At 43.1% G+C, this 144,179-nt stretch overlaps 1 protein-coding gene across 1 annotated transcript; it reads right to left on the reverse strand.

Moving 5' to 3' along the window:
* Positions 1 to 7,277: 7,277 nt before the first annotated feature.
* FAM124A (family with sequence similarity 124 member A) lies at positions 7,278 to 103,370 on the reverse strand. The gene is made up of 7 exons (XM_040620960.1): positions 102,643 to 103,370; positions 102,063 to 102,183; positions 95,865 to 95,896; positions 77,187 to 77,920; positions 34,536 to 34,570; positions 8,125 to 8,260; positions 7,278 to 7,781 (listed from the first exon to the last, which is right to left on the reverse strand). The coding sequence occupies exons 1-7, from the start codon at positions 102,662 to 102,664 to the stop codon at positions 7,278 to 7,280; spliced, it is 1,584 nt and encodes a 527-aa protein (XP_040476894.1). The 5' UTR covers positions 102,665 to 103,370.
* Between the last annotated feature and the right edge of the window lie 40,809 nt (positions 103,371 to 144,179).

Raw genomic sequence — 144,179 nt, forward strand, 5'->3', positions numbered from 1 at the left:
CCTGGAAGCCAGCCCTTGTCTGTGCTCCCGTGCGCCGAGGAGCGGGCAGCCTGGAGCCTGGCGGGTGGAGCAGGTGCCAGTCTGCAGCCCGAGGGAAGGAAGAGAACCTCAGCCTTCGTTCGATACCGGCTGTGTTGTAGGCAACACAGGGCCTTTCGTGCAAACGACACAATTTAAGTCTCGTTATCCTCCAAGGTAGGCATTCTTGTCCGTGTTTTACACGTGGTCAAATGGGAGCTCAGGAAAGTGAAATAACTTGCCATCGGTTCACAGAGCAAGTGGACCCAGTCAGTCCTAGGTCCCCAGCACCCAGCCTGACACCTAGTGGAACTCGGTAAATGCTTGTTGAATGAATAAGTGAATCCATGCAGAGCAATGAAGAAAGAGGTGTGGGGACCTGGATCCCTATCGATTCTCAGGAAGCTCAGGGAGGGGTGCTGAGGGGGTTTATAACTTACCCGGAAGGGCTTCTCAGCGCCAGAAGCCTCTGCTCACAGGGAGAGGGTAGAGAACGGAGAGGACTTGGAACGACGGGTCGAGGGCGTGGTTGCGGTGGGCCCTCCAGTAGATGTGGAGACTGCACGCAGGCTGTCACCGTGGGTGGGACCCTCTGGTTTCTCAGGAGGATCTCAGCCTCATCCCCTCCCCTCTGCTTGCCAAACTATAGATTGAGTCTCAAGAGCCTGGAGGAAGCCAGGCTTTTAGACTTTCTGGCGAGGGCCAAATTTCCCTCCCCCCGCAGTGTGGCCGGAGAGGTCTGGGGAGGCTCACCTGAGGCCTGTGGCCATGTCTACTCCTCTAGGTCTTGTAAATTCTGCCCTTCAGTCAAGAAAGCTACCAGCTTGGACCAAACTTAGTAACCTTGAGACAAAATCCCTCATGGAGCCCTCAGTTTGTTTCCCAGAGTCCACAGTCTCTCATGGTTCATTCCCCCTTCTGTTTACCCCCCCTTCATTCTTCCCTTATTGAGATAGGCTGGTGATGGGTATTAAGGAGGGCACGTATTACATGGAGCACTGGGTGTTATACGCAAATAATCATGGAACACGATATCAAAAACTAAGGATGTACTGTATGGTGACTAACATAACATAATAAAAAATTATTAAAAAAATAAATGAAGTCATTGAAATAAAAAAAGAAAAAAAAATCCTTCATGGAAATCCCCTTCTGAGAAAGTGATTTTCGAAATCTGTGCTAAGAAAAACTTGGTTCCCATGGAGGAATAAACTTGAGACAGTGTAAATTAATGAAGATAAGACCATGTCACTAGATTTGCAAATCCTGCATGAGAACGAAGCTAGTCATGTTTCCCTTTTTGCTTTGGCTTCTGGGAGAGCCATCCAGAGCAGTGAAACGTTTTCCTGTATGGTTGGCCTATTTACGGACTCTTTTTTTCCTTAGCCCCGATTTTCTACTTCTATCTGCATTGCCTTAAGTCCTTGTGATTTCAGTTGCCTCAATACCTTGTAGAAATAGAATAATTAGTCAGAGTAATAAATGGAAGAGAAGTGCTTCCTTCTTCCATCTGGGTGGAGCCGTCTTCCGTGAAAAGGGTGCTGCTGACCCTCGTGGATAGGATGGCCACCAGGTGGCACCAAAGCTTTCCCGCAGCCAGCCAGAGAGGTGACTTGGCCTGAAAGTATTTCTGTTCATCAGGCCCTTTTTTGGACTGTGCCGCAAACATGTGGAGTTGCTTCTGTCCAAAGGGCTCTGGGTTTTGTTCTAGAGATTGGGCAGGGCTGACCTAAGGGAGACTGGCTGGCTTCTTTCAGACGTTCAGCTTATAAGACAAATGTGTCCAATGGGGTGGTTACAGCGATTCTCAAGCAGACCAGGCCAGTTGGGGGCAGTGCCGCATCCGTGGAAACATTTTTTCTGTACCATCTTAGGCAACTGGAGGTGGGACCCCCGTCACAAGTGGAGAGTTTAGGGAGCATGTCAGAGGGGCACAGAAAGGGGGCCTTTTCAGCTTCACCAAATATTCTGGTGATTTTTGTCTTAAATGGATATATTGATCTTAATTTTGGGCATACAATTGGATAATGGTTATCACATTTCTAAAATAGAAGTTGTTAAAAAGACCCAAGTGTGCCGACATTACCATTAATGTTTGCTTCCATTATTCAAATTATGGAATTTAAAAACATTTTGTGTTTAGACTTCTGTTCCCAAAGCTTAGAGAAAAAACCTTCAGTAAGAGTTGGCAGAGCATGACTATATAAAAATCTTTAAATTCAGAATAGAGAGCCCAGAAATGGACCCTCAGCTCTTTGGGCAACTAATATTTGATAAAGCAGGAAAAAACATCCGGTGGGAAAAAGACAGTCTCTTCAATAAATGGTGCTGGGAAAATTGGACAGCTACATGCAAAAGAATGAAACTTGACCACTATCTCACACCATACACAAAAATAAACTCCAAATGGATGAAAGACCTCGATGTGAGACAGGAATCCATCAAAATTCTAGAGGAGAACATAGGCAGCAACCTCTACGACATCAGCCAAAGCAACCTTTTTCATGACACATCCCCAAAGGCAAGAGAAACAAAAGATAAAATGAATTTATGGGACTTCATCAAGATTAAAAGTTTCTGCACATCCAAGGAAACAGTCAGAAAAACTAAGAGGCAGCCCACGGAATGGGAGAATATATTTGCAAATGACACTACAGATAAAGGACTGGTATCCAAGATCTACAAAGGACTTCTCAAACTCAATACACGAGAAACAAATAAACAAATCAAAAAATGGGCAGAAGATATGAACAGACACTTTACCAATGAAGACATACAAATGGCTAACAGACACATGAAAAAATGTTCAAAATCATTAGCCATCAAGGAAATTCAAATCAAAACCACACTGAGATACCACCTTACGCCAGTTAGAATGGCAAAAATCGACAAGGCAAGAAACAACAATTGTTGGAGAGGATGTGGAAGAAAGGGATCCTCCTACATTGTTGGTGGGAATGCTACAGTTGGTACAGCCACTCTGGAAAACCGTGTGGAGGTCCCTTAAAAGTTAAAAATTGAGCTACCCTATGATCCAGCCATTGCACCACTGGGTGTTATTCCAAAGATACAGACGTAGTGAAGAGAAGGGCCATATGCACCCCAATGTTCATAGCAGCAATGTCCACAATAGCTAACGTGAAGGAGCCGAGATGCCCTGCAACAGATGACTGGATTAAGAAGTTGTGGTCCATATATACAATGGAATATTACTCAGCAATCAGAAAGAATGAGTTCTCAACATTTGCTACAACATGGACGGCACTGGAGGAGATAATGCTTAGTGAAATAAGTCAAGCAGAGAAAGACAACTATCATATGATTTCTCTCATCTATGGAACATAAGAACTAGAATGATCAGTAGGGGAAGAAAGGGATAAAGAAAGGGGGGGTAATCAGAAGGGGGAATGAAACATGAGAGACTATGGACTATGAGAAACAAACTGAGGGCTACAGAGGGGAGGGGGTGGGGGAATGGGATAGGCTGGTGATGGGTAGTAAGGAGGGCACATATTGCATGGTGCACGGGGTGTTATACACAACTAATGAATCATCGAGCCTTACATCGAAAACCGGGGATGTACTGTATGGTGACTAACATAATATAATAAAAAATCATTATTAATAAAAAAAAATCTTTAAATTCAGGTTCTTTATCCCTCATGAATCCATTTTTATAATATGTCAATTTCTCATGTTATTTTCTCAAACCTCTGCTGTATCTGATCAATTGTATGTCCAGAGAATTAAAGAGAAACAGAATCCTATAAATCCTAAGAGACATTGATGTTCAGACCAGGAACATGGAGTGATGTGGTGGGCAGGGAGGGAAAGAAAGGCTATTCCCACTGTTCTCCTGAAATGCAGACATGAGATCATTGACCATAACTGCTCATTGATACCATTCTAGGGGTTTGGGAGGGAGAAGCTCCCCACAGTTATATTTGCCCTTAAAAATCTCTTCCAGGAATTCTGAGTCTACTTAGGTGTTTACCTGATTCACTGGAAAATTCATTCATCTACAGAAAGCCCGGGAGAAGGATAGATTTCTCCTGATCCACATGGGGCTGAACATATCAGCCATGTGTTCAAAGGTCTTCCCAATAAAAGTAAACATTTGGTCTCATGGGGAACATATGAGACGGTGAGTCTAACTGACTTCCATGTGACTATTTCCCTGTCCTCGGGCCACAGGGCTCAAGGAACACCCAGTACTATAACCCATTTTGTACAACCACCTGTCAGCTCTCCCAGCACAGAAGTATCTTGGGTAGCTCACCACTCCACCCCCATGGCTGACCCAAGATGATTTCTGTAGGGCTTGGCAGGTCAGTTAGGAACTGTCTAAGAAACATTTGATCTTTATAGTGTGTCCTAGGTGGTGGTTAGGTGCCATGGTGGGCCTGTGAACAGTAATTTGGGGAGTCTTTTTGGAAAAGAGACAAGTAAGGGGTGGGTGGTGAACTAGAGTAGGACACTTAGCACCCCTCCCCCTACCTTGGGCAGTGCTGGGGGGAAGTAGAACGTCAGGAAGACAAGAGAGTGGGTTCCATTAAATGACAAAAAACCAGGGCTAAAATCTAGATTTCCTGTACCTCAGGGCCTAATCCAGGAGAGAAATAATTTGAGACAGCCTCATGTTTTTGTAATTGAACAGATTTATTGAGCACTTCCAGTATGCCAGCCTCTATCACCGCCACAGTAATCCCAAGAGTCAGGATCCCCCAGTGGGTGTCAGGAGCCTTGCTGGATGAGGAAAACGCTAGTGCATGGCCAGCAGTGGAAGTAGGCCTTTGTTAATGTGTCTCCGTGACATTCTTCTGCACGGAGGGTACTGCCACTTCCGACCACAGCTTTGGGAGGAAGGAGGGGGGATTGCCTGAATGTGGTCTGTGGGGGACTTCCCTTCATTCTCCCCTCATGTTACAGGGGCATCTCGCATTTCCAGCTTTTGAATGGTGTTGCTGACATCCTTTGGGGGTCCCTCAGTTGGGTAGACTGGACTGTGCGGAGGGTGGGTTCCTAAGAAGGAGTGGGACCGGAGAGTGTCAGGGTTAGGGCTCCAAAGCAGTCCTAGGGGTGCATGCAAGCATATGAACCTAAACTAAGGGTACTGATGGGGCGAAGCCAGGAGGAGCCATCACTTGACAGTTGGTCCGCTTGTTTATGCCTCTTTGACCTTTGCTACTCACGAGCTTGCGTCAACACCTCTGAGTTATTTTTCTCCTTCCTCACGTTAACCTCTCGTTGTCCATCCTCCGCTGCCGTGAGTCACGTTTCCCGAGAGGAGGTGGACAGCTAGTGGCTTGCTGGGGACCATCTCTGCAGAGAGCAGTCCCCCACGGCTCTGAGCCCCGGGCTTCTGCGGTCACCGGTAGGACAAGAGGACCCTGTGGCAGCTGAGGGCTGCAGACTTAGATTCTTTATTGTTGACTGTGCCCAGGGTCCTAACTCAACCTCCGTCTAGCACAAGGGTTAGGCCTGTTCTTGTAAATAAAGTTTTATTGGAACTCGGCTGCTCCCATGCACTTACACACCTTCCCTTGGCTGTTTTTGCGCTGTGACGACAGAGCGGAGCAGTCGCCACAGAAACCAAATGGCTGGCAAAACTACCATATTTATTATCTAGCCCTTTCTAGAAAAAGTTTGCTCCCTCCTGGCCCTAGAATTTTAAGAGAGCGTGTTTTTATTTACCTAACATGGCGAATATTATAATTTGGACGTTTGGGGCAGGACCTAAGGGATGGCATTACAGGGATGGCAAAGGCTTCACGGCTGCCTGGAGGACAGTGTCGAGAAGGATCCTGAGCTGTGTCCGGACTGGTGTGGACGCTTCCAGAGAGGTGGAAGCTGGGCCAGGAGTGGTGGAGGCAAGGAGCACCAGACTAGGCAATGAGCAAGGCCAGTGAGTCCGCGCTGCTCTTTGCCAAGGTAACTAGCAGCCAGGCGCGTCTCGGCATCGCCCCCCGGGCCGGCACTTGGCACTGCTGAGGTTGGAACTGTAAACACACCCTTACCCAGTGGGAGAGAGGTGCTATTTAAATATCATTCACGCTTCGACAGAAGCAGACAACAGGCAGAAAAGGTTAAGGTTGGGCTAGAGCTCCAGCTTTAATTAAGGCTTCTGTGCACTCGGGGAAGGCTGCCGATGAAACAGTGTTTGTCCTGGACGGCGTTTTGTAAAAAGCTTCCCAGTTGGAGAAGATGGGGGCATTTATTAATCTGTGCCATCCAAGTGCCACTTAAAACGGTTACAAATTATTTGAAAGTGAGATCAGGGTGTGTGACAATGCATGTTTCCTGGAGAAAGTGGTATAAAGTGTGACTCCTGTCATTTATATGGGTACGTATATACATAGCCCTTAGATGGTGGTTTTTAAAATGGAAGAATCTTAAGACTGCCTACCCGCCCCCCCCCCATGACCAATATCCTCTTATCCTGTAACTCCAATGGGAGGTTCTTCCGCGATCCAAATAAATCCCGGGAGCGGAGTGGTCTTCTGTAGTCTCCGCTTGTTACAGTGAAGGTGTTGCTGAAACGTGGATGCACATCTGGTTTTTGGAACTCAAATTCCACCCAGAGTCTGTTACTCAGGATAAATCCTTATAAAGTACATTAGCTACCTTGGCATAAATCGGGATTTTCAGGTGGGCGTGGCATGCCAGCGAGGCATTACTGTAGCCTGATATATGTTTACCGTTCATCGAGCTGACTTCTTTCACTGTAAGCACTCCCTGGAAATTCTTGGGGCCACCGTTGCCTGGTAATGCAAATATGTATGCAGAATCCAGTAAGCCGTACGTGACGCTATTGTGCACCGATCTCTCATACAGGTCACTTAGTATCTTTCCCACACTCAACATTTTGGCTTTGTTTTTCCTTCACAGCATGAAAAATTGCCAAATCAGCTCTGGCTGACTAGGTTTTCTTTTCATTTCAAATAATTATATGAGGCATTTAAATTGTATCAAGTGCACTAAAACCGTATCTCAAAAGGAATTGGGTATTCAAAAAATTTTTTACAACTTAAGCTTGAGAATTTATTTGCATAAAGATGCGAGGATTTTTCCAGCAAGTCTCTAAACTATGCCACCTCTCAGGTAAGAATGGGTGGTGTGGCAGATGTGCGAACGAACCGGTGAGACGGACAGATTCCCGGCAGACCCGGGAGCCGGCTGAGAGCCCGGGTGGTGGTCAGAGCCCAGAGGGGCCGTAGGGACCTGAGCCTGTGCGTCTGAAACACAGGAGGAGAGGGTGTTCAGATGTAGAATTCCTCCATGTCATTGTCCACAGGTCCGGCTGGCACTGGGGGTGGCAGGGTGTCCCTGACCGCGGTCTCCTCTGCGCTGGGAGCCTCACGGGGAGGCTCTGGGGAGGACTCTCCCAGGGAGGAGGTGCCAGGAGCGGGGGAAGCGGCAGCAGCTGTGGCTGAGGAGCTGGAAGACCCTTTGGTGAAGAAAGGGAGGGAAGCCCAGGCGGACCCCGTGCTCACCCCGCTCCCAGTGGGCAGCGGCCCTTCTCTGAAACCCTTGGGCTTCGACCAGTGGCTGCGGCAGCTTTCAGGGGGGAGGGTTGTTTCCACGGTGCTGCAGAACCTGCTGGGCGCCGAATAGGCAGAGACCACAGAGAGGTCCGAGGAGGACAGCCGGAGGCCCGTGTCCACGTCGGTCTCCTGGGCCCCCTCCAAGTCATCGATGGAGAGGAGGTGGCCGTGCCTCCACTCCGACGCCCTGTGCCCTGGGGTGTCTGTGTTTGAAAACCACTGTGGGAGAGCGGAGGAGTCCGGAGAGGGGTCTCCTGTAGGCAAACAAAACAAAGACTTGCTTCTCTGGAAGGACCAGGGGAGGCTGGGAGGGCTGCTGGCTCGTCTGGCCGATTCCTGCTGGGGCCCCAGGTGTGACCCGTCCAGGAGGGGCTGCTGCCTGCTGCCTAGCGCCCAGCTCGTTGTGGTGGTGCTCGGGGAAGGCATGGAAGGAGGTCTCTGCTCTGACGGGCGGTGGCTTCTGCCGGCCTTAGGGAGCCTCCTGTGCACCCTTTGCGCCTGTGGGGAGGAGGGCACATCTCGTTAGCGTGGGACTGGGGGCATCGGGGGAGGAGGACGTTACATACACCACAAAACACACTGATAACTCGAGCCCAGCTCGTTGTGGTGGTGCTCGGGGAAGGCATGGAAGGAGGTCTCTGCTCTGACGGGCGGTGGCTTCTGCCGGCCTTAGGGAGCCTCCTGTGCACCCTTTGCGCCTGTGGGGAGGAGGGCACATCTCGTTAGCGTGGGACTGGGGGCATCGGGGGAGGAGGACGTTACATACACCACAAAACACACTGATAACTCGAAACTTCCAGCAGTGTCGTGGCAAGAAAACATTGCCAGACATTTCATTCTCCAAACTCTAAAGCAAAGAGGTAGCAGAGCTTGGGGGGGGGGTGGGGAGTGTGGATCGGACTTCTCAGCCTGAGGAGACCTCTCTGAACCTAGGAGATGCAGCCCCTGGTCACCATAGAAACTTCCACTATTTCAAGGATGTAGGGAGGGGTACTTGCCCCATGGATTCCCACAAGAATGAGGGCCTGGCTGAGCATGACAAGGGAGATAAGGATTACCAGTAAATGCAAAAAAGACACTTGAAGGGTGTGTTTCTGTCCAACCAGAGCACCACTGTTCGATGTAACTGATGGGAAGATGGGGGTGATCAGCGTGGCATATCACAGTCTCCGATCAGATCAACACGGACTCGATCCCAGTATGTGTGTGATTGCCAGGACATATCCTAGGGCTGCGGTGGCCCATGGCTCAGGGCGGTAAATCTTTGATGAGTGAGGGCCTATCAGGAAATTAGCATCTAATTTACTTGCTATCTGGAGCCACTGACTCCTCCATACACTCTACCCTTCAGGGACTGGACAGGAAGGGGGGCTGCTGACTACTCCTGGACCCCACAGATGCCCCTTAGGGCTTGGGCAAGCAGTGTCTCCCTCTAAGACCTCACCCTGTTCGACTATGCCCCCCACCCTCCCTGTGGCGCACTGGGAAACTGCTTCCGTTGTATGGAACTGGGGACCCCTATACGACGCACGGTCCCCCCTGGGGCTGCTGCTCTTAGCGTCTCCCTCTGGGCTAGCTCAGTGCCCAAGCCTACAGCCAAACTTACTATGCAAAGTTTCCATTAAATGATGGATTTGGGGACAGTGGGTCTGGCTCTATTTAGCATAGGATCATCTAATTTATGAATCCTTGAAATAAGGGTTCTGATCCCTGGTTTACTATCACGGATCTTTCCTGGCACCCAGCAGGCCCTTCCCTATACAACAGACACTCTTGCTTCCTTATTAAACAGAAACCAGGTTTTCCCACAGGCGCTTGGGAGATCTAGGTGAATGGAAGATACATTTATCGTGTATCTATTACAGGTGAAGGAGCGGAAACTACAACGAGACTCAGTCTTTGACCACATGAAACTTACATTTCATTGAAAGGATAGGAGACAGAAATCGCTCGGACGAGAGCCTGACAAGAGGCACAACAGCAGGGCTGTGGAGGAGAGACCACACATGCCTGCCTGGTGGGAGCAGAGGGATCTCCAGTGGAGGTGGCCCTACAGGCGAGCCTTTGAGATGGGCAGCTGTCCTCCTGCTGGACGGCAGGGGTGGAGACGAGGCTGTGCTGGAGAGAGGCCAACCCAAACAGAGGCTGACCTTTGGCAGGTAAGCAAAGAACGTGCGGGGCGTGGGTAGCGAGCAGTTGGCTTGATTAGAGTCAAGATGCATGAGGAAAAGCAGTGATGAAGTTCACGTTGGGAATGGAGTCTAGTGCCATTGTGGCCAAGGAGACCTTGACTAGGTGAGAAATCTCCATACTCATCCTTATGTTGGAGTCTTCATTCTGTTTTTTTCTGTATGACCATTCCTTTCATTGATTTCTAGGTCTTTGCCTAATTGCAGATCTCTCCTAATCTTATGAACAGTCTGATTGACTCATTCTTTCAACCAACACTAACTGAGGGTCTTTTAGGCAGAGCTTCTCCACGGGAGTGTTTAAGTTTTGAATAGGTTATTAAGGGGGCGCCAAGATATTGATCTCTTTTGCCTGCGGCCTCTTGCACCACATAAATATTCTAATTATCATTTTCTATGCGCTCTTTGATGTGAAAAAGGTCTGGAGGGCAGGCACAGATAATTTTGAATAAGACATAATCTTAGCTCCTAACAACGAACAATACAGCGTCAGGTGTAATAAAGTGAGCGTGATGAGAAAGCGAGTGGCAATATATGGGCCATGTTAGGGCACAAAGGAGGGAGAGGTTGATTTGCAGAGAGGTGAGGCAGCATGGGGAGAGGGTAGAAAAAGCTTGCCTTGGCAGTCCTACTTGGACAAGATCTTGGAGGTGCAAGAGGGGTTTGCCAACTGGAGAGCAACAGGTGTGGCATGGAAGCACCCTCAGGCACGGAGCAGCCTGATCAGAGGCTGGAGGCATGAACCAAAGCAGGAGGTGAGCCCTGAGGAGGTGAGAGGGAGCCTCGTCAGGGGAGGCCCCAAATCACGTGTCCACATAAGGCCCCTGTGCTTCAAAACCTGAAGCCTTGAAGCAAGATGGTGACAAGGCGAAGTCTGCGGCAGCGGGGTTAAGGAGAAAGGACTGGACAGAGGAAGACGGTGGTAGAAAGCATTTTAGAAAATGCTGCTGTAGTCTTTCACTTCGTAAGACTCGTGACAAGCTACGTTCTCAGTTGCTTGCGTGAGTTTCTTCTCCAACATCAATTTGGATATTCAGGACTTTGTACGGATTATCTGTGCAACCTTCTGGATCCTCTCCTTACTTCTCAGCCTCTGCATTCGGTGGTGCGTGTCCCCATGACCTGCTGATTCTAGTCTTGCCCTTTCAGGACTCTGTATAGCTCTTCAAATTCCCGCGTCGTTCTGCCAAGGGTGGCTTAAGGAGCTAAAGGTGAAAGCAGCAATTAAGGAGATTTCTGATGGTCCGAGTTATAGACACTTGCAGAGCATGATGCAAAATGCTTTTGGTACAGGCTGTAAGTGGGTACGGTATGGTTTCTTCTAAAGATAACACCGCACAAGGCCATTCTCACGGTGGCGCTTCGGTGTGGAGCAGCCCCCGCTCTTATGTGCACGAGGGACCTGGCTGAACATGGTAGGGAAGCCTCCGGGCCGAGCTGGCTCCTGCTGGGGTTGATCCACTCCTCGGGCCTTGCCGCTCGGTGCTGCAGCAACGCCTCGATGCCCAGCCCAGCCCTCTGACCCCGCTGTACTGCTCCAGTACGTGGTTTATTTTCTCTGCAAGGCTCCCTGCTCCGTGAGGGCGATCCCGCTCAGCACCTGCCATGTCCAGTGCCTGACACGTACGAGGCGCGTAAGCAGGAGGAGTCCTACCTTTGGGGTGGGGTGAGGAGCAGCCTCCGAAGGCACAGCTATGCCCAAGAGGTGTCACAGCTAGCTGGCTGTTGGAGAGACAAACCGGTGGTCTCAATCATTTGAGTTAGGCCAAACAAGAAAAAATAAATCATGAAGCTCCTGAGAGAAGGAAGTCCTTGGGTATGGAGGATGCTTCGGGAGGGGAGAGGCAATGTTTATTAATCAAGAGGCCTATCTAGGATGTTCCCCGAGGGCCCACTCCCCTGGGCGCCCCAGTGTATTTTCTTACTTGATCAGTGCACATCAGCCTCTAACTTCCTTCTTGGGAGCCTTATGCAAGGAGCACGCTCTTGGTGCGCATGTTTGAATTCTGAATCTGCCCAAAAAAGGAAGCCTCTGGTGAGTATTGCTTCGTGAGAAGCAAAAGGCCAAGGCTGCCATGAAAGAAACTGCTAGGGGGACATCTAAATCTTCCCACTGTCAGGGGCAGAGCGGTGTTACATTTGACTTAAAACCAGGAACGGCTGGCAGAGGACGGACACCTGGTGGCTTTGCAGAGATTTTCACTACTGGGCTTGTTTAATGGAAACCTACCTGTGCTCTCTTATTTTGACTCCCTCGTGAAGGCAAGAGTTCAGATAAACCCTAAATTATGCTGCTTTGAAGAGAGGAGGCGCCTGGGGTTGGTCACGGCCGGGTGGGGGGGCAGGTGCACTGTGGAAGTGCCAGCCGGGCAGCTGGGGTTCCAGCTGGACCAGCGCTGGCTGGTGGTAATGCCAGGGCCCGGGGGTCTGGAGTTGCAGGAAGGTGGTCATGTTGGGCGCACGGGGGATGCGTTTGCAGCAGATCTGGTGGTGTTCTCCAGCTCTGCATAGACGCAGAAAAGTCAGCTTCAAAAAGGAGGGTCTGGGGGCGCCTGGGTGGCACAGCGGTTAAGCGTCTGCCTTCGGCTCAGGGCGTGATCCCAGCGTTATGGGATCGAGCCCCACATCAGGCTCCTCTGCTATGAGCCTGCTTCTTCCTCTCCCACTCCCCCTGCTTGTGTTCCCTCTCTCGCTGGCTGTCTCTATCCTGTCGAATAAATAAAAAAAAAAATTAAAAAATTAAAAAAAAAATTCAAAAAGGAGGGTCTGGTCCTGTGAGATAATGCTAAGTGAAATAAGCAGAGAAAGACAATTATCATATGATTTCTCTCATCTGTGGAACATAAGAACTAGGAAGATCGGTAGGGGAAGAAAGTGATAAAGAAAGGGGGGTAATCAGATGGGGGAATGAAGCATGAGAGACTATGGACTCTGAGAAACAAACTGAGGGCTTCAGAGGGGAGGGGGGTGGGGGAATGGGATAGGCTGGTGATGGGTAGTAAGGAGGGCACGTGTTGCATGGTGCACTGGGTGTTATACACAACTAATGAATCATCGAGCCTTACATCGGAAACCGGGGATGTACTGTATGGTGACTAACATAATATAATAAAAAAACATTAAAAAATTTTTTAACTATTAAAAAAAAATAAAGACAACTTGTGTAGACAATGGATAGAGCTTCTTTCTGTGCCCTCTCCTGGCGGTGGCGCTGTTTCTGGCCTCGCTTGTCTGCCTGTCTGACTTGACCAGGAACACTACAGGCTGAGAATGAATCATTGTGGATGTTTCTGGATCTCTTCCCGAGGTGACCTTTCCAGAGTAAAACCTCGCCCTGTGGGCCCTCCTTCCATGGACGTGCTTCTCCACCCGGCTTGGGCTCTCGGGGCCCCCTTCTGGGACAGCGGCCACGTACCTTGGAGTCCCCTTCCTCTCTGAAGCGGTGCAGGCTCGCTGACTCACTGGAAGCCAGTGGTTCCCCGCTTTGCTATTTATGGAACAGAACAGCACTAGATAAATGAATCTGCTTAAGGCAACTAGCCAGGGAGATCTGGGTGTGTCTCTGAAATCACCAAAACAGTGAAATGCGGCGATCACCCAGAAGCTTCTCCTGCAACTTTAAGCACAGGCACCTTGCAGTCAGGGATGTAAAGAAGTCTGAGCTGCAGCATCTTTTTCAAGGATCTTGGTGTCAGGAGGCTCATTCCTGGCCCATGGGTAGAATCCCTGGTGAAGGGACTCTGCCCCTGACCCAGTAACTCCGGGTGGTGTCACACTGGAGTTCTCTCTCCTCCTCACACATCCGTTTCTGAGAAGGGCCATTTCCTCTCATGTCCTCGGCACAAACACAACCCGCGTAGCACTGTCTGCTGCGTAATGAGACAGCAATAGAACTTTTAATCCAGGGACTAATAAAAAATTAGGGGCAACTCAAGGAAATTGGGCAGTGGGTTCACATGAGAAATCAGATTTTTCTTCTAACGGAAAACACACCTTGCTGCTCCTTTCACTGTCTTCTGGGAAGTTTTCATATAGCCTATGTTGTCTTTGAAATTATTTTTAAAATATAAAAATTATTACTCTTAAAGATTTTATTAGGGCATGAGCCGGGGGGTGGGGTGGGAAGGGGCAGAGGGAGAGGGAGAAGCAGACTCCCTGCTGAGCAGGGAGCCCGATGTGGGGCTGGATCCCAGGCCCCTGAGATCATGCCCTGAGCTGAAGGCAGATGCTTAACAGACTAGGGCCACCCAGGTGTCCCTAAAAATTATTTAAAGTACTTCTTATTGAAATGTAGTTGATACGTAAAAAATAGAATCGTTATGTTGTACTAATATTATATATTGTGAAATGATCACCATAATAAACCTAGTTAATCACTACACATCCCCCATGTGTTCGACGTGGGGGCTGGAGGGTGGAGGTTCGCGGCCACCTTCCTGCAACTCCCGACCCCTGGGGCCCTGGCATTACCACCAGCCAGCGCTGGTCCAGCTGGAACCCCAGCTGCCCGGCTGGCACTTCCACGGTGTACCTGCTCCCCCGCCCCCCTGCCCGGCCGTGACCAACCCCAGGCGCCTCCTCTCTTCAAAGCAGCATAATTTAGTGTTTATCTAAACTCTTGCCTTCATGATGGAGTCAAAATAAGAGAGCACAGGTAGGTTTCCATTAAACAAGCCCAGTGGTGAAAATCTCTGCAAAGCCACCAGGTGTCCGTCCTCTGCCAGCTGTTCCTGGTTTTAAGCTAAAAAATTTTTTTTCTTGTAATGTGAACTCTTAATCTGCTCTCTTAGCAGCTTTCAATATACAAGCCAGTATTGTTAACCAGCCATTACGCTGTGCTTATTTCTTTTATAACTGGAAGCACACCTTTTGAACAGCTTCACTCCCATCCCCCAATGCTGGCAACCACCAATCTGTTCTCTGTATCTGTGAGTTTGTTTTAATTACACATATAAGTAAGATTATATGGTGCCTTTCTCTGACTTGTTTTGCTTAGCATACTGCCTTTGAAGTCTATCTATGTTGTTGCAAATGGTGGGATTTCCTTTTTTATGGCTGAAAAAATATATTTTTCTTTATACATTCATCCACTGATGGGCACGCAGGTGGCTTCCAGATCTTGGCTCTTGTAAATAGTGCAGCAGTGTCCATGCGGGTTGCAAATATCTTTTTGGGTTAGTGTTCTCGTTTTCTTTGGATGAATACTCAGAAGTGGAATTGCTGGATCATATGGGAATTCTGTTCTTCGTTTTTGAGGAATCTCCGTAATGTTTTTCACAGTGGCTGCAGCAATTTCCATTCCCACCAACAGCCTTTACTGCACATCGCTGACAATGTGGTGTTTCTTGTCTGTTTGATACTAGCCACTCCGATGGGTGGTTTAGATTTGCATTTCCCTGATGATTAGTGATGTTGGGCACCATTTTATGTACCTGCTGGCCATCTGAATGTCATCTACAGAAAAATCTCTATTCAGATTCTCTGCCCATCTTTTTAATCAGATTTTTTGTTACTGAGTTATGTGAATTCTTTATATAGTTGGATATTAACCCCTTATCAGATAAATATTAGCAAATATTTTCTCCCACTCAGTAGACAGCCTTTTCATTTTGTTGATGGTTTCCTTTGCTGTGCAGAAGCCTTCTAGTTTGATGCAGACCCACTACTTATTTTTGCTTTTGCTGCTTTTCCTTTGGTGTCAAATAAAAAAAAAAAGAATCATCATCAAGACTGATGTCATGCAGCTTACCTGTTTTCTTCTAGGGATTTCATCGTTTCAGTTCTTATGTTCAAGTGTTTAATCCACTTTGAGTTTGTTTTTGTTTATGGTTCGAAACAGTGGTCCAGTTTCATTCTTTTGTATGTGGCCATCCAGTTTCCCCAATACCATTTACTAAAGAAACTGTCCTTTCCACATTGTATGTTCTTGGCTCCACTGTTGTAAATTAATCAATCATACACGTGTGAGTTTATTTCTGGGCTCTCTATTCTGTTCCATGGGTCTATGTGTCTGTTTTTATGCCAATATCATATTATATGGCTAGAGCTTTGTTGAAAGCTTTAGAGCTTTAGTTTAAAATCAGGAAGTGTGATGCCTCCAGCTTTGTTCTTTCTTAATTAAGATTGCTTTGGCTATTCAGAATCTTTTGTGGTTGCATACCAATTTTAGGATTATTTGTTCTAGGTCTTTAAAAAAATACCATTGAGATTTTTGATAAGGATTGCACTCAATATGTAGATTGCTTTAGATTGTATGGACACTTTTACAATATTGATCCTTCCAATCCATCAGCATGAAATGCCTTTCCATTATTTGTATCTTCTTGGGTTTCCTTCATCAGTGTCTTACAGTTTTCAATGTACAGGCCTTTCACCTTGGTTAATTCATTCTTAGGTATTTTATTCTTTTGATAAAATTATAAATGGGACTGTTTTCTTAATTTCTCTTATGGTTATTACTGTATAGAAATGCAACAAATTTTTATATATTGATATCATATCCTGCAACATTACTGAATTCGTTTATTCTGACAGTTTTTTTGTTTTGTTTTAGTATAGGTTTAAGGGTTTTCTATATGTAGTGTCATATCATGTGCAAATAGTGACAGTTTTACTTCTTCCTTTCAAATTTCTTTTTCTTGCCTAATTGCTCTAAGATCTGCAGTATTATGTTGAATAAAAGTGGTGAGGGTGGGAATCTTGGTCTTATTTCTGGTCTTAAAAAGTTTTCTGCTTTTTCACAATTGTGTATGATGTAAGCTGTGGGTCTGTTATATATGCCCTTTATTATGTTGAGGTGTGTTTCTTCTATACCCAACCTATCCAGAGTTTTTATTGTAAATATTGAATTTTGTCAAATGCTTTTTTTGCATCTATTTAGATGATCATACAATTTTTATCCTTCCTTTGATAATGTGTGTAACACTGATATGTGGCTGTTGAACCATCCTTGCATCCCTGGAATAAATCCCACTTGATCATGGTGTATCATCCTTTTGAAACTCTCTGGACTTCTTAGATCTGCATGTCTGTTTCCTTCCCCAGGTTAGGAGTGTTTTCATCCATTATTTTGTCAAATTTTCTACTCCTTTCTCTCTCTCTTCTCCTTCTGGGGACCCTCATAATGTGAATGTTCGTCTGCTTGGTGTTGTCCCATGAGTTCCTGAGCTATCTTCACTCTTGTTCTTTTTTCTTTTTGCTGGTCTAATTGGAGGAGTTCTGATGCCTTGTCTTGGAGTTTCCTGATCCTTTCTTCTGCTTCGTCTAGTCTGTTGTTGAACACCTCCAGTGCATTTTTCAGTTCAATTGTTGTTTCTTCAGCTCTATGACTTCTTATGTGGTGCTTATATTTTCTTTTTGTTCATCCATTTTTTCCTGAGCTTAGTGAGCATCTTTATCAGGTAAATTACTTACCTCTGTTTCATTAAGGTCTTTTTCTGAGATTTTATCTTGTTCTTTCATTTGGAACATGTTCCTTTGTTACTCCATTTTCTTTCATTCTCTGTGTTGGTTGCTATGTGCTAGAGAAAACAGCCACATCTCCCAGCCTGAAGGAGTGGGACCATGAAGGAGATGAAACTATTATTCAATCTTGCTCTCGCTCTTCATTGTATCTCAGAACTTTGTGTTTGTCCAAACAGCCTATTTTATTCCTAGTGGCACCAAATACTTGAGGCTGCTCTAAGACCTGTGAGTGTCAAAGGGAGGATCTCAATCAGCATCTAGATTCAGGCTGACTGAAAGCAAGAACCTCAGGCCGCAGAGTTTAAAGTACCTCTTCCAGGGGAAAACTGGGAGACAGGTGTTGTCTGCTCCCTCCGCACTGAGCCCTGGGACGATGGCCAATTAAGAACCATTTCTTTGTTTGCTACCATCCCATTGAATCTGTGAACACAAGCCCTGCTGGACACCAGGGTCAAGCTATCAAGGAGTGTTTTCTCAGGGTGGCAGACACAAAAGGTGGGACACCAAAAAAGTATATAAGCACCTCTTTTCTTGGAGACACTGGCAACCTGGGGCTAGGAAGAGGAAAAGCGTGAAGATGGAGAGCATCAGGATGGTGTCCACCAGCCTTCCCAGTCTCTGCAGAGGATTATAGTCAGCCCCTATACAAGTATTCAAATAAAAGCATACCCCATAGGCCACAGCTATAAAGATACATTAATAAGCTCTCTCTATTTATATATAGAGAGGGTATTTCAGTCTGATGCCTCTTTGCTGTGCCCTGTGGGATAGTTGGATAAGAACTCTTTCTGTTTGTTATAGTCCTGTGGAGCCTGCAAAAGTTAAGGCCTGCTGGCCACCAGAGCCAAGCAGCCTCCCCTGGATGGCAGCTGCAAAAATAGGGCACAAGACAAATGCACAAACTCCTTTCTGGGAGATACTGGTGACCTGGAATGAGGCAGAGGGGAGAGCACAAAAATAGCACCCACCTGCATCTGTTTTGTAAAGTATTTCAGTAGGTCCCCGGATGTGTGTTAAATTAGATGCCTGCCCCTCAGGTGAAGCTTTAAGATGGGCAAACAGGGTTTTTGTTTTGTTTTGTGGTTTTTCCACAGAAAGACTTGGTGCTTTTTAGTTGGCTGTCTCTGTGCTGGGCCCTGAGGGTAATTCTGGATAGCCCTTTAAGAACTACTACTCAGATTCTGATAGCCTTTTGGGCTCTTGGACATGAGCCCCACGGGTTTTCAAAGCTAGATGTTCTGGGGACTTCTCTCTCAGGTACAGGCCTTAACCAGTTGCAGTACTACAAGAAGAGTTCAAACCCTTTACTCCTCCTGATGGTGGGTTACTTTGCCAGGGCTGGGATTCATTGTGAGACTGTGTCTCAGCCTCTCCTACCAATTTTTTTTTTAAATTGAAGTAGAGTTGATACACAATGTTTCATTAATTATAGGTGTACAACATAGTGATTCAACAAGTCTAAATGTTATGCTATGCTCGCCACAAATGTAGCTCCCATCTGTCACCATCCAACACTATTACAACAACAACAACTAGATTCCCTATGCTGTACTTTCACCCACATGACTTACTCCATAACAGGAAGCCTGTTTCTCCCACTCCCTTTCCCTCTAGCAATCATCAGTTTGTTCTCTGTATTAATGTGTTTGTTTCTGGTTTGTCTTCCTTTTATTTCACTTATCATAATACCCTCTAGATCTATCCATGTTGTTGCAAACGGCAATATCTTATCCTTTCTTATGGCTAATATTCCATTGTGTACGTGTATGTGTGTGTGTGTACACACACCTTTATCCATTCATCTCTCAAGATATGAATGAATCTCAAGACATGCTTCCATATCTTGGCTAACGCTACACTAAACATTATAATATCTTTTTGAATTTGTGTTTTTGTTTTCTTTGGCTAAATACCTAGTACTGGAATTACTGGATCATATGGTATTTGTTTTTAATTTTTTGAGGCACTTCCATACTGTTTTCCACAGTGTCTGTACCAATTTACATTCCCAACAATAGTCCACAAGGGTTCCTTTTTCTCTATATTCTTGCCAACGCTTGTTTATCTTTTTGATACTAGCCATTCTGATAGGTGTTGGTATCTCCTTGTGGTTTTGACTTACATTTCCCTGATGATGGGTGATGTTGAGCATCTTTTCGTGTGTCTATTGGCCATCTTCATGTTTTCTTTGGAGAAATGTCTATTCAGATCCTCTGCCCTTTTTTTTTTTTTAAAGATTTTATTTATTTATTTGACAGAGACAGCCAGCGAGAGAGGGAACACAAGCAGGGGGATTGGGAGAGGAAGAAACAGGCTCCCAGCGGAGGAGCCTGATGTGGGGCTCGATCCCAGAATGCCGGGATCACGCCCTGAGCCGAAGGCAGACACTTGACTGCGCCACCCAGGCGCCCCCCTCTGCCCATTTTTTAACTTAGATTATTTGTTTTTTTTGGTGTTGAAAGTTCTTGATGTATTTTGGATATTAACTCCTTATCAGATATACCATTTGCAAATATCTTCTCTCATTCAGTAGTTTGCCTTTTTGTTTTGTCGATAGTTTCATTTGCTGTGCAAAAGCTTTTATTTTTTGGTGTAGTCCCAATAGTTTATTTTTGCTTTTGTTGCCCTTGTCTTAGGAGACATATCTAGAAAAATGTTGCTAAGGCCCATGTTCAAGAGATTACTGCCTATGTTTTCTTCTAGAAGTTTTATGGTTTCAGGTCTCACACAGTTAGGCTCCTTTAAAAAAAAATTTATTTTTTAAATTTGGAGGTGGGGGGAGAGAGAGAGAGAGAGAATGAGCATGAGCATGGGGAGGGGCAGAAGGGGAGGGAGAGAGAGAATCTCAAGCAGACTCCCTGCTGAGCATGGAACCCAACGTGGGGCTAATCCCACTACCCTCAGATCATGACCTGGACCAAAATCAAGAGTCACCTGCTCAACCAACTGAGCCACCCAGGTGCCCCCTCATATTTAGCTTCATAATCCATTTTGACTTTTTGTGTATGGTGTAAAAAAGTGGTCCAGTTTTATTCTCTTACATGCAGCTGTCCAGTCTTCCCAGAACCATTTGTTGAAGAGACTGTCTTTCCCCTGTTGTATATTCTTGCCTTTCTTGTTGAGATTAATTGACCATATATGCATGGGCTTATTTCTGGGCTTTCTATTCTGTTCCATTGATCTGTGCGTTCTATTTTTCTTGCCAGTACCATCCTGTTTTGATCACTATAGCTTTGTTTTTTCTCAAGATCGCTTTGGCTATTGAGGTCTTTTGTGATTGCATACAAATTTTAGGGTCATTTCTTCTGGTTTTGTGGAAAATGCTACTGGTGTTCGCGTAGGGATTGCATTGAATCTGTAGGTTGCTTTGGGTAGTACAGACATTTTAACAACATTCTTCCAATCCAGCAGCATGGAATGTCTTGCCATTTGTTCATGTCATCTTCAACTTCTTTCATCAATGTTTTATAGTTTTCAGAGTATAGGACTTTCACCTCCTTGGATAAGTTTGTTTCTAGGTATACTTTTTTTTTGGTGAAGTTATAAATAAAACTGTTTTCTTAATTTCTCTGTTACTTGTTATTAGTGTATAGAAACACAACCAGTTTGTCTATTTTGCATTTTACAACTTCACTGAATTCATTTATTACTTCTAATAGTTTTTTTTGGTGGCGTCTTTAGGGTTTTCTATGCATAGTATCATGTCATCTGCAAATAGTGACAGTTTAACTTCTTCCTTACCAGTTTGGATGCCCTTTATTTCTTATTGCTGTGGCTAGGACTTCTAGTACTATGATAAATAAGAGTGCCAAGAGTGGACATCCTTGTCTTCTCCACCACCAATCTCAGAGGAGAAGCTCTCAGGTTTTCACCACTGAGTATGATGTTAGCTGTGGGTTTGTCATAAATGGCCAGTATTATCTGAGGTATGTTTGCTCTAAACCCACTTCGTTGAGCTTTTATAATGAATGAATGTTGACTTTTGTCAAAGGCCTTTTCTGCATCTATTGGGATGATCATATGATGTTTATCCTTAGTGTTGTTAATGTGGTGTATACCATGTTGTTTGATATGTGACTGGCAAACCACCCATGCATCTGGGAATGAATCCTACTTGATTGAGGTGAATGATCCTTTTTAATGTACTACTGAATGCAGTGTGCTGGTATTTTGTCGAGGATTTTTACATCTGTGCTTATCATGGATATTGGCGTGTAGTTTTTTTTTGTTTTTTGTAGTGTCTTTGTCTGGTTTTGGTACTGACCTTGTAGAGCATATTTGGAAATTTGCCTTCCTCTTCTATTTTTTGGAATAGCTTGAGAATAGGTATTAACTCTTCTTTGGTGGATTCACCTGTGAATCCATCTGGTACTAGACTTTTTTTGTTGAGCGTTTTTTCATCACCAATTCAATTTTGTTACTATAAATTGGTCTCTTCAGATTTTCTGATTTTCCTAATTCAGTTTTGGAAGATAGTATGTTTCCAGAAATTTATCCATTTCTCTGGGGGTTGTCCAATTTGTTTGCATATAATTTTTTTGTGGGAGTCTCGTATAACCTTTTGTATTTCTGTGGTGTTGATTTTTACTTCTCTTTTGTTTCTATTTGGGATCTCTCACTTTTTCTTGAGTCTGGCTAAAGGCTTATCAATTTTATTTATATTTTAAGGAACCAGCTCTTGGTTTCATTGATCTTTTCAATTGTTTTCAGTTCCTATTTCATTTATTTCTGCTCTGGTCTTTATTATTTCCTTCTTTCTGCTAACCTTGGGCTTTGTTCTTTTTCTTGTTGCCTTAGTTGTAAGGTTCGATAGTTTGAGATTTTTTTTTAATTATGTTCAATTAGCCGACATATAGTACATAATTCGTTTTTGATGAGACTTTTATTTTTTTGAGGTAGACCTGTATCACTATAAAATCCTCTCATAGAAGTGCCATCGCCATGTCCCAAAGATTTTGTATCATTGTGTTTTCATTTGTTTCCACGTATTTTTTGACTTCCTCTTTACTTCTTCATTGACCCATTCATTGGTTGTTTAGTAGCATGTTGTTTAACTTCCAAGTTTGTGTTTTTTTCCTAAGATTTGGAGAGATTGGGAGAGAGGGAGGAAGAAGCAGAATTCCTGCTGAGCAGGGAGCCTGATGCAGGACTCGATCCCAGGACGCTGAGATCATGACCTGAGCTGAAGACAGAACTTAACTGACTGAGCCACGCAGGTGCCCCCCTCCAGTTTTTTTTTTTCTCCTTGTGATTGATTTCTACTTTTATGGCTGAAAAAGATGCTTGGCAGCATCTTTTCATTTATTGAAACTTGTTTTGTGGCTTATAATATGATCTATCCTGGAGAATGTTCCACGTGCACTTGAAAAGAATGTTACTCTGTTGTTTTTAGACGTAGTGTTCTGTATATATCTATTAAGATCATTTGGTCTAATGTGTCATTCAAAGACACTGTTTCCCTATTTTCTGCCTGCATGGTCGATCCATTGATGTATGTGGAGTGGTAAAGTCCTCTACTATTGTATTTGTGTCAGTTCTTCTCTTTACGTCTGTTAATAGATGCTTAATGTATTTAGGTGCTCCAGTGTTGGGTACATAGATATTCACAGTTGTTATATCCTCCTGTTGGATTGGCCCCTTTATAATTATGTAATGCTCTTATCTTTTGTTACAGTGTTTGTTTTAAAATGTATTTTGTCTGATATAAGCATTGCTACCCTGGTTTCTTTGCTGCTATTGGAATGGAATCTTTTTCCATCCTTTCACTTTTAGTCTTTAGGTGGCTGTAGATCTGAGGAGAGTCTCTTGTAGGTAGCCTATAGATGGGTCTTTTATTTTTTAAATTTATTATGTTTTTTGATTGGAGCATTTAGGCTATTTACATTTAAGGTAATTATTGATACATATGTTCTTATTACCATTTTGCTAATTGTTTTCTGGTTGTTTTTGTAGTTCTTCTCTGTTCCCTTCTTTTGGTCTCTTTCCTTGTGATTGATGACTTTCTGCAGTGTTATGATTGGCTTTTTTTTTTTTTAAAGATTTTATTTATTCATTCAACAGAGATAGAGACAGCCAGCGAGAGAGGGAACACAGGCAGGGGGAGTGGGAGAGGAAGAAGCAGGCTCCTAGTGGAGGAGCCTGATGTGGGGCTCGATCCCAGAGCACAGGGATCACGCCCTGAGCCAAAGGCAGACGCCTAACCGCTGTGCCACCCAGGCGCCCCTCTCTTTTTTGTGTGTGTATTACAGGTTTTTGGTTTATTGTTACTGTGAGCTTCATAGACATCATTCTAAGTAGACAGTAGTCTATGTCAAGTGGGTGGTCCCTTAAGTTTGAACACATTCTAAAATAACTTTTTTACTCCCCCCTCCACATTTTATGTATATGTTGTCATATTTTATAATTTTCTTCTAATTATGGCCTTTTCTTTTCCACTTAAAGAAGCCCCTTTAATGTTTTAAGGCGAGTTTAGTGATGATAAACTCCTTTAACTTTTGTTAATCTGGGAAACCCATGACTTCCCCTTCAATTCTGAATGATGACTATGCCAGGTAGAATATTTTTGGTTGTAAGTTTTTTCTTTCAGCACTTTGCAAGCCAGAAGGGAATAACATGATCTATTCAGTTTCTGCTCTAAAAATCAGCTAATGGTCTTATGGGGTCTCCCTTTTATGTAACTTTTTGCTTCTTTCTTGCTACTTTTAAAATTCTCCATCTTTAACCTTTGGCACTTTATTGTGTGTCATGGTGTGGAATGCTTTGGGTTCATCTCTGTGTTGTTTATTTCAATGATTTCTTCAGATAAGTTTTCTACACCTTTCTCTCAATCTTCTGGGACCCCCTATAAATCGAATGTTTGCTTGATGTCTAGGAAATCTCTTAACCTTTTTGCTGTTCAGCTTGGGTGTTTTCCATTACCCTTCCAGATCACTGATCCATTCCCATTCTTCTGCAGCTGCTATTGATTCCCTCCAGCGTATTTTTCATTTCATTTATTGTATTCTTTCACTCTGACAGGTTCTATCTCTTTGCTGAAATTCTCATTGACTTCTTCCACTTTTCTCTCCAGTCCAGGGAGTCTCTTCATGTATCATTACTTTAAACTATGAGGCATATTGCTTACCTCCAGTTCATTTGGTTCTTTTTCTGAGATTTTGCTTTTTTTTTTTTAATTTGAAGCCTATTCTTCTGTCTCCTCATATTGCTTGACTTCCTGCATTGGTTTCCATGAATGAGGTAGGACAGCTACTTTGAAACTCAAAGGAATGGTCTTGTGTATAGTCATCCCCTGTGTAGATGATGTGGGCCCGGTAACTTTGGCTGGCTGGAGCTGTGGTTTGTGTGGGCTGGGTTCCCAGGGTACTCTGTGATGGCGCTGCCCTGGTGGAATGGTTGAAGGTGAAGTGGGTGCAAGCCAGGGTGTCCTGAGGCTCTCCACATGGACGGCACCGTGGTGGGGCACCTGCTCTGGATCTGAGGCATCGTACAGGCCGCGGGGTCCTGGGCTGCTCCACACATGGGGTGCTCTGGCAGTGTGGCTAGAACTGAGGCAAGCAGGAGCGGTTCCAGAGCACCCTGTGCTGGGGGTACCTTAGCAAGCCATCAGAAGCTGAAGTGGTAGGAGTCTGGGGTATTCCAGGTTGCTTGTGCCACCTTCCTGCAATGACTGGAGGTGTAGTGGGTGCTGAGCAGGGGTGTCCTGGTGTGAGCAGCACTGTGCTGAGGCCACCTCGGTGGGACCGCTGGGTGTGGGCTAGCAACCAGGAGGTTCCTGAGGAGGGAGGCTGGGTAGGGCACCTGACCCGTTTCCATCCACACTGTCAAGCTTGGGGGTAGGGAACTTAAACCATAGAGCTTGTCTGCTCCTTGGACGCAGGGAGAGTTCCAGCAGCTCCCCTGGAATCTGGCTGGGTTCTAGGGCTAGTTCCTTTATATTCCAGTTGCTCTGTTAATCTGTAGTCGTCTTCTTCCTGTGCCCCAGGACAGAAGAATCTGCTCCCAGCCTCTTTGTGAACTCCAGTGGGAGAGGTAGGACAGTATCAAAGCTGGGGGTTTCCTGCCTCCAACTCACCTGATGTTCTCTGTCTTCTGTTGTATAGAAGCTGTTCATCCAGTCCTCAGTTGTTCAGGAGGAATTGCTCTAGAAATGTGTGCAGATTCGGTGGGCCCATGGAGGAGGGGAAGTTCAGGGTCTTCCTTCATTGCCGTCTTAGGTCAGACCCCACCACACTTTGATGTGGGTGTTTTTCTCATTTGCCTGATTTGTAGGATTTGCTTAACTAGTTTTTGGGTTTCCTTCAGAAGAAATTATTTTTTTATATGTAGCCATAGATGCAGTGTGTCCATGGAAGGAGGTGAATTTGGGATCCTCTTATGTCACATCTCAAACAAACTTTTTTTTTTTTTGGTCATATTAGAAGTAAAAACCTGTATACACTTGGTGAAATCAGTGACATTTCTAGATAGGACACTTGAAAATTGTCAGAATGGTTTAAGCAAATGTTTGCAAACCTGGAATACCCCAGGCTCATACCACATCTAGCAAAGATTTGCTTAACCATTCATTTCTTATCGAATGACACACAGGATAATACAGAATATAAGAAAAGTACTTATTCTCCAGAATTGGCAAAATGGCAGCAAAGTGATAACCAACCATCTGACCTCCTGCTAACAGTTACACAGCCTCCCTAACTTCACTCCAACACACCGATGTGAGTGATCCTGGTGAGTACGAATCTGACCATGTCCCTGGGCAGAACAGACTCCCTGGCAAGCGCTACAACACCCTCCTCCTTCAGCCCTGTAGTCTATGTGTTGCAGCTGTGTGGAACTGACATTGTTCCTCAACACATCAGGCTTACACCTCCGTGACTTCATGTTCTTCTAAATGCTTGTCTGCTTAGAGAATACCTGCCTATCTTCGGAGACCAGACTCAGGGTGATGCTGTGAAGCCTCATCTGGCCATCTCCCTTCTTTTGTGAACAATGTGCACATATCTAAGAGTGGAATTGCTGGGGCACAAGGTAGGTTTTTTTTTTTTAAGCTTTAGAAGGTACTGGAAGTATCTGTGTTTCAGTTGCTTCACATCCCCACCAACATTTGGTGTTAAAGTTTTTGCCATTCTGGTGGGTGATGGTATTTCATCCTGATATGATTTCGCATTTCCCAGATGACTGATGATGTATCTTCTTATTTGGATATCCTCTTTAGTGAAGTGCCTGTTCTTTACATATATTCAATTCTCTTTTCAGATGTAAATACCATCGTTCATCTTTTAAGGCTGGTACTGTGCTATGTATTAAATTATTGCTACCTATCTAGCAGCTATTTTAAATCACAGGGTGGGGGACCAAACAGAAAAAAGCTTAGAACACTGAGGGCTGCCATATATGAGAGAGAGAAATAAGCATGTATCTAATAAAGCCGCTATGTGTCCTTTCATGACCCTGACCTCACAGATCACCAAAACAGACATTTTGCAGAAATGAACATTAAATAGAGGAATTGGATTAACTGTAAAAATCTTTACTTGCTGCTGTAAGGCTTCCAGCACCCCAGCTGAATGACTTCTAATACCTGCACAGACAATAAATTCCTACTGAATGAAGCAATACATAAATATCTTCTAAAAGTGCTTATTATCAAGGGAATTTTAAGGATGTACAAATCTCTATAAATCACAAATGGTTTTTATAGGAAAAAATCACAAGGACTCTGGTATGAGAAAATGGCAACAAGAGCTATGGTAAAAAGCGATTTTTCAAGTTAAGTGCCTTAGGGAACAACTTTGTTTAATAGCAGCAGCTCTTGGGAAAGTGTGACGAGTATCACAGAAGATGCTAAATAAAAAGGGGCTATGAGCACAGGGAACTGTTCTGATTTATCTGGTGTATATTAAAAAGCTCTCCATTTGAGGAACAGCAGAGAAAATCAAAGTCATAGATCTGAGAACTGGGAGCTGAGGCTGATAAATTTAATGACAGAATCTGTAAATCGGAACAATTCATGAAAGGAGCATATCATGTCCAAATGTAAATTTTTCCCCAAGTTCTGTATTTTTCCCTGATTATTTTTCGGTATGACTTATGTATTACTCTACCATTGGCTATAAAATAAAAGGGTAGACTGAACAGATCTTAGAAGTAGCTGGCTGAAATGATTAGTAACAAGCAAAAACCCCATTTCCAAAATTAGAATGAAAAAGGGTAAAGAAATCCTACTTGAACTGCAGAGCATGATAAACAAAACCAAAAAACCAATCTCTTTCTGGGGCTTCCAAAATAATGCTAAGAGAGGGAGAAAGGAATAGAAAACTTGATGGCTGGAACTCCCCAAATCTGGGGAGAGAGATGGTCATCCAGGCACAGGAGGCTCAAAGACAAACTTGAAACCAGCAAGAAGAAAAAGAACCATTACATACAAAGAAATACCAACAAGGCTTTCAGCAGATTTTTCAGCAGAAACCTTACAGGTGAGGTGAGAGTGGGGTGATACATTCAAAGTGCTCAAAGAAAAAAAACTCATCCAAGAATACTTTACCCAGCAAAGCTGTCATTCAGAAATAATGGAGAGATAAAGACATTCTTAAACAAAAGCTGAGGGGATTTATCACCACCAGACCTGCCCTACAAGTAATGCTAAATGAGTCTTCAAACTGGAACAAAAGGAGGCTAATTAGTAACATGAAAATATATTAAAGTATAAAATTTACTGGTAAAGGTGTATATTAAAATTCAAATACTCTAATAACGCAATGGTGGTATGAAAATCCCTTTGAAATCTAGCATATTGGTTAGAGACAGAAGTGCTGAAAATAACCACAGCTACATTATTGTGTTGATGGACACAATATAAAAAGTAGACTGGGACATCAACATAAATTGGGGGGAGGGACAAGTAAATGGGTAGAACTTTCTCATGCTAAAATAGATGGTTATAACTATAACATATTATGAAAGCTTATGGCAACTATAGAGCAAAAGCCTATAATAGATACACAACTGAGAGAGAATTAAAGCAAAGCACTACAAAAAATGACCACAAGAAAGGAACTGTAAGACAACCGGAAAGCAATTAACAAAATGGCTATAGTACATCCTTATTTATTGATAATTACTTTAAATTAACACAGACTGGCTGAATGGTTTCATTGAAACCAAGACCCATCTGTATGCTGCCATCTACATAGGACTCAAGCAGTAAGGACACTCACAGGCTGAATGTAAAGGGATGGAAAAAGTTATTTTAAACAAATGGAAACCAAAAGAGAGCAGAGGTAGTTATACAAGACAAACATTAAGTCAAAAATTGTAACAATGTCATTATGGTAAAGGGGTCAATTCATCAGGAAGATATAACAATTCTAAATACATATGCACCCAATATGCGAGCACCTAAAAAATAACAGATCTGAAGGGAGAAATAGCAATGCAATAATAGTAGAGGACTTCAATATGCCACTTTCAACAATGGACAGATCACCCAGACACAATAGATATATACAGAACATTCCACCCAACAGCAGCAGAATACATTCTTCTCAAGTGCACACAAAACATTCTTTAGAACAGATCACATAACAGGTCACAAAAAATGTCTTAGTAAATTTAAGAGTGAATGATACCAAGTATCTTTTCTGACCATAATGGTATAAAACTAGAAAACAGTAATAGGAGGGAAGATGGAAAACTCACAATTGTGGAGATTAACATACTCATGAAAAACCAATTGGTCAAAGAAGAAATCAAAAGAGAAGTAAAAATATATGGAACTACAACATATCAAAACTTACGGGATGCAGCAAAAGCAGTACTGAAAGTTCAGAGCAATATATACCTACACCAAGAAACAAAAATCTCAACCAATCTTCCTTTAACCTCAAGAACTGGAAAAACAACAAGCTAACACCAAAGTTAGTGACTGAAAAGTTAATAGGAAAGATCAAAGAAACCAAGAGTACTTTTTGTAAGATACACAAAATTGACAAACCTTTGGCTAGACTCACCACAGAAAGGACTCAACGAGAGATGTTGAAGTAGAGAGTAACATAGGAGACCACTATGAACAATTATACAACAAACTGGACAACTTAGAAAAAAATGGTATGTTCCTAGAAATATCCAATCTACCAAGACTGAATCATGAAGAAATAAAATCTGAAAAGACTGATTACTGATTCAAACAAAAAGTCCAGGACCAGATGGCTTCACTAGTAAATTCTACAAAATATTTAAGGAAGATTTAATATCAAACTCTTTCAGAAAAGAGGAGATGTGGGAACACTTCCATTTTATGAGGCCAGCATTACCCTGCTACCAAACCAGATAAGGGCACTAAAAGAAAATTAGAAAGCAGCATCCCTAATGAACATGGATGGGATATTCCTCAAAACTGAATCCAACAGTACATTGAAAGATTCATATACCACAATCGAATGGGATTTATTACAGAATAGCAAGGCTGGTTCGACATTCACCAGTCAATATGACACACCACATTAACAAAATGAGAATATACAATCATCTCATTAGATGCAAAAAACATTTAACAAAATACAACATCTATTCGCAATAATAACTTGACATAATAAAGGCCACATATGAAAAGACCACAGCTAACATTATACTCCATGGTTAAAAGCTGAACACATTTCCTCTAAGACTGGGGACAAAAGTATCTACTTTGCCCACTTCTACTCAGCATGGTCCTAGCCAGAGAAGTTAGGCAAGAAAAAGAAATAAAGGGCATCCAAATCAGAAAGGAAGAAGCAAATTTGTCACACTATGCAGATATAATAAAAACCCTAAAGACTCCACCAAAAAACAAATTTAGTAAAGTTGCAAGATATAAAAATTGTTTCATCTGAATAATAACCTATCAGAAAAATTAAGAAAACAATCCCATTTGTAAGTACATCAAAAAGAATACCTAGGAATAAATTAGCCAAGGAGATGAAAGAGCTGTATAATAAAAGCTATAAGACATTGATTGAAGGGATTGATAAAGACATGCATAACAGAAAGATATTCTGTGCTCATGGATTGGAAGAATATTCTTCAAATGTTCATACTATGCAGAGCAATCTACGGATTCAATGCAATCCCCATCAAACCTCCAATGGCACTTTTCCACCAAAATGGACTAATTCTAAAATTAGTATGGAATCATAGAAGACCCTGAATACTTGAGGAAGAACAAAGTTGGAAGGATATGCTTCCTGATTTCAAATTACATTACAAAGCTACAGTAACCAAAACAGTGTGGCATGGCATAAAGACATGAAGATCAATGGGATAGTCCAGAAATAGACCCATGCATATAAGGTCAACTTATGACAAAACAGCCAAGAATATACAATGCGGAAAGGACAGTCTCTTCAATAAATAGTGCTGGCAAACTGGATAGCCACATGCAGAGAATTAAACTGGACCATTACCTTATATCATCCATACACAAAAATAAGCTCAAAATGGGTTCAAGACTCCTAGAGAAAACACAGGAGGTAAGCTCCCTAATATCAGTCCTGGTGATAATCTTTTAATTTGACATCAAAAGCAGAGACAACAAAGGCAAAAATAAATGAGAACACATCAAACCACAAGGCTTCTACACAGCAAAATATATTTAACAACAAAATAAATAAAAGGTGACCTATGAAACGAGAGAAGATATTTGTAAATATTTGTAAATCATATATCTGATAAAGGGTGCTAGAAACCCAGTAACCCATATTCCTGAAGCCAGTCAGGGAGAGTGTTGGGCTGATGGTATTGCTGTCAGGAATACAGAATTCCACTTCTTTTTTCTGGGTTCAGTGTAGCACTCCTACCCTCAACTATGTTTGTTATCCTCACATCAAGGTTTGCTGGTCCAACTTTCCAGAGAATAAACTTCAATATTCTGATGGAATGAAGAAGAGGCGGCTGATTTGGGGTTCAAATGCTGTGTGTGTGGAAATAAAACTTTATTTACAAAAATAGGCAGCACGCCAGATTTGGCCTATGGTTCGGTTTTGTTGAGTCCTATCAACAAAGTGTTTCATCCCAAAGATACAGATGCAGTGAAGAGAAGGGCCATATGCATCCCAATGTTCATAGCAGCATTGTCCACAATAGCCAAAGCATGGAAGGAACCAAGATGCCCTTCAACAGATGACTGGATTAAGAAGCTGTGGTCCATATATACAATGGAATATTACTCAGCTATCAGAAAGAACGAATTCTCAACATTTGCTGCAACATGGATGGCACTGGAAGAGATAATGCTAAGTGAAATAAGTCAAGCAGAGAAAGACAATTATCATATGATTTCTCTCATCTATGGAACATAAGAACTAGGAAGATCGGTAGGGGAAGAAAGGGATAAAGAAAGAGGGGGTAATCAGAAGGGGGAATGAACCATGAGAGACTATGGACTCTGAGAAACAAACTGAGGGCCTCAGAGGGGAGGGGGGGTGGGGGAATGTGATAGACCGGTGATGGGTAGTAAGGAGGGCACGTGTTGCATGGTGCACTGGGTGTTATATGCAACTAATGAATCATCGAACTTTACATCGGAAACCGGGGATGTACTGTATGGTGACTAACATAATATAATAAGAAAACATTAAAAAATATGCTAAAAGTAAAAAAAAAAGTGTTTCATACAAACTTTTAAGCCAATTACCCAATTTTACCACCCCGTCACCAAGGCCAGAAACACTGCAAACACTCGGGCCCATCTCCTTTGGTCATCCTCCTCCTGCCTCCTTCCTCAGGGTCCTGGCAACACTGGGCCTGAAACATCAAGTCTTGGCCATTCAGTGGCTCAGAATGATAAAGACAAGAGACTCTGAATAGTCCACTAGGCAGGTAGGGAGTATGGTTTGGGGACCCTTGATCTGGTAGGGAACAGGGGGGATGTGTTGTCCCCTATTGACCTGACATGCCCCCAGTGCTCCTATATGGAGATGGGGGTGGAAGGAATTCTAGTTCTGCTGAACTGGGCCACCCAGCCTTTTTAAAAGAGGGAAATGGCTGGTCTCACAGTTGAAGTTTCTCTGAACTTAAAGTTTGGGGTACTTATCACCTTTGTTTTTGGCCTGGACTCCAATCACTAATTCATGGATAACTGTGGGCTCCTCACCAATGTCTAACATAAATAAGAATGAATTATCAAAACTCAAAGGCAGTGGTATTTTCAAGTCTGAGTTAGCTGCCCGTGTCTGACAAGGAACCACACCTAAAATAAGGCAACATGGAGTCATGTCTACAAACCATCTTCAAAACCTTCCAGCGGATTTGGCCAGTATACATTATTGCTGGTCATGATGGTCCCCTCCTGGCCAGTCTCAACTTTGCACAACTCCCTGCCCTCGCCCCAACCACCACCATCAGGATCACTGAATACATGTGTTTTCCAGCACAGATTTTTTAATACACTTATTTGCCAGAAAGGTTGCCAGAACAGAGTCCTCAAAACCCAGGCTGTCTTGAAATCATGCTGCGAGCAGCAGAAATGAAAGCAGAATTTACTGTATTACAAAGGGCAGTTTATAATCCTGGCTGCACAAAAGAATTACCCGGGAAGCTTTTAAAAAAAAAATCCCACTCCGGAGCAATTGAAACAACCTCTCGGGTGGGTATCAGTTGAAAACTTCCTAGGTGATTTTAGTGTGAACCCAGAACAGGCAACACTGTTTTAGGCCAACTTTCTGATTTACTCCTAGGCCTAGCTTTACGTTTCTTATGCCCAGTACCCAGACTTATTTTTATGGCTACTGAAAGTCTACATTTTCAGGATTCTGTACTTTTCAAAACTTTAAAAACCCTTTTTCTGTTGCTGGACAGTTGGAGGACCCCAAGCTCGTCTTGTCCACGTACACAATTAGCACCCGCATCGGTGTAAGTAACCCGGAAAGCGACCTGAAGACTGGCAGAACTAACTCCTCAACGAAATGTAGACAAGAGGCCACACTGAAGAGGTAGGGAGGGTGGGAGGCGCCCTGGGGAGCGAAATGAACTGCAGAGCTACAGGAGGGGGGGACCCATGGACTCCAATCGGAGAGAGAAACCATCTCACCAGGGAGCCTGTGCCAGGAGGATGAATACCCATGACATTTGGCTCTGAACACCAGAAGGGCTGAATTAAGGAGTTCTTAGAATTAAAAACTGGAATTTTTAAAAATCAGCAGGCTCAGCTCTGGGAGAACTGGTAAGGCAAGAGGAAACAGCACAAAAACCAGCCTGTGGAGATACAGCATAGAAGCGGCAGTTTGAAGAACACCTGGGGCATATGAGAGGGGAAGTAGTTTACTAATTTCAGAGCCTGTCCTGGAGGGCCAGAGATCACTGGGAGACTCCTCCAAGAACGAAGGAGCTGGCAGGTGCCGTTTTCCTCCTCAGCCCCCCAGCATAAACAAATGGCCGCCTCCAGGAACCAGTGTGGCACTGACACTTGCTACCTGACTTGCTAACACCACACACCCTACTTTACTCCCTATGCTTCAGTGCATCCGCCCCCTCTAGCCAGGCCTGCTTCAGTCCTAGTGCTGCAGGTTCCCCTGCCCCAGAAGACCAGTGCAAACCTTGCTACCACTGTGTATCCTGCCCTCGCACACGTTGGGGATCTGTCCTCTCCCATAGACTCCTAGTTGGAGCCCATCCAAAGCAATGCCACAAGTTTAGCAGTGTGCAAGCAGCCCCGATAGAGGCTAGCACCGCTCCCAAGTGACTCTTACCCCAGGGAGAGGGAAAGATTATCACACACACCAGTCAGACTGTGGCCCCAGCAGTGGGTGGAGGGCAGACAGCTGGTCTGACTGCAGGCCCCACTCACCAACCAAAGTTTCTCAAGGGACAACCCAAGGAAAGTGCCCTGAAGTTTGGTGTTACTGCATCTCTGACAAATGCCTGGTCTGACTCAACTCAAGCCAAAGGTGGCCCCAGACTGGCCCGCTAACAACACAGACACCAAACCCTGCCCACAACAAGGCAAAGAGAGCCATTACAGATGATTGGACAGATGGCTAGAGTGGCTCAGCCACAAGAGCAGGGCACAAGCAACACACAGAGGAGACACCCCTGAAGCACCAGGTTCTGGGGAACAGAGGACACTGCACTGCAGGGCACTACAGGACTTCTTCATAAGGCCACTACTTTCAAGAGCAGGAGACGTAGCTGACTTTCCTAACACACAGAAACAGACACAGAGAGTTAGACAAATAAGGAGACACAGAAATATGTCCCAAATGAAAGAAAACAAAATCACAGCAAGAGACCTAAATAAAATGCAGATAAGTAATATGCCTGACAGAGAATTTAAAGTAATGATACTCACTGGACTTGAGAAAAGTGGAGGACATCAGTGAGACCCTTAAAAGACATAAAAAAAGAACCAATCAGAGATGGAAGAACACAATAAATGAAATAAAAAACACACTAGATGGGATAGACTAAAGGAAGCAGGAGAATGGATTAGTGACCTGGAGGACAAGTATCTGAAAGTCACGAAGCTGAGCAGATGAAAGAAAAAAAACAGGCAAACTGAGAATAGATTTCCGGAACTCTGTTACACCACCAAGTGTAATAACATTCACATTATAGGGATTTCAGAAGGAGGAGAGAGATGAAAGGGGCAGAAAATTTACTTGAAGAAATCATAGCTGAACACTTCCTGAATCTGGGGAAGGAAATAAAAACCCAGATCCAGAAGGCACAGAGCTCCTCCAACAAAATCAACCCATGCAGATCCACACCAAGATACCCAGTAATTAAAACAGCAAAAATTTGTGATAAAGAATTTAAAAGAAGCAAGAGAAAAGAAGACAGTTACACACAAGGGAAACCCCATAAGGCTACCGTTGGAGTTTTCAGAAGAACCTTTGCAGGCCAGAAGAGAGTGGCGTGATACAACCAAAGTGCTAGAAGGAAAAAATCTGCAGCCAAGAATACTCCATTCAGCAAGGCTATAAGAGGAGCGATAGTTTCCCAGACAAACAAAAGTGAAAGGAATTCATGACCACTAAACCAGTCCTACAAAAAATGTTAAAGGGGACTCTTTGAGTAGAAAGGAAAGACCATAAATAACAGTAAGACAAGTAGGAAGCACACAAGCAGTGAACATAAGTATATCTGTAAAAGTCAGTCAAGGGACCCACAAAATAAAAAGATGTGAAGTCTGATACCATATACCTAAAATGTGGGGGTGGGAGAGAGAGAGAAAAAATGGGTTGAAATTTAAGCAACTGTCAACTTCTGCTATATACAGATGTTATATACAAACCTAATGGTAACCACAAATAAAAAAACCAGTAATAGATATGCAAAAAATAAAGAGAAAGGAATCCAAATATGTCCCCCAAAACGCCAACTAATCATGAGAGAGGAGAGACAGGGAAAAAAGGAACAAAGAACTACAAAATCAACCATAAAACAAGTAACAAAATGGTAATAAATACATACCTATCAATAATTACTTTGAATGCAAATGGACTAAACACTAATCAAAAGACACAGGGTAATGGAATGGATTAAAAAAAACAAAACAAAACACGAGACTCATCTGTATGCTGCCTGTTCAAATCTAAAGACATCTGCAGATTGAAAGTGAGGGGATGGAGAAACATTAATCTTGTGAATGGATGTGAAAAGAAAGCCAGGGTAGCAATACTTATATTGGACAAAACAGACTGTGAAACAAAGACTGTAACAAGAGACAAAGAAGGATATTATCATAAAGTGGATGTTCCAACAAGAAGATATAACAATTGTAAATATTTATGCACCCAACATGGGAGCCCACATACATAAAGCAGTTAATAAAAAACATAAAGGAAGTAATCAATGGTAGTAATCCACAATAACAGGAGTGGACTTTAACACCCCCCTTACATCAATGTACAGATCATCCAAATATAAAATCAACAAACAGTGGCTTTGAATGACAACTTGGACCAGATGAATCTAACAGATACATTCAGAACATTCCATCCTAAAACAGCAGAATACACATTCTTTAAAAGTGTGTATGGAACATTCTCCAGAACAGATCACATATTAGGCCACAAATAAGTCTCAACAAATTAAAAAAAGATCGAAGTCATATCATGTATCTTCTCTGACCGTAATGCTATGAATCTAGAAATCAACCACAAGAATAAATCTGGAAGGAGCACAAATACATGGAAGTTAAATGACATGCTGTTAAACAATGAATGGGTCAACCAAGTACTCAAGGAAGAAATTTAAAAAAATACATGGAACCAAAGGAAAACACAATGGTCCAAAATCTTTGGGATGCAGCAAAAGTTATTCTAAGAGGGAAGTTTATAGCAGTACAAGCCTACATCAAGAAGCAAGAAAAATCTCAAATAAATAACCTAAACTTATACCTAAAGGAATTAGAAAAAGAACAATCAAAACCCAAAACCAGTAGAAAGGAAATAAAAATATTAGATACCGGTTGAGGCCTGGTTTGTGACCCAATACGTGATCTGTTCTGGAGAATGTTCCATGTACACTTGAGAAGAAGGTTCATTCTGTTGCTTTAGGATGAAATACTCTGAATATATCTGTGAAGTCCATCTGGTCCGGTGTGTCATTCAAAGCCCTTGTCTCCTTGTTGATCTTCTGCTTAGATGATTTGTCCATCACTGTGAGTGGGGTGTTAAAGTCCCTACTCTTATTGTGTTATTATCAATGTGTTTCTTTAATTTTGTTATTACTTTGTTTATATAATTGGCTGCTCCCAAGCTAGGGGCATAAATATTTACAATTGTGAGATCTTCTTGTTGGATAGACCCTTTAATTATGATATAGTGTCCCTCTTCATCTCTTATTACAGTCTTTGGTTTAAAATCTAATTTGTGTGATATAAGGATTGCTACCCCAGCTTTCTTTTGAAATGTTTTCCACCCCCTCACTTTCAATCTGGAGGTGTCTTGGAGTCTAAAATGAGTCTCCTGTAGACAGCATATCAATGGGTCTTGTTTTACTATCCAATCTGATACCCTGTGTCTTTTGATTGGAGCATTTAGTCCATTTATATTCAGAGTAACTATTGAAATATATGAATTTAGGAAAACACAGGGATGTCCACTCTCACCACTGTTGTTCAAATACTACTAAAATTCCTAGCCTCAGCAATCAGACAACAAAAAGAAATAAAAGGCATCCAAATTGGCAAAGAAGTCAAACTCTTACCTCTCACTCTTTGCAGATGACATGATACTCTATGTGGTAAACCCGAAAGACTCCACCCCAAAATTGCTAGAATTCATATAGGAATTCAGCAAAGTGGCAGGATATAAAATCAATGCACAGAAATAAACTGCATTTCTATACACTAACAACGAAACAGAAGAAAGAGAAATTAAGGAATTGATCCCATTTACAATTGCACCCAAAACCATAAGATACCTAGGAATAAACCTAACCAAAGGGGTAAAGGATCTGTACATCAAGCCAGTATGGCACTGGCACAAATAACCAGAAACATAGATCAATGGAACAGAATAGAGACCCAGAAATGGACCCTCAATTCTATGGTCACCTAATCTTTGACAAAGCAGGAAAGAATATCCAATGTAAAAAAGTCTCCTCAACAAATGGTGTTGGGAAAATTGGACAGCCACATGTAAAAGAATGAAATGGGACAATTTTCTTACACCATACATAGAAATAAACTCAAAATGGATGAAAGACCTAAATGTGAAACAGAAATCCATCAAAATCCTAGAGAACATAGGCAGCAACCTCTTTGACCTTGGTGACAGCTACTTCTTGCTAGACACGTCTCCAAAGGCAAAGGAAACAAAAGCAAAAATGAACTATTAGGACTTCATCAAGATAAAAAGATTTTGCACAGCAAAGGAAACAACTGACAAAACCAAAAGACTACCCACAGAATGGGGAAGATATTTGCAAATGTCTTATCAGATAAAGGGCTAGTATCCAAAATCTATGAAGAACTTATCAAACTCAATACCCAAAAAACAAATAATCTAGTCAAGAAATGGGCAGAAGACATGAACAGACATTTCTCCAAAGAAGACACACAAAACAGACACATGAAAAAATGCTCAACATCACTTGGCATCAGGGAAATACAAATCAAAACCACAATGATATACCACCTCACACCAGTCAGAATGGTGAAAATTAACAAGTCAGGAAACAACAAATGTTGGTGAGGATGTGGAGAAAAGGGAGCCCTCTTACACTGTTGGTGGAAATGCAAGCAAGTACAGCTACTCTGGAAAACTGTATGGAGGTTCCTCAAACAGTTAAAAATAGAGCTACCCTATGACCCAGTAATTGCACTACCAGGTATTTACCCAAAGGATGCAAACATAGTGATCTGAAGGGGCAACTGCACCCTAATGTTTATAGCAGCAATGTCCACAATAGCCAAAACAAAGAAAGAACCCTGATGTCCATTGACAGATGAACAGATAAAGATGTGGTATATATACAATGGAATATTACTCAGCCATCAAAAAAATGAAATCTTACCATTTGCAATGACGTGGATGGAACAAGACGGTATTATGCTAGGTGAAATAAGTCAATCAGAGAAAGACAATTATCATATGATTTCACTCACATGTGGAAATTAAACAAAACAGAAAGGAAAAATAAAGTATGATGAAATCAGAGAGGAAGACAAACCATAAGAGACTCTTAACTACAGGAAACACTGAGGGTTGCTGGAGGGTGGTGGGTGGGTGGGATGGGGCAACTGGGTGATGGGCATTAAGGAGGGCACATGATGTAATGAGCACTGGGTGTTATATGCAACAGATGAATAACTGAACTCTACCTCTGAAACTAATGATACACTATATGTCAACTGAATTTAAATATAAAATTTTTAAAAAATAAAATTAGAGCAGAAATAAATGGAATAGAAACTAAAAAAACAATAGAACAGATCAATGAAATCAGGAACTGGTTATTTGAAAAGATCAACAAAATTGATAAACTTTTAGCCAGACTTATCAGAAGGGGGGGGAGAGAACATGCTCAAGCAAAATCAGAAATGAAAGACAAGAAATAACAACAAACACCACAGAAATACAAAGGATTGTAAAAACTATATGCCAACAAATTGGACAACCTAGAAAAAAATGGATAAATTCCTAAAAACATAAACCTCCTAAAGCTGAATCAGGAAAAAAGACAAAATTTGAACTGATTGATTACCATCAAGGAGATTGAATCCATAATCGAAAAACTCCCAACCAACAAAAGTCCAGGACCAGATGGATTCACAGGCAAATTCTACCAAAACATTTAAAGAAGAGCTCAAACTATTCCAAAAAATATAAAAGGAAAACTACCAAGTTCATTGTATGAGGCCAGCATTACCCTGATATCAAAACCAGATAAATACAAGACAAAGAAGGAGAACTACAGGCCAATATCCCTGATGAACATAAACGCAAAAATCCTCAACCAAATATCCGCAAACTGAATCCAACAATACATGAAGAGAATCATTCGCAAGAATCAAGAGGGATTTATTCCCAGGTTGCAAGGTGGTTCAATATTTGCAAATCAATGTGATACATCACATCGATAAGAGAAAAAGTAAAAACCGTATGATCATTTCAACAGACACAGAAAAAGCATTTGACAAAGTATGATATCCATTCATGATAAAAACCCTCAACAAAGTAGATTTAGAGGGAACATACCTCAACATAATAAAGGCCATTTTTGAAAAACCCATTATATGTAGAACATTATAGTCAATGGTGGAAAACTGAGAACTTTTCCCCTAAGGTCAGGAACAAGACAAGGATGTTCACTCTCACCACTTTTATTAAACATACTACTGGAAGTCCGAGGCGCAGCAGTCAGACAAGAAGCGGGAATAAAAGGCATCCAAATTAGTAAGGAAGGAGTAAAACTTACACTGTTTTCGGAAGAGATGATACTATACATATAAAACCCAAAGGGCTCTACCAAAAAGTTGCTCAACCTGATGAATTAAGTCAGTAAGGTCACAGAATACAAAATCAATGTACAGAAATCTGTTGCATTTCTGTACAATAATAATGAAGCAGCAGAAAGAGAAATTAAGAAAACAATCCCATTTACAATTGCAGCCCCCCCCCCAAATACCTAGGAATAAACTTAACCAAGGAGCTGAAACACCTGCACTCTGAAAACTATAAAACACTGATGAAAGAAATTGAAGATGACACAAATGGAAAGATATTCCATGTTTATGGATTCAAAGAATAAATATTGTTAAAATGTCCATACTACCCAAAGCAATTTACAGCTTTAATGCAATCCCTATCAAAATACCAACAGCATTTTTCACAGAACTAGAATAAACAATCCTAAAATTTGTATGGAATCACGGAAGACCCTGAAGAGCCAAATCAGTCTTGAAAAAGAAAAACAAAGCTGGAGGTATCACAATTTCCAATCTGAAGATACTATAAAGCTGTAGTAATCAAAACAGTACGGTACTGGCACAAAAATAGAAACATAGATCAATGGAGCAGAATAGAAAGCCCAGATATAGCCCCATGATTATTTGGTCAATTAATCTTTGACAAAGGAGGCAAGAATATGCAATGGGAAAAAGTCTCTTCAACAAATGATGTTGGGAATATTGGACAGCTACCTGCAAAAGAATGAAACAGGACCACTTTCTTACACAATACACCAAAAAGAAACTCAAAATGGATTAAGGACCTAAATGTGACACCTGAAACCATAAAAATCCTAGAAGAGAACACAGGCAGGAACTTCTTTGACATTGGCTGAAGCGACTTCTTTCTAGGTATGTCTCCTGAGGCAAGGGACACAAAAGCAAAAATAAACTATTGGGATTACATAAAATAAAAAGTTTCTGCACAGTGAAGGAAACTATCAACAAAACTCAAAGACAACCTACTAAGTGGGAAAAGATATTTGCAAATGACATATCTGATAAAGGGTTAGCACTCAAAATATATGAAGAACTTATGCAACTTAACACCAAAAAACCCAAATAATCCAATTTAAAAATGGGCAGAAGAAATGAACAGACATTTCTTGAAAGAAGACATCCAGATGGCCAACAGACACATGAAAATATGCTCAACATCACTCATCATCAGGGAAATGCAAATCAGAACCACAATCAGATATCACATCACACCTATCAGAATGGCTAAAATCAACAACACAAGAAACAACAAGTGTTGGCAAGGATGTAGGGATAAAGGAACCTTCTTGCACTGCTGGTGGGAATGCAAACTGGTACACCACCTTGGAAAATAATATGGAGTTTCCTCAAAAAGTTATAAATAGTACAACTGTATGATTCAGTAATCACACTTCTGGGTATTTACCTAAAGACTATGAAAAGACTAATTCAAAGGGGGCATATGCACCCTATGTTTATTACAGCATTATTTAGAATAGCCATATGATGGAAGCAGCTCAAGTATCCATCAACAGAAAAATGGACAAGAAGAGGTAGCATATACCTACAATGGAAGATTATTCAGCCATAACAAAGAATGAAATCTTGCCATTTGTAACAACAGTGATGGATCTAGATGTTGTAAGGCTAGGAGAAATAAGTCAATCAGAGTAAACAAATACCATATGATTTTGCTCATATGTGGAATTTAAGAAACATAACAAAGGAAACAAACAAAGGAAACAGACAATCCAAAAAACAGACTCTTAACTATAGAGAACAAACTGATAGTTACCAGAGGGGAGGTGGGTAAAATAGGTGAAGGGGATTAAGAGAACATTCATTGTGATGAGCACTGAGGAATGTGTAGAATTGTTGAATCATTATATTGTAAACCTGAAACTAACATAACAGCGTATGTTAACTATACCAGAATTTTAAAAAACCCCAAAACTCTCCTTCATACTTTCTGTGAAATAAACTCTTACAACCTTCCAGCACCACCTCCCCCCCGCCCGCCCAAATCTATGATTCTAAAAAGGCATGGTAACCAAGACCCAGCAAATTGGGCCTTATAGAATCTGCACTGAGAAAGCTAGTGGGAGAGGCAGAATTAGCACAAAGGAATATTCTTTTCTCTTTGCTTTATCCCCTCCCATATTAATAATCAGAATAGCATTCACTTTTTCCTCATTTTATACAATTATTTTGGCTAAAGTATACTGAATGTGTCCTCTCAATTAACCTTTGTCTGGAAAATGATATGACTAATGGAAATCCTGAAGAATAACTTTCCACTACCCTGTTTCCCTCTCAATAATTTTTTACTTTGTTATCTGAAAATCTGTTTTAATAACAAAATGTGCTTTTTAGCCTTGAATCCTCATCAGTTCCAATCATTGCTGCGACTCACCTAAGTTTCTTCTTGCAGTATTATCTGTTAACTCACTTAAAACAGACAGAACTGTTGAATGCACCTGGAATGCTTACGCCAGAAACACAAGGCTGCCTACATCAGAAGAGCTGAGCTAAGGGCCTCACAGAACAAAGACCGAGGCTGCACAAAAGCTCCATCAAGCCTTCCCCAGAACACACAGACGTCATTGTCATCGTACATTCTAAAGAGCAAAGATGGATCTAATCTTTTCCATAAATCTGCCTCACTGGGGACAAATGTTGATTGTCGAGATTACTCTTGTAATAACAATGCCTCCACTCAGCAAACAGAATTTAGGACAGTACCTTCAAGTTTCATGGGTTAGTCATATGTCTAGAACTCACTATTATTTGAAAAGCAGCAGTACTCATTATGTCCTTAGGTACTCCCCTGGCTAGAATGGTGTGTGGGCTTTCCTGGGTGATGAAAAGCAAGCAAAAATATTAACTTAAAAAAAATCCTGTCTTTGAAGAGCTTGCTATTCTGCACAGATGCAGAAACAGAAGGACCTAAAGACGGAACAACTTGATAGATATGCAACAAATACGTCAATTAAATAACCATTTTTACTGAAGATAAGATGGGATACAAGTATCTTCATATGTTGTAAACGATGAGTCATTTCAGGCTTGTATTTTCAGATATGGCAACAGCCTGACACGTATTCAGTTGGCTGTTTGCCTGAAGAAGTACCAGCCACTTTAACCTGCTGAAATATCAGGGCTGGAGGACGAATATCGGTCTGGGGTCATTGCTCCAGGTTGGGCCCACCCTGCAGTTGCAGAGGATCATCAAGGGGATGGGCCAGATCCCAATTTCCATGGGATCTGGGAGAGCCCTAAGTAAACAGAACCACTCCCAGAATGCCATGAGTGAGAGTGGTTCCCAGAACTGTGTCATTGGTCCTAAACTCACCCAGTTCAGTAGTTGGGTCCTTGGACTTTCTACAGTCTTGGGGATCAATCCCAGCTGTATATAGACTAGTTCTGGCTGGGATTAAACTAATTTTCCATTAGTTATTCACTTAAAATTCTGAAATTTCACTGTAGGTTTTCTTATCTGCTTCTGTGTACAGAAAAACCAAAAACTACTTTTGAAAAATTAATATCCAATTAAAGTTACCAATTTCAAGCCTAATTTTTTAACTTACTGATTTGAGTTCAACTCCCAAATCTTATTATTCTAATCATCAAATGTTAACAATTAACACTTATTTTTAAAAGGGCTCTTGCAGCTTAATTAACTAATTTCCTTTAACATCTTAAACTGCATTTATACATTTAATGTAATGATTTTATAAGTCGTTCAGTGACTGCTGATTTGGTTACCAAAACCTTTAAAAACTTTAAAAATTCTTGTAAATCTGATCAATTAAACATAGTGAATATTAAATCTCTTAAATGTTTCAATTTTATAAATTTACTAAAACTTCACCCTATACCCCTCAACACTTATAACTGCAAATACAAATCAGTTCTAAACTACATTTTATTTTATTTTGTAGAGATCGATTTTAGAGAAAGTGTTCATGGGCATGTGAGCATGGTGAGGGGGAGAGGCAGAGGGGGAAGGAGAGAGAGAATCCCAAGCAGACTCCCTGCTGAGCACAGAGCCTGACTCGGGGCTTGATCTCAAGACCCTGAGATCATGACCTGAGCCGAAATCAAGACTCAGATGCTTAACCAACTGAGCCACTCATGTGCCCCTCTAAACTACATTTTAAGGGGCACCTGGGTGGCTCAGTCGTTAAGCGTCTGCCTTCGGCTCAGGGCGTGATCCCGGTGTTCTGGGATTGAGCCCTGCATCGGGCTCCTCTGCTGGGAGCCTGCTTCTTCCTCTCCCACTCCCCCTGCTTGTGTTCCCTCTCTCACTGGCTGTCTCTCTCTCTCTCAAATGAATAAATAAAATCTTAAACTAAATTTTAAAATGGAATCACAAAGTTGATCTCTTATTAATAGACCAAATTCTCTAAAACACAACAAATTCTTAAAATAGCAAACATGAAATTGTTTCTGAACCTAAAATAGAAAGTTTAACATTATAGGTTTTATTATTTCTGTACTTAATTCTAATTTTTTTCTGGGATTAAAACATAAATACCCACTAACAGGATAACTATGTTAGTCCAAACAATTTGGGTTAGCTTTTCTAGCTGACTGAGGTTACACATGGAGAGCTACATGGCCAGGAGTTGTCCCAACAAGGACGGACAATTAGGACCCTCTTTTATGGTTGCTATAACAGGGATTCTAGGACTGAAAGGGCCCATCTCCCAGGCTAAGTCAAATCATTATGTAAATCCTCTCCACTAACAGACTTCTGCAACCTTCTCTCATATTGTGGCTAACTTCTATCACTGCTTCCTTAGGGCTGCATGTCTCTGTTTCTCTGAAAATATTTACATGTTATCCCACTGAATTCTACATTTCTCAAGGCTTTGCTGCCTCTACCATCCTCTGATAGCCAAATGTTCTTGGGTTCGTGGGTAGAAGAGCTAGTTGAGCCTGGAAGGCCCAGCTATCTGAAATGTCCCGTGTGAATCTGGTGTTAAAGGGATGACCCCAGAGCAGCTGGGACCTGAAGAGAGAGGTAAGGTCAGAAAAGAAAGATGCTAAGCTGCTCATAACTCAACTATCAACATCATAAAAACTTAAGGGAATCATGGAAAACAATGGGATGCACTGGCTTCCAGGGCCCTAAAACATGGCATCCTCTTGTGGCCATTTGTGGGCCCACAGGCTTCTAGAGACTGCCTCCTCCCGAGGCCCCACTGCGGCATGTTCATACCACATGATCCTGCTCCCCCCACCTTGGTGGCAGAGCCAAGAGTGAACACCTGACCTAAGGGAAAGGAAGCAAAACACTGGGTTGAGCAACTGATTTCACTTCTGAACAAATACGCACAGCCTAGGGTGGTCACACCAATGGCATAGCAGGAGTCTGAAGTTATGTCTTACAGAAAAACTATTAGTTTCGACCTCACCCCATTTAGTCTAGTGAAAAGGAGATTAAAGACCTTCTTTTTATAGCATTGGAGAAGGTTATAAAATTGTTTCTTTACTTAACAATGACCAAGCTCTGGAAGCTTCTTCCACGATCCTGTTTACTATTTCTTTAACAGTTTTCATTGATCCTTTCCACAGCCCTTTCAAAAGAGGGTGATCAAAATTGAATTTTGTCCTATAAGACTGAATGTATCACTTTTTCACTTGTCAAGGACAGAAACGCACCTCACACTTTTTAACAAAGAAAAATCTAAGAATACTGGAGATACTCACAGCTGCAGAAGTGCAGTGAGTCACAGGAATAAGTGGAGTTTAGGATTCACACACAGTAAGGACCATTCTCTTTTCTGGCCTCTTCTTGTAGGTCAGTACCATTCTTTTCTCTCATGGCCTTGTGGCTTTCTCTTTGTGGTGGAAAACAGCTGCTAACTGCTCCCAAGCTTTACATGTTAGAGCTTCAGCCCCCTGGAGGGAGACTAACTTTTCTTTCCCAACAAATACAAGTTCCCCAATGCCAGAATGACATCAGTGCACAGATAGTCTAAATACATCAACTATAGCTGGGAGGCAGGATTTGGTGATCCTAACATGGGGCTTTGGATGTACCTGTGTGAACGGGGGAGGAGGCTCTCAACAGTGGAGTACTAGGGAGGGAATACCTTACTTGGCCACGATATGGAGATGACCAGTGCTAAACATTAATAGAAGGACATCTTAACCCCTTATATTTCTTATCATTAGATGGTTCAACATTAGGCTTTCTCTTAAATAAATTACATTTCTCATTTATATTGTTTGAATGTCTTTTGAATCAGAAAGGGAGAACATTTAAAAAAAAATCTTGTTTATATTAAAGTTAGGTGACAAACTGCAAAACCTAATTTCCTGGAAATTTCTAGAGAGTGAACAGGTAGTCAATAACCTAACGATTTGGCTGTGATTTCAGCCATGCAGTATTAGGTATTTTCTTTACATCTCATTTTTAGGAAGATGTCCTCCTCTTTTGAGGTCCAAGGGAGAAAAGTCTTTTTGCAGTTTCTAACAACAAATATTACAGATAAGAAATACATTAGGATCAGATCAAAATGACATACATTTTGGAATTTTCAAAGTCATATACATATATTGTCAAGTACACATGGAAGATTCTCCAGGAGAGATCATATGTTAAGCCACAAGTCTTAATAAATTTAAGAAGTTTGAAATCATATCAACGATGTTTCTGACCACAATGATATGAAACTAAAAATTACTTACAAGAAGAAAATTGGAAAATTCACACATACGTGGAGATTAAACAACATGGTATTGAACAACCGAAGGGTGAAGTAAGAAATCAAAAGAGAATTGAAAAATTACCTTGAGAAAAATGCAAATGTAAATACAACATACCAAACTTATGGGATGTAGCAAAAGCCATTCTAAGAATTTCATAACAATAAATCCCTATATCAAGAAATAAGAAAGATCTCAAATAGCCTCATTTTACACCTCAGTGAAGTAGAAAAACAACAAACAAAACCCAAAGTTAGTAGAGGAAGAAAATAACAAAGATCAGAGCAGAAATATATGAAATAGAGACTAAAAAGAAAATAAAGAAGATCTATGAAACTAAGGTGTTATTCTTTTTTAATTTTAATATCAGTGTAGTTAATATACAATGTTATATTCACTTAGAGTGTACAATATAGCAATTTAACAATTAAGAGATGGTTTTTTGAGGAAGAAACAAAATTGACAACCTTAGAGAGAGACCCAAAAAGAGAGGACTCAAAATCAGAAATGAATGTTACAACTGATACCATAGAAATACAAAGGATCAAGATACTAGGATGAACAATGATATGGCAATAAATTGAACAGCCTAGAAAAAATGGATAAATTCCTAGAAACATACAACCTACCAAGACTAAATCATGAGAAAGAAAATCTGAACAGATCAGTTACTAGGAAGAAGACTGAATTAATAATCAAAACCTCCCAATCAACAAAAAGTCCAGGACCAGATGGCTTCACTGGTGAAATCTACCAAACATGTAAAGAATTTATGCCAATTCCTTCTTAAACTCTTCTAAAAAATAGAAGGAGAGGGAACACTTCCAAACATTTTATGAGTTCAGCATTGTCCTGATACCAGAACCAGACAAGGGTGCCACAAGAAAAAGAAATTACAGGCTAATAGCCCTGATGAACACAGATACAAAAATGCTCAACAATATATTAGCAAACTGAATTCACAAGATATTAAAAAGATCATACACCATGTTCAAGTGGGATTTATTCCAGGATTATAATGGTTAAACATTAATCAATGCAATACACCATGTCAACAAAATGAGGGTAAAAACTCTCAACATACTAGGTATTGAGGGAATGTACCTCAGCACAATAAAGGCCATACGTGACAAGGCAACAGCTAACATCTTACCCAATAGTGAAAAACCTCACGCTTTTCCTCTAAGATCAGGAACACGACAAGAATGGCCTCTCTCACTACTTTAATTCAACATAGTATTGGAAGTCCTAGTCAGAGTCATTAGACAAGAAAAAGAGATAAAAAGCATCCAAATAAAAAGGAAGAAGTAAAACTGTCCCCTATTTGCAGATGACATGATATCATATATAGAAAACCCTGAAGACTTCACCAAAAAAAAACAGTTAGAATAACTAAATTCAGTAAAGCTGCAAGATACAAAATCAATATATAAACATTTGTTGCATTTACATACACAAATAGCTAACAGAAAGAGAAATTAAGAAAATCCCATTTACAATTGCATCAAAAAAGTAAAATAGGATGAAATTTAAGCAAGGAGATGACAGACTTGTACACTGAAAATTATGAGACACTGATGAAAGAAATTGAAGATAACATAAATGGAAAAGTATTCCATGCTAATGGATTGGAAGAATTAATATTGTTAAAATGTCCATACTATCCAAGGCAATCTTGGATTCAATGCAATCCCTATCAAAATCCCAAAGGTATTTTTCATGGAAATAGAACAAATGGTCCCAAAATTTGTATGGAACCACAAAAGACCCCAAATAGCTAAAGCAATCTTGAAAAAAGAAGAATAAAGCTGGAGGCACCACACTTCCTGATTTCAAACTATATTACAAAGCTATAGTAATCAAAACAGTGGTATTGGCATAAAACAGACACATGGATCAACTGAAACAGAATAGAGTGCCCAGAAATAAACACATGCATATATGGTCAATTAATTTATGACAAAGGAACAAAAAAGAATGGGAAGACAGTCTCTTTAATAAATGATGTTGAAAAAACAGGACGGCTACATGCAAAAGAATGAAAGTGGACCACTATCTTATACCACTCACAAAAATTAACCTGAAACAGAGCAAAGATTTAGATGTAAGATTTGAAACCATAAAACTCCTAGAAGAAAACACAGGGAAAAAGATCTTTGACATTGTTTTAGTGATAATCTCTTGGACAGTCACCAAAAGTACAGGCAACAAAAGCTAAGATTAACAAACAGGCATACATAAAAATTAACTCAGAATAGAGTAAAGACTAGAATGTAGGAGCCGAAACTTAAAACTCCTGGAAGAAAACATAGGTGGTAAGCTCTTGACATCAGTCTTGGTGATGACTTTTTGGATTTGACAATAAATACAAAAGCGACAAAGGCAGAAATAAACAAGTAGGGCTTACTCAAACTAAAAACCTTCTGCACAGCAAAGGAAACCACCAACAAAATAAAAAGGCAACCTACTGCATGGGAGAAAATATTTGTAAATCATTTATCTGATAAAATATCCAAAATATATAAAGAACTTTACAACTCAACAGCAAAAAACCCAATCTGATTTAAAAGTGAGCAGAGATCTAAATAGACATTTTTTCCCCAAAGAGATACAGGTGTGCCAACAGACACAAGATACTCAACATCACCCGTTGTCACAGAAATGCAAACCAAACCCACAATGAGCTATCACCTCACACCAGTCAGACGGCTATTGTCAAAAAGACAAGAAATAGCAAGTGTTGGTGAGCGAGGACATGGAGAAGAGGAAACCCTTTTGCACTGTTGGTGGGAAGGTAGATTGGTACAGCCACTATGGAAAACAGTATGGAGCTTCCTCAAAAAGTTAACAATAGAACTACCCTACCGTCCAGCAATTCCTTCGGGTATTTATCTGAAGGAAACAAAAATATTAACTCAAAAAAAAAAAAAAAAAAACCAAACAACCCTGCACTCCCATGTTCTTTGCAGCGTTATTTATAATAGCCGAGACATGCACACAACCCAAGTGTCCACTGATGGATGAGCGGATAAAGTCACACGCACACAGGCACATTACTCAGCCGTAAAAGAAAAGAAAATAAGAAAATAAATTGGAACAACATGGATGGGCCTTGAGGGCATTATGCTAAGTGAAATTAAGTCAGACAGGGAAAGACAAATGCTATATGACCTCTCTTCTATGTGGAATCTAAAGGATGCAGAGATCACACTGGTAACTGCCAGTGGTGGGAGGTTGGGGGGTGGAGAAATGGGTGAAACTGGTCAAAAGGTATAAACTTTCAGTCAGAAAATAAGTAAGTCATGGGGATATACCGTACAGCATGGTGACTACAGCTACACAATCCTCCATTGCATATTTGGGGGGCTCAGTCAGTTAAGTGTCTCACTCTGGCTCAGGTCATGATCTTGGGGGTCCCGGGATCAAGCCCTGTGTTGGGCTCCCCACTCAGCAGGGAGCCTGCTTCTCCCTCTCCTTCTGCCCCTCCCCCTGCTCATGTGCCCATGCTCGCTTTCTTTCTCTTTCACATGCTCTCTCTCTTGAATAAATAAAATCTTAAAAAAAACCCCAAAGTTCCTGAAGTACAGAACAGAATAAAACATCTTGGCACAGATTCACTAGCCTCAGCCAGTCTGGGGTACATGCATTTTATCAAACACTCTAGGTGACTTCGATGCAGGTGCTTTAGAAAAATAACTTCTCTATATATTTTATATAATATATATTGTATATATATAAAGCAGAAAAGGGAATTTGAAAGCTAATATGGGCATTTCTTCAGAGGAAGTTTATCTACATGTTTCTAGTAGTTTTTGGTCTGTGTTCCAATGAAACTTAGCATGTACGAGAACAAGTATTGCTTGACTAAAGTAATTAAAAATTCTTAGGCTTTGAAGGTTTAATAAAACAGTGTTTGGATAAACAGAATCAGCCCTGTGTCACAGGTTTTACAAAGCATGAATCCATTTCTCCCCACAAAGTACCTCCTAACATACTACATAATTTTTGTTACATTTTTATTTTTTTTAAAGATTTTATTTATTTATTTGAGAGAGAGAGAGAGAAAGTGCAGAAGTGGGGGGAAGAGAAAAGGGAGAGGGACAAGGAGACTCCCCATTCAGTGGGGAGCGAGACACGGGGCTTGATCCCAGGACCTCAATTTCATGACCAGAGCCAAAGTCATACGCTTAAGCAACTGAGCCACCCAGGCACCCCTAATTTTTGTTACGTTTATTATCTGTCTCTTCCTGCGAGTATGTACATTTCACAAGGACAGGGATTTCTGCGTTGTTTACTGCTGTATTCTGAGCTCACAGTGCCTGGCACAGAGAAGGTACTCTATAAATTACATAAATTGAACGAACAATTGGTTAAATTTAGGCACGATGTAAGTTCCCCATAACCTAAAGATTACAGGTCTGTGTTGATGCCAAAGACTGCCGTAAGGGTTAATTATGGTAGCAGATGCTGTTGCAGGACTGCTTCTGATTCCCAAGTGCCAGTATGAGAGCAGCAGCGCACGGTGGAAGCCAGAGGGCCACGTGTGAGCAGAGATCAAGGAACATGGCCACACAGGCAGCAGGCCATACTCGTCCTAGGTCGGTGGCCTTGTCTTTTAGTGTGATGGTACTCAAGTTGCTGCCTTTGCTACTTCCATTCCTTATAGACATTTTTATAAAGGCTATCACCGCACAATTGTAAATCATTAATCTATGTCGCCCATAATGGGCCTCATCGCCCTCTTTCTAGCTAAGTTGCCAAGTTCTGCCGTAAGCAAACTGCAGGTGCTTACTAAGTGTTACTGAGCCCCACTAGCTCAACTGGCTTTGGGGTCAGACAAGACGATTCCTGGTACTAATGCACATTAAAATGCTGCTTTAGATATCTAATTCAAGAGTAAAGAAGCACTGGATTTATTTATTTTTACCTAGTACATTATAGCTTTTAAATATTCTAAATACAAATCCTGCAATGTCTATGCAGTGGGCTCTAATGAAAGGCCCCCCAAACTTTCCCCTAAAAATGGCTAAACATATGTGTATTTTTCTCCAATGTTTATTACTTATTTCCAAATATACAAAAAATGGTGAAGGGATAGTACAAGGGACACCCTAGTACAACAGTTATTTTGTCTTATTTTATCACATGTGTACGGATGTATCTCATACGTCTGTATTTTATCCTTCAATTTGTCTATACGTACATATTTATGAGAATATGTATATGCAGTAGAATCTATATCTAGCTTTTTGCTGAACCCCCTGAAAGCAATTTGTGGCTCTCGTAACACTTTACTCCTACATATTTCAGCCTGCATCTCCTAAGAATAACTTAGGCACATCCCATGTACGTGGATGAGATGAGCACATGTTCATATGTACCAATCAAACATCTTGAATTCTTGTCTCAGGCAGAAAGGTGCTTTGTTATAGTCAGGAGAGAGGCCCCCGAAGTTGGGAGGTCCTGGCAGCCACCAATTCAGCTAATGGCAGCCCCCCCCCCCCCGTGCATGTGAACCCTTAGTGAGTGGGCCACTAATTAGCTCTGTGGCTTGGGGCAAGTGGCTTACCAGCTCTGATGACGATAGCGCTGGTGGTGATAATGATAATAGTAGCCCAGCAAACACTTACTAGACTTTACCATGGGCCAGGACTCACTATTCTAGATCTTTTTCCTAGGAGGGACGTCACCAAGATGGTGACAGAGGTTATTCCTGCCTTTGCTCCTCTTCAAAAGAACAGACAACTATTCATGAACAACACACCACTGAGAAAATCCTAGAACTGGGGGGTAAGGCTGAAGCACCCCCCGTACTACAGAAACCAAGACAGATTCATTAGAAGGGTAAGAGAAGCAACTACACCTTGACCACATTGCTCCTCCCCCAGGGCAGCAGAGCACCATGCAGAGAGGTCTCCCCGGAGTCTCTGGTGGGAAAAGAGAGCCTCAGATGGACATCCAGCTCCCCCAGCATTGAGGCTTGCTTGTGGGGAGCCCCCATCTCCTGTTTCACCCTATGAGGATCATGAAGGAACCTGTAAAGCTTGACTGGAAATCTGATGGTGATGGAGAAAGTGGGAGGGGCTTGCAACAACCAGCACTTGGATCTTGGCACACTGAGTTTCTACTTGCAGCACCCAAGTAGTAGTCCTAACCAACTCTGCTCATCTACGGAGCCACGATGGTGGCACAATCTGACCAGGGCACTAGAACACAGGTCTTCCTGAGTCAGGACTTCAAATGAAAAGCCTCCCAGCCCTGGAGTCTGGTCTGTCCCCTCATCCAGGCAAGGAGCTGAGTCATAGTTCTGCCCACTACCAAGTATAGCTCCTGGCCCTGCCTAACCAGGAAGCCAGGCTGGAACACCTGAAAACTGCATAGCCCGGCAACACCTGAGTGGAGTTTAAAAAGCAGAACAAAACCAGTGGCACCATTTAGCCAGGGTACTTGAGGTGTGAGTTGACTTGAGTCAAGACCACAAAGAGCCTTGCCAGGCTTGGAGCCAGTTCTCTGTTCCACCCAGGCAAGGGAGTTAATTCATAGTTCCATCCACTGGTGAGTATAGCTCTCAGCCCCACCCAGCCAGAGAGCCTTCCAGAACACCTGGTAAGTTATATGAAGTCATCTCTCCTGCTCTGTCTGGAAGGGGGAGCTAGTTCATAGCTTTACTCACTGCTGAGGGTAGCTTTGGGCCCTGCCTGACAGGGAAGCCTGGCCTGAGCACCCGGTAATAGTTTGGCTCAGTAGCACTAGAGCAGAAACCCCAGCCAGTAGCTCTGCCTGTTTTCAGAGGCAACCTGGTGACCCAGTCTAGACACAGGTGGGTACACAAGTTTGCCTGATTAGCTCCCCAAACAAGAGTCTTATCAGCCTTGGGGTGTGTGCACCCAACCCTGTTACCCCTCTGGGACAGGGAAGCTAACCTGTAGCCCTACCCAGTGCTGAATACAGCCTCCAGCCATGCTCACAAGGAAACCTAACCAGCGCTCCCGGTAATCTCAGCAGCTCACCCCACAGCCCTGATTACTGTGATATTAGAACAGAAAGTTCAACTAGTGGCTCTGCATCCACAGAGTCAAGATGGTGACCCTATGTGTCCAAGGAGCTTAGCATGTAGGTCTGTGTGATTTGATTCCCAAAAAGCCTTGCCAGACCTGGGGACTGTTCTCCAGCCCCAACCATGCAGGGAAGGTAATTTATTGCCACACCCAAAGCAGAAAAGAATCTCCAGCCTCACCTGACCTGGAAACCTAACCAGAGCTCCCAGGAATCTGTATGGCCCGTTTTGCAACTCCTATTATGGAAGCACTGAATGGAGAACCCAGTCAGTGGCCCACCCGTCTAGAGAGCTAGGATAGTGCCCTGTCAGGCCAGGGAACTTGGTGCATAGTTCATTCTGACTAATTTGATCCCCAAACAAGAGCCTTGCCAGCCGTGGGTCCTATATGGGGCCCTGCCTGGGTAGAGAAACTAATTCATAGCCCCATCTGCTGTTGAATAGTTTTTAGCCCACCTGGCTAGGGGACCTAAACAGAGCACATGAGAAGCTGTATAGTTCACCCTACAACCCTGCTTACAGTGGCACATGAATGGAGAGCACAGCACAGGGCTTTCCCCATCTGCAGAGCAAAACTGGTAGCCCTGTCTGACCAGGATATTCAGTGCAAAGTCTATCCTGATTCAGTCCTCAAATAATGAGCAGTGCAGGCCTTAAAGCCTATTCTGCTACCCCACCAGGACAGGGAAGCTAATTCACAGCCCTGCCTATTACAGAGTATAGTACCCAGTTCCAAAGCCTGGGAAGCCTGACCAGAGAACTCAGGCAGCCATAGAACCCATCCTACAACCTTGCATGAACAGGGAACCAAAAACAGTCCTATCGAGTGTTATCAGCAGCCCTCCCAGACGCCTGTCATGACCTCAGAGCCTGGTCAGTGGCCTCATCCAAAAACAGACCCTGGTAGCAAGCTCTGCCTGCTCAAGTATATCATCAGCTGACATGTCCTAAACCCCAAGCTGAGCAGACTGGTGAAGGACTGCCTGCCAAAGTGAACGTACAAAGTCTGGAAAAGGAAATAGCTGACTCAATGTAAGGAATCCATACTAATGTAAGGAATCAAGGATCATGAAAAACTGGGTAAAAATGACACCCAAAGGAAATTAATAACGCTCCAATAATTGACTTAAAGAAATGGAGATATATGAAATCTATGAACTGTCAGACAAATAATTCAGAATAATCCTCATAAAGATGTTTAATGAACTACAACACACAGACAACTAAATGAAATTAGGAAAACAACTCATGAGCAAAATGAATTCAATAAAGAAATTGAAGTCATCAAAAAAAAAAAAAATCAACAAAATGAACAGAAATCCTAAAGCTAAAAAATACAATGACTGAACTGGAGAACTCAATAGAGAGCTTCAAAAGCAGACTTGACCATGCAGAAGAAAGAACGAATGATCTAGCAGATAGGACACTGGAAATTATCCAGTCAGAGGAGCAAAAAGAAAAAAGAATGAAAAAAGTGAAGAAAGCCTACAGGATGTATGTGACACAAAAAAAGAAACAATATCCACATTATGGGAATTCCAGAAGAGAAAGAGAAAAGGACAGAAAGTAGATTTAAAGCAGTAATAGCTGAAAACTTCCTAAACTTGTGGAGAGAAATGAACATCCAGAAACATGAAGCCCAAAGGACTCCAGATAGGATGAACCTAAATAGGACTATATCACCACACATTTTAATTAAAATTTCAAAAGTTGAAGACAAAGAATTCTGAAAGCAGCAAGAGAGAAGAGACAAGTTCCATGCAAGGTCACTCCCAGCACACTATCGGTAGGTTTCTCAACAGAAACTTTTCAGGCCAGGAGTGAATGGGACGATATATACAAAATATTTAAAAGAAAAACTCTCAACCAAGAATTGTATACCTAGCAAAGCTGCCTTTCAGAAATGGAGAGATAGGGTTTCACAAACAAAGAAAAGCCTAGGGAGTTCATCACTGCTAGACCTGTTCTACAAGAAGCTAAAGAAGTTGTTTAAGTGGAAGTTAACACTATTTAACATCATAAAAACGTAAGAAGATAGTGTGAAATTCACTAGTATGGTAAATATATAGTCAAACTTAGAGTCTATAATATGGTAATGATGGTGTGTAATTCATTTACAATTTAGTTTAAAAGTTCAAAAAACAAGCATAGTAAATTAATAACCACAACTGCAATAATCTGTTATGGGATACAAAGTATAAAAATATGTAAAATGTAACATCAAAAGTCTAAAATGTGAGTGGGAGGAGAAGTAAAAGTGTAAAGTTTAGGAATGCTATGGAAGTTATCAGTTTAAAATAGGGTGTTATGGGGTGCCTGGTTGGCTCAGTAGGTGGAACATGTGACTCTTGATCTCAGGGTTGTGTGTTTGAGCCCCATGATAGGGGTAGAGATTACTTAAAAAAAAAATAAGGTGTTATAATTTTCAGATATTTTATGAATGCCTCATGGTAACCATAAGGGAAAGACCTGTATTAATTACACAAAAGAACATGATACAGAAGTCAAGGCATACTGATCCTGAAAGACATCAATATATTTAAATACATATGTATATATACATATAAAAATATATAAAATAATGAACATAAAAAAATATATATAATACATACATAAAATATATATAAAAGCATAAGAAGCAAGGAATGATGGCTCTACAAAACAGCCAGAAAACAATGAACAAAATGCCAATATTAAGTACTTATCAATAATGATTGTAAATGTAAATAAATTAATTTTTTAATCAAAAGATAGAGAATGACTGAATGTATTAAGAAAAACACCAAGATCTAGTGATATGTTGCCTACAAGAGACTGACTTTAACCTTAAACATACATGTAGACTGAGAGTAAAAGAATGAAAAAAGATAATCAAGCAATGTTAATAAAAAAAAAGCAAGGACACCTATATTTATATCAGACAAAACAGACATTAAACAAATAATGGAAAGAAGATACAAAAATGGCCAGTATGTAATGATAAAGGGGTCAATCCTTCAAGAAAATAGAACGTTTTGAATATTTATACTCCCCATCATTGGTCCACCTAAATATATAAAGCAAAACCTAACAGAAATAAACACCAGTAAATAATAGTTAGGGTCTTTGTAAAACACTCTCAACAATGGATTGATCATCTAGATAGAGAATCAACAAGGAAACAGCAGTTTTGAGCAATATTATAGATAAAATGGACCTAACAGACATGTACAGAACAACCTAGCCAATAAAGCAGAATACATACTCTTCTCAAGCACACATGAAACATTTTCTAGGATAGACCATATATTAGGTCACTAAACAAGTCTTAGCAAATTCCAGAAGACTGAAATCATACCAATATCTTCACTGAACACAATGGTATGAAACTAAAAAATAATGAAGAAAATTACAAAACTCACTAATACATGGAAATCAAACAATGCTGTCTTGAACAACCAATGGATCAAAGAATAAATAAAAGAAGAAATTTATAAGTATCTTTAGCCAAATGAAAATACAACATACCAAAACTTATGGGATGCAACCAAAGCAGTTATAAGAGGGAAGTTCATAGCAATAAATACCTAAACAACAAGAAAGATATCAAGAAAACTTAACTCTATGCCTCAAAGAAGAGCAAACTAAGCCCTTCAGTTGAAGGAAGGCAATAGTAAAGGCTAGAACAGAAATATATGAAATAGAGAGAAGGAAAGCAATAGGAAAATTTAAAAAATTAGTCGTGGTTCTTTAAAAAGATAAACAAAATAGTCAAAACTTGAGCTAGACACACCAAGGAAAAAAGAGAAAGGATCCAAATAAACAAAATTATAAATGAAAGAGGTTATATTACAACTGATATTACAGAAATTTAAAAGATCATAAGAAGCTACTATGAACACTACAAATTGGACAATCTAGAAGAAATGAAAAAAACCTTAGAAACATACAACCTACTAAGACTGGATTATTAAGAATTAGAAAATCTAAAAAGACCAATTACTAGTAAGGATACTGAATCACTAATCAAAAATCTCCCCACAAAGAAAACCCTAGCACCATACGGCTTCATGGGTGAATTTTACCAAACATTTACAGAAGAATTAACATGAATTCCTTAATGCTTCCAAAACATCGAAGAGAAAGGAACACTCCCAAACTCATTTTACAAGGCAAGTATTATCCTGATACAAAGCCAGAAAAGGACACTATGAGAAAACTACAGATCCATCCCTGATAAATACAGATGCAAAAATTCTCAATAAAATAGTAGCAAACCAAATTCAGTGGCACATTAAAAGGATTATTTGCCGTGATCAAGTGAGATTTATCCTTGGGATACAAGATGTTTCAGCATATGCAAATCAATAAATGTGATACATTAATAGAATGAAAGAAAAATCATATGATCATCTCAATAGATGCAGAAGCATTTGACAAAACTCAACATCCTTTCATGATAAAAATTCTTAACAAATGAGGTATAGAGGGACCATATCTCAACATGATAAAGGCCTTCTGTGACAAGCCCACAGTGAACATCACATTCAATGGTGAAAAACTGAAAGCTTTTCCTATAAAATAGGAACAAGACCATGGTGCCCACTCTCATCACTCCTATTCAACTTTGTACTGGAAGTTTGAGCCAGAATAATCAGGCAAAAAAAATAAATAAAAATAAATAATTTTTAAAAAATTTTTAAAAAGATAAAAAGCATCAGCACTGGAAAGGAAGAAATAAAATGGTCTCTATTCTCAGATGACATGATTTTACATATAGAAAATCCCAAAAAACTGTTAGACCTAATCAATGAATTCAGTAAAGTTGCAGGATATGAAATTAATATACAAAAATCTGTATCATTTCCATAATGGCAAATTATCTGAAAAAGAAATAAAGTAAATGATGCCATTTTACAATAACATCAAAACCAATAAAATAATTAGGAATAAATTTAACCAAAGAAGTTAAAGTTCTCTACACTGAAAACTATAAGACAATGATGAAAGAAACTGATGAAGACACAAATAAAAAGGGGTTCAATGTGCATGGATAGAAGAATACTAAAATGTCCATACCACCTCAAGACTTGTGTAGATTCAATGCAATCCCCTGTCAAGATTCTGATGGCATTTATTATAGAAGTAGAAAAAACAATCCTTAAGTTTACATCGAACCACAAAAAACCCTGAATTTCCAAAGCAATCTTGAAAAAGAGGAATGAAGTTACAGGCATCGCACTTCTAGATCTGAAGCTATTTTATAAAGCTATAATAATCAAAACAGTATGGTACTGGCATAAAATAGATACATACACCAACAGAACACACCTGAGAGATCAGAAATAAACCCATATGTGGTCAATGAGTATTTGACAAGGGGGCTAAGAATACGCCAATGGAGAAAAGACAATTTCTTTAATTAATGCTGCTTGAGAAATTGGATATTCACTTGTAAAAGAAAGAAATTAGACCCTTATTTTACCACTTACAAAAGTAACTCAAAATGGACCAAAGACTTCAATGTAAAATTAGAAACCATAAAATTCCTAGATGAAAGCATAGGAAAAAAACCTCCTTGACAAGGGGTTTGGCACTAAACTTTTGGATATGATTCCCTAAAGCATGAGCAACAAAATAAAAAATAAGCAAGTGGGATTATATCAAACTAAAAAGCTTTTTTGCAGGAAAAAAAATCAACAAAATGAAAAGAACACCTATGGAATGGGAAAAAAATTGAAAACCACGTACCTGATGACTTATATATTATGTGTACTGTTTTTATATAAAATATAAAATGTTTACATATTACATAAAAATATTACATAGATACATAAAGACCTCATTACAAAATAGCAAAAAACCAAATAATCCAATTTAAAAACAGGTGAAGGGGGCACCCGGGTGGCTCAGACAGTTAAGCATCCTACTCTTTAAAAAAAAATTTTTTTTTTAAGATTTTATTTATTCATTTGACAGACAGAGAGACAGCCAGAGAGAGAGGGAACACAAGCAGGGGGAGTGGGAGAGGAAGAAGCAGGCTCCCAGCGGAGGAGCCTGATGTGGGGCTCGATCCCAGAACGCTGGGATCACGCCCTGAGCCGAAGGCAGACGCTTAACGACTGAGCCACCCAGGCGCCCCTAAGCATCCTACTCTTGATTTCAGCTCAGGTCATGATCTCAGGATCCCATGTGGGGCTCTGTGCTCAGTGAAGAGTCTGCTTGTCTCTCTCCCTCCAATCCTCCCCCTGCTTGTGCTCCTGCTCTCTCAAATAGATAAATACATAAATTCTTTAAAAAATCTTTTAAAGGGGCGCCTGGGTAGCGCAGTCGTTAAAGCGTCTGCCTTCGGCTCAGGGCGTGATCCTGGCGTACCGGGATCGAGTCCCACATCGGGCTCCTCCGCTATGAGCCTGCTTCTTCCTCTCCCACTCCCCCTGCTGTGTTCCCTCTCTCGCTGGCTGTCTCTCTGTTAAATAAATAAATAAAATCTTTAAAAAAAAAAAATCTTTTAAAAAGTGGGTAAAGGATCTGAATAGTAATTTTTCCAAGAAGGTATACACATGGCTAACAGGTACATGAAAAGGTATTCAACATCACTAATCAATAGGGAAATGCAAATCAAAACTACAATGAGGTATCGCTTCACACCTGTGAGAATGCCCATCATCAAAAAGACAAGAGATAACAAATGCTGGTACGGATGTGGAGAAAAGGAAACCCTTATGCACTGTCGGTGGGATTGTGAATTGGCGCAGCAACTATGGAAAATAGTGTGGCAGCTCCTCAAAAAATTAAAAATAGAATTGCCATATGATCTACCAACTCCACTTCTGGGTATATAAAGAAACAAAAAAATCACTATGTTAAGGAGATATGCGAACCCCCATGTTCATAGCTGTATTATTTGCAATAGCTGAGACATGGAAACAACCTAAGTGTCCACCAGTGTTTGAGTAAAGAAGCTGTGGTATATACACGATGGAATATTACTGAGCCATTAAAAAGAAGGCAGTCCTGCCATTTGCAACAACATTGGATTTGGTAAATCCCGAGGGCATTATGCTACCTGAAGTAAATCAGAGAGAGACAAATACCATGTGATCTCACCTATATGTGGAACCTAAGGAAAAAAGCAAGCTCATAGAAAAAAAAAAATCAGATTTGTGGTTACCAGAGGTTGGATGGGAGCTGTGGGAATTGGATGAAACTGGTCAAAAAGCGCTAACTTGCAGTTATAAGATAAATAAGTACTAAGGATGTAACATACAACATGATGACTATAGTTACCATGGCTACATGGTATGTTTGAAAGTCGTGAAGTGTTAAGTCCAAAGAATCCTCACTACAAGGAAAAAACTTCTTTTAGTTTTGGTAACTATATGAAATGACTGGTGGTCACTAAATTCCTGTGGCAATCATTTCAGGATATATGCAGGTCAAATAATTATGCTGTACACCTTAAAGTTCTACAGTATTGTCTGTTAATTATATCTCAATAAAACTAGAAAAAACTTAAAAATAAATCCTTTCCCTAGATTTTATTGACTTCATCCCATAACCAGCCATCAGGGCTTCGCACTGTGTCAACTTAACTACACCGAAACTACATTTCCCAGAATTCCCTTTTCTACATGATTCTGTTTAAGGTTGGTCACAGGAGAAATGTGCTTAGGATGTGACGTGGAAAGGAAGCAGTGGCCAGTTCTCATGCTCTGCAGGTTGGAGCAGGGTGCCAGGTTCCGTGGCAGCATGTACGTGCAGCGCCCAGCTGCTGGCTCCCCTGGTGGGCATGCAGCTGCTCACAGGCCCGCAGCCTCCAGCTCCCACTGCTCCTCCATTTTCAGCCGCTGCTGGGACTGGTCAAGTGCATCTTAGGTTCATCCCAGCACATCCTTGATCTCCTCGACTTCCCATCGGCTTTTCCTCCTAACTGTTGATCAGATCTGGGGAGGTCTCAGGTCCCACACTGGGGGCACAGCCTTCTCTGCCCGCTCCCATGATGGTGTACAGTCCTTACTCTAGATCACGCATAAGCCCGCGTGAGCCCTGGCTGATACAGCAGTCCTATGAAGTACTTATTTTTATTACCCTCCTTTGACAGATACAGAAACTGAGGCACAGAGAGGGAGCATAACTTGCCCAGGGTTGTCATAGAGCTAAGTATCTGGAAGAGATGGGATACAAATGCAAACGCTGGCTCAGAGGCCAAACTTGTGATCATCATTTTTGTAATATGCAAAATGGTAAAAAATGATTTTTAGCTTTTGGGGATTAAAGGTGATGATATATACATACATACACACACATATATAAATCATAGATATCATATGTAATGTGCAGTATATCACATATAAATAAATAAATTAAATGGACCATGAGAGACACAGATATGTGCTTAAGAAGTGGAAGCGATTGCCATGGAAGATGACACGGTATATGTAATTCTAAAGGTCTATTCAGTTGCAGTCGAGAGACATCTCAAAGCATGAGCCACTAAGCCCAGCGACACAGAGGGACTGATATGCAGGAGCTGGGGGTGCTGGGTTCTGGGTAGGAGTGCAGACTGAGTACCAAAGGATGCAGCAGCAGACATCGGCTTGGCTCTTGAGGGACCCTAATAGATCAGGAGCTAGGACAACTGGCAGGGAGAGAAGGTGCTTCGTGGGTCCCCCAAGTGGTTGCTCCCCTCCTGCCACCATAAGGTTTTATTTATGCCATTTCTAATTTATTTTCTCTTCCTGAGTCTTTGACAAATAATCACAGGCATTAGACTACTGTTCCAGAGCAAACAGGACAGAATCTCTCACCTAAAGACATGAGTGGTCATAGCTATTGAAGTCATCAGTCACCCCTGACTTTATCCATGGCCACACAAAAAACATTTCTGCATCTTCCAAAAGTCATAGTTGAAGGCCATCCACTGTTACCTGGAGTGATTCTTATAAAAGGAACCTACTAAGATTTATTTATTTATTTTTAAAGATTTTATTTATTTATGTGACAGAGAGACAGCCAGCGAGAGAGGGAACAGAGCAGGCGAGTGAGAGAGGAAGAAGCAGGCCCCCAGCAGAGGAGCCTGATGTGGGACTCGATCCCGGAATGCCGGGATCACGCCCTGAGCGGAAGGCAGACGCTTTAACGACTGCGCTACCCAGGCGCCCCGGAACCTACTAAGATTTAGCACCCAGGACCATTCGTGGTCTTGGATCTAGATTATTTTTTAAATCTAACAATAAAAATTGTGTTTCTCTTTCTGCTTTCAGTTCCGGGGAGCTCAACACTTAATCCCCAAGTCCTTTTAGTCTGTCCTTCTCTATCAATATGCTTTCTGATCTTTTACTCAGGACAACTATTCTGCAATTTTATACACACACAAATACATATATAGATATATATTTACTTAAACTATTTCTAGAAGTAAGGCAGTACATAATTTATAAATGCCAAATACAGACATTAAGCAATACTGAAGAAATAAGAGAATAAAACTAAACAGCATTATACAACATTCTCAGTAAGTAGAAGTGAAATGAGGGATACTGTTGACTTGCCTCCTTCCCACAGTGCATTGGAGAGATCTGTGTGCCCAGGTGGAATGCTGCGCTGGTTTTAACCAGGTTCCCCCCGACCTACAAGGACTTACAAGTCATTGAGTCTGAAGCCCGTTTAGAAAAGGCTCACTTGGCTGAGCAAGAGCCTTATACTGTGAGACCCTGTGGGGATGTGGCTCTCTCACTCGTTAATCACAGTGATTCTTCAGCCAGGGTGTGCACGATGCCCTCATATTTGGCAGGGCAAGGGCTTGGTGAAGGGGCCTCTTCAGGGATACACCGAGATCCAGAGGGCAGGGAGTGGGCAGAGAGGCCGGGAAATATTCAGGTCCTGTTTGGGCAGAGTAGGACTGTCAAATCCAGGCGTTCCCTTCCTGCGCTGCAGAGCACCCACACAGAAAGCACTCCACCTGATATGGAGTCACACTCGGTGTCCTGGGAGCAGGGCTGGCACTGAGGCACACAGGCCAACAGCTTTCAGCAGCAGATGGACAGAGAGCCCCACGGGCCAGGACTGGAGGTGGTCCAGGCTCTGTGCCTCCCACTGCCACTGCCCCTCCCCACAACTGAAACCGTCTGCTCCTTCCTGCCTCCCTTCATGGCCTACTGTTGACCCTGCCCCCCACCTTGTTCACATAGCAGAGGGAGAAGTCATTCTGTGGGGAAGGTGAGGGCTCTCGCCTGAGGGCCGCAGCTTTCGGGCTCCCACTGACAACAGCAAGGGCTGTGGTGGGTCCAGGAGCCCTCTCTACTTTCCCGTGGCCTGGGCGGGTGAAATTCTAAACTTCAGGCCAGGTGGTGCTGGTGATGTGGGACTATTTTTTGAAAGCAGGTGTTGACCAAGAGCCTGCTGTAAGTGGGTTCTATGACAGCTATACCAGTATGTATTAACTGGATCCTCATAGAATCTCCTTCCACACCACCCCAGGAAGAAAGGGACTCCTCTGAGGTGACAAAAACCCAAGCTAGGGGAACCAAGGCATCTTGGGTGGCAAAGCAGCACGTGAGTACAGAGAAGGGGACAGAAATTCCCTTAGCATAAAGTTTTGGAGGGTCCAGGGGCTCATTCTCTTGGCATGAAGCCAAGAATCAGGGAGAAAGTTCCTTAAACTCAAAGTAATGTTTGAATTTCCATCTTGTTGGATAAAAGGTTGGAGGTGAGAAAGAGAAAACTAGCCAAAAGGTCTGAAGCCTTTTAGCAAAAGGTTCTTTTCTGACATTTTTTGGGGACAGATGAGAAAGAAAAAGTAAACAGAACATGTTTTTAAAGAAAACTGACATATACCGCTTACATGACCAAAGAACAAAACAAAACAAAAACCAAAAACTGAAAGGAAATGTACTAAAATGCTCTGTTATGGTAGCAGTAACAGGGTCATTAAAAAAATTCTAATTTCCATATCCAAAATCTATAAAGAACTTATCAAACTCAACACTCAAAAAACAAATAATCCAGTTAAGAAACAGGCAGAAGACATGAATAGACACTTTTCCAAAGAAGACAACCAGATGGCTAACAGACCCATGGAAAAATGCTCAACATCACTCAGCATCAGGGAAATGCAAATCAAAACCACAGTGAGATATTACCTCACGCCTGTGAGAATGGTTAAAATTAACAGCACAAGAAATAACAGGTGTTGGCGAGGATGCGGAGAAAGGGGAACCCTCTTACACTGTTGGTGGGAATGCAAATTGGTGCAGCCACTCTGGAAAACAGTATGGAGATTCCCCAAAAAGTTAAAACAGAACTTCTCTATGATCCAGCAATTGCACTAGTATACTAGTTCACCCAAAGAATACAAAAGTACAGATGTGAAGGGGCACATGCACCCCGATGTTTATAGCAGCATTACCAACAACAGGCAAACTATGGCAAGAGCCCAAATGCCCAATGACTGATGAATGGATAACGATGTGCTACATATGCACAATGGAATATTACTCAGCCATCAAAAAGAATGAAATCTTGCCATTTGCAATGACGTGGATGGAACTAAAGTGTATTATGCGAAGTGAACTAAGTCAGAGAAAGACAAACACCATTAAGATCACACTCATATATGGAATTTAAGAAAGAAAACAGATGAACATACAGGAAGGGGAAAAAGAGAAAAAGAGAGGGAAACAAGCCGTAAGAGACTCTTAACGATAGAGAACAAACTGAGGGTTGATGGGGGGGTGGGGGATGGGCTAGATGGGTGATGGGTATTAAGGAGGACATTTGTTGTGACGAGCACTGGGTGTTGTATGTAAGTGACGAATCACTGAATTCTACTCCAGAAACCAATATTGCCCTCTATGTTCAATAACTAAAATTTAAATTAAAAATTCTAATTTCCAAAGCAAAATTTGGGTGATTTGGTTTCATTACTTTCTAAACAAACTGAGGGCTTTGGGGGGGGGGAATGGGATAGGATGGTGATGGGTAGTAAGGAGGGCACATATTGCATGGTGCACTGGGTGTTATACGCAACTAATGAATCATCGAACTTCACATCAAAAACCAGGGATGTACTGTATGGTGACTAATAATATAATAAAAAAAATTACTATAAAAAAATTAAAAAATAAAATAAAAAACAAGGAGCAAATCCTCCTCTTTGCATGCAAAAAAAAATTAGAAAATGTGAAAACATCAAAGAATGGCTAATTGGAAGATATCAAAAAATATATTAATACAGGAGGAAAATTCACTGGAGACTAAAGTAGGTGTTTCAAGGTTAGGCCAATCTGATAGAGCTGTCAGATCACCAGGCAGACAGGATTTGGTCTAGATCTGTGAGATCTACAGCTCAGGTGCCTAGCTGCTGGCTCCCCGAAGGCACTGGCTATGGTCCTGCTGTCCCTGCCCCGGACCGGAGGGAGGTGCTGCCTCTGGAGCACGCCTGCCACACCCCACTTGGCTGCACCATGCCTGCACATGTCACACTCCATAGAATGGTCTGGACCAGCTGGTGGACTTGGTGCACAGGGACTCTCCTGGTCATCTTGTCCATTTCCAGTACCATATGTAGTTGAGAGGAGACATTCAAAGCGTTCGCTGACTCAGCTCCCGAGAGTGCGGGACTGTCCACTTCTGTTGCAGTTTACTTCCAGACACAATGTAGTTGACCTGCAGGGGACCAGCCCTGCCTACTGGGAGCCCCTTGTCACATGCGGGTACAGGAGCACTTCCTTGCAGATCTACCACCAAATCCGACTCCTTTGGTAGCAGAGCTGTGGGCAGACCACTACATAAATTGAGACAGGGAGGCGAGGCCAAGGGGAAAGCTGCTCCGAGATTAAGAGCAGAAGACATGCTTAAGATGCCTCATTTTCCTTCCTCTGCCTCAAAGATCTGATTCCAAGTCTTGCCAGGACCTATAATCACAGTTCGCTTCTTCCCTCCCCCCCCCCAGATTTACTCTTCCTTCCAGGCCTGAAAGAGCTATGATATCACTTACACATTCTTCAGGACTGCCAAACCCAGACGATGCTCTGGGAGAGGATTTTCTGGGGGAGACTTTCCACCACTCTGCATAGTCTGTGCAAATAAAATAATCCAGTATAGGCACTGTGGTTGACTGAAAACAGAGATTTTCTTCAGAGCCTGGACTGGGAGCCACAAACCTTGCAGGTAGAGCAAACTGGCATGCCCAATGGCCTCCTGTTTACATGGTGTCTTCCTGCTTCTGTGAGCAGGTGCCCCGCCCCTTGGGTCACTGCACTCTTACCCTGAGAATATTAGAGACCAAGGGGGAGGAGGGACAAACTAGTCTACTGAGTAGCTGCCGTGTACTGGACATCAGGCTTAGCGCTCAGAACAGGATAAAAAGTTTTAGGTTTTGCACAGGGGAAGAGACCATCCACAAAACAAAAAGGCAACCTACTAAATGGGGGATGACCTTTCAAATCATATGTCTGACAAAGGATTAATACCCCAAATATATAAATAACTCGTACAACTCGGCATCAAAACAACAATCCAATTTAAAAAATGGGCAAAGGACTGAATGAACATTTCTCCAAAGAAGACATCCCGATGGCCAACAGACACGTGAAAAGATGCTCAACATCACTCATCATCAGGGAAATGCAAACCCAAACCACAGTGAGATACCACCTCACACCTGTCAGAATGGCTATTTTCAAAAAGACAAGAAATAATAAGTGCTAATGAGGATGTAGAGAAAAGGAAACCCACTGTTGGTGGGAATGCAAACTGGTGTAGCCACTGTGGAAAACAGTATGAAGGTTCCTCAAATAATTAAAAATAGAGCTACCCTATGATCCAGCAATTACACTTCTAGGTGTTCATCTGAAGAAAGAAAAACACTAATTCCAAAAGATGTATTCACCCCTATGTTTACTGCCAACAGTTTTCACAGTAGCCATGATATGGAAACAGCCCAAGTGTGCGTCAATAGATGAATGGATATAAATGTGTATACATACGTACACACACACACACACACACACACTCAAATATTACTCAGCCATATAGAAAGAATGCAGTCTTGCCATTTGCAACAACACGGATAGGCCTAGAGGGTATTATGGTAAATAAATCAGATAAAGAAAGACAAATACTGTATGATTTCACTTAGATAGGGAATCTAAAAAGCAAAACAAAACAGAAATGGACTCACAGATACAGAAAACAATCTGGTGGTCGTCCGAGGGAAGGGAAGTAGGGATTGGTTGAAATCGCGGAAGAGGATTAAAAGGTACAAGCTTCCAATTATAAAATAAATAAAACACGGGCATGCACAGGGAATATAGTTAATAATATTATAACAGCTCTGTGTGGTGATAGATGGTAGCTAGATTTATCCTGGGGATCACTTCATAATGTGTATGAATGTTGAATCATTATGTTGTACACCTGAAACTAATACATCAACTACACTTCAATAAAATAAAAAAAATTAAAAAGGAAATACCTTCAACAAACAAATGGGCTCCAATGAGTTTCTAGTCACTGGGGGGAGGAAAAAAATAATTTTTTTTAAAGAGAAAAAAAGTAGGATAGCAATTCCATTCTGATGAACACAAAACAAAATGAAAACAGTTTTAGGAAGCTCTGCTCACCTTCCAGACTCTTCTTGTGACTTGGCTTTTTTCCCCCTTTAAAAAAAAATTGCTATATAGCTGACATGTATGTTAATTTCAGTTGTACGACATAATGAATGATTCACTGCGCGTGTATTGGGAAATGATCACCACCAACTTGCAGCTTGTGCTCTTGGTGTTCTATCTCAAACCTGCTCTTAAGTATAATTATAAATACACTTTAAAAGGTGAACATGCCCTGAGCAGCAGTAATCAAAGGTGAAGCAACAACTGGGCAGTCCCGCCTGAGGATACCCTGTTCCTGGTGACCGTGCAGAGGGAGTGCTACCCACAGCAGCACCCGGGAGCTGGCGGGAAAGGCAGGCTCTCAGGCCCCGCCCTGCACCTCCTGGACCAGCGTCTCTGCAGGCAGGCCCCAGGAACCTGTGATTTTCATGCCTGCTGACATTTGAGAAGCACTGGCAGAGGGAACGTCCAGGCCCCTATTGGGTCCCTCGGAAAAGGACAGGAACAGCACAACCAACGTGGGCTCATGAGTCAGATGTGCCTAGGACAATTGCCAGCCCCTGCCCCCACCCCCATCTGCTGTTGGTAACAACTGGGAGCAGCAGTTACCGGACCTAAATCTCAGGGTGTGCATCTGCAGGGTCGGGGTACGAATGGCCCCTGTGGGTAGAAATACCGAGAGGGTAAAGTAAGGCACTGGAGTACAGTTAGCCCCCAAAGCGCAGGACCTTCTAAGCAAGCAATTAATATTCATGATCACATCATGACTACTTCTTGGCTAAATTCTTCCCTGCATCAGCTTGTACCCAGGCAAAAAGCTGACCAACCGCAGGTGGTCTGCCACTGTTTCTGGCAGCTAGGAGGATGGACTACTTTTGACTTTCCCAGAGATGCTGGCTGGGCCCTCCCTTCCTCTTCCAGGCTCCCCCTGGCCTGATGGAGGGGCAGTGGGGCAGAAGGGCTCCTGTCAGCATGGCCACTGTTCTCTGCGTGGAAGAGAAGCGGGTCCTGACATGAAGGGCAGGGAGAGGCCAGGCGAGGCCACCCACACTTCCTCTTTGCCCTCTGTCCAGTGTTCCGTGGCTCGTGTCCCACTGGAGTCGGCTGGCACACACCACGAACCAGCGAGGGCTCCCCTCTGTGCCTCCCAGCCCAGCCTCCTCCTCTGGGCCCTCGTCACTCTGCGTCCCCCCCTTGTCCCCCGTCTCCTCCAAACAGCTGTGCCCAGGTTTTCCACCGCTCAGTCTGCCTTCACCAGCAGGCCCGAAACAGCCCCAAGTCTCCCACTTCTCCTCCCGTCTGTCTTTCCTTCTCTTGTTCATTTGAACACCGAGCGTGGAATCTGTGCCAGATACTACTTGGGGCACGAGGGATACACCAGTGGGCAAATCAGATAAAGTCGCTGCCTCAAGGTGCTTATGTTGAGCCAACACAGAGCGTGTTAAAAGGAGGGAAAGCCAGCAGGGCCGGGAGCAGGCCTGCTGGAGTGTGTGTGTGAGGCACAGGGGGCAGGGAAGGTTTTCCATCAGGTGGCCGGGCAGGCCTTGCTCACGCGGGCACATGGAGTGGAGACCCAAGGGGGCTGAGGGAGCAGCCACACGGCCACTGGGGTTGGCGGGGAGGGTGGTGGTGGCTCCAGGCAGAGGGGACAGAGAGGCCCAAGCTGTTCTGAAGGGTGGACCCTGAGGCAGGTGGCTGGACAGAGTGAGGCGAGAGAGGTGAGAACAGTGGAAGGGGGGGCAGCATCGGGCCTGCTGGGCCCTTGGGGGAAGGGGCTTGTATTCCACGTGGGACAGAATGGGCAGCCCCTGGGGGCTCTAAGCAGAGGAGTCGTGGGTCTCGCTTATGTTTTGAAGGGCCCTCTGGCTGTGCAGTGGAGAATGGGCTGCAGAAATAAAGAGCCACTCAGGGGCTCCTGGGGCAAGGCCGATGGCGGAGCTGAGAAGCAGGCAGATTCGGCGTGTATTCTGCAAGTGGAATAAACAGGGACCCCTGAAAGGGAAAACCTCAAAATGACTCTGGCATTTCTGTCCTGAGCATCTGAAGAATGGTTTGCCTTTTCTTGTGCTGGTTTCTCCCGAAATGCCACCTGCCCTCTGATGGCAGCTCAGGACCCTGACCACTGCCCCGGGGTCCAGCAGCCCTCCCTGGGCCTTTGTGCCTGTTGCTGCCCTGGGGCTCCCCTGGATACCCTGGACCCTCGGCCACCCTCAGCTCAGCTCAGCTCGGCTCAGGCATCGGTTCTGCTAAGAAGCCTCTCGTGACCCTCTGACTCCTGGCTAGCATCAACCAACCCACCCTTTGTGTAACGACAGCTACTGTTCACGGGTCCATGGGTGCTGAGTGGCACCTCAAAGGCACTCTAAGTGTCTGAGTAACTCTGCAAGGTAAGAATTAGTATCCTAAATGTTCAGATTAGAAAACAGAGTCTTAGCAATGTCACGTCACATGTCTGGCGTCACTCCGCTAGTAAGTAAACGAGTTAGGGTCCAACCCCAATACATCTGACCACAAAGCCTATGCCATACGCTGCCCTGTAGGAGTATTTTAAACCACAGCACCTGGAACATTCTGCTGGATATTTTGGTTTGCATGACTGCTGCTTCCACTGGAGGGTGAGCTACTGAAGGGAGGAGAGAGGGACAGTGTTGGTACAGAGGGGTTGTCCAATAAATGTCGGCCAAGGTTCCTTCCTTCAACATGGGATCACAACCCAGACGTAAGAGGCTATTGGGTGGTCACACACCCATTTGAGATGCATTGCTCTAGGCCCTCTTTCCCAACCTCAGTGTCATTCATTCATTTGACAATCTAGTAGTAGAGACAGATAATATACAAGAAAACAGATATATAAAATAATTTTAGATAGTAGTAACCGTAAAAAAAATATAATAGAGAGTGCTGGGGCCAGAGAAAGGGAGCTACTTTATGTGGGGCAGGCAGGGAAGGCGTCTCTGAAACATGAATGATGAGAAGGAACCTGCCATGTGAACATCTTGGAGGAGATCGTTCCAGGTGGACAGAACACTAGGTGCAAAGGTCGTGAGGCAGGAGCTTGCTACATCTGAGGAACAGAAAGCAGGCCAATGTGGACGGCCTAAGGGAGCAAGGGGGGAGAAACGTGGGAGACAAGGCTTGCGAGGTAAGTAGTAACCAGCTGATGTAAAGGTGAAGGCCTTGGTGAAGATCTGGAAGGGACTGCAAGGGCCACGAGAAGCCTCTGGAGAGTCTTAATCTTGAAAGAGACAGACCCGATGCACCTTTTCCAATGACGCACAGAAACACACGCACACAAACTGTGCTTGGGTCCAAGGACGGCAGGTTCAGAATTCCTGCTGTAGAGTCTAGTTCTGGAGTGCATGGGGTGAATCACGATAAAGCAAGCCTCACTTCAATGTCTGCTCTATTCTTTCCAACCTCCTTGAGTAGAAAAATGATCTGCTGTGGCCTCCCACAGAGCAAGTCTTTTTCTGCTTTCTTAAAAAATAAGTCTCACCCTGTGCATTGTTGGTGGAAATAGAAAATACTATAGTCACTATGGAAAGCAGTATGGTGGTCCCTCCCCACAAAAAATTAAACATGAAATTACCACAGGACCCGGCAGCTGTACTTCCGGGTATACGCCCGAAAGAAGTAAAAGTAGGAACTCCAACAGATATTTGTACACCCATGTTCACAGCAGCATTGTTCACAACAGCCCAAAGGGGGAAGCAGCTCCAGTGTCCATCAACGGATGAGTGGATAAACAAAACACGGCATGTTCTTAATGGACTATTAGACTTAGGAAGGAAGGAAATCCTGACGCGGGCTACAACATGGAAGGCCCTTGAAGACGTTATGCTAAGTGAAACAAGCCAGTTATGAAAAGACAAATACTGTATGATCCCACTTATGTGAGCTACCCAGAGTAGTGGAATTTTCACTGAGACAGCAAGTGGAGTGCTGGTTGCCAGTGGGGGTTGTTTAACGGGTAGAGTTTCAGTTTTGCGAGATGGGAAGAGTACAGGAGCCTGGAGACGGTGGCGGTGACGTTGGCACAACGGTGTGAATGTACTTCACTGTACATTTGAAAATGGCTACGATGCTAAGTTTTATTGTTACGTGTATTATACCACAATGAAACATTTTTACGAAGTCTCTGGAGCCCACTCAGTCCCTCAATTGCATCCTCATCAGCACCTGTCTCCCCACCCTCCACAGCACCGGTGTCCCCGGCATCCCAAGACGGATTGTCTAGGCAATCCCCTCGTTATGTGAAGACAACAAAGTAGCCGGCCCATGACGAGACCGTAGAAGCTCCCCAGCGAAGAAAGCCCCAGGGGCTGAGCCCGGCAACGCTTCACAATTCTCTGTCAGATTTCTTGCCTTTTAAATCTCACTTCAATCCTTTGGTTTTAAACTGATTTCCTCTTTTGCCTTACGCAGACACAAAGACCATCCTCTATGGAAAGAGACTTCCAAAGACTTAGACGCCATTGTTAAATTACCTTGCTTCTTTGACAATGCAGAGACACCTGCCTTCGACACCGCCCAGCCTAATGCTACAGTCACATTCTCTTGGTGGAACTGAGTGTTGGGCCCTCCGCTGGGCTTTTGTCTGTGTATTTGGGGGGGGGGGGCTCCAAACAATTTCTTAAGGAGAGCTTTGGCCCTACCCATGGCATTCCCACGGCAGGTCTCCAAAGGAGGCAGGTAGCCTTCCATCAAGGCCTGTGCCCTTATCAGGTTCCTGGGAGCTCTCTAAGAAGACGTCAGCACACAGCTCAGATTGGCTGAGGGGCAGGACCTATGACCCTGTGCTTGACCAGCTACATGGTGCAGGGATACTATAGGCAATTGGCTGGGAATAAGAAAGCCAAGCTCACTGTTAGTCACTGTGTACCAAAAACCTGCCTAAGAGAAACAAATTTGGGGAGATTATCTGAAGCATTATCCCTCCCTCTGGGATTAAGCCAAGTGTCCAGAAGTGGTGGGGACCACTTTGTTTTGCCCACCCTTCCTCTGTGCAGTGGTTTCTCTGCACTCTGCTTGGCCAGGCACCCAGGCCCACTCTGCAGGAGCCATGTAAGAAAGAGGTTTGTAAGGCTTTGGTGCAGTTATTCTAGCGGTACCGTTGAAGGTGGGCTGTTGACTCCACTGTGGACACAAGAAGGTGGGGGGCACTGCTCCCAGGACTCAGAACCAGGAGTACTCGTGCATCTTAAACACGGTGTATTTTCACCTCATGGAATCTAAATCCCGTCACAAATGATTTCACACTTTGTTTCTGCTGCTAGAGAATTTTAAGTCAAATATGAGGACTACTTCTGGAAGAATGTTCCCCAACAGAACTTTCTGTGATGATGGAAATTTTCTATATCTGTGCGATCCAATATGGTAGCCACTAGCCACATGTGGTTCAGGAAGACAGAGAAAATGTCTTTTGTATTTAGTAAGACAGAGAAATGGATTTAGTACAACAGAGAAACTGAATTTTACATTCTAACTGATTCAAATTTTATTTTTTTTAAAATAATTTTTTATTATGTTAGTCACCAGAGTATCCTTAGTTTTTGATGTAGTGTTCCGTGATTCATTATTTGCATATAACACCCTGTGCACCATGCAATATGTTTCAAATATTAAATTTAAATGGCCACACATGGCTCATGGCTACCAGTTAGCTCTAGACGCCATATGGGAAATGCACGTGTTTTGGATGTCACCATTGGTTTATCTGACTTTCTTATCAATATATTCCAACTATTTCAAGTCCCTTTGCTGTCTAATTATTGTTATTAATCTTCTTGCCAGCTATCTTAAATCTTTTTAAAATGTGAGATCTACTGATAAGTACAAAAAAAAGATAACATACAAATTCCCAATTTCTTTGACTAGGTACTTCTTCCCCCTTTTGTGCGAAATAGAGTAATTACTATGCTCATTTACGGGAAGGGCATCCCCAACAGGAGCTGGGGAGAGGCCTTCTCTTCTGTTTTCCTGTCCTGTTTCTTCAGCTGGGTGCTGCTTACACAAATGTTCAATTTGTAAAAATTCACCGAGCTGTGTACTTAGGATATATGCGCTTTGGCATATATCATACAATTCTTCAACAAAAAGTGAAGGGAAACATATAAAGAGAACCCGTTGTGTCCAAAGTACCATGTTAGTTTAGCTCTAGGGATATGGAAAGATTCACAGAACATGGACCATGACACCAGAAAGCTGCACTTTGGCATCATTGAGCTTTAATGCAAATTTCTAGGATGCATTTTTCCAGAGGGATCTTGGGCAACTTCTGATGCTGGCAACTCCCCGCCCTCCCCTTCCCTGCCTTTTCCCCCCTGGATCCAGCAGTGCAAAGAAAGAAGGGGAGGTAAGTTTCAGGAGGAGGAAGTCCTTCTTTCGATCTTATCAGATCTTAGCCAAAAACATTCCAAATTCTTACAAAAGCCTGGGTAGTCCCTAGAGAAAAACCTTTCATCTTTTGTCTTCCAGAGGAATTACATCAGAGGAGGAGATCTCTGGAATATGGAATGTTAATGGGGCAGGATGAGGAAATAAAATTCAATCTATATTTTAAGCAAGCAACTACAAACTATTCAATCAAGATTTGTTCCAGCATGTAACTCCACCCAACTGAACAAAAGCATTTATATTAAAACTTATAATTGAAACTATAACTTGGAAAACATACACTGCTGAGGACGATGTGTATATAAAAGGCATTCGCTCAACGGGGTCCCTCTCCATGACTTCATATCGTAATTTTGCTAAAGACTGAGACATAAATTTTTACTTAAAAGTAAGTGAAGAGCCAGGCAGGTGCATAGTTCATGCTAGAGCAGAAGGTTGCTCTCTGCAGTGATTCCGTCCCAGCAACCTGTACAAATGGCCATCATCAAGCATTATGAGGGGACTCTTAGTCATTTCTGTCCACATTAATTTGCTGCCTCGACATAGTACTATATTGAACAAAGGCCTGCATTCCTGAGACCCAAGATACAAATCTTTTTTCTTACTCTTTTCACACTTTGAGGCTCTAACTTCAAAAGCCTGCACCTGTACCGATTTTATAACCATTTAAATGTGTGAATCTTCTCTGAAATATTCTTTCAATGGTTCCTTTGAGCATGGTCCGGGCCAACCTTTTATACTTTGTTCTCTCACTTACGTTATTACAGGCATCGAGAGAAGAAGTATTCTAATTACTGCAAAAAAGGAAGAAGTCCCTTCAAAACAATCACACTCATTTTGGTCTTTTAGTGTAAACAAGATCCTTCCATTTACGTTTTCTTATTCAACTGCATTATATTTTGCATCCGGCATTGGCAGTCTTCAAACACAGAACAATTCTGTTCTCACATTTCGAAAGAGACTCCAGAGCAAATGCTAGCCAGCATTCAGTTCACTGAATAATAAAGCGATATTTAGTTTCTTATTTGTATAGTTCAAAGGAAAATCAGAAAATTATCTGTGTCCTATAAACAGTAAATGTCTCAGAGGTGACCTTTCTGACTTGAGCCAAGTGGCCCAGCTGTAGTTTTAACCAGTTTTCTGACATGTGCCCAATTCTCACTTTGCTTTGTGATACATGGATTACAATTCTGATGTTTGATGTCAAAATTAAGAAAAACCATGGAGATTCGCCTGTGATTCGAGTAACTACGATCTGCACCTATCAAGATAATGGCCACTAATGCACTCTCAGCCTTCTCCTTTCAGGTAGCCAAAGGGGAAAATGGAGATGCCCAAGCCAGAGGTTTTTCTGAAAAACAAGGTCCTATATGCTTGGAACTGATTTACATGTTAATTCCAGAAAGCCTGGGTTTAGAAAGCGTTTATCAGGTTGGGCCAGGTGTAGGGTATTAAGTCTACGTGCTGAATTTTGAATTCTCGAAAATAATAATTAATGATCCTAAAAGAGTGTCAAGCAACCACTGGAAGGATGGGAGGAAAAAGGGGTCTGGGAACTGAGTGAAGGATTAACTACAGAGGAAGAGGACAGCCTACTGCATCCATTCCCTTAAAATGTATCCGCTCACCTCTTCCCAAGCTTGCTGAAACCCAAAACTTCAAAGGCATCGCTTACTTCTTAAAATATTTATGAGAAAGTAATTTTTTAAGTGATCACTGGATTTTTAACAACCCACTCACTGCCTAGCGGAAGGGTGCATGCGTGGACGGTGGGGAGGCCTGAGAGGGAAAGCAATGTCAATAGATTTTACAGTTTTCTAAGAGCTGGGCTTTCCTGAAGGTCCTTTGCGGAAGTGAAGAATACACTGGCAAAAACTCCGTAAGTGTGAGGGAGTAGATTCAGGAATCATCAGTAACAAGGTCCCTGGGATAGAAGCTGATCTGAACTCCCCAGGAGCCACTAACATTTAGCGGAGGCTCAAACAGCAGGCGAAGAGGCACACAGAGGAACTGGCAGCTGCTTGCTGAGGCACACAGCCAAGGTAGCCAAGAGAAAACAGCCAATACAGAGAGCCCTCGATGCCTCCTCTCCTGTTTAGGCAGCGAAGGGACACCTTGACTTTGTCTAAGAGCCAGACAGGGGGCCACTGATCCCTCCTTTTTCTTAACTCATTGCTCTTGACCAGGTACTGGGGTAACTGGGGTTTCTGGCAGAGCCAACCCACTTGTTTCTCTGTTCCCTCCAACGGACAGGGAGGTAGACACAGACAGACAGACTGCCCTCCACCCCCTGGGTACCTGCAGAAGGATCTTGTTCCCGTCGAGGTCCTCCGTCTGCCAGCGCCCCTCACTGATGGGGCTGCAGGGGTTGGGCAAGAGAGGCACGAGCTCACCGATGTCCTTGACCCGGAACTCCAGCACCGAGGAGTCGGTGGGGACGGGGGTCTGGTCGCAGGGCAGTCTTTTCAGGGAGAACTGGATGTCCACATCCAGATTGGAGAAGATGGGGAAGATGCAGAAGTCCGTCTTCCTCTGACTGGGGCTGCGCCTGAGGATCAGCTCGTAGAACTTGAGGATGTCGGCGTAGTTGTCGTGGCGACAGTAGATGGTGAAGCGCACGATCTCCTTGCCGTAGTGCACGGGCCGGATGGCCCACAGCGGCGTCCCAGGGGCCAGCGTGAAGAAGTCCTGGCTGCACGGCAGGTAGGGCAGGAAACTGCCCGGCACGCGCTCCGTGTGGTGGTGGCGCCAGGGCGGCCGCTGCAGCGTGCGGTGCAGCCGCAGGATCTGCTCCTCGCCGTACTCCTCCTGCAGGAAGAGCACGACGGCCAGCGCCGGCTGCGCCACCTTCCAGGGCTTCCGCCGCCGCCGGGACGCCCTCCTCTCCGACACCCGGAACAGCTGCAGGTCTGGGTGGATCCAAGCCAAGACCTTGTCGATGGCCTCCTGCAGCGGCTGCGATTCCCCCGGGTCCGCGATGATGTGGATGCTAACCAGGAAGGGGTCCTGCGCCTCCTCCACGGAGAGCTCACCTGGGGGCACAGCACGAAAAACAAAACGAAACCAAAAAACGGTGACTACGTCATTGAAAGTGTCCTGTGATGACAGGCAAAGCCGTGACAGGAAGAGAAGCTGAGGGTTAACTGAACTGGCTCTGTGATCATTAGGATTTTCCCATTCCCAAGTTCGCCCACAAAACCCTGGCAGCCCAAACACTAGGGAAGTATTGCTAGGAATAGCCCCCGAACTGGGCAGGGCTAGGAGAACCCCGCACTGCATCAGGTCAAGTGTACTTCCTAGTACACAGCGGAAAGTCAAATCTCCACTGATCTGGAAGGGATAACACGGCCATCAGAAAAGATGCTGTCAGGTTCAGTGTAGACCACTTAATATTTCCCGAAGCAACTGCAGTGCCTAACACTACAAATGGTCCCTCTACCACTACATTCCTCAGATTTGCTTATTTCATTGGTTCATCTTGTTCATTCACTTAACAAACATTTATGGAATCCTTTCTTCATGTTTCATGCTAGGTGCTGTGCCAGGCACTCTCCAGCTGACAGATAAAGGCCTGGCTGGGAAGGCATATGGATGGGCACTGGATTGACGCTGGGGTGGCCTGGTCATGACCACTTTGCTGCTGGAAAGAATGATAGGGAGGAACATGGCGGTGGGGGAGGCAGGAAGCACAGCGTTCTAGCTGAGGCTGCCTGCTGGGGCTGTGGCTAGGGCTGGGGGAGCACGGTGGGACCACTGCTGCCTGTGGTAATGCTGTCTTTGGGCTTCTCCTCAAGCCACGTCCACTCAGAAGCCCACACACCCTGAATGGGTCGTTTACCCTGCCAATGTCTCTGGCAGAAAGAGCATCTGGAAGCACTGAATTCCGAGGGTGAAGTTGACCATTTAAGTTGGCAACACTATCCCACAGGGAACGGCTTGCTGGCCACACTGGTGTATTTCTAATTCAGAAATATTCAGCGTATTTTCTCAGATAACCTGGTAAAAGACTTGCTCTTTTAAAGGATGGCCCTGTTTGCAATATTTTATGACTCAGGCACGGGAAACCAAGAAATCTTTAAGTCTACTGTGACTTGGGGGGCTAGATTCATCTAGAATGTAGATCTGTCATCACACACATGCCTCGCAATGTCCACTAGGGCATTAGGTAGAAGTCAATCTCGCAGTCAATAGCGTTTGAGAAGTGCGATGTGCTTTTAGGAACAATAACCTCAATCAATTTACAGAATGAAAAATAATTATTTTTCTAGCTTTGCAAGACATGCCAAATAGGCTTGCAGGTATATTTCATCACATTCATCTGCGATAACATTGTTTCAATTTTGTTGGATCAAAACCTGTCTGAATTTTCAACCCAACTCTGTTGAATTATTTCACTCGGAAATAGTTAATTCAGTTTGTTGTTGCCTTTCTTATTTACTCATTTATTTACACATTTGTTGAGCAATCAATATGTATCAGGCACTGGAGATCTAAGGAAGCTGGTATCATCGAGTATTATGGGAGTCTGTTTACATAGACTCTGGTGTGAATAGTGCTGCTCCCTTAGAATTGTGCAGTGTACAACCTACACACCCACAGCAGTAGCCCTCTCAAGAACCATAAGCCACAAATAACTTCATAAACACAGTCATAAAAAATTAAAATTCCATCTGATATGTGCCTATAGGAAATACAGTAGAGTAGCATTTTAGGCAGGGCTTAGATTCTAAAGTCACCCCGAGGTAAAAATTACCTAGAGACAATGTTACCACTGAAAGTCCCTTGAATTTCCAATATAGTACTACTGACGGTCCTACTCGCAGCAAGACAACGCAGCCAGATAGGTGTTCCTCTGGCTGAACAGCAGACGAAACAGCAGGCTTGCTGCAGGCCTTGTGTTATAAAAGAATAGTCTTGTATCAGTAAGCACCAGACCCCCCGCAGCAGGCTGGGCCTTTCACCCTGCAAGAGGCTTCTGAAACGTAAGGATGACCAAGGTAAGGGCAAAGGCAAGTCTCAGTACTTCCAGGATCGTGGACTAGAATGGTGGGTGGCATTGTTCAGCCCCCTGCCCTCTCTGGCTGAGCACGTAGTCTTGAATTTACACGAGTGAAAGATGAGCATGATGTAATTCCAATTTACTACAAATTGGACAAAGGAAGGAGCAACGTTTCCTCCAGAGTGCTTCTGGGGAGGCCTTCTGGAGGAGGCGCCATGTGAACGGGGCGTTGAAGGGTAAACAACATTTCACTCATAATCACCTCAAACGTGGGTGAGATCACGGCAGGGAGAAGGGAGATGGTTTGTGAAGGCACAGCACTGTGCCAAAAAACAAGCACATTTGGAAGGGGGCGGTGAGTCATTCTGAAACATGGCAACAGATGCAGTGGGAAAAATGGCCTAGCGCCAGGTTACACGGGGCTTCAGCTCGATTTGGTAGTGATGAGGGGCAGTGGCAAGTTTTCATAGAGGGATGTGCGGAGCTAGTCGGGGAGGCAAAGTAGGAAGTCAGAGGATGAGTGAACAGTCCAGACGAGAGATCCCGAGGACTGGGCACGGCAGGAGACTGCATTATCGGCCCTCGTTCTTTCCCTTGTCCTGTCTCCTTGCTCTCTCCATGGGACTTTATAGTTTCTTCCACAGAATGGCCGAAGTGCATTTCCCCACCCTCGGACTTCAGATCTGACCACACGGCTAGCTGTGGCCAACAGAGAGACACAGTGGTGACGCGTGTTTGGGCCTCTGCCTTCTTGTGCTCCTGATGTGTCCCTGAGAAGCTAGGCCATTGGTGCCAGGAAGCAGGAGGAGAGCTGCACGGATCACGGCCGCCCGGGCTGAGCCCAGCCTGTATCAGCCGATCTCAGACACCCACAGAAACACGGTACGGGCCACTGGGCTCTGCCTGGTCTAGATCAGCTGACCCAAGACATGTGAGAAATAAGAAATGGCTGTTGTTTAAAGCCACTGTTTGGGCGTGGTTGTTACACAGCAATACGTACGGGTGCAGGAGGAGTTAGGGGACATATAGAAAAGGCACAGATTCACCAGCTATGTAGGAGCCACCGGCGACTGGCCTTGGAGCCCACCGGCCTGGGGTGGGGAGCAGGAAAAGCAGGAGAAGAGGGTACCTTGATGTTTCTGGTCAGATACCGATGCTTAAGTAAGAGATACGGAATAGAGGGAGAAGGGCAGATTTGTGGGTAAAGATAAGGAGTTCCACTTTGGCCATGTTGGCGTGACATGCCGGAATGACTTCCAGGAGGGATGTCCTGTTAGCAATGGGACCTGTGCCCTGCTGAGCTCATGAGCTGAATTTAAGGATGGATCGTTACCTTTAGACTGTATCCTTGCTTTTACGTGGTTATCTAATACATGTGTGCCCCCACACAATTCGAATCAGGGAAAATTCATCACGATGGCTTAAATAAACAATCGGAATTCACAGACGCTTGTGGTCCTTTGTTTGCTCTTCTGCTCACCTTACTACTTTCTGTTTCATTGAACATTAGCCCCATTATCAGCAGAAGTGCAGTTGAAAGAAAAATAGCGACAAGGCAAACCAATGCAGTTTTTCCACCAGTCAGTAACTCCAGGAGAGGTAGGAGAAAGTACCACAATCAAATAAAATGCGTATTTCACTCTTTCATGATGGCCTGATCTTCCAACAGTTGGGACGTGTGACTTTACTAAACATTAAGGAAAGTTCAGTACAAATGGAAAGAGGTAGAAAGGCTTTGAAGGATTTGGGGGATGAAGAAATTTACTTGAGAAAATTATAGATGATTTCTGTGAGAGGAAAAAAGGACATACAGAGTCAAAAGAATGTTTGGGAAAAGACATTGTCAGAGCAGCGAGGCAGTCCGTTAAGACCCTGCACCTGCTCTCGGGGTGTGCGTGTGGCCATGTACAAGGAGAGACATCAGCTAACACGTGCACGATGTTCTCTGTGGCCTGGCACTTTCTCCATGTTCTACATGTAAGAACTCATTGAATCCTTAGAACCACCCTGGGGAAGGGGCGCTATGATTGTTCCCATTTTAGAGAGCAGAAAATCGAGGCACAAAAAGGGGAAGTAATCTGCCAAGGTCATATGGCCTCTGAGGTCTGTGTGCACAATCACCATGGTTCTGCAGAGAAGTGTGCAAACCCCCTCGTCTCTAGTTATTTCTGGGCGGAACGAGCAGCTGCCCCAGCCCATCATTTCTGGCCAGGCTGCTACTACCTCACCGCTCGCTGCTGCTCTCCTGCCTCCTCCCGTCTAGCTTCTCAGCCACCAGCCCATAGCTCCCTGTCTTGGACACCCTTTTACATCTCTTTGGCCTGGCCCTGGGCATCTGAGGAAGAATAACCCGGAAACCGCCTCCCCGACGGCACATGCCCAGGCCTTTCTATGGGAGCGCTGCCCTCTCATGCTCACCGACAAGCGTGAGAGACCTGGTGCGGAGAGGTCCCAGGCGAGGTAGCTTCTGAGTCTCTAAGACAGAGTCGTCAGGGTGCTTGGTGTCAGGACACCTCTATCAGCCACACAAAGGTTTCCCAGAGAGCAGTAACAAAGGCCAGGCTGAAGCCTGTGTGGATGAGTGAACGTGTACAGCTTTGCAGACAGGCAAGATGCCCAGCCTCCGCGCAGGGGGTGGACACGGAGAAAGACGTCTGACCAAGCACAGCTCGCCCGGGCAGCTTGGGATGCAGCCAAGAGCAAGCAAGGAAGGAAGAGGAAGACTCGACCCCTAAGCTCTGTTTGCACCGCTTGAACCGGGGCGATCAAAGTGGCTAAAATCCGACACTGAGAAGAATAAGGAGAATGAGTGGTGGCATTAATATGCTCCAGCCATCGCCGGCATGTGCCCACCGCACGAGGCCCTAAAATCAACAGGCTCAAAGAACCCCAGCGTGCAGCTCCAAGCCATCACTGGGTGCTAGGCTTATACACACCCCAAAGAAAATGTGCCTCCTGGAGCTAGCTAGGAAACCAAGTATTTGACGGGAAGGAGAGAAAATGTGAATAATTAATTGTCATGGAAAGCCTCTCTGTCTCCCCGGAGAAGCAGAGACGCCGTGACTGTGGGATGTGCTCTGCCTTTATCATATCTATTACATGCCTTCTCGAAGGACCTCAGAGAGCACCTGTTCCCTTAGGGCAAGACACAGACCAAAAACGAACCGGGCAACAGACAGACTTCCCCAGGGCTGGTTAGAAGAGGGGAGCTGTTCACAAATTTACGAGGATTAACAAAGCTCTCAAGATTACTTTGTGCTTCCTGAGAAGGAAGATTCTTTCCCATGGGATTAGAGACAACTAGATTTTTCCTTTGATAATGTAAAACAAAAACCAGCTTCGAGTAAAGCAGTGCATGAGTCAGGCCTTTCTGAGACAGGTGTACCGTGAACCTGAATATTTGTTACATTTCTCCCCAGTGTTGCCTCTCCTGTATAGCCCTCTTTTGGTCTCTTAAGTTTAAAAGAAAACAATTTAGACACTAATAATCATGTGTTAAGCACTTATTATTTGCCAGACACTGTCCTAAAAGCTCAACAGATATTACCTCGTTTAATTTTAAACAACACTGTGATAAAGGTGTATTCGCCCCATGTGGCAGGGGAAATATTAGCGGATCTGACAAGGGCCAAGGAGCTAGAGGAGAGTGGGGTCTCCACAGTCCGCCTTCCTGCTCTCTAGCCCGCCATCCTTGGTTTGCGTGGCCGGGCTCTGACACTGTGGCTCAGCTCCTTCAGCCCATGTGGGCAGGAGCGTCTCCTGTGAGTGGATGACCAATATGCTGGGGCAGCTTCTGGCAATCCCTGATCTGCAGGGACATCGAAGCTTCCATCTGGTAAAGGTGTGGGTGGGGACTGAGGTGCTTCTGCCCGTGGACAGACATCCGGTTGCCAGACCTCCCACTGGCTGTCTCAAAGCTGCCTGAGCCGGGACTCCTCACCGCCGCTCTCTGCACCCCCAGGCTTCACACCAGCCTTCCTGTGCGGTCTCCCACTGCCCGGTGCCTGCCAGGCTGGCCCTCCCAGAACTGGCAAACTAGTGCGTGTCTCCAGAACACTTGCTCCCCAGCAGCAGGTATGTCCTCTTGAAAGTCTGGATCTCTCATTTCAAATGGAATGCCGGGCCACCTCTTAGGATACCACAAGTTCTGAGACCTCTTTCTAGAAGTTCTGGGCAATGGCTGACGTCTCTGCCATTTTATTCACAATGTATCACAGACAATCTGTAATTCAAATGCAATCATTTACTCGATCAAGCAGTGTTTATTGAACACCTACTCTGTGTTGGGCACTGTAGGATACAGTGCAGAATAAAAGAATCTCTGCCTTCCTAGAACTTATAATCTAGTGGGGGAGTCAGAGGATAGGCAAATATATAAGAAAGTCAGGTAGTGCAAGACACCTCACTGACCAAACCCGTATTGAATGTGGTAGATAACAGATTTCCAAGGCGGCAGCCATAACCATTGACCATCAGATAAACTGCCAGGCACCACTCCAGAGCAGTGAGCGCTGCCAGCCCCAGTGCCCCCATCAGCCCCCGGGAGGCTAAGGGAGTCAGACCAAGGGCACCCCCAGCTGCGGTAGGCGCTTGGTGTAGGGAACTTGGCCCTGGAGCTTGGCTTGAGATTCTCTAACTGCACATGCACGAGGCTGAATAGACTCCTTATTTGCATTTCTAAAGCCCCGCAGTCTGGCATGGAGCAATTCAGGAACTTGCATACTAGGTCTGATCAAGCGGCCCTCGTGACCAAGTGGCAGAACAGCCAGGTGAGGTGGTGGGTCGGGTATGCCACACAGACGTGCCAGGCACAGGCTGCCGCTGTGAAGAAAAATTAGGGCAGCAAGCAGGAGGAAAAGAGGCTCCAGAGTTGTGAACACAAACCCCACAGCATTGTGAAGTGCCACAAAAGGGCCAACAACCGCCATTAAGCTGCCGGTCTTCCCAGAATGCCTGAAGTAAATGCTCTCAGACAGGGGCTTCCAAATTCCTTCTCCAGAGTCTATTCACCCAGAATGTAATGAATAACCTGCCTTCATCTCTCTGTCTCTTTTTTTTTTTAACAGTTTTTTTTTTTTAAAGTTAGTTCCTCGAACCTCTGAACTGATGAGCAAATTGAAGCAACTCCCTTTGCCCCTGCCCACACCCAAGATCTCAGACTTTCTCAGTTCTTGGTGATTTTATGATTTTGACAAGGCTTTCGGCTGACCTGCTGCTCTGGGCTGTGAAGTGGCAAGGCTGGTCCCAGCGCCAGCCCCAGCTAAAGCCAAAAGTAGATGTGGGGTGGGCGTAGTGACACTCTGATGGCAACACGGGTGACAGGTGGAGTTTTAACGCAGGGGATCCAAACTGCGTTCATAATATAAATAAAAAGCTTCTCCTCTCTCGGCCCGAATCCACAGTACTTTCTTATAATTGAAGAACGGAATACAGGCTGACGCGGTTAAGCCAAAACCTCTATTTTCATTTGGCAGAGGAAAACAGTGCGGACTCTTTCTGATCCTTAGGCCTTTTACAGCTCTAACTATAGTTGTTCGACTGCTCGCTCCATTCTCACCATCTGTGGCAGAGACACTGTCGGGGATCTGGATGTGTGATACATACTCTTGAGCTCATTTGAAACCAGGACACTATTGAGAAAGAAATAATAGAGAAAGGAAGGCAGATTCTTGAGATAGCCTGCATTTTTATTTCCACTTGAAAATGCGACATTCATTTTATTTTGTATGTCTTTCTAAGTTTCATTCTGAAACAACCTTCAGGTGGGAAGAGGAGGGGGAAGGCAAGGCCAGCCACTAGCTGGAGAGGAAGGACACAGCTTGACATAAATTCTGGAAGGGGACCAGAAGGTTGATATGTAATTAGAAGGTATAAAAGCAGCTAGAAAGGCTTAACATATCTAGCATAGTTATCAAAGTCCTTAGGACTGTAATGATTTTGGAAGTTTATGAGAAGGTAACATAGGGCTGATGAACACCAAAGGCCAATGCTTAAGTATGTAAGAATAACAACTTTTATAAAGTTAAAGGGCTCAAAATGGCAGAAGAGATGCTAGCATTTCACACAAAATCCTTTCTTCTACTCAGTAATTTCCATGCTTTCTCAACCACTTCATACATATCTTGTCATTTTCACCAGTAGCAAAGCCATGCCAGGACTTCAATAAAATTCTACAGATTTGGAGATGAGGCAGCAGGGCTTGCAAACAACAGGATTAGAATATTCATCTTGTTGTGAGACATAAAATATATCGATCAAAACAAAACAGACAAAAGAGGAGGATGGTAACCAAAAGCTATCCCAAGGATGTGTTCATCCATGAACCCCCGACCTCTGACACCACTGGAGCTGGTGGGAGGACTCCTCCCAATTATAGTAATTAACACTTATTTTACAAAGGGATTTATTCTGGCAGGATGTTGAGAAATCAAACAGCAACTAGCTATTAACAACCGTTCTAGGAAAAAGCACTACATATGTGCTTATTAAATATATCCTGAATGCCACAGTGGAAAAGCCAATGATGAGATCTGGCGCTGGTTTTGCTCATGATCAAACTAGCAATGCAGGAAATGGAGCCTATGGACTCTTTTTTGGCTTAAAGTCAATAAGATATTCAAATGCTTGACCAATCTGAATAGGACACTGACACATTCCTGGTCCTTGTTTCTGTTTCCTTAGAAATTATGTACCTTATAGCCCTTTGAAGAGCAAGCTTAGTGGACATGACTAGAAAATTAGAGATGGCTGAGGCATTTAGCCCAGCCTCCTCATGTCACAGATGAGGTCCGGCGACTTGCCCTAGTCAACCTGCGACTCAATGGCAGATCTAGAACGAGAACAAACATCTCCCAAATGCCCCATTTGGGGCTCTCCCTTACCTCTGACGTGCCTCCTCTTGCTAACAGCCCCGAGGACTGCAAAGCAGGAGACATGGTCCCTTCCAGAGCTCACAACCTAACTGAGGTAGCAAGGTGTTCACACATGACAGATAGAAGAAAAACATGAAGTGGGAGATATGTACTAAATGACATAGCAGATGAATTTCAGAGAGGACAGCCAAAGTTCCCCGTTCCCACAATTTTCTTACTGCCTTGCGGCCCTTCACCTGCAGTCTGGGCTGTTCACTGCTTCAGGGAGGGTGGGGACAGACAGATCCACTAATCAAGTTTCTGAATTCATATATATTTTTCAGATCACAGCAGAGAAAAGAGTCTTGAAGGACAAGGCTCTCCATTGCAAGGGCTGGGGTTTTGGAGACAGAAAAGGCTTTCTGAGCTAAGAAAAGCTAAAAACTTAAAGCAGAGGGCTTGCCCCATGAATCACAGTACAGAAGAACGTGTGATGCTGCGGGATGGCCTTTCCAGCTCGGAAGATGCCAAGCTTGGGCTTCTGGTGGAAGGAAGAAGACTAGAAGGGACCTGACCAAAGTCTGAGTGCCAGAAGGTTCCCAAGAAAGGATCATGTTCCAACAGTCCTGGGCTGAGCGCCGCAGCGACGGGGGTCCCACAGCAGAACACACCTGGGCCTTCACTCGCTGGGCGTGAGGGCAGCTCAGGAGTGATGTTCGGCTTGATCATAAATACAGCAGTTCTACTGTTAGGCCTGAGCATGCGACTGGGAAAATTCCTACTATAATAGGAGGTTCCCACAGAGTTCTCCAGAGATAGTAGAGAGTGTTAGACTCCATAAGCATGCCAGCTCATAGAAAGACGCGTCCAACTTCTGAGTCCAGCTTATCTGTGACCCACACACATTTTAGCCTCACTGGGCTCCAGCTCGAGGCTGTAAAACAGTAAAAATGAATCACAGAGGAGGCCCAGCTCTCTCCATAATGGACAAAGGGAAGACTTCTCACAACTGCTCTTGTTACAAAGGACAGAGGAGCCTTCTGGGCACAGGCTGCATAGCTTGGCGGCACTAACAACGCTAACAGTAACGTCAGAAGATGCCAGGTGACATAAAAACACAGGGGGGAGTGCGGGCGGGCGGAATATTCCTTCTCTTCCATAACCAGTGTGTTGTACAAAGCAGAAGTTTGATTGACACGGAGGAAGGAGAGAAGATTACAAGGAAGGAAGGATGGAAGGAAGACTGGTGGGATCCTCTTTGCTTTTCTAATTAATTCTGAATATTGTAACGTTTAGTGGGTACGACCTGGCTTTTTGCAGATTATTCCCCAAATAGTTCCAACTTGTTACCTCATCAGAAGTTAATGGCAACAGTACTGAGGTTGAATAAAGATAGAGAATGTCCACCGGAGTGGGAAATACTTTCCATAAAGCCTGTGCAGAGTACCGCTGCCTAAGGTCACAGTAGGAGTATAACCGATACCACACTTTTAATGAGAAACACAGACAAAACTTCAAGTTGTGGGTCTCCAAAACCTGAGAGTCTCCCTGTCTATCACCTACTTTTCAGAGCACTTTTGCCCATTGTTATTGTGTGTGTGTGTGTGTGTGTGCATATCCATCCATACTGTTTTCCGTTCACAAAAATCACCATTTTTATGAGACGCTGGTGCTCTCATCCATGCCAGTGGGAGAGTGAAATGGTACCTCTAGAGAATGACCTGGCAGCAAGCACCGGAAACTTTAAAAAGTAAACAACCTGTTTTACTGTACCAATTCCACTTGAAGGAATTTATCCTAAGGAAATAATGAAAGATATACACACAAGGACTTGGTATAAAAATAATCCTGGCAATGCTGTTTATATTAGTAAAAAAGTGAATATAACCAATAGTACCAACAACAGGGCACTGGGGAACATACAGAATATAACGGAATACTGTAGATTCAAACTATTATAGAAGTAAGTTTACTGATATTGAAGAAGTTCACATATGCTTAATTAGAAAATGAGACTATAAAGCTATACAATACTATTTTTGCTAATAATATATATCTACAGTAATATAGATGCTCAGAAAAAATCTACAAAGGCAGAAAACAAATTATGACTACTGACTGTTTCTAGATGGCAGGAATCAGAGTTTTCTTCTTTTTGCTAATCTGTATTTTCTGATTTTTCTACAATGACTATATATTATTTGAGTAATAATAATTATTTTAAAATTGGGAAAAGCACCAAGCACATCAGGAATGTGGGATGGAAGCTATTCACTTGTGTTTCTTCCTTTGGTGGTTGTGGTGGTGGTGGTGGTGGGAGGTGTCCCAATGACCTTGGTAGACCAGCTGTCCCTGAAGTGTCACATCAGCTTCTCAGGGAAAATGTGGTTGTGAGAAGTCCGCCTTCATTTTTCTTTGGGATCCTGGACAGAAATTGACACTCTCTATGTAGTTGAAATCACACAATTAAAACTTATCTTTGGAACCAGTAGGACTACACCATATTTTTTGGGGAACGGATGCCAGTGTAACAGCATCAAAGGAGTTGTCTGTATGGTATGTCTTCACCCTTTGATTTCCTGATGTGTATCCTTGGTTATTGCTTTTTTCTTATCAACTGCCAAATACCAATACCGCTCACCCTTTCAGGTTCCTGTGCAGAGGATTCTGGCCATACAGAACCCACACTGTCAAATAACTGTCTAAGTACACTAGCTTTCAGCTCATTAATCTCAGACTTCATTCACTACTCTGTGATCTTACAGATAAGGCTGCTGCCTGCTTCTCAAAAAAACCCCAAACACACCTCTAGCTTGCCTGATAAAGGACAAATTCTGTGTTTTCAAATAAACCATTCAGTAGAGGAACACAGTTTTCTTCTTTTAAATGATCAATAATTCATAATTTAAATATTTGTCAAGTGAAGTTTTTTTCTCATCTAGACATTATGCAAACCCTAGGGCCTACAGATTATGCCCTTAAAAATTAGAATCTAAAAGAAATTTGGATAGAACATATCTACTAGGGATTTAAGAGCAATTTTGCTGATGGGGGAGATGAGCTAGATTAGTGCTCCTCAAAACTTCAGTGCAACAGCTCACATGACTCAGGAGGTCTGGGTGGGGCCAGGAGGTCTGGGTGGGGCCTGGAATTCTGCATTTCTAACAAGTATCAGTGATGCTGATACAGTGGTCTGTGGACCATACTCTGAGCAGCAAGTTTTCTAGTTTGGTGATTTATGTGCTCTGCCAGGCCCAGAATACCTTCCCTGGGCAGCTGCCAAAATGCAGAGTAAGTGGACCCCAAGCTGCACCGGCTGGCATTCTGTGGCTCTCAGGCTGTGGCTAAGCCTCTACCTGAGTGGCTTCAAGACCCAGACTTGCCAAAAAATGACACACCCCCAACCGTGGCCTTTTATTAGAGTTACCTACAAGTTACATGCGAAGTGGCTGCAGCTCTAAGTGGAAAGTCCAGGAACATAATGAGTATCTCAGACCTGAAGCCATACTAGCCACAGAAAGCCTCAATGCTTGGGGGCATGGGAAGAGCCACCAGCACCAAGGCCCTCTCTCTAATAGTCAGGGCAAGCTGGCATGAGGCCAGTGCATTCCAAGGAAGAGGGAACAAGCCTTGAGGGTTATTTCCCACATAGCGATGGGAGCAGCGGCTGTACCAGGGAGTAGGTATACCAGATGCCTATTTCCAGGGACTATGATAGGGACTTCTGAGTCGAAGCTGTAATCCTACAGTCACTATGGAAGGCAGAGCCAAAAAGGAGGACAGAATGGACAATGAAATCAGACTCATCTTTCCACATGCAAAACATCTCAATGATTTCTGGCTGCTCTCTGCAGCCATGACCACATATCGAGGAGGGCTGCGTTATCAGGGGCACGTGGTCCAACACGAGCCACTCATGGAGAGCTTGCCCAGGGCTGCAGATTCATTCTAGCTGTGCAACAGGTCACCCTGAGTCTCCTTTGAGGGCAGGTCTACACATGAACGTGACTGCTGTGCCAGAACATGCTCTTAAACATACTAAAAGTGGAAGTCGTTCTTATTTGGGCTTCATTTGCTAGATGCTGCAAAATGTAGTGTTCCTGGCTCATGCAGTGACCAAGCGGAAATTCGAAACCCTGATCTTCCTCCACTTGGAAATTAGTGTCTCCCCATGCTTTGATTTGTTTTATGTCAACTGCTGGGTTTACGAAAGGATATCAAACATCCTTAGTATCACTAAGGAGCCCTCTGGAAACTAAGGAAGTAGGAAATGGGTGTTAGTAGTGACAGGCCTGACCGGAGCTCCTTAAGATTTGTTCGATCAGCCTCACAGACCATATTACCATCCGTAACTAACTTTGCCTAAAAGGCTGTATTCTAATTTAGAGAAAACTGGTGACTTCTCTTGTGATGCTTTAACTGCAATAGGAGTGTGAAGCTGGGGATGGATAGGTGGGTGTTTTGGTTTTTTTTGCAAACCTGTGTACACTGCCAACTACATACTGGTCACAGAATTATACACATGCAATGGTTAAAATTGTTCTTCATAAGGGTTAACGAATAGATCTGGGTTTTGCCTAGATCTTATGAAATAAGGCCGTAAAAGAACACTTACTCCAAATATCATAATGAAGAAAGTATTGTACACCGAAGAAAAAAAAGATGAAAACTATGAAATTTATGAACAGATCAAAGTTAAATTGGCTACTACCACCTCTTCCAAGATATCGACCTTCCTTATTTGGACAATTGGCCTTAAAACGTCAATCTGTCAATAAGTTATCTCGTCTCACGAAAACAGAGAGAAAATAATGAATATTTCTTTATCCTGTCTGAATTTAGCTCTTGGATACGGAGACACAGGTCATTTTTATTTAAACATTCCCCATCAGCGACGAGTTCTACAGAGCGCGGTCATGTCTTCTCAATGTGTTGCTTTCAGAGCTCCTCACCATTGTTTATTAACTAAACCACAAGGAGCTTACCTTTCCCTCCACACGGAGGGGAGGCACAGAGGTGGCCAAAGACAAAATTAAAAGCGTATGATGCTTCAATATCCTAAAACTTCAAGGAAATGATGAGACTGTGGAGAAATGGAAGGGGAGACGACGGCATTTATGTGGAAGGGTACACCGCTGAGACGAGGCAGCCCTGGGGAGGGATGAGAGGTCCTCCCACACAGCAGTGAGGCAGGACCCGAAGCTCCTGTGGTGGCTCGAGACCAGCCACAAGGCCTTGCAATGAACTAAGACACCTGTTTTCCTATTTGAAAAACACCTGCAATCCACTTGACCCCTTTCTCTCAAGAAGAGAGGGTGTCCAGGGGCCCATAGCATCAGCTGGGCCTGTTCGGGGCTGCCCTCAAGGGCAGGTCACAGACATGGCGGCCCCAGGAAAGCTGAGGGGATAGAACTCCAGTGGCCTTACAGCCTGGGGGGAGCTTGGGGCCAGCAAGGAGAATGCAGGCAGGACACCGGGAAGCTACCAGAATCACTGGAAGGACAGAGCACAAAGTGAGGAAAAGAAGGCCAGGGAAACAAGAGGAGGGCAGGAATCTGAGGCCTGGGTGGGTGAAAGAACAGATTCCATGACCCTGCCCACCAGGAGGTGTCCCTCTTTTGCATAGCTTGGTACACGGTCCTGGGCTTGAATCAGCAGAACACACTGCTCATGGCCATTTCTCTGTAATTTCAGATACGGGGAATTCCTCAGGGCGTTGCCAAGGGTCCTGTATCACTTTGACTCATCTTTGACCATTTGCATTTTGAAAAGTACGAAGGGGCACAAAACTGCGAGGCATTCCTGCTGCCACTGGCTGTCTGTAAGGGCCAGGTAAAGAGTTAACGATTGTACCTGAGTTTCAAGAAGGCGCGGTTTCAAGGCACAAATTAGGAGGGCAAATAGAGGAACAGTCTCCAATAAAGAGAACTAGTTAATTCTCTGACCCCCTCCTACTGGCATTATCCTGGGGCTAGAGACCCTCAAGGAATGTGACACTGTCCTAAAAATGTCATTTTTAAGCTCTCAGCATCTTCCAAGAAAAATTCTCCAAGTATGATTATAATCTCTATTTGAATGAAAATATTCAATCATACATGACGGGAATTTCATTATCATTACGTGGCACAATTGATTTTCTTCCCCCTGGCATAATTATTGTTTTTCTTTTATCCTGTTTATAAGATTTCTCCTTTTTATTTAAATCACTTAAGAATGCAAATTGTACATAGTGCCTTGATAATCTTCTATGCAGGTTTCTGGAAAAACCACCTAAAATTCTGAGAGTATAAATTAAATTCATCTTTCTTAGGAAGTATTATGATTTATTGAGACTGAATGTTGACAGTGTATTGAGGTTTGCAGAAAAAATAAGGGAAAAGCTTGTCAGCCCTGTCGATCTCAAAAAGGCAAACAGACTCAGGGCAAGTAGAAAAAAAAAAAATTTACCCAAATTTACATTTACCCAATTTATAGAACACAACCATCCATTAAAGAAGCCCCCTCAGCCACCTCCCCCGGAATTGAAAGTGATATCAAACACAATCATTGGGAATGTGATTCTGGGACCCAGGAGGTCAAGGAAAACCAGAATGCCCAAGGACCGCCATGCCGTCCCGGACTCCATACCAGGACTAGGACCTAGGAGACCTAATCCCCACACCGCTGCTCTTGTACTTTCTCTTGGTGATGACCTCCCTTCTCCCAACAGGGGCAGGCAGCATGAGGAAGCAGCCCCTGCATTCTGAGGGAAAAGACACCTAAATAGCAACTCTTGCTTGGGGAGGAAGCTTTCCTGCCTGCTCTAGCAGTGACAAACTCCAGCCGTGGACAGACTCCAACCCCAGCTCAACCCAAGGACGTGCTTATGTCCCAGTGAACTCAGGCACAAACAGGTAAAAGAGCATCATGGGAATGCTGAACAGGAACCACTAATAGGCAGAAAAATCCATTTCCTGACAGCAAGTGGTTAGAACCAGTGCTCAGATCCCATCCAGGAAGCATTCAGGAACAAGCCATTCAGGGCAGCTGCCCAAGGGCAGGGGATGACCCACAAGGGGCAACTGGGACCAGTCAGCTCTGTGGGGCCTGCTGGTCACACAGAGGGAGCTGGCACAGCTGGACGTGACAAGGAGAGTGACCCTGGAACTGCATCATTCAGGATGGATCGTAAGCTTATTAACCTTCTCTCTACTTACTCCTCTGAGTATGATTGTCTAGTTTGTGGGGAAATGCTGTTTCTAAAATCTACTGGGAAAATACTTTTTATGACTGTAGCACTGTCAAACCTTTGTTTTAAAGGATAGGTTTAAGACTTCAGACTTAAGTTTTTTTTTTTTTTCTTTTTCAGAAAGGGTCCACTCTGTTACCTTTACTGACTGCTACAGGGGCCTTCTCCTGCATCTGGGTGTGGTCAGGGTTTATGCTCCTGGTTGGGAGGAGAGGCAGGCCAGGCAAACACTAGGCAAAGACAGCCAGGGGCCCAGCAGTACCCACTCACCCCTTCCCCCCGCCCAGAACAAGGATGTGATGCCTGTGGTCGAGGCAGCCATTTTGTAACTCCGAGGCAACTCTAAGGACAGAAGCCAAAAGCCAAGCAGAAGATGAAAGGAGCTTCCACATCAGACGTGCATGGCCTTCTCTGAGTTTTTTTTTTTTTTTTAATGTTAGAGGAAAACAAACGCCAACTTAAATCATTATTTCTTCCTCTATTATTTACAGCCAAATACATTTCCTAACTCAAATATGACACACATATGCATCCTCACCAAGAGGTCCCAACACTGAAGACTGATGCAGGAATCACAAAATATTTAAAGAGAAAAGGAAGAGCAATAAAAGGCTATTGATCCCAGTTGCACTAAGAGAAATACCAACTCCGAGATCGCAATTAAAATAATGGAGAGGAAAGCCTCCCAAACCAAATTACCAGTTTCGCTGACAAGAGAGGTGCTTTGTTGTGACCCAGAGGACTGATTTGAGAGCTACAAATTGAGCAAAGGCTTTGGGCAAGTATTTCATAAAAATCATTCTTAAAGAAATATAGCTTCTGGGCAAAACTGAGTAGGATGAAAATGGCAGCATAGAGAGAGAGTTCAAGAGAGCTTTCCCTGATTTTTAGGAATGCAGAAGCTTCAGGGAGGGATGCAAATCACTGGAGCATTATTCTCATTATTACTAATGGTTCTTAATAACTAAGGGGCAATGTTGGGTCTCCAGGTGGCTGAAATGATCAGAGATTACTCGTTGCAGTTACACTAATAACTGCATATAATTCGACACTAAATTACAATTCCAGAAATACAGCTTTCTGCATAGTCTCTTACTGCAGAGGAAAACTAAACCAGAACATCAATAAATAGAATAATCCAATTAAGTGTCTTTCCGTTTGGGTACTATTTAGAATTGACGGTTTAACCGGGAAGATAGAAACAACAATTCAGTATTTACTTATTCACATAATCAGCGCTTTCATTGTAAGACAACTTGTTATTTTAAAATAGGTGTTTAACCTGAATGGCTTTGGTCATCTACCTAGCGATCTTAATCGCTGCATTGTTTCGAGATATAAGGCCTAATTTCCCATGCATAGATTTACTTGTCAATTAGTTTTTAATACAGACATCTTTTTCTGTGCTTACAGTATGTATATAAACATATTCCTGATCACCTTTTTTAACTGTATCTGATAATCGCCTGTGATATCTGCCTACCGATGCAGAAATACAAGGGAGGACATTGGCCCAACAGATGAATCGGAGCCTCCCGGGGGTCTAAGGAATGTGCTCTGAGCTGTCAGACTTCGGGCAGCAGGTATTTGATAAATGTTTGGTGAATGAATGAGTTGCCTCCGATTATTTGGAGAAGCTGCTTTCGAAGCCTCTGTCCTAACAAAGCCCGGGCTAGATCCTCTAGGCTCAATTTCCAAAGGGAAAGTAGTGGCATAGCTAGTTCTGAAATCAAAGGACAGTTAAATTCTCCAGGAAAAGCCCCAACTTTCAGGGTCAGAGGATCCTGTATCACACACTTTGGCAAGTATCCCTTGGGTGATTCTTCCGTTAAAGCAGGGGCTCTACGCATAGACGGGACTGAGCAGCCAGGGCTGAAGGACATTTAAACCATACTTACTGCTGGTGGAGGACATGTGGCTGTAGTCAGACCTGAAACACAAAACCTTAGTATTAGTAGGATTAGACACTATTTTTCTGTATCCAAATGAGTTCTTCAAGCTAGAATCTTAAAAACAGCGGTAAGTAGCATTTACATGGTAAGGACATGCCACAAATTAAAAACCGTTGTGCTGAGGGCTTTTGTGCAAAATAAAGTTACGTCTGAATCTGAAGGCAACACGTTCAAGGCACTTTAGAAATCGGGGGTCCTTCACATGGGCTCTGTGAATCTCCAAGATGGGAAACCAGCTGGGTCCCGAACCACCTAAATTCATTGGCAAATTCTTGAATGGAAGCTAATTCTTCTGGGGAGAAGGCTTGAAGTTTTCAACAGATTCTCAAAGGGGTTCATGATATCCCCCAAAGGTGAAATCACTGCAAATGAGCACCCTTCGAGTTAGCACTGCATCGTGGGCAAATGTCTCTTTGCTGACATAAGCAGAGTGCTGATGGACCTTGGTGGCAGTGTGAGGGGACCCTGGCTTGTGAGGGCTTGCCTCCACATGCGGGGTCTGCCTGGCCATCAGGAAACACAAAGGCACAATGTTGTTTGACTGATTTCAGTTCCAGCTGAGAAGAAATCCTGCTGCACATTACAGTAACAGGATGTGGGCTGTGATAGGGAAAGGGAAAAGGCAGGGTTAGGGCCAGGGTGAAATTACCCATCAGTTTCTAGGCTGAAAAACCAGCAGCTGGCATGCAGCCCCTGTGAGAATGGGCACCTGGCCAAGGATCTGCCTGCTTAATGTCTTCTAAGTTTCTGCTCTACTTGTGTGGCTGGGAAGCCTCCCGTCTCTGGCAACATATTTGGTTATAGAAGCTCTTGGTTTTCTCCCCGCACTGTCCCAAAGTCATTCTCAGTAGGGAAGTCATCTCTCAGGCAGGTAGGGATTTATTCTGCAAGGTGGTAGTCAGGGGACACGGTTACGCAAAGAAAGTAGTTAATTATGTTTAATTTCCCACATATACACTCCTCTTATTTACTTAGCCTCATGTTGCCTTCCTTAAATCACCCAATTTTCACTCCATTGACTTTGTTACCACACCAAAAAAGTATATACAAAACTTCAAAAAAAAAAATCATAAAAAGCACACCTCTGACTAGTTAAAATAACCTACATCGCTCCCGCAAAATGATGCGCTGATTTATTGGCAGGGGAACAAAATGGAAGAAAAACAGCATGCAGTTTTCTCTTTTCAAATGAAACGCTTTAGTAGTTACAGAATCACTGAATCTTAAGGCTGGAGAGAATAGTAACTATTAACATTTGCATATCCCTTTATGTATTACAAACTGCATCCGCCTATATCTAATCTGCTTTTTCATGGTATTGGTTAGGAAACTAAAGGGAAACTATTGGTGAGGAGCCCAGGAGGTGAACAGTGGACCTGAAGTAGGAGTGCAGGGTGATGGCAAGGCTGGAGCTGGAGGGGAGAACTGCCTAGAGCATGGCGACATGCTGGCTAAGGAAGACGCAAGAGAGGATGGCCAGGATCAGTCACCCCCAGCGTTGGTGCATTCGATTCTCTCTGGAACCAGGAAGGATGTAAATTAACTTTAGGAAGAAACTTAGAAATGTAACTGTGTGTGAATGCAACAAATGCTCAACGAACACCCACTGTGGTAGAAACAATGACAAAACAACCCCATTCCAATACGATCATCTTAAGATGGTCAGGCTTTAAAGAAATTTCATGACAATTCAAATAAAATGTTCGCTGGGAATGTGTGATTGGAGTATTCATTTTTTTAAAAAAAGATTTTAGTTATTTGACAGAGAGCGAGCAAGCACAAGCAGGGGGCAGGCAGGGAGGGGGAGAGGCAGGGAGAGGGTGAGGGAGAAGCAGACTCTCTGCTGAGCAGGGAGCCCAACGTGGGGCTCGATCCCAGGACCCTGAGATCATGACCTGAGCCAAAGGCAGACGCTTAACCGACTGAGCCACCCAGGTGCCCCTATTCATTTTATTAGAAATCCGTCAGTATTTTCAGCTACGATGAGGCAGATGGGTTTCACAAACGCATATATTTTAAAGATCTGCATACAGATGGAGATGAATGTAGAATGAAATTTACACATGAAACCTATTTTGAGAATCTTAAGGTATAACGGTAGTATTTTAGGACAGGTGCTAGCAAAGCGAATGTCCCTGCCATGCATCTCTGCATATGTATTTCTTGTGACTAAAGGCACTGCCTGGGTCAAGCCTGCCAGCTGGTCAGTCTCCTGACTGTCACTCTTGCTCCACTCCAGTTCCTTCCCCAAACAACAGCCAATCTTTGCAAAGCACAGATCTGATCATGTCACTCTCTGGATGAAGTTCAAGCACGACATAAACCCCTCTTTTCGTGAATGATGGTCTCTGCAGTCTCATCCATCACCCCAACTTCCATCCCTGTCCACCAACAAAACAGAAATCAAATAGGAAGAAAAGTTTCCTAAAACCTCACATTGCTTTCCAGCCTCTGACCCTGTTTATGTAATTTGTAACAGTTGCCATAATGATGGAGATACAATTTTAAGCTACTCTTTTCGCTACACACCATCACAACATGCTGCTACACAGTTCCTGAAATTATAATTTTAGATAAAGGGAAGTACTACAATTTATTCAACCATTTGCCTTTTGTTTGCTATATGATTGTTTCTGATTCTTCTCTTTTGCAAACCACACAGTGATGATATATATATATATATATATATATGGCTTGATATTTACTTTCTTTTCCTTAGAAAAATGATCATGAGGGGAAACAGGAACTGAGTCAGGTACAAACACTTTTATAACCCATAAGATACATTCTAAATAACTCCAAAAGATTATTTACTGGAAATATTACTGGCGAAAGACAAACTGTAAAGCTTAAAACAATTTTGTACTTAAACAGGTTCAAACGATTTCAGATATTGACTATAGTTCTCTGGAGGGGTACATTATCCCCAGCTTTTTTAGGATAGGAGGCAACAGCAATGGGGTGCCTGTCTTGTAAATCCTATTCATTCGTCTTACATCCTAAGAATCTACCCACCTAGCTCTGAACAAGACATTCAACTCTGCGAGAATGAAGCATGAGAGGTGAATCCATGAATTTTAGGAAGAAAAATGCATGGGCACATGATACAGAGAAGCAGAATGATGCAAGGATTATGTATTTTCACACACCTGACACATATAGCAGACACATTTACAAATATTACATGTATTTGGTATCTCTTCCAATAATGACCAGAAAGATGCAGTCCCTTGACTGTATTTTAATTACAATTATACATACAGGGGTTAAGTGTAAAGGGGTCTGCACTTAAGACAGTTTATCACTGTCAGCAGCCTACTTGCCTGTATATAAACATAGGATACCTTCTTAAATTCTCTTTTCCGGGAAAATCTTGGCATAAGAATTGATCTTGGCATTTCGGTAATATTGATCTTGACGTTTCTGTAAAACATCAGCTCAATGCATCATGGACCTCATCTGTTAACTCTCAGTCCATTGAATTAGATGCCAGGTAATTTAGAGCTAACTAGCTCCACCTTGAACCCAAAGATAATAGAGTACCTAACAGACCACCCTGTCTTCTCTGCAAGATTTCCCCTTCTACTGTTCTCTAAACCTGTCCCATCTTCAAATTTATTCCCATTCTTTCCCACTCACCTGCTTATAAACTCTAGCCCTGTGAATTGTTTGCTATCTCTAAATCACAGTGAAGTATCAATTGGAGGTCACCCAAAGGGTCTGGTATGACTGTTTTCAGAAGCTCAGTGACAGCTGACAGGGGGGTGGAGGTTCATTAGTGCCAAACTTCTGAATTAAAATAATGCATCAGATACGGTCATATTTGAAAGAGCGGCTCAGACGCCATATCTAGGAAACAACACTAATGAAACACCCATTAAAAAGCATTCATTTTATTTTAGTTTGCAAAAACACTGCCTGTCCCTCTGTTAAGGAATTCTGTTTAAGATAGTTTACCATGGTCAGTAGCTGGCTTGCCAGTTTTTTTCTAATGAAAAATACGCAGAAGCACGAAGCTTGCCTTCAAGTGCATTTGGAAAAGGGGAGCTTCAAAATGACATCGGTTGCCACAGAAGAATACTAGTTTGCTTTGGCTTGGCCTGTACTGGGTGGGTCAGACAGCAAAGATGGCGCTTCAAGCAAAAGAAAATGTTTGAGCAGGAATCAAGAATTAATTGCCAATTAATGGCTCTTTGAGAGGCAACTTTGCTAGGTGGGAAGACCCTGGAGGCTCAGGCTTCAATTTAGGCCACTAACTAGTCATACAACCTCTGAACTTCCATGTCCTCATCCGTAGAATAATAATATTGAGGCGAGTCCTATCGTCTCGCAGATGTTCTGAAAGATGATCAAATTGCTTAGGGCATTTAAAAACATCAGAGCATCTACTATGATGAGTATAAGGAACACAGGATCTTGAGTGCAACTGGAAATATACATTTTTATTACACAAAACTCTAAGTTTATCATTTGGAGTGTTCTTCATAACAATAATAGTATGATGAGAAATAATGTACTGAGGGTTCACTTATGCCAGGCACTGTTCTAGAGGCTTTCAATGTATAGACTAATTCTCACAACCACCCTGTGAGGTGGGTACTATGATTGGCATCCCATGTTACAGAAAAGTCAGGGCACAGAGTTGAACCCCACAGCCTGACTCTCCTGACTGTCACTTTCAAAGCGATCAGCACCATCTGCCCACTGGCAGTGGGACCCAAAAGTTCTTGGAACCTTCTCTTTGATCACACTGCCGAGAAAGGATCATAGCTCCACCCATACCCACAAATCCCTTGCTCCTACATTTTGTTCACACCTGCCTGGCAATAGTCCCTCTCCCCCAAACCCTGGTGGTCTCAACCACTCACCTCGCCATCTCCCTCTGCCTGCCCCTAAGGTCGCTGAGGACTGCTGCAGGAAAACAGCTAGCCAGCTAGACTGGGACCTTCGTACATTTACAATCACTAATCTCAGTTGGATCCTCACTCAACATGGCCCAAGCAACTACTTCAAATCTCCATTTTCCTGGGGGAGGGGGCTGCATTTGCCCAGAACCGAAACCCATCTTCCCTGCTAAGGTGTAAGAAGAGAGATGTCCCTCCTTCTATCCAAAGCCCATCGAACTGTGAGGTCTGAAGTCCATCTGCCTCCGCCTTCTCAGAAAGCGGACATTACAAACCATCAGTTTATCCTTTCCCTTTTTATAGAGTCTCTTCTATAAGCACCTCTTTATAGGAGCCTAATTATCGCCTAGGTTTTGGGACTCCTTCCTGCACCCCCTTTCCCCTCCAGCTATTGCCTCCCCTCACCGCTCTCTTTCTCAGACAAAGGGCTCTAGCTACCTCCTCTTCCACACCGTCCACTCCCTCCTGGAGCCACGGGGACCTGGCTTCTGCCTCCACCCCGCCACTGCCCACGGCTCCCCCTTTCCTTCATTATCTCCACTTGAAAAAAAGGGCACTTCACATTCCTTCATCTTAGTGAGTTTCCCAGTGGTGCAGCCTGTGCCTTTCCCTTCTTCGCCTTGGCTTCTGGAACACCACATTCCTCCTCTTGGTAGCCGTGTTTCCTTTTCCTCAGGCCCCTTAATCAGCTCCTCCGCCTTCACCTGGCATTTAAGTGTTGTCATTTCTCAAGCCTGGTCTTAAACAGTACCTGCTTCACAGCTGAAGGATGAAATGAGTTAACGAAATACATAAAGGCTCAGGGCAGTCCTGGCACAGAGTAAAATGCTAGGTGTTTGCTATTTATCGCCTTTGGTTGATTTAATCTACTCCTAGGGCTGCAACTGCCATTTTTAGGCTGACCGTTCCCAAATGCAGTGTCATCACGCCGACCTCCTCTCTGACCTTCCCTCTAGACAGGCAGACTCAACCGCTGGCTCCTCATCCTTCCTTGGCTGTCTCCCAATACTTCGGACACAACATGTTGAAAACGAAACTTCTCCTACCCTGCCCAGACTTGCTTGGGAGGGGAATCACAGGCTACTTCAAGAATCTGATGAAAAATAAGTCTCTTCTGACAAAAATTCACAAAGAACGTCATTTTGCAGACGACTTCAAGCCATTCATGGACCTCAAACTGAGGCTCCTTGCCCTAGCACGTGTCACCTGAGATGAATCTTGAAAGAAGATAGAGTTTCACCTGGTGGACAGGCATGCCAGGTGGAGAAGGGCAGAGCTGGCGAAAAGGGCAGCTCGACAAAGGCGAAGAATCGGAAACACCTTGCTGATGTGGCCTGATGCAGGGTGCAAGGGTGGACGTGCTGAGAAACAAAGGCAGAGACACAGAGGGGACCTTAGAACACTGGGACTTGTAGGCCACTCCAAGCTCTTCGTATGTTAGTGATGACAGAACCACTAAATGTTTGGGAGACAGACGTGATCAGATTTATATTTTAAAAATAATAATGATAGCAAACACGTATTAAGTCTCCACAGATAGCTATATGGAAGCCGGGGGTGAGTTCTGGAAAAGCAAGTAAACTATGCACAGCTTTTTGATAACCAAACCAAACTTCAGGAGACTATGTGGTAAATACGAGATTAGTAACTATACACTGAAACTCCTTAAGTGCATGCCATTTTACCTTCATCTTTAGCTTAAGGATGCTACTGAGGCACTAAGAATTCTTTAAACAATTCTATTCTGTCACAACTACACACTTCAGTGACAAAGGCGGTGAATAGCGGCTCTGGTGTCAGAGTGTTCAGCAAGCCCTTACCAGCAACGCTGGCAGCTGTCATGCTTTTTGTTGGGATCCCAGGGTACTATCGCTCCTTGGTCAGGGCTTCCCCTCCACTTCTCCAAGACAGAACCCTTGGAAAAAAATACCTGTTTTAGGTGAGCTCTGCAAATTGAAAATGAATGGACCAGTCGGTGCCTTATTTACTGCAGCTGAAATGAGCTGGTTAATTTTGCTTTGTTTCTTCTATTCATGGCCTAGCTAACAAGAGTCAGGAAAAAAAAAGTCAAGGATCTTCAATTACAGTTGATAAATGCCACGTACACCAAGTGTGGGGAAAAAAACAAGAGTTCTGTATTTGGAAATCAGGCTACCTCTCCAGAACGTAACTGGGTTCTACAGTGAACCATAAATGATCACAAGTTTGGAAAACAGGGAAAGCCCATTGCAGAGAACATGCCGTAGGGTGTAAAGTCCAAGATTCGGGCTAGGAATGCGTGGAGGCTGCAAGGAAGTGTGGGGTTGGGCGGGCAGAAGTGACTGTGTAGGGAGCTTTCCTCCAGGGCAGACCCGTGCGCCCATTCTGGCCTTGGACTCCCATCCTGTCCTCACAAGGCTGCCAAGAGATTAGTCTAAATCTCCCCAACTTTCCAGGAATGAGGCTTTCTGTAATCTCGGAAGCTCCAGACTCTCCCCAGGGTTCTCCAGAGAGGAAAGGACACCCTTTCCTCCTGAATCAGTACCCGCATCCTGAACGTGTGCTGACTCTGCACAGGAAAATCCTCTAGAGATAGGAGTTGGGTGGAAGCATTTACAATGACATTCATCTTCTACAAGATACTCCATTTTTTGTCCCACTCAGGAAAATGGTGTCGCTGGGAGAAGGCTAATTAGTCTCCAGGGGTAAAGGTTTGGGCTAATTGTTTGAGTCCGTTGAAGCGATGAGGACATTTCTTTCAGCTGGGCTAGATCATAGCACCAACTTCATCCCACCTGTACCCAAGGACAGGTGCGCAGAGAAGTTTGGTGGAGAAATAGGAGTTGAGGAGGGGGTCTCAGTAAGCACAATAAAGGCATGAAATGAAAAAATGTCATCCTCTTATCTGATTTCTGAAAGACTTTTAGGTGCCAGGTGTCCTATCCTCTTCTCATCCCCAACCCCTCATCCGGGACTCCAGGGAGCCGCGGGGCTAGAAGAACAAAGTCCTCGCGTAAGGTTGAAACAAGTGCAAGAGCATCTCTTGTCTCTCTAGCGATGATCTCAGGGGGACACTGCATTCACCTGGTACTCCACATCATCTCAGTGATAACGGGGGTAAGAAGGGGTGTGTGGTGGTGTGCGGGGTTTACTCCGAACCTTGAGTCCTTCCACTTTCCTCCCCCCCGGGATGGGGCCCGCCCCACCCGGGGCAGCTACGGGCCACGCTGCTCTGCCCTCGGGGCCGGCCCAGGAGGGAGCCGGTCCGCCACAGCCCCTCTGCCTCCACCGGGTACCCGGCAGGAGGGGGAGCCCCCGCGGCCCCATCCGGCCACAGCGGCTCCGGCTCCGCCGCGGGGTCCAGGAAGGTCCCGGCCGGGGAGCAGCCGCAGCGCAACTCCGAGAGCGCCCCCCGCCCACGGCCCGGCCCGCCGCGGCTCACCCTCCGGTCTCTGCGCCCGAGTCCACGCAGTCATCCTCCTCGCCACCGCCCTTTTTGGGGTCCATGGTGCGCTCCCTGCCGCGCTCAGTTCGCGGGCGCTGGCGTGACCCGGGGCGTGCTCCCTCAGGGCCGCCCCGCCCAGCCCAGCCCCTCCCGAGCTGGCTGGGCTCCCTCGGAGCTTCTCTCTGCCCGGGCGCCGGCCGCGCACCCCCGCGCCGCGCCCTCTCCTGGCCGCGCCCGGCCGGGCACTGGCTGCCGCTCCCGCCCCGCCCCGCCCCTCGCCGCTCGGCGGTGTGAGCGTGTGCGTGTGCGTGTGCGCGCGGGGTGCGCCCGTGAGCCAGGGCGTGCGCGCGCGCGCGTGTGCCTGTGAGCAGGGGCATGGGCGCGCGCAAGAGGGTGTGTGCACGGGGCGTGAGCGGGTGCGCGCGCGCGCGTGCCGGTGAGCAGGGGCATGGTGGCGCGCAAGAGGGTGTATGCGAGGGGAGTGAGCTGTGCGCGAGCATGTGCTAGCTCGTGTGTAGCGCGCCGGTGTGTGGTTGAGTGCACGAGTGGGCGAGGTGCGCGAGGTCGCGTGCGCCTGTGTTGTGGTGGTGATGTAGGTGGACGGTAGGTGGATGTTTGTAGGTGCGCGCTTCTGTGTGGGTGCTGAGCGTCTGTGCCCGTCTGTGCTTTGTGACCACGTGTGGTGCGTGAGTGAACGTGTGTGTGCATAGGAGCCGCCCCTCTCCCCTGGGCCCGCAGCGCCAGAATTCTGCGTCCCAGGGATTGCCCCGAGGGGTTCCTGAGCCTCAGAGCTGGGAGCGGCACCGAGAAATACGTGACTGCATCGCGAAAGCAAGGAGGGTTCTGGTTCACTACTGGGACCAATTGGAACCACTAGGTATTTTCTTAGAGTTCCCTCGGAATTGGCAACACCGAATTCGTTATCACCTTTCTTAGCGCAGGTCTGAGTGGCTTCCCAGCACCCAACTTGCCAGTTTACAATCGGTGTCATGCATTCCTTTGCTATTAAAAAAAAAAATGCCTTTAGAAATAAGGAGCATTTGATGTACCAGCATTCAGGTGTTGTTGCAGTAAGGGGATAACGGATGTTTGTAAAGGACCCCCACCCCACCCCCCGTCAGCGCCTTTGAGGTTATGATCACTGTTGGAGGGGGGCACCTCTCCTTAGTAGGGTGAGGCTGAATGGGAGCTGGAGGGGAGGCGGGATCAATCAAAACAATTCGCATTTAATTCTGACAGCCCTGTCCAAGCCATTGGAAGGCACTCAGTTCTACTTTCTTCTGTTCTCAGGCCAAGTTATTTAACTTCTATGAGCCTTAATTTACTTATCTGTAAGATGGGGCTATTGATATCTACTCTATAGCCTGTTGTGAATTTAATGAGAACACGCAAGTAAAAATACTTAGCATGGGTCCTGATAATGTCAAGTACTAGTCACAGGCAGCTGTCATAACATTAAAGCCTGAGTTAGTTATGTTTCCAATTTCGACTTGCAAAGTAGTGACAAGCTATATCTTTAAGAGGAATATATTTTCTTTTCTCTCTCCTTCTCCCCCTTCTTCTATTCTTCCTTCTTTACCTACCTAATTATCACTACTTTATTCATATCTTAATTAAATTACACAAAAAGAAATCCAATTAATAAAAGAAGAATACAAGCACAATCTCGTCATTAAGAAAAAAACAGGTGAATGTTGGTGAATGTTCTGACCCCAAATCTTAACTGAATTATCCTTACTGAGCATAAAATTCCTTGCATTGCAAAACAGAAATTGATGTATTATACTCAATTAGTGCTCATTAGCTGAAAGAAAGAAGTGTGTCAGTTCTTTAGGGGAGACTCCCCTCACCCCACCCTATGTACTGATTTGTAAAAGAAAATTCTCACATGAGGCAAAATTACTGCACATTGCCATTAATGACCATTTAAAATTGATTGATTCATTCCATAACTATTTAAATACCAGACAGGAAGGTGAATTCTGGATACACAAATAAGGGAAAATGGGAACAGATAGGATGCCTGCCTTGATGGAGCTTATAATCCAGAGGGGGAGAGTAATTAAATTACATACATTAATATATAAAACATAAATGGAGATTAAACACTCCAAAAAGAATGGTGTGCCCTGAGAAAGACAACATAATTTAAATTGGGGTGTCAAGGAATGCTCTCTCGGGAAGGGATATTTTAGCCCTTGCTCTGCCTCAGGGCCTTTGCATGTGCTGTCCCTTCTTCCCGTAATACTTTCTCCCAGACTTCCTGTGAGATTCCTGCCACATGTCCTTCAGGACTATGTTCAGACAGTCCTTTCCTCAGACAACCCTTCCCAACTAAACCTAAATCCCAGTGTCCCCTTACCCTGCTCTACTCTTTGTTGTACCTCTACCAGCCCCTGGCATATGAGAGATTTATTTACTCATTACCTGCTCTTCCCTCCCCATGCCTACCTGTAGAACGCCAGCTCCCTGACAGCAGGGACTGTTTGGTTCACTGCGATATCCCCAACACCTGGAGCAATGAGTGTGTGTTTATGAATGAAAGGGAAGCAGCCCCAGGGTGGAGGCAGGGGTGCAGAGAGCTTTCCAGGTAGAGAGACCAGGGAACGTGAGGCAGGATAGGGCACTAAGCATTCAGCTGGAGCGGAAGAAGGCTGGGTCATGAGAAGAACACAAAATGGCCAAGATAGTGAGGCATTTCTACATAAACGTGACATCTCTGGGAAATGAATCGACTGCTAGAGCCTATTTGGAGAGTAAAAGGACAAATAATGTCGGTGCAACCAGATGGAAGAAACTGATAAAGCGTAACAAACATTCTGCCATGTTAGTGTCCTTACCGCCATGAGGAAACCTACTCTGTCAGTTCTGGGTAGGGATGATCATATTTGTCACCTCACTGAGTCCTCAGGAAAGGTCGGTGAACTAGGTTTACCTTTTCATTTTACAGTGGAGGTAACTGAACCTCAGTGAGTCCAAGCGCCTTGCCCCAGCCGAGGAGCCCGGAGGCCCATTTAGCGTGCGTGGAATCTCTCTCACCTACTGGGAGGTTAATGTGTGGGCCAGTCACATCCTCAGGAGGACGGCACAAGAAAAAGGGCAGAGAAAAAACGGTCAACTAAGTACGGCCCTTGGAGGGAGGGCCAGGGAAAATGGATGCTACTTAATTTATTTCAGTTTTTCTCAAAAATCCCGAAAAAGATTAGGCCAGACAAAAAACCCTGGACCGCACCTCAAAATGATGCACGGATTCAGGCCCCCTCAACCACAGGGGGCACGAGTATTATATTTATCACCAGCGCAACGTCTGATGGCAACTCAGCGATGCATTTGTTATTGGGAAGAGAAGTTTGAATGGTAAACATGGTCCCTCCGAGCAACGGATCTCGGTTATACAAGGGCTCCCGCTTCAGTCCTTGGAGCTTAGGAACCTCACTTTATTTGTTATTTATTTGGTGATAGAGCTGCCAGCAGGTAAGCAGCATGAGGACCTCGCGGCAACCCCCAGAAGATACATTGCCCATAACGTTTGCATGGTTCCAGGCTTGACTTCCAGCTATTTAGCGCTGATCACCGTAATCACGGGGTGCAATGCCCCCCCTCCCTTTCCCCTGCAAGATGGGGGCAGAGGAGTATCAGTGGTCTTAAGGTGCCGTGCCTGTTGCCTTCAAGATGTTCCCATCAGTCTGAGGACAGCATGGGAAGAACACTGAGGATGCAGTCATAGGCCAGGAAATGCACACCCTGGGTTCTGGACCTGAATCCGTCATGGCAGTAGCAAAGACGGGTGCCTCTCAACTGTTTCTAAAGCTCTTCCTGCCTTTCGGGCATTGTGGTAGCAGCTTTACACACATGATCTCTTGAAACCTCACCGAAACCTGGTGAGGCTTCCTTTGTCCTTAAAATAGGCTTGTTGATACAAATCTCACAGGAGACTTGAAGCCCTCCAGAAACTAGGAAGCTTACCAACACAAGATGTCACTGATTCTTTAATCACTTTTCCTCAGACGGATGAACATTCTCGTGTTGTGTTTCACCTATCGTGCCTGTTCCAGTCTCCGTTGCTGTTGTTGCATGTGTCGGTGTATTAGAAAATAAGGTCATTCATCCACTTACTTATTGAGCACTCACTGTGTGCCAGGAAGTGGCTGGGTGCCAGGGACACAATGGGGAACGAGCCAGAGGCAGTGGCTGGCCTGATGGAGCTGTCGAGGTCAGGAGAGGACAGTTTATCATGTTCCAGGCCCCAAGGGCAGGGCTGGCTTTCCCGCCAAGCCTTGGCTTCCTTCGACGGCTCCTCAAAGCTCCTGACAGGTGCACAGTGTGCTGTGGTCCATTAGAATAGGACTGGAATAGCAGAATCCTTTACTAAAGGAAAGAAAAAGAAAAGAAAAACCTCAAAATAATGTGATGGTAAGTAAAGAGCATCAATTTTACTGATGAAAGAGCTAGATTAGTCATTAAGAAGGTCATAAGTACTTGGGAGCAGCTGAGGGTTTTGAACAACTAGAAGATAAGTAGCTTGAAGACTAAGAACTTGAAGCACTGGAGATTGAGAAAGATAGAAGTTAAAATCTCCTGGGCACTGGATTGGCCCGGGTTTGAGATTCAGTTTGGAGGGAAGCTGGGCCACACCTTGCGTGAGTGCAGACCTTCTGGACCATTTGCTGTGAGGCCAGTCCAATCTAAGATAGCTTTTTAAATGAAATACTAGTTTAGGGTATGCAGAAGCAAATAGAATGGGAAGATATGTTCGTTTGGGAAGTTTTGCTCATTCACTTTTAAAACTTTATTTTAAAAACCATGTGTCCCAGAAACAAAAATTCAGGTTAAAGAGAGATATGGGGGCAGGGAAGGGGGGGGGAGTCTCTTTCTTCCAAGTCCCCAGAAGAGTTTGTTTGGTGTGAAAAATAAATATTATGATCATGACAAGAAAAATTATAAACTATTGACAAATCTACTTAGACAAAGAAAGCCACTAGCCTTACATGCAAGCATAAGGGGACCAGATGGCAAAGGGATAAATGAAACTAAAGATAAATGGTTGAGTTGGAAAATAATCTCATTAAAGTATGAATGACTTGGCTTGGATAAGGGGAAGCAGGGATAGTGGTCCCGGCTGGAAGGCTTCCCAAGACTCTGAGCCTATGGTTCCTGGCGTGAGATCTGGAGTCCAAGACCAGACACCCCACGGTATGCCCACGGTTACCCCTCCAACAGCTGGGGTGGCGAAAAGCGAGAGGGGAATAGGAAAGACCTCTGGAAAAGTGCTGTGGAAATTTAAGAATACAATGAAACCTTAGACTCAGGACACTGATGATAGCCGAGCCTTCTGAGAATTGTGTCCGGGTTACCCACTTGTCATCACACTGATGGTCTAGACTTGGACAGGTGAGCTCTCTGTCCTTTTCATATTCTGACACTTTCCTTCAGTGACCCAATCTTCGAGTGGAGCCACCCTAAAGTGTGTCGGGATAGGTCTGCTGCTATTGCCCGGCCGTCCGGCTTACGGACTTTCATCACTACCACCTAATCGCAGAATTCAGGCAAACACCTCCACACAGCACTTAGCTTTCCAGCCTCATTTCTCTCTCTCCCTTCTTTCTACTCTCTGTGATGGGTCCTTCCTGGTCCATCAACTGCTCGGGATCGGGGACAGCACTGGGCGCTGTGGACACACATCGGGTGTAATCCCTGCCTTTAATAAGCAGCTGCCAGCTGGATCCCAGAGTCAGAAAGTACCTAGAGTTTGGAAACTGGTGGTAACTTTTCTCAAACCCAAAGTCAGGTGGAGGGGGTTCTCCTTACCTCTGTAAACTCCCGGACCTTTTATGTTAACATCTGTTTTTGTTTTTTTTTTCCAAAACTATGTCTGGGCTTCTGGAGACTTCTTTCTGTGAAGTAGGTTTACCAGTATCATGAGCCACGGAACAAGAAAGTTGCCCTATTGGGCGGGCAGGCTGGGGGTGTCGAGCAAAGCCTCAGGTGGACAAGTAGGTGGCGCCCTGACTAGACCAGCTGTCAGGATGGCTATGGGAAGAACCAGCGACAATGTCTTTGGGATACTTGCTCTGGTAATGTGGTTGTTGGTTTTTTATAGTCTAAGAACCTGACCTTGTCAACACGCACAATGACTACCTTCAAAAATAAAACCTCTCCACCTAAGGCTCCTATCCCCTCCAGCCTTCTCAGGACTTTTCCCCTATTGCTTGCCCCTTCCATCTGCTGCATCTTCAACCTCTCACAGGTCTCTCCATTGACATTGAAATACACTCATCTCTCTCATGTTGAAAATGAAAAAAAGCCACCTTTTGGGGCACCTGGGTGGCACAGCGGTTAAGCGTCTGCCTTCAGCTCAGGGCGTGATCCCGGCGTTATGGGATCGAGCCCCACGTCAGGCTCCTCCGCTATGAGCCTGCTTCTTCCTCTCCCACTCCCCCTGCTTGTGTTCCCTCTCTCGCTGGCTGTCTCTATCTCTGTCGAATAAGTAAATAAAATCTTAAAAAAAAAAAAAAGAAAAAGAAAAAAAGCCACCTTTTTAACCGTATGTTCTTTATCAGTATCTGCCACTCCTTCACACAGCACATTTTCTGAAAGTATTGTCTGTGTTTGTAATCCCTGTCTCCTTTCCATTCCAGGGAGGTTTCTGTTGTCCTTCACACTGGTAACTTCTCCCTTCTTCTCGGCACAGGCTCTTCCTTTCGCTTCCATGGTATCACACGCCCGGGTTTTCTTGCCACCTCTCTGTTCACATCTGCTCTGTCTCCCATGTAGCTTCCCCTATCGTCTTCATGGACAAGAGTCCTCAAGGCTGTCCCTAGGCCCCCTCCTCCTCTTTCTTTGCATTCTCTCCCTTGGCCTATGATTTTGGCTGCTGCACACAGGACTCCCAACACGAATCTCCAGCTCTGTGCCTCGGGCCTGTCCACTCTACTATCTCTTTGGCATCTTTCTTGGGATGTTTCAAAGGCACTTCCAATTAAAGTTATATCAAACTGAGCTCATGATCACCACCCCCACCCTTTCCACCCTCCCACCTTCACCCCTGCCATAATTCTCCTCTCCCAACCCTCCTCTGAGTGAATGTTACCATCATGTGTCCTAGTCGCAAGCCAGAGATCCAGGTGTCATCCTTGAACACTGTCTCTCCCTTAACCACTTACCGATGCATCACCAAGTCCTGTCACTTCTGCTTGCTAGCCGTGCCCCGAAATCTTTGTCTTGTCTCCAACTTCACTGCCATCATGTTAGTCCACTCTTCCCCCCTCTCTAAGCTAGCCTGTTGTGCTAGTCTCCAAATGGCTCTGCACATCCTCTCCCACCTCTCCCATCCAGACACCATACCCTCCAAAAGACAAGTCTGTGTCATCTCCACAGCCTAAAGGATTGTGATAGTTTTCCATTGCTCTTAGGACAGAGACCAGAACTGTACCAAATCTCTAGCCATGTGTCATCACAGCCCCTCCCCCACCCCATTCTCTCTGCGTTCTCTGTGCTTCGACTACACTGGCCTTCTTCAGCTCCTCAAATGATCACTGTGCTTCATCTCCAAGCATAGGGCATTTGCTTATGCTGGTTTCTTTATCTGGAATACTCTTCCTGGCCCATCTGAATCTACTTGGTCATCAGATCATCTCTCAATAATTATTTCCTCCCTGACTAGATGGATCCCCCTATTTAAGTATTTAGAAGCTCTTAACAAAGAGGTCATTTTATATTTGTTTGTATGGTTCTTTGATTGTTCCTTTTTTCCATCTGTAAATTATAAGCTCCGTGAAGACAAGACTGTTCTGCTCACCACTGTACCTTCAGTGTTTAACATAGGGTTTACACGTGGTGAGTGTTATTACAACAGACACTTCTATGCCCAGCATCTAATCCTGAGTCTGGCACATAGTAGGCATTCTGCAAATGTTGCTGAAAGGGTGACTAAACGCATGGGCTGTGAATGTTCTAAGCTCTTGGAGGAAACCAGAAAATTCTCAAAGATGTTCACCTTTAAAAAAAAAAAAAGACTTACGGTCTTATTAAAGCATTCATCATGGGCAAGGCAGAATATGTAACAGAGCAGACATGGTTCAAATAATTAAGTTTTATCCCACTGGGAGATTTACTTACTGGAAGAAGCAGGGGAAAAGGGTATAATGAGTGACACTGGTTAATTCTCACAACCTCTCAAGAGTTGACCCAAGTGACCTCTGGACTCTTCCAGGCGTGAGTAATACAATGTGGAAAACATTACATTATGAACTGGCTATGCTTTGATGCTTTCACTTTTCCATAATATTTTCCAGAATTCAAAGTATTATATCGAGTCATCACAAGGTAAATTAGGTCGTTCTCTTCCCATTCTATCTTTGACTAGCAATCTTTTACTGTGACAGTTTGACATGTCACCCAGGATTCTCACAGGGTAGAGGTTGCTAAGCACTGAGACCTGTTTGCCAGAGGTTGAGGAATCTTCTCTTCTGGAAGGAAAGGAGCTCTTTTAAATACGAGGATTCCTTAGTTCCTCGGGGTTAGGTTAAATGTTCTCCTGCTGAAGGGGAGTGGATTGATCCCATGAGTTCCCCAGGTCTCCCTCTGCATTCTGATTCCATGATCCTATTAATGTTTGACAGAAGGGCAAGTCTAAATGTGCAATTCCATATAACCCCTGAGTTTTCTCCAGGGGATGAAATTGAATAGAAAACGGAATATATCATAGTGATGGGAATCTAGCTGTGCGCTTTGGAATAGTAACTAGCTGCACAGCTTTATCACCTTGGAAACACGCAGGGCCTGAGATGGCGATCTTAGAGGGCTTATGCTACTGACTCCAAATTTATCTGGATTTGGCTTCATGGTGGGAAGAAACACATGTGATATTTTATCTGTGAGTCTGGGAACACTGACAAATGGTGTTCTAAGTGATTTAAGAAACCAATAGTGCACAAACCAAAAGGATCAAGGTGGAACCCTTGGTTTTATGCTAAGAAGAAGGGAATGTGGGGCGCCTGGGTGGCTCAGATGGTTAAGCATCTGCCTCCTGCTCAGGTCATGATCTCCAGGTCCTGGGATCAAGCCCCACATTGGCTCCCAGCTCAGTGGGGAGTCTGCTTCTCCCTCTCCCTCTGCTTTCCCCCCCTGCTGTGCTCTCTCTCTCCTTCTCTCAAAAGAAAAAAAAATATTTTTTAAAAAAGAAGGAAATGTGGGTCAGTGTGCTGTGGAAAGTTTTAGGTTGTTTTACCCATGATGCTAAATATCAAGATGATTCATGAGAAAAAAAAAGACTGTCAAACATCTGCCCATTTGGTTTATATGATGCCAAACACTGAGATATTTGGAAACATTGAAATGCCTGACATTGCAATGATAAACTTTCTGGATGAACAATTATGTGGATTTTCTTTTTAATTCCTTATTTTGGTGCTGCATACATCATTTTTGAAAAGTCGCTTTATTATATGTAACTAGGATTTACATTGCATTTCCAAACATAATATATGGCTATCCAGAGAGGTGTTTTGTTTTGTTTTTTTTTAATAAGTGTTTTCCAATTCTATGATAGAATTTTTCCCAACAGAAAGATTGTAGAAACTTCCATTTGGCCTCTGAGCCGCAGCCCATACAGACAGCCACGCCCTCCTCCCTAGAGCACTCCTTTTGCTTGTATCACCCCTGTTGGTTCTCTTCCCAAATCTCTTGATGTTGCTTCTCACACTCCTTTGCCAAGTCCTACAGATCAGTCTGACTTCCTCTTTTGGAAGAATACAATTAGAATACAATTGGAAGAGTACAACTCTCTTCTAATGTCGCTCTCTCTTCTCATTCTCCACTCATTTCCTTGATCCTATGGCATGCTCACCAACACAAGCACTATCAGTATGATGATGACTTTTAAACTTGCATCTTTGACCCGTTTCTCCCAGCTGAGCTCCAACCTTAAGTTCAATTCCCTCCATGGTATTCTTTTTTGGATGTCTCAGAGATGTGTCAAATGCAACACGTCCAAAACAAAAACTATGATCTTTTTCCCCACACCTGCTGTTTTTCCTCCATATTTCTTAGTATATGATCCCACTGTCTACCAGAAACCAGGGAGTTCTCTTTGGTTCCGCCATCTGTCCCACATTTCACATCTGATTATCATGAGTACACCTTGTAAGTGTCTCTTGAATTGTCCCCGTCTTTTCATCTCCAATAGGAAGAACTCAGTCCAGCCCAGCATGGTTGTTAATGTAGGTGACAGCAACAGCCTCCTGACTGGCACTCCTGTACCCACGCCTGCCCTCTAACAACATACTCTCTACACCAGGTAGAGAACTTTTATAGAAATGTAAACCGAATCATGTCACTTCTCTGCTTAAAGCTCTTCCATGATCTCCCAACACCCTTAGAGTAGGAAGAACGGGCTTGCAGGGCAGGACTATACATTATGTCTTAGAAATGCTGACCCTGAAATGCCTATGGGATTCAGTTAGGGCGCGCTGGGCAGAGACAGAGAGAGGTCCTAGTAGGAGATGCAGCTAAGTAGTTGCTGCAGGAAAAGGACTGACTGAAGATGTTATAAAGGTAAACCAGGACGGTTCCCATGAGTGCTTACAAAACGGCAATCAAAATTGAGGGTGGCCACAGCATTCTAGAGGCTTCAGAGAATGAGGAACTCTACTTTACAGGGACCCTCAGTGCTAACCAGTCTTTTAGGGGCTGTTTTGTATACATTTAACTCACAAGGGACTGATGTACAACCAACATGTCAGTTCATTAATTTACAGTGAGAAATAAAACTACTAAGTTCTTCCAAAGACTTAAGTTCACTGCTCAATACTTTCTCTGTCTGAAGACAAATTACTGTAAGCCAAATTATAATCAGAAGGCTGCTTGGTGAGCATAAAATCCAAGTTAGGGAAGTGAGATGAATGACCCTTATTGAGTTGCTGGCCCAGAACATTCATGCACATGTTTCTAGGCACTGTGGAGTCTGTGTCATGAAGTTTTGTTTGTGCTTAGCTAAATTTGAGGTCGGGATTAAAATAATGAAACAGTTTCTATCCATATAAGAGAATTATTTTCTACAAATGGTTTTTGCTCCATTATAAAAACAAGATAGCAAACAACCAAAGGAAGACACTAGGCTATGGAAATGTTCAGCATTTAACAGAAATACTTAGTTCCAAATATATCATAATTCGAAAGGTAACTTTGTACTCTCCACAGGAACCAGCTAGAAGAATGTTCTAATTTATTAAACTTTTTACCCTGAGGAAGATAAAGCAGTTGAATGAATAGTCATTTGATTCCTCTCTTCTGCTTGGGTCTTAGAAAAAAACCACCAGAGAGAGAAGCACCATGCTTCTGATGTAATTGCCTTGGGGGAAAAGAATCAGTGAGAAGCAAGCTCTGCTCTAATGAGCAGAAATTAGGAGAGGCACAATGAACGTTCTGAGCACAGGACTGCTGAGATTTGTGGTATTTCTCCTGCTCCTCCCTGCCCATTAGGACGATATTGAGACTTTAAAACTCGGAGCCAGGCACTGTTCTACACCCTTCAAATATATTAACTCATTGAATGCTTAAAACCCTGTGACTTAGATGCTCTATTTATCCCCAATTTGCAGACCAGAAAAATGAGGTATAATGAGGCAGGTAACTTGCTGAAGGTGTATAACCAGCAAGTGGCTGGGCTGGGATTTGGGCCTAGGAGGTTTGATTCCTGAGTTAATAGTCTCGAGATCCCAACCTCTCCTTTTGCTCTCCCCAGAAATGAGAGAGTCCCAAGCTGATGATCTTTGGTCCTGGAAGAGCCAATACCATCTATTTGCAGTAAGCCCCATCAGCTGGAAGAGACCTATGCTGCCTGCTCCCATGGACGGGTTCCACCAGAGGTTCAGGAGAAGGGAAGGGGCTGAAGCAGGGACATGGACATTGGTGCCTTTTCTATTTTTTTCTTCCTTACCTACATAACCAAAAGATGAGATTCTTAAGTACCCTGGCTATGGACTGCTTACTCGAGGCAGACTGGGGGGTAGGGGGATGGGAAAACAGCATTATGAACCACAGCAGTGAGCTCTCAAGTCAGGCAACAAGCGTTCCCTCTCCTTTGGTCTGTGTGTTGGACATGTAGACAGACTTGCATTGTCTTGTTGCTCTTTCTCTAGGCCACCTGCTGACCACATCCTTCTATTCAAGTCTTCCTTCAGGAAGAGCAAAACACGAAGCCAGTTTACTGGGCTTGGACAGACACAAATAGCTTCAGTTTTGTGTTTCTGTACAATCTCTCTGTTTTCTTCTATATATGGTTAATATTATTCACTGTGTTATTAGTTTTTCTGTTTAACACTGAGCAGGTGACATTAATCATAAGTTACAACAGCAATGGTGGTGGGGATGGGGCAGAAATTGTCTCATTTCTCCCAATGGATTAATATAGGGAGAATGTTATGAGCTTTTAACTGAGAGTCAATTCCAGGAAGAGAGAGAAAAAGAGTCAAGCAGACTCTGGGAACATCACTGTTTAGGGGAAGAACACAAGGAGGAGGAGACTGGGAAAGATCCTAGATTAGTGGAAAACTATGTTATGGAAGTCAAAGTAGAGTTTGGGGAAGGGGCTTTGTCATCAAGAATGTCAGATAAATTACAACAGCCAAGAAGATATGCAAGCAGCCCAAGTACACATAGACAGATGACTGAATAAAGAAGATATGATACATATATTCCATGAATATATTACTCAGCCATACAAAGAATGAGATCTTGCCATTTGTGAGAGTATGGATGGACCTAGAACACAACATGCTAAGTGAAATAAGTCAGGCAGAGAAGGACAAATACATTATGATTTCACTTATATGTGGAATCTAGAAAACAAAACAAAGAAACACACAAAAAACTAGAAACTGACTCATAAATACAGAGAAAAAATGGTGGTTGGATGCCAGAGGGGAAGGGGGTGGGGAGAATGGGCAAAATAGGTGGAAGAGAATAAGAGGTACAAACTCCAGGTATAAAATAAGTAAGTCGTGGAGATGAAAAGCACAGCATAGGGAATATAGTGAATAATATTGTAGTAATTTTGTTTGGTACAGATGGTGACTACACTTATTATGGTGAGCACCGAGTAACGTATAGAATTGTTGAATCTCTATGTTGTATGCTTAAAACTAATATAACACTGTATGTTAACTATACTTCCAAAAAAAAAAAAGAGTGTCAAATATGATGAGGAAGTCAAATAGAACAAGACTCTGAAGAAATTGCTGAGAATCAGAAAGTTCTGACAGAAAAGTGAAAGAAGGTATCACCACAGTGATGGAGAAGCTACAGCTCATAGTCAGACATGCTGGGAGTCGGGTGACGGAGAGGGTTACTGGTTCCAGTCCAGGGGGCTGCAGACCCAAATCAGACTTGAGGATTAAGTAATGTGAACCTGAATCCAGGTAAGAGCTAAGAGACTACTCCTTAGACAAGTGTGGACTGGGTGTCCTTACTGGGATAATGTCCACTAAAGGGTGCTTGAATCTTATGGCTCAGGGTCATTTGCAAAACTGCCCTGCATATCTGCAACTTGGTAATAAGCAACTTTGGTTCTCAGGAATCACCCAGGAGTTCTCAAAAAAGTCGCCCCAATTCTCTTGGGCTAGTAACCTCAGCTTCAGTTCCCTTAGAACAATAATCTCCATTAGCTTAAAATAACAAAATTATTTATCTGGTTAGTGTCTTTAACCCTGGGAATTGAAGAGATGATGAAATAGATCAGCTCTACTGTATTCATATTTCTGTATTAAGTTCTGAAACGATCTCATATATTCGAATGTAAAATTTAAAAGAAATTCAGCATATTATTTGATATGCTCTCCCATCTCAGGGCCTTTGCACTTGTTACTCTTCTGCTTGGAAATCTCTTACTCCCAATAGTCTTGTGTCTTGCTTTTCTTAATCCTTTGTCTTTACTCAAATGATACCTTATTGATAAAGCTTTCCCTAATCACCTTCTAGAAAAATTGTACCTCAACCCTCCCCACCTCTGTGCAATTTTCTTCACAGCACTAGCCACCATCTGACATACTGTATTTTTTCATTGTTTATTTGCCTCCACTGTGAACAAGGTACTACTCCAGGTGCTGGGAGATATGATGATAAACAAACAAAACAGACTTACTTTTTTTGAAAGAATGCTTCAGTGGGCTGCTTGGGGTTGGAGTGAATCTACAAGGGCGTGGTTGAGTTGCAAAAGATGATAACTGCATGATCTTCTCAGGCACAATAAAAATGAAGAGGACAGAATTGTCTAGAAGGATTTCAAGCATCATAACCCAAATTAAGTTATTTTAGTAAGTTAAGTTATTGAGTCAGTGATGTGATTTCTTAAGCTTTAAAATATATGCATATAGTAAAACATTTCAAATAGAACAAAACTATATAAATGAAAATTCGGAGTCTTTTCCACCCCAAACTTCTTGTCCTTTTAACCGAACTCCCTTCAACAGTTTTTCCTGCTTCCTTCCAGACCTTTTTCATGCACATACCCACATACATGAGTATATTTTCTAGCCAATCTGCAATATTATATACAGACTGCATTGCCTTTTGTCACCAAAGGTATTTTGGAGATGTCTCTATATGAATATATACAGGCCTGCCTGCTTCTAAAAAAGCTTTTTAAAAAATATTTCATTACATGGGTTGCTACTTCTTTTTCTTAAGAAAGAGAGTGTGCAAGCAGTGGGGGAGCAGAGGGAAAGGGAGAGAGAGAATCGTAAGCAGGCTCCCCACCCAGTGCGGAGCCCAATCTGAGGCTTGATCTCAAGACCCTGAGATCACGACCCCAGCCAAAGTCGAGTCAGACACTTAACCAACTGAGCCACCCAGGTTTCCCATGGGTTGCTACATTTTAAACTAGCAACCTACTGATGAACCCAAACAATACCTCAACGAACATCCTCATAGCACCTCTTTTGTTAATTTATCCACATATCAATGTATCTGCAGGTTCAGCTGTTAGAAGCAGGATTGCTGATATGAGTATATGAGAGCATATGACATAAGAGTTGAGAATGTTTCCTTCTCAAACCCTAGTTCGAATGAAAGTAAAACTTGGTTTTACTTCTAGCATTCCTACTGTGTTAGTCGAACATAGGGCTTGATACTCCATCCCTTGCTGCCCAATTTCCTATCCTAATAACGAAGATATTTAACAGCTATGCAAATACTACATCAGAGATGTAATTTATTAAAGTGGCACCAGAAGGTACCACTTACACACTGGGAGATTTGACTTCATAATGCAATTCCACAAGCCATTATTAAAGGCTCAAGTCATGGGCCTGATTCATCCTTTTGTGCTTGTCTCAGTCACGTGTGCGGTCCTTAGCCACCACAGAGGGAAGGACGGAGGGCCCCTGCCGTGACTTTACCAACTGAAATGGCAGCAGTGCTGTGCTTTCTGGCTGTGCTTTGAGTGGCTCAGCTGTGGCTAGCAGGAGAGCTTTCTATGAACCCATTAAGTGGAGGGAGGAAAACCCCTTTCTCCCAGGGAATCCTGGGGCATTCAGCCCCTCCCAGAACACCTGGGCTTGCTCCACCTCTGTCTGGAACTTTGTGTCAGGGACACTGCAGGGACGATGGGACAGCCCATTTGGAAATCCTAGCAGAGCATATTCAACTGGGGGAGCTGACCTGCAAGTTTTAGGCTCACGAGCAGCTCTTGGAACATCACAGAAGGGCTTTCTTCCTTTCTTTCTTTCTTTCTTTCTTTCTTTCTTTCTTTCTTTCTTTCTTTTTAAGATTTTATTTATTTATTTGAGAGATAGAGAGAGAGGAGGAGCAGGAAGGGAGGGGCAGAGGCAGAGGGAGAAGCAGACTCCCCGCTGAGCAGGGAGTCTGACAAAGAGGATGCGAGGAAGCTAGGCTCGATCCCAGGACCCCAAGATCATGACCTGATCCAAAGGCAGACACTTAACTGACTGAGCCACAGACAAGCTCCAGAGCAGTCTTGGAGGAAAAACTGCCAATAAAGTCAAACTTAATTTTTTTTTTTGCAATCAAGCAAAAATATTATTATCTAAAAAATGAAGCAATACCTTTCTAGTGGTATGCTGGTAAGTCGATTCTCTGGAGGGGGGATAAAAAGTCCTAATTTGTAGTGTTCGCCAATTTCTGTGGTATGACTATTTCCACCACGGCCAATTGGGAAGACATGTACAGACTGGCCACACGTACCTCGTCAGTCAGTATGAGCTGGCCCTAGCTCACCACAGCACATTACCTTCACACAGAAACGAAGGAACGGTTCACGTCTCCAAACAGAATCTTGTTTACGAAGTTTCACAATTGTATCAATACTGCCACTTGTCCAAATTCATAGAGGTTAGGGATCATTTTATAACTAACAACAAAGTATATTGTTGTTCCAGTTACTGTTGCTGTTAACAAAACCCTAAAACATAATGGCCTCAAAACCCTGTTTTATTATGCTCACAGAGTTATGTGGGTCAGGAATTTGGACAGGAGAGATCGGGGGACAGCTTATCCCTGTTATATGATAGGAACCTCAATTAGGAAGTCTCAAAGGCCAGGGCTGATAACTGGAGGCCTGGAATCACCTAGAAGGATTCCTCAAATGTCTGGTGGCTGATCCCGCTTTCATCTGTTACTACAGCTGAGGCAGAATGTCTATACATGGCCTTTCCGTGTGTCTGCGTGGGCGTCCTCACGGCATGATAGCTAGGTTCCAAGAGCGAGCCTTCCAGGAGAACCCGGTGAAAGCTGCCACTGCCTTTTCTGAGGCAGCCTTGCTTCTTCTTTGTTTCTTTCCTCGAGGGAATCTGTAAGACACAATGTCACTGCTAAAATGATAAGCCCATCCAGCTTCAAGGGGAGGGACTGTGGATCCTACCTCTTAATAGGAGGGGTATCAAAGACACATTTCAAGAAGAGTATGTGGAATTGGAGGTATTTTTATGGCTATTTTTGGAAAATATATTGTGTCAGAATTGGCATTTAGGGAACTCTCCAGAGAAGTAGATGGGAATGACTCCCAGCCAGTTCTTTCCCGAACCTCCCTTGAAGCTTTCACCCTTCAGGGAGACATCTCTGTTAACCATCCATTTTCTTGAGATGTTCCAGACTCCCTGTTCTAGACTCGATCACCAAAGATCAGTGTGAGGGGACTCTCTTAGCTTAAGAAACCAAAAGAACCATATTCATCTATCCAGCAAAAACGTATCAGCACCTGCTATGTGCCTGGCACCATGCTGGGTACTTGGGAGAACAGGCAGATATGGTCCTGCTCTCTAGGTGCTTGCCTCCTATGGGAGGAGACAAACAACAAAGCAACAAATAAATAAGCAAAATATTGATAGCTTGTCCCAAGTACTAAAATCAATAGGGTCCGTGACTGAGAATGACTGGCAGGGTGCTTATGTTAGAGAAAGCAAGTCTAAAGTCCCTAGGTAGGAGGGAATGAAGTGTGTTCTAGAGGCATAGTGAGAAAGGGGGAGTCAGCTCTGACCGAGGGGCTGAGTGGAGATAACATTGTGGAGCCATTAGCACAAAGATGGCATTTAACACTGTGGGGAAGTAAAAGACGACCCACGAGAGAGTCTGGGGGGGGCAGGGATGGGAAGACTGGGTGCACAGAGGAGCACCCCATTTGGAAGTTTGGGGGGCAAAGCTGAAGAGGAGGTAGAGAGGGATGGCAGCGATGGAAGAGGGCAACTAGAAAGCACAAGAGACAAATGCTATAGAAGGGAAAGCTTCCAGAACACAGGAGCAGCTGCCCACTGAACTCAGTTGATAGGCTGAGGAAGAAGGGGCAAACATGAGTCCCTGGGGTGGAGAACAGGAGGGTTATTGATGCTGATCAGAGTCATTTCACTGGAGTGGAGGAACCAAAAGCCCCACTGGAGGGAGAGATGAAGAAGTGGAGGCAACATTTGTGGTTAAGTCTCTTGAACATTTTGTTAGAATGAAAAAAAGAGAAATGGAGCGTTAGCATTTTCTAAAGCAAGTTCTTCTGAATACTGGTTATATTCTGTCCTAGTTCATTCAGGCTGTTGGAACAACATACCATAGAAGGTGGGCTGGGTGGCTTGTGAACAACAATAGTTTACTTCTCGTAGTCCTGGGGGCTGGAAGTCTAAGATCAGGGTGCTGGCATGGTCAGGTTCCCGTGAGAGCCCTCTTCTAGGTGGCAGACTGCCACCTTCTCATGCTTTTCTCATGTGGTGGGAAAGTGGGAGAGAGCTCTCTGGGGTCCCTTCTACGAGGGCACTAATCCCATCTATGAGGGCTCCTATGACCTCAACACCCCCCAAAGACCCCACCTCCCAATAGCATCACAGTGGGAGTTAGGATTTCGACATACGAATTTTGAGGGACACAGAGATTCAGTCTACTGCATATGAAGGATTAATTGGTTTAATGCAAATGAAAAGCTTTGGAAAACTTAGCTTTAAAATTTTAAAGTCTTTACTGCCTATCCTTACAGAGCCTTGGCAAGCTAATGTGCATGATGAATTTTCCTCCTTGTTCCATCACCAAAAACTTTTTTATCTTTAAAAAAAGTTTAATGCTTTCTTTTTAAAATTTTTAATTACATTTTTAATTCAAAATTTTAAATTTTTTAAATTTAAAAATGGACACTGGGGAGGGTATGTGTTGTGGGGAGTGCTGTATATTGTGTAAGACTGATGAATCAAAGATCTGGTGTACCCCTGAAACAAATAATACATTATATGCTAATACTAAAAAAAAATATAATTTTAATCATATCTTGCAGGACTAATGGAACACATTTTTTTGAGTATGCAATTAATTATTTTATTTTATTATTATTTTTTTAATAATAATTTTTATTATATTATGTTAGTCACCATACAGTACATCCCTGTTTTTTTGATGTAAAGTTTGATGATTCGTTAGTTGCGGTCTCTCATGCTTCATTCCCCCTTCTGATTACCCCCCCCCTTCTTTATCCCTTTCTTCCCCTACCGATCTTCCTAGTTCTATGTTCTAATGGAACACATTTTAGGAAATACTGAGTTTACCTTTTTTTTCTGTCAAGTTTTGTATAGACGAAGGATATAAGAAAAGCTTACTAAATGCATTTCTGTGTCCGTTGCAAAATGATAGTAAGCACATTATCAGTTGAGTTATTCACTGTGCCTTATATAAAGAACTCTGTGACAAATTCCCCCTACAAATCAATACCAGGAAAAATAAATTGCTTCTCTGAATGAACTGGGGCAGTTGAAAATACCAATCAGTGAATCAAGGATGAATCGCAGCATTCTAGAACTAAAAATGACCTTCAGTTAACCTAGTCAATCCCACTACTTTTACAGAGGAGAACACAGACCCAGAGGTGTTGAAGAAGGTGCCCTGGACCCCTAGGCAGTAGTCTCTGCACCCAGCCCAGTCCTCCGGTCATGCCCAGCGGGGAAATGCTAGACGTCCCCTCACCACACTGAGCTCCCAGGAGTCTTGGCAGTAGGATCTCGTCCTCAACCACAGTAACCAATTTGCCCCAAACACCTGAAAATATCTACGAACCTCTCTTAAAATGATTGGTTTTTTTCCTTACTGTTTTTAAAGAGTATGCTTTACCTGGCTTTTAGTTAACAGGTCCAGAGAGTCTTAAAATGCATAATCCTAAAATATGTTAATTTTTAAAAAATGAGTACACAGAGAAATTTATAGATTTCAGGTGTTTGGAACCTGGAAAGTATTCTCCTGTGTAAGCCACGTTAAACATGGTAGTTAGTTTCTACCACCAAAATCCTTAACCCGTAATGGAGCTGAAGTTTATTCATCTTCTCCCGCTTGGGTTGGTCCATTATTGCCCTATGGGGGCTTGTATGATAAACCTTTATTCTTGCCTGTTAGGGCTGAACCTTCTGACGGAAGCAGAAGCGAGCACAAAGGACCCCTCGATGGGTCACACTCCAGCAGGGCAAGCTAAGATTTGTACTTTCTTGCTGACCCTCCTTCACTTACATAGTTTTAAGGCATATTAATTTGTGTAAGATAACCTGTTCTGCCATAAACCACCATTAACAACCACAGTGTTTTGATCTGGCATTTAAAAGATATTTTTGGAGTGAGATTGTCTTTATGATTCAGTATGCTGTACCACGGGCTGGTTATATTAACAAAATACAGTCATTATCTAAAAAAAAAAAAAGTGTAGAACGTAACAGAAGTATGTAGTAAGAAAAGCTCAACATACTCTAAATCAGAGTCTACAAAAGAGTAGAGGAAAGAGAAGGAAGCAGTATTTGAGGAGATAGTGACTATTTTCCAGAGCTGTGGAGGGACACCAATCACATATTTTAAGAAGTTGTATGATTTCCAAGAAGAAAGTAAAAAGGATGCACCATGGTGAAAATTCAGAAAACTAAACAAAGGGGATATCGTAAAGGCAATCAAAGAAAAAAGACATATTACTTTTAAAGAATTGACAGCAATACTTCCCACGAGCAATAAAAGAAGTCAGAAAGTCGTGAACTTACTTTCTCAATGAATTAAAAAAAAAACACGTAGCTGTCCGTGTCTAGCTAAAATATCCATAAGGAAGAAGGCCCAATAAAGATAAGCTCAAACACACAAAAGAGTTTTTTACTAGCAGCCTTACAGATAACATAGTCAATTAATCCATATTTTGTATATGTATTACATACTGTATTCTTACAACAGAGTAAGCTAGAGAAAAGAAAATGTTACTAAGAAAACCACGAGGAAGAGAAAATACATGTACAGTACTGCACTGTGTTGAAAAAAATCTGTGTGTAAGTGGACTCACACAACTCAAATCCATGTTGTTCAACGGTCAACTGTATTATATTTTCTTTAAGATTTATTTATTTGAGAGAAAGAGAGAGAGTATAAGTGGGGGGGCAGAGGGAGTGGCAGAGAGAATCTCAAGCAGACTCCGTGCTGAGCATGGCATCCGCGGTGGGGCTTGATCTCAGGACCCTGACATCACAACCCTAAGACCATGACCTGCGCCGAAACCAAGAGTTAGATGCTCAACCGACCACACCACCCAGGCGCCCCATTTCTTTCCTCGTAGTGATTATACTAGAAACTACAGCATGCGTTGTTACTTTACCGAAGTCTAATAAATACTCCCCATCTCCTCTTGGCTAGTGTAAGGACATTGGAATACTTCAAATACATTCACACCCCATCTGACTTACATGCTAGTGTTGTTGAGTGAGGCGGGTGGAGCCCTCTTTGGGAAGGTCTGGGCTTTGGAGAATGGTAATATTGTGCCATATGTAATGCGGCCTTTCTGTGTGATTCCACGAAATCTTTAGCAACGGCCTCAGAAATCATAACATTCTTAGGTAACTTGATTTCCTATGAAAAGTACAGTAAGGCTGAGTTCATGTTCTGGTTGATTTCACCCGAATCAAGGTCAACAGCATGGAGAGGGAATACAAGTCTGACCAATAAGCAATCTTTGATCAGACAGTGGGAAGTTAGCCTTCAGGGTGTCAGAAATGGACAATTCTTGATGATGGCCTAGTCCAGGGTCTAATCATGGGAGAAGTTATTGAAAGGGTGTGGCAGCGAAGTTTCTGGAGGCGAAGAAGTGAGACACAGGGGCAGACTTCTTTCATTACAACCCTCATGTTCTGATTATCGTTGCTTATTCTTTACGGCTGTCGTTATAACAAGCTAATCACCTTTGTGTGTGTGTTTTCAATCTACGGCATCGAAATATCCAGATGAAAAGTGAGAAATTGAGGGTCCTCAGACGGTGGTTTGAGTAACACCAAGCATCCGGCAGTGGGAAGATAAAATGTCACAGTGATTGATGAATCACCTTTATCCAGACATTTTGAAGTCAAATCTGAATGGCCGGAAAATGGATATTGACAGACAATTTCCTAGAAATGAAATTTAGAACTTGGAATAGGTCATTGCATCTAGCCTGAGAGCCTACAGAAAATGGGGTCTCCGTATTAGTTAAAATTAAAGCTGGCCAGAAAGATGAAAGGCAAGCGTCTGGGAGGTCTGTCAAAGGAAAGATTTCGAAAATTTAGGAGCAGAAGATGAAAGACAATGTCACGGCTAAGATAAAACAGCCTCGGAAGTGAAACCTACACGGGAAGCAAAGGTCAAGAAATACAAGAAGATAAAGCTCAGGGTGCTTTACTGGTACAGGCCGGCAGGGAATATACTTCTGAAAATAAATGGAATGAGACATTAAAGAGGACCTTTACAAAGTTTAAAGTCTATCCTTACCTGGGGTTTTGGATAGGATTTAAATTTTGTTGGAGCAAGGTCCAGATGAAGAATAAACCAAATTTAAGTGTACCACATGATGTTAATTAAGGAGAGGTCAGAATTTTTGATAATAGGAATGGAGAAGAGAGGGACCAGCTCTGTCGACCATGTTCTACAGATGCTTCTTGGACACTAATGTGCGCAGAATCACATGGGATCTTTGTTGTAGATTTTTGATTCAATACGTCTGCCATGGAGTCAGAGGTTCTGCTTTTCTAGAAAGCTCTCAGGTGATGCCAGTCTAGCTTGTCCTCGGACCACACTGTGAGCGACAGGCTAGAGAGCAGAGACTCCCCACCTGGATTCCCAAGAAAGCTCCCAGGTAATACTGACGTGCAGCAGGGGCTTGCAAACAAAGCTATTGAAAAACTTGGAGATTCATTAATACAAGAACTGGAGCAATCAGGACAGTCATAAAGCTTCTTCAAAGAAAACCTAATTTTTTCCCCCAGAAGCATGTGAAAAAAAATACTGTAGATGTTTGTATGAAATATCTAAAGCAGCCATCGGGAATGCGGAGAGGGGCTGGTATGTTTTAGATAAACCGTACAGTGTCTGTTTTGAAGATGTTAAAGGCCTGGAGTGGGTAAAAGAGGAGAGATGAAATGAGTAAATCTGTAGCCAGATTTACACTTTCGTAACTTCTTTACACTTTTAATTGTTTGGATAATAAATGTGGGACGTAGCTTCTTGTGTTTAAAGAGCCAGGAATGGAGACAGAGAAAGAGAGAGAGAGTGTCTGAGCGCATGTGTGTATGAATGTGCGTGTGTGTGAATGCTGTGTGTAGAAGATGCGTGTGTGTGTGTGTGTGTGTGTGTGCATTTAGTCAGAGAAGCCCTATGTTTACTGGGAACCCAGAGCCGAAAAACGCTGACACCCCGCAAGGGTGTCATACCTCGTATTACATTCAGGTGGTGACAGTATAACGCTCTTCACACACCTACCCTCTTCCAAATTCTCCAGACTCTTCTAATTTTTGTAGCCTCCCTTACCTCTTCAGGACTCAATGGGATTCAGTCTCTGCTACATCCAATTTTGTCCCTTTTAGTGGAACATAATTAGATGCAAATATAAATCACAACTATTGTCAGAATTCAAATGGATTCTGATGAGAATTAATATTTCCCATTCATAGAAGTACTAATTCAGAACACACAATAAGGCAGAAATTCAGAATTGGGCAGAAACCACTCATTTCTCAAGCAGAAATAGCTATATTATAGTCATCTTATAGAGATTAGAATTTTGCAACCGAGATATCAGAGCTTTATGCTGTAAATGATTTCTTACCCTCCTTCCCAAATCCTACCCTTCATAATGACAATTGAATAAATGAATATGTGACAGAATTAATTGAATGCTGTTGTCTTCACTTGAGAGTTTTAATTTCAGATCTTGTCTCATTAACACAATTATGCAGGAAAGCATTACGTCAAACACACACGCGACTGTCGTGTGCTGTACATATTAACCAGAATTCTTGGTTTGCAAGCGACAAACTCAACTCACACTGATTCAAATCAAAGGAAAAATGAACGTATTGATTCATGTAACTGCAAAATTGAAGTGCACTTTAGGTACATTTGGACCCAAAGAGTTGATTTTTCCATCTTTTTCTCTGTCTTCTTCTGTTTCCTTTGAGTGTTGGCCTTATTCTTCCCCTAGCAGATAGCTTTTTCCAGTCAAGGAAGGTGTCTTAAAGCAGCTTGAATTTTTTTTTCTTTCAACTAACGTCTTTTTTGTTTTGTTTTTGTTTTTCATTTAAATTCAATTAGCCAACATATAGTACATCATTATTTTTGATATAATGTTCAATGATTCATTAGTTGTGTGTAATACCCAGTGCTCATCACATCACATGCCCTCTTTAATACCCATCACCCAGTTACCCCAACCCCCCAATCACCTCCTCTCCAGCAACCCTCAGTTTGGTTTCCGGAGTCCAGAGTCTCTCATGGTTTGTCTCCCTCTCTGATTTCTTCCCATTCGGTTTCCCCCCCTTCCCCTGTGATCCTCTGCATTATTCCTTATGTTCCACATACGAGTGAAACCATATGATAATTGTCTTTCTTTGCTTGATTTATTTCACTTAGCATAATCCCCTCCAGTTCCATCCATGTTGATGCAAATGGTGGGTATTCATCCTTTCTGATGGCTGAGTAAGAATCCATTGTATATATGGACCACATCTTCTTTATCCATTCATCTGTTGAAGGGCAACTCGGCTCCTTCCACAGTTTGGTTACTGTGGACACTGAAAGAAGCATGAACTTATAGACTTTAGCACTCAAGATCCCAGAAGAAGAGAAAGAAATTTTCCATATCCATGGCACAAAAATTCTGGGGAAGATTGTGATTCCTCCTGGCATGTGAGCTCTGAAACCATCGTTACAGCCTTAGGGCTGGAGCCCTCTGATTGTCTTCACTTGGGTCACATGCCCACCCCTGGCACTAATGTGTGGTCAGCACTGTCCCCACTTTGACAACCTTGATTGTAAGAGGAATGCTTCCCCCGAAAGGAGGAGTGATAGGCAGGTTGATAAAGTATTTCCAATCCATTATGAGCTTAGCCTGAATGGTAGGTAAGCTGAGACTCAGGCGGCTGCTGCCAAAGATAGGAAGAGAAGTACCTGGAAGGGCTCAGGGAAGGTTAAAGGACAAGACATATAAAGGACCGAAGAGTCTCAAATTAACTATTAATCATAGTAAGATTTCTGTCTAATGGCAGTAGAGTTCAGAAAAGCTATAAAGGCTACAGTGATTATAATAGAAAAATAAAACTGTCTGGCCACAGTGGGCTGTCGTAGGAGCTTTAACAAGCTTCAAAGCATGTATTATTGGGGTGCATGGGTGGCTCAGTCCGTTAAGTGACCAACTCCTGATTTTGGCTCAGGTCATGATCTCAGGGTTGTGAGATCAAGACCCACCTCAGGTTCCCGCAGAGTCTGCTTGAGATTCTCTCTCTCCCTCTTCCTCTGCCCCTCCCTCCACTCGCTCTCTCACTCTCATTCTCTAAATAAATAAATAAATAAATAAATAATCTCTAAAAAGAAAACATGTATTATTAAACACAGAAATACTTCATAATGATGTGTGACATTAGATCTAAAATTGACCTAAAATATCTTTAAAGCATGATTATCATGATTGTGTGTTTTGTCAGGAGCTCAGCTGAGCTCGAGAGAGCTGAGCTGTCAGCTATCGGGCAGCCAACTAAAGCCACAAGCTAATGTGACAGTAACAGCAAAGGCTTTAATCACTCACTGTGATAGTCTAAGCAAGAGGCCCAACTTGGGAAAAGCACCGACTCCCCTCGTTCCCCTTTTCCCAGGGAATGGTGCTCCTGGCAAGGTTCGAGCGGATCGAAGCAGACGTGGGGGGTCGTCTCACTGTCGAGGGAGGCCTGAACAAAAGTCCTGCAGTTTAATGGCTCCTGTGGTTTTATGGATCACCTGTAAATGTGATCTGTCTCATGTTTAATCGAGGGGCTGGAAGAAGGGGAAGATGGAGGGCTAGAAGTGGAAAAGTACCCAAAACTGACAACTGTCCTCAAGGTTTCCAATAAGGAGACCTTCAAATCGAGGTGCCTGCGCTAGGAATGCAGATTCGTAGAGAGCGTGGTCAGCCTGGGGAGCTTGAGTCCTGCACTACAACTTCCTACAGAGCCTCTGGAGGCCCTGGCTGTGCCCCGCGGCTGTGTGGGCCGGCTGGCTTCCCCCAGGAGGCCTGCCAGGGGAAGCCTTTGTACTTGCTTCAGGCTGGGTCTGAACAACCACCCAGAGGTTTTTAGCCAGGAGCCCGACTCCTCAAATTCACTTCTATTAAATAGTATCAAGGGTAGAGTCTTGGTAGCATTTTAACATAAGATGACAAAACAAAAAAGATGTATTTTTTTCTCATGGCTCATTCTTATCACGGTAGGGAAGTGAAGTAAGAATTGACAATAAATGAGGCACTGTTACTTCTATGGCTCCCGGTCCCAGGGGGGTTTCACGCTCTGTAGAATAACAAGTATTCAGAAACCTGCAGGGCTAAATGGACCTACAGGTTTCATTTTGCACAAACTTTTTTTAAAAAGATTTTACTTATTTATTTGAGAGCGAGCGAGAGAGCATGAGCTGGGGGAGAAGCAGAGGGAGAAGCAGACTCCCCGCTGATCAGGGAGCCCGACGATGACGTGGGGCTCATTCCAGGACTCTGGGATCATGACCTGAGCTAAATAAAGGCTAAGTAAAGGCAGACGTTTAACCAACTGAGCCCCCCAGGTGCCCCACAAACTTTGAATACATTTATCTCATCCATCCCCAAGAGGGCATCTGACTTGTGACTAAATCCCAGTGCCAAGAACTTTGTACTTTTAAAGTAAATCATCACATTTTCTCAGACTTGGATGGTCAGAAAATTCTTTGAGACAAAGTTTGTCTTCATGTCTCTTTACCCACTGATCTTGGGACCGTGTTGAACAACTATGTTTCCTTTTTCAACAGGCAATTCTGCAGATGTTTGAAGATAAGGGTCACATGTCTTTCAGACTAGTCTTTCCAGAGCAAACAGCCTTCGTTGCTTCATTATCCCTTGTATAATATGGTTTTGAGAACCTCCCCTCTGTCCATCCCCTCTGAGCAAGCTTGCCTGCCGCTGTCTCTGGGAGGTATAGAGCTTACCACCACTCAGCCTGGAGAAGAGCCAGACCTCTCTTGTTCCAGATTTTGTATGTTTATGAGTATAGCCAAAGACCAAGTTTGCTCTTAGGAATGGTTCTATGACACTGAACTCCCAAGTTCTTTTCTTCCTTTTTTCGAAAACTCCCAAGTTCTTTTCATGCCAAGTTTACATCTCCTTTATTTCTACTTATTCAGTCAGTTTTGGACTCAAAGTTACATTGTAAAAATGCAACCTAATATATTTCTCAATCTGACATTTATCATATGGTCCCCCTGCCTGTCTTCATAGCACAATAGGCAAGCAGTAAAGACTAGTGGCTAACACGTAGACTTAAAAAAAAAAAAAAACCTATATAGTTTTAAACAAACCTGAAGCAAAAGGAGCTGCAAAACAAATGTTAGCTTAATGAGTTGTAAGGGAAACAATCCAGTCAAGAAATAGAACTTTGTCTATCACACCAGAAGCCCCTCCAGAGCGGCCAATCCAAGTCTCAACACCTGTCTCCCCGATCAGACGTGAATCTATAAATATAAATGAATCTAGGAATCAATTATTTGAGTCATTTAAATATTTTCATTGTACAGATATATCAGACTAGACATTATAGTTTAGTCTGAGCCATTTAAAAAAATTATGACTAGGTCTCTCTCAATCTCTAATTTTCCCATCTCTTTATTTCTGTTCAAAGTTATCTGTCGCACTTGACCCGCAGAGCTACCTGTAGTGTGGAATTTTTCACTGCGCAATCATCGTGCAATTCAACCTGTTCCTCTGCCCTTTGTATTCCTGGCCGATTTGTGGTTAGATCGGAAGTCCTGATCAGACTCACATTTAATCCTTATGGCAAGACCATAGGTGGTGCTGTGTTCTTTTTTTTCCCTTCCAGCTTTATTGAGATATGATATATAACTTTGTGTTTTTAAGGTGAACTTGTTTTTCCCCATAAATTAAATTTTTTATTTGATGGGGCGCCTGGGTGGCGCAGTCGTTAAGCGTCTGCCTTTGGCTCAGGGCGTGATCCCGGTGTTCTGGGTTCGAGCCCTGCATCAGGCTCCTCGGCTGGTAGCCTGCTTCTTCCTCTCCCACTCCCTCTGCTTGTGTTCCCTCTGTCTCTGGCTGTCTCTCTCTCTGTCAAATAAATAAATAAAATCTTAAAAAAAAATAAATTTTTTATTTGAGTATAACTGACACAAGATGTTATATTAGTTGCAGGTGTACAACATAGTGATTCAACTTCTCTATGTATTATGTGTGCTCAGCACAAGTGTAGCTCCCATCTATCATAAGGTGTTCAACCCGTTGACTGGATACACTTATACACAGCAAAATGATAACCACTGCAGCTTCAGCTAACAACCACATCATGTCACATAATGACTGTTTTCGTGTGTGTGGTGAGAACACTTATGATCTACTTCCGTAGCAACTTTCAACTCTATTATACATATTATTAACCATAATCACTATGCTGTATATTAGATCCCAGAACGTTATCATTCTATAACTGGTACTCTTTGGGTGGTACTATTTTTTTTTTTTTATCACGAGGAAGCACATCATGTCTGGGCATTGTTTTCTGTGATGTTAGCCGCCGATGCGCAATGCCTAGACCCATTAATTCACTGGGATTTGGAGATAGCGGTATTTCTACCATTTCTTGCAAATTATTTATTGTAGAACTCTTGAGCCATTTCACTCATTTACAATTTGCTTACTGAGTGATATAATTCGTATGGAAAGACAGGATGAATATTTTTTTCTTTCCTTTTGGTTATTAATTTTGAAGATGATAAATTGGTTTTCTATCACTCTTTGAAGGTAAACAATTCGATTTTTAAAATATCATTATGAACCTGTTGGTTTAATGGACTTAATCACTGCGATGATCCCTTTAAAAACCAAATTATTTCTCTTTGGCTGGCAAGAGCCTCTTCGGGTTGGTTTCTGCGCATTTTTGACACAGCCCTTGTGGTCTTTGATGGCTTCCTTGCTATCTGGTATTCCAGGTTCATCTTATTCCTACCCTAGACCTAGCATCAGTCATTTTCCCCAATAAAGTCTAGGCTTTTTTGGTAGAAAGGTATTTTAAGACCATAATCTAGGTACTGTAGGATAAACAATGATGTGTGAGAGAACTCACAAGTCAAAATGACGCTAGATCATCCAAGAGAACGCCTTTATATTGAAGTTTATATCAATTCCCAACCTCTATGTGTGATTTACTGAATACATAAAGAATAAATAGGGATATTGATTATGAGATGAAGATTATTTCCACATCACCAAGAACTTACCCACTTAGAATGCAATCAAAGTTGAAGTAATTACACATTTTGGAAATGTTTGTCATTTGTTCATTCATTAATTCAATAGGCATTTATTGGCCACCTACTGTGTGCCAAAAGCTAAGAGAGTACTAAACCTGCAAATAAATCTATGAAGTCTCCAGCATGTATAGAGTAATTGAAGATATAATAATCGAAGATATAATAGAGAAAGTTTATAGAGCAAAAAGAGAAGGGATGCAAGCTTCAAGGAACATCAACACTTTAGAGAATGAGAAGTATACGAGGAGGACCTGGCAAAGACTGAAAGTCTTGGCCAGAGAGAGGGGAGCAGGGGAGCATCGTACCACAGGAGACTGGTGGAGAGAGCTTTTTTGGTGAGTGTCAAATTCTGCTAGGAGTTCAGTCAAGATGAGTATTAAAAAGTGTCCACTAGATTTAGCCTTAAGGAGATCACTGGTGACTTTGGTTGAAGCACCCTTGAATGAACCCCTCATGTGGGGAGACTCTGGCATCTACATTGTGACACATTTCGCAGTTGGTATGAGAGCCACTGGTCTAGCCTTTCCACATGATCCCTCCTTTGGCGTCTGCCCAGCCCTTTGATTTACTATTTCTTGGACCATCTCTTGCTATCCCCACCACAAGTGAGGCCCCCTAGCTGAGGCCAGTTTGGGTTTCCTGGATGTTCTATCTAAGTCAGCATTCCGAGGTCCCACCTGGTAGGGAGTAGAAACTAGATACACGAAGAAGTTAAACGTATCTTAGGATCCAGCTAGGTTGAGTAGTTGGTGATGCCTTTTACCAAGATTCAAAAATAGATTTAAATAAAAAAGAATAACCTGATAAGAACAAGGAGAAGGTCTTTGGTGCTCAGAGTTTAGAAACAGGTGAATTGGAGAGTAAGTATTTTCTAATATGTTTCCAGGGTAGAGGATGTCATGATGAGTAAATGAATCTATTCTGTGAAGGCAGGGTCATCCCTGTAATGAGAAGGATGAAGTGCTGGTGACTGGCAATTTGCAACTATCACATATGTTCATATACTACCTATTTTTGCTCTTCCTTGGTATTGACCAAGTAACATTCTGATGGTTTAATTTACTTTTTTATAATTAAAGCAACATTTACTCATATTAAAGAATTTGGAAAAGTACGAGAGAGTATAAGGAAAAGACGACAAAACCACATGTAACCACAAAAATTACTTTTGAGTCTTTTGATAATATATTTATGATATTTGGATATATATGCATAATTATCCTTCAGATAATATATTTTAGTAAGCACAAAATAGTCTATTCTGGATATTTAGATAATTTCAACATTCTGTTATTGTAAATGACATTGATATGAACATTTGTGTCATAAATATTTGCCTGCTTTTGTGGTTGTTAAGATAGAGTCTTAAAAGATTAACTACTTGGTCAAGGGGCACTAACATTTTTTAACCCTTTATTGCATATTGCCAAATTGCCTTCCAGAAATATTGCTATCAATTTAGTTCTCAATAGCAGTCCTTGAAAATGCCAGTTCTCCAGCATCCTTGCTAGGAAAAGACATTACCTGGTTTTAAGATATCGGCAATTTGGGGAAAAAAGACATTATACTATTATTTTAATTTGCATTCTTTCAGCTCACTAGATAGCTTGAAAATTACTCGTGTTTATTAGTCATTTTTATTTTGTTTACTACAAATTACATGTTTATGCTTTATGTCCATTTTTCTATATAGGTTTTCATATCATCCATACTGATCGATTTCATAGCATTTATATATTAAAAATATTAATCCTGGGGCGCCTGGGTGGCACAGCGGTTAAGCGTCTGCCTTCGGCTCAGGGCGTGATCCTGGCGTTATGGGATCGAGCCCCACATCAGGCTCCTCCGCTATGAGCCTGCTTCTTCCTCTCCCACTCCCCCTGCTTGTGTTCCCTCTCTCGCTGGCTGTCTCTATCTCTGTCGAATAAATAAATAAAATCTTTAAAAAAAAAATTAATCATTTGCCTGCCATATTAACTGGCAGTATTTTTCTTGCTTGTTGTTTATTGTTTAATTTGTCATTCTTTTACGCTGGGTTTCGAAATTTTTATACAGAAGAGTCTATCAGGTTTTTCTTTTACTGTAGGGTTTTAAGCTTAGGAAAACAATATTCTCTTTACAAATAAGATACATAATTACCCACTATTTCTTCTCATTATGTTTACATTTTAATGTTTATCCTGATTCATCTGCAATTTATTTTAGTGTGTCTTGTAAAGTGATGACGCAATTTTTTTTCAATCACCTATTTTTGTAGGTCATTTGCTAACCATATCCTTTCTATACTGTGTGGCTGCGGAGTAGAGGGAATGACCCAGAATGCCATTTAGCAGAGCAAAACCAAATGAACACACAACATCTATAGGGAAAGCCAGGTGAGAAAGTATTCGCGTGAACGCTCAAATACAAGTGGGTTGAATTACGAATTGTGTGGTCACCAAGCCTTCTTGGTATCAGCAACTACATAGGTGGAAATGGAGGGACAGCAAAGGGGTCGATGGCAGATCTGAGAGCTAAACCCCTCAAAATTGCTAACGCGTTTTCAAAGGAAAGTGTAACTGACTGGTCTGAAACAGAAAAATTTGGGTGGCATTTCATACCCTTCAATTTACAGATGGGTACGAGTGGATGGGACCCTGAGAGCCCTCAAAACTAACAAACCACAGCTCCCTTGCAGGACAAATTTATGGACTGAGGAGAAACTGCTAAGAATAAAATCCAAACTGAGCAGGGTGGGCACAAAAAGTGCAGAAGAGTTTATTCTAGATTTGGTTCCCCCCGAAAACAAAGCCCGGAACAAAGACCTATGAGCAGATGGTTTATTTGGGATGGGATCCAGGGAGAGGAGAGGGGCCCTGACAATGTGACCGAGGAAAATCCAATATAAGGGTGCCTTGTCTAGTTGTCCGCCCCTGAGAAACTGGAACTCAATTCCAGCAGAATTTACTGAGAACTTTCTTGTGGTTTGCTATGTGGCCTATGATACATGACCAATTTTAAAAAATGTCTCATGTGTACTCTACAGATATTTGGAATGATAATTTGTTTCTCGAAATTCTTCTGTTAATTTACTGCAAGCAACATTAGCAACTGCCATTACAGGATTATTTGATCAGATTTATTTTTTTCCATGAAGTTTAAGTGAGAATACTAGAAATAAGTTCCAGAGTAGATTTGTTTTGGCTGGTGGGAGTTGGGTGGGGATGGCTAGGGATGGGATGCCAGAGTTATAGAGATTGCTAGACACCACCTTCGCTCTCTGATCATTAAAGCAAGCAAAGGGTAATGATTCAAATAAGACAATTTAAAAAGATGGAGATATATATGACCTAGATAAATTCAGTGTATTATGTGTTAAATTAAATACTGATAACAAATATTCCCAGTATTGGCTTTTTAAGTGTATTTTAGTGGATATTCAAGTTTGGAGAGTGAAACAGATACTGTCTATGAAATCACAACTGCCTAATAAGTATTGATGATTAACTAGGCTGCCAGGGGTGGGTGTCGGTGCTAAGAAAAATTTGCCTTGGCCTCACTATTGCACATGACAGCCAGAAATAGATACAGATACATGATTATTATGTATATGTATATATGATTATAATATATAAGTTACATAATATGCATTATAAGTATATATGTGCATTACATAATATGGATTATCATGTATATGTATAAACAGTTATCATATTCTTCTGGTTTTCAGATTCATCATGCCCAAATATGGATATCATGAACTACTGATCACAGTCACAATCTCATAATCACCCTGAGGCATTGATCCTCGAACTCTGGATCCGTTTTGGAAAGCTCCCCTCCATTACCATTACCATATAGATGGCCATGCCAGAGAGCCATCCTCTAGTTTGTTTTTGTTTTTTATCTCTTTCTTACATGAGCACTCTGGTGTGGAAAACCCAACACTGAAGGTTCTCGAGACATGATTATAGATATCATTTAAAATTGTATTGACAAAGAACAGACTGATGGTTTCCAGAGGGGAGGTGGGTGGGGGATGGGTGAAACAGGCGATGGGGAGTGTTGAATCACTATATTGTACACCTGAGACTAACGCAACACTGTATGTTAGCTATACTGAATTTAAAATAAAATAAAATAAAATTTAAAAATAGGATAAAATAAAATTGTAATGATAAGTGGAAAAACACAGCACAGTCATAAAATCCTGTTTCAGTACAAGATGCATACTTTATAAGTAATTTAATTTTCAGTCCTTTCAGTGCAGTTTCTCCTTATTTCTACCCCTTTCCGCTGGACATAGGGTTGGCTTCTATTATGAGTGGTCATGGAAATGTAAGTGAATGTAGTTCTTTCCCAATTTCTTATTCATAAAAGATACCTTTCATTTCACTTCATTTTATTTTGTTATTTGTCTATATTTTTTTAGAGAGAGAGGTGGAGGAGGCACAGAGAAAGAGAGAGACTCTTAAGTATGCTCTACTCTGAGCACAGAGACCCACACAGGGCTCAATCTCACCACCCTGGGATCATGACCTGAGACAAAATCAAGAGTCAGATGATCAACCCACTGAGCCAGCCAGGCGCCCCAAAAGATGCCTTTTAGCATCTCCCACATTTCCAAATGAAGCAAAGCCAGTTGATTGGATGTGTTTTCATGGGTAGCTCTTCCCCTCCTCATGTGCTTAGGTCTTGAGCATTCAGACTCAGTCAACTGTTCTTTTAGTAAGTTTGCGGAGGAACTGACTGGGGAGTCCACTGCCTTTGGGCAAGAAGATGAACAGTTCAGTAACAAGGACTCAAACAGATGGGTTTGGCACAATCTTCTGTTGGAAGATGATTTAGGTTTTATACAACAATCTGAACATGACTTGGGTTTAAAATGAAGATCATAAATGGACATTTAGAGAGCCTTTGAAAGAAGCCGGCACTGTGTGGCAGAGACCTCACAGCCTGAGTAACAGTAACAGTTTTACTGGTTCCCTTAAAAGCAGATAGCATTGATTATACTGGGCTTTCAGCCCTACAAGCCTTTACAATCTCAGGCTCATAGTTCCCTTGGGCCACTCTCTCACCTGTGAAGAGGAAATCTGTATCATGGCTCACACATTTTTGGCTACTCTGAAGTTTGGGTATGGTAACCAAAACATTTTTCAGAGAGGCCACAAAGGTCCTTGATGAATTAAAAAAATCAGGAGGTGAGAATCCCTTCTTGTCCTCACACCCAGGGTTTAGCTGCGGGGTGGGCCAAAAGAAAACATGCGCCCCAAGTTTGGAGTTGTCCCCCGAACTGAATAGGTAGATAATTCTCCTGAGAGAACAGGCATTCTGAGCCAGTGTTTGGGAAGATGTCCAATAATTATAATGGCAACATCAAGGATACTAACAGTTACCATTTATTAAGCACATTCCAGGTGCTAAAGTGCCTTACAGAAATCACCTCTAATCCTCTCAACAAGAAGTACATTGGTTTTCACGAATACTTTCTAGACACAGAAACAAACTCAGGGGGTTAAACAAATTTTCCGAAATCATAGTACTGATGTGAATGCTAAGCCAAGTCTTTCTGGCACAAAAGTTCAGGTTCTTAACCACTTCTGTATTCTGTCAGGTTAAAGAACGCTAGCCTCTACTCACTGAATTAATATCAAGTACTACATATACGGGCATTGCTGCTGGTTTGGCAAAGTACTATTAACTCCATCCCCATTTTATAGAAGGTGGAAACAAAGGCTCAGAAAGGATTAATAATTTGCCAAAAGTCACGCAGCTAGTAGGCTGGAGGATTTGAATTCAGGTCCGTAGGTTCTAAGACTCATACTTTTCTCACCAAGCCACACTGACTTCTGGGGCCAAGAATTTCCTCAGTATGAAGAGAAGAAATGCGCTCGGTGAGGGCAGTGTTTCCCTGATCTTCCAGATGGAGCTGGAATTAAATGTCAACTTTATCTAGGAAAATTTATACAGAAAGAAAGAAAGAAAGAAAGAAAAAATGTAACATATGTCCTTGGAAATAGAATGCCTTGGGCTTAATGTATCCCCTGTGAATGCAGAATTTATTAGCCAAGACGGATGGCTGGCCTTGTGGAGTCAGAGAGTGCAGGGAATTCTGAAAGCCCAGCATCATTCAAGGCATGGGAAGTCAATTCTAGCGGTAAATTTCACAGCTTGTGAAGGGAGCATTTGCAGGAGTGATGGAGAAGTCAAGTTGCCTTCAGGAACAACAGGTAGCTGTGTGATTTCAGGATGTTGGTAGGTGTCCTATATTCCTGATATGAGTCTATTGTGTTTTAATGAAACTGTAGTGTGGTCCTTGGGTTGGATCGATGGTCTGTTTGCTGCTTGACTTGGGGCGGACACTCAGTGAATCAAGGGCTGCATCAGAAGCCTGGCCTCTCCCCTAAACGCACACATTTCTATCTAGGAATAGCTTGTGGCATTCTGTTTACATTACAGAGAAGTCAGGATAAGGGGGGCGGTGGGTAAAACAGACCCTTAGAGTGGAAGCAACTTTGTGAAAGGAAGATATTTTCCTGAATGCCTTTTTCAACCTATGCCTATAACTATCCCGTCATTATTTGCTCTTCAGGAGGTGAGCAAGCAGTGGACTGGAAGAAATCACTGTTACTTAGCTTCTCACCTGGAAGTTAAGTAATAGGGCAAATGAGTGCCATTTTGTGGGAGTTCTAGAATTTTGAGGGTGCCAAAGTGTAGACAGAACCTGGTCAAAGTTCAGGATCAGAGCAGAAGAGAGATAGGAACTAGTAAGTGATGGGCATAATTTAAAAAGAGGATTGCTTGTTTTCTTGCCATTGAGTTGATGAGTTCTTTACAAAATTTGTGTATGAATCCCCTCTCAGGTATAGGGTTGGCAAATATTTTCTGTCATTCGGTAGGTTGTCTTTTCACTTTGTTGATTGTTTTCTTTGCTGTGTAGAAGCTTTTTAGTTTGATGTGGTCCCATTTGTTTATTTTTGTTTTTGTTGCCTGCCCTTTTTGGTGTCATATTCATGAAATCATTGTCAAGACCAATGTTATCAAGCTTTCCCCTATGTTTTCTTTTCAGAGTTTTACAGTTTTGGGTCTCATGTTGAAGTCTTTAATCCATTGAGTTGACTTTTGTGTGTGGTATAAGATACAGATCCAATTTCATTCTGGTACATGTGGATACAGTTTTTCCAACACCATTTGCTGAAGAGACTGTTCTTTCCCATTGTGTATTTCTGGCACTGTTGTTGAAAATTAGTTGACCCTATATGTGTGGGTTTATTTCTGGGCTCTCTATTCTGTTGCACAGTAATAAAGTGAACTAACAAGGTGAGATACACTAAAAACTACAAAACACTGATGAAAGAAATTAAATGAGACAGAAACAAATGGAAAAACCATCTTGTGTTCATGGACTGGAAGACTTAGTATTGTTAAGATGTCCATACTACCCAAAGCTATCCACAGATTCAAAGCAATTCCTATCAAAATTCCAAAGACATTTTGCAGGAACAGGAAAAACAATTCTACAATTTGTATGGACCCACAGAAGACCACAAATAGCCAGATCAATCTTAAGAAAGAGGAACAAAGCTGGAGGCATCACACTCCTGATCCAAAATATATTATGAAGCTACAGTAGTCAGAATAGTGTCGTGCTGTCATAAATACAGACATATAGACCAATGGAAAGCCCTTTTAGTTTAATAGAGCACCCTACAAGAAGCTCATACCATGTCCACTTACCTCCCGGTCATCAGAACTCTGTTACCATGTTGCCAGGAAGGCTGGAAAATGTGACATTGATTTTGGGAAACCATTTGTTCAGCTAAAACTGAGAGAGAAGAGAATGGTTATTAGGGGGAAACTAGCAATCTCTGGCATATACAACTATCAGATAATGCGAAACTATTCATCTGATTTAAATAACTGATAATCTAGACAAATCTTATCTTTGCTTCTTACTAATTGGACCTCCCACAGGTGTGTTTTCTTGTTTATGAAATAGAGCTAACGAATGGTGATTAATATGTATTAGATGTCTGTTAGGGCATCTGGTACACAGTAGTGGCCAACACTGAAGGGTCTGAAAATTCTATTAGGATGGCTGTATTGTACAGCTAGCTGAAGGCTTAGAACCCAGATTTGTTCATGGGAATTTCATCTTCTGGCTGGACATACACACTGAGAGGCAGCAGCTGGAAAGCTTAAGATAAATGATTTTGAAAGCTTCTCTCTGAGCACACAGAGCTCACAGAGATTAAAAATAAAAGCCATAAGGCAGCAGGATGTACAGTATAGCCAAAGCCCAGTAATCAAGTTAGAAAAGTGTGTTTCTTCTAACGTACCGGGTGGAATCAGAAACCTCTAGCGTTGATTAGTTGAGGCCCAATCAGGCATTAATGCCTATATAACAGAGATATCCACCCAGAAGGTTAAAAATAAAGGAAGCATTGAGACTTTTGAAATCGTGAAATGGAATTTAAAGGCCATTTGTCACCTCCCAGCTATTTTGCCTCACAAAGAGACTTGCGGTCCCCACGAGCAAGCCTGTGCCTCCAGCCTGTGCAGCAAACGGACCCCCCTCTTGCCCTGCTGTTTGGTGGCTAACTACTTAGGCTTTGTTTCAAGGAGGGATTGGGGAAATCCTAGAGTCATGGGTTGTCTAACTATTACCTCAAGACACATATTGAAACAGGGCTTTTCAGCTTTCGAGGGTGTTTTTGTCTACTTTCTTCTAGAAATCCACTCTTTCCTCTGACTTGCCCAAAGACACAATGCCCAGGTCACTCTCCCCTTCCTTCCCAGAGAAGTGTACGTGAAAGTGTGTGTGTGTGTGTGTTTGCAGTGCCTCTGGAGTTCAAAGGCAGCGAACTCCTGATTCGGCTTTATCATCCACATAAGTTCAAGTCCTCTGTGATCTTTGTGAGCAACTTTTTTAAATGTAAATTCGTTTGTTTGTTATTTCCAAGTCAAAAAATGCTGGAAAGAACCACGTTTTATTTACACTCCAGCTCCTCTACCTTCTAGCTTTCCGAACTTGGACAAATAATGTAGCTTGTTTGGGTCACGGTCCTGCATTTGAACGCCGCCACCAGAATGTACGTGCCAATTAAAGCAGACACATCTTCCTCTTTGGATTACTGACATATCCCTTAGAGTTCTAGATAAATGGAAATAATAACTCTGTCTCATGGGATTATTATGAAGATTAAAAAATCTACATGCAAAGTATCTGGTCAAGAGTATGGCTCTTAGTGCTTGTTTAATGATGACTGTCATTATTGTTTGGGAGTATAATGCTGTGCTGATTAAAAACATGGCTTAAATACAGTTTTATATCTGATTTTTCAGGAACTATGATTACTTACTGCCATCGGGAAGACAGTAGCAGAATCCGCCCTCATTTTCTATCTGTGACCACTACGCCTGAACACATCCCATCAGCATTCCGCTGAAGGTGCTCTTGCCAAGGCGGCGACTTCCATGTTGCCAAACCAATGGCACATCCTCAGTCAGTCCTCACTTCGCATGACTTATCAACACCTCTGAGGCAGTGGGTCATTTCTACTAAAATGCTTTCTTCTCTTGGTGTCCAGGATACCCACACTTTCTTGAGTTTTCTCCTACCTCCCTGGTTGCTCCTTCTTGGTGTTTTTTGCTTGTTCCTGTTCGTCTTCCTGACCTATTAAGTTGACTGTCTCAGATGCCCATCCTTGGGATCCAGTTCTCTCTGTCTGTATTCTTTCCCCGCATTGGTCAGGGCCCTGACAGAAACAATCTAGGCCATTCCAGGAGATCTTAATGATGGCACTTTTTAGGAAGATGTGAACACAGTTTGGGAACATCAACAATCAATAGTGAGTATTCTGGAGTTAGAAACACTGGGGAACTTGAGGGGCTAGAGGCAGGAGTAGTTATGGGAACACAGGAAGGACAGCTGAATGAGTGGGCTGACTGTTGGGAGCTAGGGCCTTGGATACATGTGGAAGGACCAGTGGGGGGACAGGTGGAAGGGTTGCTCTAGATTAAAGGAGACTAAGACAATACAACCAACAATCGAACGTGTGAGCATTAATGGGATTCCGGATTTTTAAAAGTCAGGTCTAAAGAACTTTTACCAAGATAATTAGTGAAACTTGAATATAGATTGCTTAACATTTGATATTCTTGAAGCACGATTAAATTTTAAGGGTATGATTTCTTAAAATTTTTTTTTGTCTGCTAAACACAGGCCAAACTTGGCTCTTATGTGGTCTAAGTTCTTTCCACCCCACTTGGTCTTTGATGATATAAGAGCAGGTACACATCTTGATAAATAATATAATGCAGCAAACCACCAGGATCAGAACCCTAATGTTTATGAGGCTCCAACCCTTTGCTGACTATCTGGTCTTCCTCTCCCTGTTCCCAGCCATCTCAGCTACATTTTTTAAGGGGCTCTGGCTGGTAAGCTCAAGAAGGCAGGGCTCTTTGCCTATTTTATTCACTGATACACGATAAGCACCTAGAACAGTGGCACGTTCGTACGTGCTAAATAAATCTCTATTGACTAAACGAATCAGATACAGGAAGCCAACTGATATTGGCATATTGTTTTTGATATTGAATAGCAGGGTGGAACCCACTTATTAATTCTACTTATTTGTAAATTATCCCTTGAGTTTTCTTTGTGGACAATCAGATTGACCATGA

The sequence above is a fragment of the Ursus maritimus genome, unplaced genomic scaffold (genome assembly GCF_017311325.1).
Source record: "Ursus maritimus isolate PB19 unplaced genomic scaffold, ASM1731132v1 scaffold_10, whole genome shotgun sequence".
Lineage (NCBI taxonomy): Eukaryota > Metazoa > Chordata > Mammalia > Carnivora > Ursidae > Ursus > Ursus maritimus.

Coding starts and splice junctions, on each gene's coding strand:
- FAM124A (XM_040620960.1), bottom strand. CDS start 102,664: ATGACAGCTGCCAGCGTTGCTG. Junction 95,897..102,062: donor CTGGCATGCCTGTCCACCAG/GTGAAACTCTAT, acceptor TTTGTGTTTCAG/GTCTGACTACAGCCACATGT. Junction 77,921..95,864: donor CCACATGTCCTCCACCAGCA/GTAAGTATGGTT, acceptor CTGTGCCCCCAG/GTGAGCTCTCCGTGGAGGAG.